General features: G+C 35.7%; 1 long non-coding RNA gene and 1 pseudogene across 1 annotated transcript; one reads left to right on the top strand and one right to left on the bottom strand.

Moving 5' to 3' along the window:
• Window positions 1-2,928, bottom strand: part of LOC100012851 (WD repeat domain phosphoinositide-interacting protein 2-like) — a 3,874-nt pseudogene extending 946 nt beyond the window's left edge.
• A 32,061-nt stretch (window positions 2,929-34,989) lies between these two features.
• Window positions 34,990-138,917, top strand: LOC103100113 (uncharacterized). Its single transcript, XR_467970.3, has 3 exons — window positions 34,990-35,183; window positions 85,341-85,488; window positions 138,143-138,917. It is a non-coding gene; the product is annotated as an uncharacterized LOC103100113 (long non-coding RNA).
• The last annotated feature ends 5,262 nt before the right edge of the window (window positions 138,918-144,179 follow it).

The raw sequence follows: 144,179 nt of genomic DNA, 5'->3' as shown, positions 1-144,179 counted from the left end.
CAGGATCCTTGGTGTTTGAATTCTTTGTTTCTGGCTGCTTGCATTACTTCTCTGACTGAGTAGCTCTGATTGTTGTCTGTGATATTCCTGGAAGTTTTCATTTTGGTGTTTCTTCCAATTAGTAACCAGTGGTTCCCACTTTGCACACTAGACAAAAAAAAAAGCCTAGACAGATCTGTTCTAGATCTCTTTTCTCAGTATTCAGATGGTCCAATGATTACGGGTTCTTCTCTTCAATCTATTTTTTTCCCAAGTCAGTTGTTTTTCAGTCTTTTGACTTTGGAATCATTGCCTTCTATTTAGTCCATTCTAATTTTCAAGGAATTTGTTGCTTGGGCAAGGATTTCTACCCCTTGCAACAAGCTGTTAATGTCTTTTCCATATCTTTTCACTTATAAAATTATATATAATTTTTTAAAAAACACATTTTATCTCTTCCAGGTGTTCTAGCTCATTTGTGTTCAAATTGTGCTTTCTGCCAAGACTAGAAGTTTTAGTAACTTTTTCTGTATTTGTGTTTTGGGCTTCCCTGCCACCAGCAAAGCTTTTTATCATTAGATTCTTTTTGTTTCTCATCTAGGTTAATTATGATTGGGGGAATTTCTGGTCAGGTTTGTATTGCATGTTGGCTTCAATTTTACTTCATGCCTTTTCACTGATGAATGAAATGAGGCAAGTACCAGAGATAGAAGAGTCCATGATTATGACTTTATGAGCTTCAAAAGGTGAAAAGAGCCATGAGAAAGAAGCCCATCAAGAATAGTATTATAGCAGAGTTTGCTGATAGCCACAGGGGCTAACTCCAGTGAGAAGCCAACTCAGAAGAGATACCTGCCTGACCCAGCCCAGAAAAGATCAATAAAACAAGTTTTTGAAACATACACAAATGTGGGGGGAAAGGTGGCTCATTGGATAGAGTAAGGCATGGAGATGGGAGGACCTGGGTTCAAATTTGTCTTAAGCCAATTCCTAGCTAAGTTGTTTGAGTGAACAAGTCACTTAACATCCAGTGCTCACCCTTACCACTCTTCTGCCTTGAAACCAATACTTATTATCAATCCTAAGACAGAAGACAAGTGTTAAAAAATTTACAAAACTGAACACAAGAAGCAAACACATATATGGAGGAGAACAACACGGTGAAATTATTAAACATTAGGAACAAAATAGATATTCACAGTATCAGGATAAAAATTTAATCTATGATTCTCAAAAAATATTAAAAAAAGAATCACATTGACACTTTCCTGTCTGATACTAGGTAAACAAAAGAAAGGACAACAACCTCCCCAGTACCTGGGAGAAGGACAATATGTTCAAAATGAATCCCAGTCAGATAAGGATGGTCTTTCAGGGGAGACTGGCCAACGTTCAGTCCATGATGAATGTGCAATATGTGTCTGCCTGCTGATAGTAATCAGTGCGGAGGTCTGGTAAACCTGCTCCAAAGTTTGATGGAGTTCTGTCAGCCCTTGTACATGTATCCAATGGCTGGTCTTATAACACACTCATGATGCTGTTTCTCTTGGTTGTGTCTTCGTTCCTGATCATGAGAGAATCTGAGATGAAAGACCAGATTTTGACCTTGCAAACTTCAATGTCAAAGAATTACCAGAAAGGTCCACAGAATCCATTGTAGAGTTTGCTAATAGCCACAGTGGGTGACAGAGGAGCCAGACTTCTGGAAGCTACCTCATTGGAATAGCCCAGCAATAGCTAGGCACAGTCACTGTGTCCTACTAACAAGGGAGCAATTCATTCATTCATTATGTACCACTCAGAAGTGAACTCTGGTAGTGTTTGCTCCAAGTGGTCATGTTGAAGGAAGTATGCCTCAGTCTAGGGAGAGTCAGGGAATTTATTCCTCCTCTATTTCTTTGAAAAGTTGTGTTGTTTCCTCAGGGCACGTTCCCCTCCTTCCTGAGGATCCAGGTTGTCCATATATAAGGAACCATCAGAAGCTCCTACTAATAATGGGGGAATCTTCTGAATTGTGGCAAGTGAACAGATATTTTTGTGACCACAGAATGGTAGTCGGACAGGAGCAAATGCTCTTCCCTGGTTAAACATTTCTGTTACTTGAGAGGGCAAACAGCTGGTAGAGGCCATAAGAACTTTCCCAAAGTAAGCAGTCCAGGTTCCTCCTGAGGTTTCTCTTTCACAGTCTCAAGTTTGAAGACGTGAACGTTTCAGTGTTACTGGAAGCAGAGAGGAACATTCCATCCACACTGAAGGCCAAAGAGCAGATGCTTACACACCCCTTCACTCCTCTCCGGAACTCAAAGATTTTCTGTCCTTCTGGAATGGAAAATACCCTAATAACAGCTCCCTTCTCAGAAGCTGTGGCAAGTTCGGTACTCTTGCATCACAAGCCGAAGCTGCTGGGGACTAGCGTGAGCTGGTATCTATGAGCAGCCCTCAAATTAATGGCGTCAGACTTGTACTTCTCCAACAGTTGCACTCCCAGGATAAGCCAGGTGACAATTGCCACTATTTATTGACAGTGCACACAAACCTGCAGGGTTCCAGGGAGTTTCCCTGATTGTATGCAGTGCCTTCATATCTCAAATATGGACATTCTTCTGGGCATACTATCAATCTTTGTCCATTCAATTCCACTGCCAATATGGTACCGGAATAGCTATAATTGCATAGTTCAGTCCCCTTCTTAAAGTGGCAGACTTTTCCCTTTCGTGGAGCTTTGAGGCTAACAGTGGCCACTGGGCTACTTGAAAACAATCTTTCTACACTATACACATCTTCTGTATCAGTACATTCATAAATCGGTTCCAGCTTATCCACAGAGGAAAGGGAGAAGAATTTATAACCGGATTTACTCCCAACAGCTAAGGATGTGTCGTCCTGGTTGAAGTTGTCGAAGAGCAGCTGGTTGGAGCCGGCTGCCCAGCTCTGACTGGCCAGGTTCATGGCTGGGGGGGGGGGGTGCGGGGGGGTGGGGCTGGGCTCGGGGGCTCTACCTCCCAGGACAGAAGAGATGAGGGAGTCAGGGTTAGCCCCAGGCCCCTCTCTCCACTGCGGCTGTCATCATCTCCTCCGTCGTGGGTCCTCCAGCTGCTGTGGTTGTGGTTGCTACTGCTCCTGCTGTCGCAGCCGCTGCCACAGCTGGCTGCTCCATCTTCCAGACCAAACTTTTTTTAATGGAAAAGGAGGGAGGGAAAAGAGTAAGAGAGATTATGAAAGAGAAAAGACACATACACATATCCAGAGAGAAGAGTAAGTGCTTATAATGTGATGAGAGAGAGAGAGAGAGAGAGACAGAAACAGAGAACCTTTATTAAGTGCTTATGACATACCAAGCACTGTACTAAATGATGAATATACAAATACCAGCAAATGTGATAATGCCTGCCCTCAATGAACCCTTGTTCTATTGGGAGAAGGCAACATAAAACCCTTATGAGAAAACTCCCATTATCAATCCAGGTCAGTACAATCCAAGTCAGGGAATTTTAATATAACAAACAAATTAATTTTTAAAAAGGGTCCATATAAATACTTCCTAGAAATTAAATGTGTCAAAAATGCAATTAATGGACTGCCAAAGAGATAATGGTGTCTTCCTTAATGGTAGTCTTAAAGCCAAGGCATGCCAAACACTTCTTGGGAATGCGATAGATGACATTCTGGTTCAAGTGTGAGTTAGATTAATTAGACTAGATAACCTCAGAAGTCATTTCTAACTATCAAGCATTGTAATAATGTTATTCAGCTGAAATTTTCATCTTCAAAAAGGAAATTAAATGTACATTTGTTTTTCCCTCTGCTGTGTCAATTTTGATAGACTAGCAATAGGGATTTAATCTGTGATTTTATTAATAGAGGGAAACTTCCTCTTCCAGTGCAGGCCAGCACCTTGTCTGAAATTTATAGTCTTAGAGAGTTGATGACATGGAGATGTAAAAGGATCTGTCCAGGTTCACAAAGTGGGTAAGTGTCAAAGACAAAGCAATGGATAGAATGCTGGACCTAAAGTCAGGAAGATTCATCTTCAGGAATTTAAATCTGGCTTCAGATTTGTGACCATAGCTGTTTGATCCTTGGTAAGTCACTTAACCCTATTTCTTCATCTGTAAAATGAGTTGGAGAAGGAAATGGTACATCACTCCAGCATTTTTGCCAAGAAATCTTCAAATGGGGTGACAAAGAGTCAAACAGGACTGAAATAACTGAACAACAAAACAGTCACGATGTGTCAGAGACAGAGTTTGTACTGAGATCTTTCTGATTTTGTAGAGGATTCTGTGTCCACTATTCTGTGCTGTGTCTCAGAAATAATTTTGGTATTGAAAAAAAGCCAAAAAGAACCCAAAAGCCAAAAGGAATGATATGGAGATATTGCCTAAATTTAAGCTTAACCTGTAGAACAATGTGTATCACCACTGAACTTAATAATCAGAGCAAGAGTTGTTAGGCCAGGTCAAATGACCGGCAGTTCTAATTCCTTGTCTCTTTGCAGCAAGCTGTCTTGCAATGATAGAAATTTAAGTGGTCCCTGTAGCTGTGTCTGTGCCAAAGCTTTAATAATCAAGTCAAAATATGAGGTTGAAATTCAGACATTTAGTGCCATGGCCAAACAGTTGGCATTTGGCAGGCATGGTTTAACAACTAGCCATTTGCTTGGGGAAGGATATCAAGTATGAGGAGTGGAGCTCCTCAAGCTGCCCTCAAAATGAGGGTGAGAATCAAAAGGCAGAGTGTTCCAGAAAAGAGGAACTATGATAAAAGGTACAACAGGTACTTAGATCTGGAAACTGGCTCTTGTGAACTAGAATTGTTAACATAGAGCATAAGCCAGATTGAAATTGAATTGATGCACAAACCAAAATGATCAGAAAAACAGAGGAAACCTATATACAGTCAGAAACAGCAGATCACCAATTGACAGTTTGCCATGATTAGCATGTGCCTCAGTGTCCTTTTAAAGGAGATCAGCAGGAGCCAGTTTCACCTTCTGGAACTTTTTTTTTAAAAGAGAAAAGCTGTTAGAGATCTGTGGATATATTTCAAATCAATACCTCTATTTTCATTAAACATTCTGCATTCCTAGTTGGGGCACTCACTGCATTTCTCAAAAAAATAGTATGGGAAATGACTGAGAGAACCTCCCCAAATGGGCTGTAGGAAGTTCACATTGCAAGAGTCATATGGTGCCCCAGTTGGTAATGTTTTGGCTCAGGAAGGAAGAGAAAGCTACATCACTTGCTAAAAATCGATATTCACTCTTCCATTTGGATTTCTTTGTGATTTTTACAATACCCTAATCCAAAAAAATTAGTTGTGGATGAGTACTTGTAGAGCTGCAACACAGTATGAGTTCTTCCTGACTCCTATTGGGTTATATACAGAGATATCCATAAAAGAACCCCAACTAGCCCAAGCAGTCCTCGTGAGAATGACAAAACACCTTCTCCCCTTAAAATAATAATAAGGAACAGTGGGATGCAAAGTCCCATTAGGGATATCTCACACAAGACTTTGCTTGACTGACTTGCAGGAACAAAAACACATTCTGGTGAAATTTGTCAGAACAATGCCACATGGTGCTGGATCAGAGGAAATTAATAGACAATCAAAGAGAACCAGAAGGCTCCTATTTTTCTTTCTTTTTTCTTTTTCTTTTTTTTTTGAGATTCAGACCTAGGCACTCATTTATTTTTGTAGCTTTCTCCTTAATAGTCCTGTAACTTCTGCCATGCAGTAATTTTCATTAGAGCTTTGATCAAATCAGTGACATAAACTCAAGCTTGCTGCAGAGGCTGACTTGCCCTATAGAGTCAGTAATTGGCCAGACGGTTTCGGGAGTTTTGCTTGAATTCATCACAGTATAAGTAAAAATTAATTACCCCAGCAGTATCTGAAACACCATAATATGAGGGAGTCAAAACTTGTCTTTCCAAATGGTACATCCTAACATCAACCTAGGTATGAGGGTTGCCATAAACATGATTTGTGGAGATCATTAATGAAATACTAGACCTAATTGACTTCTCTTGCCTTTATGGCAACATTAAAAAAAAAAAAAAAGTTCTGTATTGGTGATGATAATTCTCCTGAAGTTCTTTAGTTGAAATGCTGTGATCACTATCTATATTTCACACAAAGAAAGACTGATAAATTTTAAATGTTCTGAAACTGCAATTCAATCAGGTTTAAAAATAACTTATGACTGGAGAAGGATTATCTAGTCACACTACTACTGGGTCTTCATTTTCAGTTACTTGAAGAGTTCTCAAGAATTTGAGAACATTAAGTTCTGGAAATGTATAGGAAACTATGTTACACATTAGGCATTGATATATAATGCCCTTAGTATGTACAATAAATAGTATCTTTATTAATGAACTTAATATAACATATGTCAAGATCATTTCTCTCTGAGAATCCATGTTTATTTCACTAACTCGAAGAAATTTTAGAGAAAAATATTATCTTTGAAATAGCTCAACAGTTTGTTTGGAGGGATTTTTCTGTATTTCAGAGAGGCAAGATATTCTATTGGAGGCTTTGCTTTAGGTATTTATTGTAATTATTTTCTGAAAATGGTAAAATAAAAATATATTAAAAATGGCTTCTGATAGAAATTCTGCTGGACCTGCAATTTCTTTAGCATGGAGAAATCCCAGTGTGAAAACTCCCTACAGTATTACAGCTTAGCAACTCATTTATTGTCTCAGACTAATGATTCTCAAATGTTGTGGTCACAGGAACCCCTTTACACTGTTAAAAATGATTGAGAATCTACTCCCACTCCAGCATTTAAAAATGTGTGTTATGGTGGCAGCTAGGTAGTTCAGTGGATTGAGAGCCAGGCATAGAGATGGGAAATCCTAGTTTCAAATCTGGCCTCATATACTTCCTAACTGTGTGAACCTGGGCAAGTCACTTGACCCCCATTGCCCAGTCCTTATCACTCTTCTGCCATGGAACCAATACATAATATTGATTCTAAGGTAGAAGGTAAGGCTTTAAAAATGTGGGTTATGTCTATCAATATTTACTACATTAGAAATTATGTCAGTATTATTATGAAAATTGTTTTAATCTCATGGATCCTCTGAAAGGGTCTCTGGGACTCTCAGGAATCCTCAGACCATACTTTGGAAACCATTGCCTTAGACTACAAGTTGAAACTTGACTCATACTTCATCTCTATACCATACTTTCTCTTTATATAACGATTCAGTTTTCTCTCTAGGGTATAGCATTTAGGTAGACGACTTTATTATGTTTTTACTTCTTCCCCCCACCCCCATCCCTCTTAATCTCTCACATACGACCATCGAATCTTGCAGAGCTTCACCACCAGTCTACTGTAATAACCCCATCAGAGGCTTTCCTAACAGCTCATTCCCCTTAAAACATATTCCATACTGCTATCAATTTTGTTTTGCTAGAAGTCCTTCAATGACATTTTATTGTTTTTAGGGTAAAATTTCATCTCCAGAGACTGACAAGATCCTTTGATCTGTAGCACTTTGAATTTAAGAGTCTTGCCCTCGATCACATACCTGGTCATTACCTCAGGGGCAGAACTTGATTCTAGGTCTTTCTGATTCCAAGGCTGGGCAGGTCTGCATTATTAAAATTGCTAATTAACAAATAAATGTCTCATATTCTCTAATTTTCTTTTATTTTCATTGAAACATTTTTAACCCACATGAGATTGGAAATTGTTTTTGAAAGTGGAAAGAGACAAAAATGAGAAATAATAATAATGACTACCATTTATGTAGCTTAATATCATATATTAAAATTTTAAAGCTTTAAGGCTTGAAAGCTGCTTTACAAATAATATCCTATTTTGTCATAAAACTCTGAAATATAGATTTGATTTTTATTCTCATTTTGTAGATGAGGAAAACTGAGGAGAGAGGGGATTTGGCTTTCTCAGTTCTTAGCCTAGATTTGAACTCAGATCTTCTTGACTCCAAGTCCACGGCAATACTTAGTTGTGTCTAAAAAGCTCACAAGATCATGGGAGGAAAGAAGAATCAAATTACACTATGAATTATTTTTTGAGTCTTAAAAGACAATGAATTATAGAAGATGAATACTGGAACGTTTCTTGGAAGAATGAAGAAGCGATGAAATAGGAACCTCTACATGTACTGAGAAGCTGTATAGAATTTTTTTTATTAATGCATTTGGCTTTCTTTATATTTGCCTTGAGATGATAATGAGTTATTTAGTTGCAGATAAAAATGGAAAAACAGGCCTGGGGAAAGAAGAAAGACCAGGGTTTACAAGGATTTAGCAATATCTTCCTTTCACTGTGTTACCCCACTATGTTATAACCTATTAAACTTTTAGCATTATGGGAAAATTTCTCATATTCTAAGTTGTATGAAGATGCCACTTGTATTAGTGAGACTGCTATGGCAATGAAACCACAGCTCCATTCCTATCCCTAATCCATATAGATAGTAGCTAAAACCATAGGGCTGGTTCAGATTCTCAACACTTCCAATGGAGAGTATCAGATATTACATCAGAGAGGACCATGGATTGGAGGAGTTATTTTTTTTTAAGTTCCAAATTTTATAAAACCAAACCAAACAAGCCTTTCCTTATGCAAAGGGAAAAAAAAGATAGTACCCAAATAAAATCACAAATCTCCTATATATTTTACTTTTCTTCATATCTACATATATGTGCACTAGTATCCCAAGCCCTTCTCCACTGTCCACACATCACAAAAGATATCCTCAAGGTAGCCAACACATACATAAAAATTCTTTCATATTTCATGTGTCTCTTTGTTTTCTGGAAGAAACATTCACAGTTTATTTTTCTAGCATTAATTCTATGGCTGTGTAAAATGTTTTCCTGGTTTTACTAATTTCACTGTTCATTATTTTGTACAGTTCTTTCCAAGTTTAAAAAAAAAAAGATTGATCAGTTCATCATTTCTTATGGCACAGTTGTATTCCATCACAATCACATACCACAATTTGTTCAGCCATTCCCCAACTGATGGGAAGCCTCTCAGTTTCCAGTTCTTTGCCACCACAAAGAGAACTTCAATAAATAATTTGGAACACGTAAGTTCTTTTATTCTTTTCCAGCTCTCCTTGGGAAACAGACCCAGCAATAATATTGCTAGGGCTAAGGGCTAAGTTTTATAACTCTTTGGGTATAATTCCAAATTGCTCTTTAAAATGATTGGATCTATTGAATGCTCCACCAACAGTGCATCAGTGTCACCATTTTCCTACATCTCCTCCACCATTTGTTGCTTTTCCCTTTTGTTGTTTTAGCCAGTCTGATGGGTGTGCGGTGGTATCTCAGAGTTGTTTTGGTTTGCATTTTTCTAATCAGTAGTGATTTAGATCATTTTTTCAAATACCTATTTGTGGCTTTGGCTTCTTCATCCAAAAGTTGTATGTTCTTACCTTTTGCCATTTATCAACTGGGGGATGGTTCCTATTCTTGTAAATTTGACAAAGTTCTCTATATATTTTAGATATGAAACCTCTATCTGAGATGCTGTCTATAAAAATCCCCCTAATTTTCTGACTTCATTCTGATCTTGGAAGCATTTACTTTATTTGTACAAAATTTTCTCAATTTAATGTACTCAAAATTATCCATTTTACATTTAGCAATGTTCTCCATCTCTTATTGACTCATAAATTCCTCTCCTATGCATAAAACTGATAGATAGTATATTCACTATTTCTCTAATTTACTCATGGTTATCTCTTTTTATTTCTAGATCATATATCTATTTTTATCTTAACTTAGTTAATGGCATAAAATAGGAGTCTAAACCTAGTTTCTGCCAGATTAGTTTCCATTTATCCCAGAAATTTTTATCAATTGGTGATTTCTTATTTCCCAAAACTGGATCTATGATTTTGTCAAATAAAAGATTACTATAAAATTTTGCTATTCTTTGTTATATATCTGTTATTTCCCACTGATCTACCTTTCCATTACTACTTTATAACACAATTTAAAATCTGGTACTGCTGAACCTCCTTTTAGGTTTCCCCCCATTAATTCCTTTGATATTAGTGATCCTTTATTCCTTCAATTGAATTTTGTTATTATTATTTTACTTGATAAAATAATTTTCAGTAATTTAATTAGGATGGTATTGAATAGGTAAATTACCTTAAGGAGGATTATCATTTTAATTATATTAACTTTTTCCATCCATGAACAATGAATATATCTTCAATTATTTAGATCTGACTTTATTTGTGTTAAAAAGTATTTTATAATTTTATTCATATATTTCATGGGTTTGTTTTGGCAGAAATACTCCCAGTATTTTATTCTATCTGTGGTTATTTTAAATGGAATATCTTTTTCTCTCTCTTCTTGTAGGATGTTGTCAGTAATATATAAAAATGCTAATTTGTGTGCATTTATTTTATATTGTCCTAGTTTGCTAACATTATTGATAGTTTCAATGAACTTTTTAGTTGAATTTCTTGGATTTTCCACATATACCATCATGTCACTGGCAAACAGAAAGTTTTATTATCTCTCTGCCCATTCTGATTCCTTTAATTTCTTTTTCATCTTATTACTATTGCTAACATTTCTAATACTCTATTAAATAATATTAGTGATAATGGGCATCCTTGCTTCATTCCTGATTTTGTTGAGGAGGCTTCTGTCTTCTTCTAGTATAGGTAATGGATTGGAGGAGTTCTAAAAGACCTGTAGAAAGAGTGATTAAATAAAGGAAAGATAAGTAACATCAGAAGAGGAATTAAGAAAGATGATTTAATGAAGTAAACAACTTATTTTACTAAAGTGCTCATATTCTTTAACTCAGAGGAGGTCCTACTGGTAGGCCAGTGATGGCAAACCTTTTAGAGATGGAGTGCCAGGTCCTCTCTCTACCCCACTACACCAGACTGAGTGCTGTATCCCCCATCAACATGTTGGGTATGCCCCACTCCCCGCTTACCCCACACAGGGGAGGGAAAAGCACTCCCATTGGGCTGCTGGGCAGAGGGGTCAGAGAAGTAAAGAATATCTTCAGCAAGTATAGAGAGAGGGGAGGGGGTGGTCCCAGCATTCTGCTCCTCTCTAGCTCTTCCCCCTGTGAGCCACTCACCTTACCCCCTGTGAGTTCCTATTGGGCTGCTGGGCAGAGGGGTGGGTGATGTGAAAAAATGTCATCACGCATGGTAGAGAGGGGGAGGGGAACAGTTCTACCTGCATCCCTCTGCTTGGTGGGGGAAGGGAGGGTGACCAAGTACCACAGAGAGCAATCTGTGTGCCATCTTTGACACCCATGCCATCACTGTTGAAGGCATAAACCACAAGGAGATCAGAAACAAAAAATCCTCATATATGTATATATATATATATATATATATTTATATATTTATAGTGACACCTTTTTGTGGTAGCAAAGAATAAGAATATGCCACCAATAGGGGAATGACTAAATAAATTATGCCAGATGAATATTATAGATATTATTGTGCTGTAAGAAAAGAATAATGAGGACAATTTAAAGAAGCCTGGGAAGACTTCTAAACAAATGAAGAGCAAAGAAAGCAAAATATACAATGACTGTGAATGTAAACAGAATGTGAAAAATGAACAAAAAAGAAAACTGAACTCTGTAATTATACTGACCAAACTTCTTCCTAAGGTGATAAGAAAATATATTTCCCATCTTCTTTTTTATTTTTTTAAAATTTTGCCGCGGTTGAGAGGTTGGAGGAGATTTCACAATACTAATCAATTTTGGTTAATATATTGTTTAATTTTACTAAACTGATTTTTTTCTCTTTTATTATTCTGTTACAAGATATGACTCTTGGGTAGGGGAACAGGGAGAGAGATTTGAAAATGGAGATAATGTAAAATTTTTTAAACAATGACATAAAAATTAAAAATAAATACCCAACACAGGGAATTAGAATCTGAGAAGGCAAAGAAAGAAAAATGATAGATAATGAGGAAATCACTACCTTTTAGCAAGGAAAGAGGGCTTTAGTGAGTGAGTGAAGATTGATTCAACTGGGCTTTTTGTGAAGAGGACAGTAGTGTATAAGCAACAGTCCAGAGCATTAGTTTCTTTTTCCTATTTCTGAAATAAATGCCTTCCATTTGATGGGTTATGTTCCCCTCCTCCCCACCCTTAGATGTATGATTATTATATGTTTGTGGCAAACTTGTTAGCTCTTGCTATTACAGGTTTAAATATCAGAAACTGGCTTCTCCTCATGCTGGACATGAATTATTGAATGAATCTTCTCTCTGCTGGGTCTGAAGGAACTGCTGAGAGGAGACAGGAACAGCTCTTTTTGCCTCCTCTATTTGGGTGAGGATCAAAGATAATATTCTCAGATTTCATCCTTCCTGGCTCTCCTATTTATGGAATGTGAAAAACTACCTTTAGAATCTTTAATTAGCAAAAATCATTTTGGCATCATTCTGTCTTTATCTTTACTTTATGTCAAAGTTTCATTCCCTTGTGCTTTGACCTGACTTCTCAACATCATAGAAGCTAAGAAATTATTATTATTATTAGTCACCAGCATTAGCATTTCAATAGAGTTCCAGGTTAGTATTAGAGTTGGGTCTTTAGGGAAACATCTAAATAATCATAAGAGAAGCCCAACTTCTGATTCCCACCTTAATTGGTCTTCTTTCTATGATTCTTTGACAGGGCCATTGATTTTAGAACTCTTTGGGACTTTGGAGAGGATACAGTATTACTCTTCCTTTTATACTTATGGAAACTGAGGCTTAAAGAAGATAAGAGATTTGCTCAAGGTCAGACAGTTTGCAAACAGTAGTTTAAGGATTAAAACCCAGGTTACCTACTTGAAAATCTAGTACTTTCCTATATTATACCATACTATCTTTGTCTATGCCACACTTTCTTCTTCTATATCCCTTCGTTATTTGACTTTTTGCCCTCTTCATTACTTGTATCCAATCAGTTACCAAGTTCTATTGATAATAGCTTTCTAGTATAGGGCTTCATTATCATTTAACATGAACTAATTTAATGAAGTCCTAGGAGGTTTTCCTGGTTTTTTCTTCCTTCTTGTAATTCTTTTTTTCTTACTACCACCAGACTTCCTTATCTTAGGCATAAAATTTCATTATATCACTCCTTTGGTCAAAACTCTTCAGTGGAACTTTATTGCCTGCTTAGAAAAGTTTCAACTTCTTAGCTTGGCACTCAAGACCCTTCACAATCTAATACTAGCTTATCTTTTAAACTTGACTTCATGCTGCCTTTTCCACACCTTTGCTATAGTTGCATTGAACTATTATATCCTGAAACATGCCCTGCACTTTAAAAAAATTCTGAATTTTCACTCATTTTATTTCCTTTTTGTCCTCAAGCATCTATTTGTTGAAATCCTATTCATTCTTTGGAGCCCCCTTCAAATGTCACTTCCGAGAAATTTTCTATAGATGGAAATGACCTCCTTGAAAGGACCACTTTGATTCTATCATCATTCTATATTATCTTAAAATGGAATGAGAACTGTCTATGGGGTCTGGATAGTAGAATCTGGATATGTGGATGCCTCCATGTAGAGGCATAATTTTGAATTCTGCTTTTTATTTTTATTTTTTTTTGCTTCTTTGAAAGTCAGTTAGTCTCTTAGCTCTTTTATATAAAGTTGAGCAATTTGGATAAAATAATCTATTAGTTCCTATTCTAATTCCTATGATTTATCAAGGGAGATTGACCTTCAAGTTAGAAGCGACAGAACAAAAAACTTACTAAGAAGGAGGTGATACTCAAGATAAGTTAGGAAAGAATAAAGAAGACATTTAGTTATTTTTGATTAATTCAAATCACCTGGACCAGATGAAAGCTTCTCCAATACAAAGGGAACTAGCAGGTGTTGTTGCTGAGCCAGTGAGTAGTATTAGAAAGATAATGTAAAAAAAGAGAGGTACTACAAGATTAGATCTGGGAAAATTTACCTGGAATTACAAAAAATAGAAGATAAAAGTCTACAGACAATAAGCAATTGAGTTTAATTTGATTCACCAGCAAAATGGAGAATGAATCATTCTTGATATGCCTAGTGATCATATAGCAAGGTTTATTGGTTTCTCAGGAACCTCATTCTCTTTTTAAAAACAGAATTATTAAACTAGTAAAGAGAAAACTGTGGGAATCTTTTATTTGGATTATAGAAAATCTATTTACAAAGAATCATATATCTCATCCTATTTTATTTACTTTTTTAAACCTTTACCTTCCATCTTAGAACCAATACTGTGTATTATCATTGTCAGTTGGTTGATATCAAGATGACAAGTGATTTCCAGTTAAGTACTCCTGGTATCTGATCTGGGCCTATGTTGTTTAACATTTTTTAAATCAATGACTTGGATAAATACATTAAATGATATTAGTTACTGTCAAATTTGCAGATGAAACAAAGTTTGAGGTGAACCATACAATGATAGGATAGAGTACTGGGTTGAATCTGATGGGCCAATCCAAAAAAGATAAATATAAAGTCTGGTTATAGGGTTAAAAAATCACCTTTGCAAATATAAGATGGGGGAGAGATGATAAGAAATCAGATATACTGATAAAGGTCAAAGGGTTTGAATGGACTGCAAGCTCTAAATGATGGAGAGGGGCACAGCTTCTAAGAATAGGAAGATGATGGTCCCAGTATATTCTATCTTTATTGGGACCTATTTCAGAATACTGCATTGATAAGATACACATTATCCAGAAAAGAGAAATTATAATGGTGATGGTCTTTGAGTCCCTATTATATGAGGACTGGTTGAAGGAATGAGGCATGGATAGTCTTGAGAAAAGAAGACTTGAGTATAGTATGGTAACTCTCTTCAAATATTTGAAGGTTTTAATGTGGAGGAGAGAGGAGATTTGTTCACTATAAGGTAGAACCAAGAACAATGTGTGGAAAATTCAAAGAAGAAAATAGGCTTTATGACAGGAAAAAATTCATTAAATTTGTATGTATTCATAGTCAGTCTTAAAAGGTAGTGTAATTCTTTTCTTTGTAGATCTTTTGCAGTTGGAAAACCTGCTTGTTCAGTATATAATAGGGGGATCTTTTTTCATGGATTGCCTGGACTAGATGACTTCTGAGATCCATTCCAACTCAATTCATACAGTTCCATGCTATATTATCTTGTATTATGTGTGCACATCACATGTGTCTTTGAATTAGTAGGCTTCTTGAGGGCAGACACTATCTTACTTAATATTTTATTTCTTCCCTTTGTATATACCACAAATTTTTGCCTATAGTAAGTACTTCAAAATATTGTTTGAATGGTATTGATTTGCTGAAAGGCATATACTACTACTATAGGAGATTCATTTACCCATTTATAGGATAAATATCTCCATGAATATTAAATGTTGAATAAATTAAATCGGATATCTGATGGCTAGCTTCCAAAAGGTGATACAATTTGGTTAGAATTACTAATATTGCTAAAAGGTCTGGTTCTCTCTCCAGCTTCTTAAGTTTCTTGGCAGGGGACAAAATTTTTAATCTTCACTAGCCATCTCAGAAATTAGTGCCAGAGGTCACCAGGGATTTATATCTGTGTAAGTCAATTGCCATTACTTGAAATCATTGAGTTCATGTCTTACTGTCAGTGGGCTGGTATCATCTAGTATGTTTTTAATATAAATTTAAGTGAGGAATTTAATTAAAATTTGGGGGATCATTTTTACAATTCTCATTTCAATTTTTCTCTCCTAACCTTTATTATAAATTTGGATATCCCAGGGTCATATAATCATAAGATCAGATAATTTTAATACTGAAAGGCACCTCAGTGGTCAATTATTCCAACTCATACCTGAAACTAGAATGTTTTCTATTGATTGAGATGTGCTCATCCAATCTTTACTTGAGGATCCCTAGTAAAAGAAAATATATTACAACCCCAAATAACCCATTTCACTTTGGGATAAATTTACTTGTTAATTTTTTTTCTTTCAAGTAATCCCAAAATTTCATTTTTATAATATCTTCTTATTTTATTAGTTTTAAGGTAATAGGTAAAAGGGAATCATCAATTGCTTCAGTCAATGAAGTCAAAGCTCTTGTCTTGTGGTCTTTTTATCCTAAGTCTAATACCTTTTCTAAAAGACATTGCAATACCCAAAGTCATCTGCCACCATATTCTTCCTAAGTTTTCCATTCTGTAGGATAGATATCCCCAGTTCCTCCATCTAATCTTTACATGGCATGGACTTGAATCTCTTTACCATCCTGGTTTCCTTTATTTAGACTCATTCTAGTTTATCAACATCTTTACTAATCTGTGATGGTCAGACAACACAAATCACTGGATAGGGTATGACCATGTGAGATACTGCATTGGTAAATTCTTCCCTATTCCTGGATACTGGCTCATTATTTTCCAGTCTGCCCTTTGGGAAACAACTCTAAAATTGATCACTCCCTTTCCTATCAAGTTGAAGAAATGAAATAGGGGATTTCTTAAATTGTTGTGAAATCTCTAAAGACTTTTGCCATCTCTTGGTTTTGTCATGTCTAAAATGGTAATAACTGCAGTGATGCTAGGAGGAAAGAATCCTAGGGGAAAATAATATACTTTTTAAAGGGGAAACCCAAAGAAACTATTGATGAAAACTTGATATAGTAGTTAGACTACTGGACTAGAGATTAGGAGACTTGTTTCTAGTTCCAGGTTCTGTCACTAAGTGCTTGTGTAGTCCTGGGAACATCACTTCACCTCTGGCATCTATTTCCTTACCTGTAAAATGAGGGACTAGGTCTAGATCTTAACATTTTATGATTCTTTTTCCTGGGATAAGATAACTTCTTCAGCTTTGGGAAATGATGTTTAAGAGAGTAAAGCAAGAAGGGAGTGGAATGAAAACAATAAAATGATAGAATCAGCAGCAGAGGCAGAAAAATGATTCAGCCTTTTAGCCACTTGCAGAGAAAGTGTAATTGCCAAAGGTCAAATTTGTTTATTTTACCTCATTTTAGACTGTGTTGGGAACATTGCCTAATATGGTCAAATTTATTTTTAATTTATGCTAATTCAAGTTGTATTTTTCTGTAAGGATTCCTAATAGCTTTATATAAGCAATATTTAAGGCATTTAACCAAAATGGCTTGTTCATGCCAACTTGTATGTGTTCATATGAGAATTTCTTAGGTAGCTGCTGTTCTCTGATATTTCATTATTTGGAACGGAAACTTCTGTCTAATGCCTCATTTAAGATGCCGTGGAATCTTCCCTGCTTCAGTGATTTCCCTATTAAATTACAACTATTAGTACCACTTCCTCACCCTAAAGGAAACCAATAAAATCACCCAAACTAATGAAGTTGTTTTCAACAGCAAGCACCTCGTTATGGGGGTACTTCTAATTACTGTTAAAATGAACTGGAACGGAATGACTCCAGAATGGGATGTCCCAGAGCTATAAACCAAAACCGTAAACAGCTGTGCAACTCCTCATCTATTCATTTAACCTTCGCCAATGTGGCCCAACATCAATTCATTTTTATAAATGTGGATAGGCATCAAACGAAGAGAGTATTGTAGATTTGGAAATGACACAGAGAACATTAATAAGGTGGGAAAGAATTCCCATTGTTTTTTAAAAAAAGGATATTCTGGGCTTTATTTTATTGTATTTTTAGAAGAAGGTCGTCTTTTTTGGCCCTTGTGTTTGTTTTCTGGTCTAGTTACACATTTTTGTCTCTTGGCACTAATTGACCTGCTTAGGCCCTATCCTAGTCAGGATTACACTGAATAGAACTAGGGATACAGCTTAGGCAGCAAAAAATGCTGGCTGTGCTGTCTAAAATAGCTTATAAACCAGAGTGGTTTTATACATCGGATTTAATTAAGATGCTCTACCGTTTTCCTATTTGATGCCTAAAGCAATACAAAGCTATGCTTCTTTTCAAGTGTGAGAAAAAACCCAGTAGATACAACTTTAACAAGAAAGGTATTTTTGCTTTGTGGAACCTGATTTCAGACTTAACACTGGTCTCAAGTAGATTCCAACATATCCATCTGTTGGAAAATGTCAATTACAGTTGAAGATACCACAAAAACAATGTAGAACATCGAGGAAATAATTGCTTTGAAGTACTTGGGATGTAGAACCTGGAAAGATCTTGAAAACAAGGTAATATTGGGGTGATGCTCCTCTTTTCCCAAGCTGAGAGGAAAGTGTCTAAGAAATCATTCATAGAGAAGAACATTGAATTGGATATCAAGATATATGGGTTCTAGTCTAGGCTATGACTAGGACTAATCCACAGTAGAAAAAGGAGGTGCCTGGAGGTGGTGATCTGTTTTTGTGTTTTGTTTTTTTTTTAAACAGCAGAGACCAAGGGGGAATCCTGCACAGTAATACCTGGTATTTGTGTCATGTCCTGTTGCACACTTAAACTTCTGGTCTTCTATGCTTGGGGTGTGGATAGAAGATTGAGCAAGGAGGAACAAGTCTTAGAGGATGGTCTTTTCTTTTGAGAGATGAGTCAGAGAAAAAGGTAGAATATTGCATTCTTTGTACAAGTATCTGATACTTTTGCTTAACTATGATTTGACACTTGGATGAATGAAATAATTACTCTGAATGTAAGATGAGTGGCCAGCAGAGGAGGTAAGGGTTGAGATGGGGCAAGAACATGATAGATGACCATCTATGATTTGTGGGTATTCCTAAATAAAAAAAGCTTGTGTGTGAGATATCATAGTGTGGGATAGGGTGCTGGATGGATGACTGTTACTTAACCCCAAGTTCTATTGGAATCAAGTCTGTATATACCAAGGGTTTTTAACCTTTTTTGTATCATGAACCCTTTTGGTAGTAGATCTTTTGAGCCTATTAAAACCTATGGATCTCTTTTTTAAGAAAAATACTTTTAAATGCCTAAAATAAACTGCATAGACACACAAAAGGAAATGAATTATATTAAATACAGTTATGAAAATATTTATTAAAAAGTTCACAAAGTCCAAGTTAAGAACCCTGCAAGAAATGGACAATGTGGAACCTTGTACTTGAAACATTCTGTGAGGCCATTCATCAAGCAGCTGCTGTTCTTTTATATTTCATTATTTAGGTTGGAAACTTCCGTCTAATGCCTCATTTAAGATGCTATGGTATAGTGATAAAGGAATATGGTGAAAGTCTTTCCCCTACTATTATGGAAAGTGAGCACTGATGTAGGTATTTTATTACTAATCTAAGTAAAGGTTTCTATAAGGTAGCATATAATGTGATGTATTACATCTATATATCTGTATGTTATATTATATATAGAATATATCCATCTCCATCAACACCTAAATTGCCATTCTTCTTAGCTATATTCACTCAGTGTTTTTTTTTTCAATTCCCAATTGTAAAAGTCCACACTAATGACATGTCAATCATTTCCTTGATTTTCCAATGAAGTGTGAAGTTAACAGAATAATTTTACATGCCTCTGCTTGGGGGAGGAAGATTCATTGAGAACAAAAGAAGAAAGCAACTCAAATTTCCTTGGATTCTAAGACATCTAAGTCATAAAACATATACCTAAATCCAAAGTTGACATTATTAGTGGTAATCATTTTTCACATTTATTCTAGATAGTATATTAGGCTTATGTGAGATCAGTGATATGGTAGCATTGGGGAGTATGGTATAATGTAGGGGGGATTAAATTTTTAACTCTAAGATGAGAGTTCTATTCTTGAAGCTTCTGTTTACTAGTGGTGGGATATTTACATCATATTTAACTAACATTAAAATATAAGGAAAGCTGAGCTCCACAGAATTGATGCTGTTGAATTGTGGTGTTATAGGAGAACTGAGTCTCTTGGACAGTCAGGAGATCAAGGCAATCAATATCACACTATTCACTGGAAGGTCAAAATACTGAACTTGAAATTTAAATGCTTTGGCCACATAATGAGAAGGCAGGACTTAGTGGAAAAAGCTGATTCTGGGAAAGATGGTAGGCAAAAGAGAAAGGGGTCACCAAAGGAAAAAATGGATAGATATTGTTTTGGAAACAATGAACATGAGCTTAGACAATCTTTGAGAGACAGTGGAGTATAGAAGTACCTGGAGTGCTATGGTCCACAGCATCACAAAGAGTTGGACATGACTGAACAACAACCCTTTTCATTACAATTTTATGTCTGGAGCAAGACAAACTAAGCCTTTCCAAATGTGAGAGAAGATACAGTTTACTAAAAACATTTCAGTTCATTGAACTTAATTTCACATTTAATAATAATGTCAAGCTGATTCCAACATCTATATTTAAATAAAAAATGCTATTTATGTTGGAAATTAATTACACAAATAAGGTGAGTATTGGATGGCAACATGCTATTATGGAAATACTGCTGGATCTGAAGTCAGAGAACGTGAATTCAAATTTTCACTATTTAACTTGCTACGTGGGTTTTACTTGACAAATCTGAACCTCTCCTTGTTCATTTGTAAGGTAAAGAGGTTGGATTATATGACCTCTAAGGTCCTCCCTCCTATAATCATATCTGTGGTCTAAGGCAGGCAAACAACTTAGCCTTGACTTCCTCATCTATAAAACTGGATAATCATACTGACCTTTCTTCACTCATTTGGTTGTCAGAGAATTGGAAGAAAAATGTGGGTAGGGGCCTAGTGAAGTGGCACTACTTATTACTTAGGAACTTAATAGGTTTCATATGGTATTAGGGACAAACATGCAATTATTTGCTTACCTTGAATAGGATGCAGAACCTCTCTTTGGAGAAAAAATTACTGCTCACTTGTAAATGGTCATTGTATGCATACAAGACCTTGTCAGGCACAGTGAGAATTTCATCTAACTAATAGCTTTATTTGAAGATATATCTCTGTACTCTGTAAGAATTTTTTTAACTTGTTTGTTTTTCTAGTCAGCATGGCTAGAGATGAGTTACTAAGCTCTTATTCCCATGTACCCGATTTGTAGACAGTGCTGAAAAAAATTGCAATATGTCAAAATAGTGCAATTTCTCCAGAAACCCATTTCAAATATAATAAAACAGATAAGTCTACCCAATAAATGTGACAGTTATGTTGTTGGTATCTAGAAACATCACAGATACATCCAATATTCAGCACTAAAGAAGAGTAATAGAAGGTTTAGGGGACTAAAGAACCAGTTTTCCTTTGTTATTTTAGAACTTATTGAAGTTTACATAAAACCTATTCCTTGTCATGGCTATGGAGTTCTGGGTAGATTTGTGTAGAAACAATGCATTCGCATGATAAAGTGTGCTAATCAGCATGATGAATCAATCAGCAAGTCTAATTTTTGAAATAGAACAGCATTAAGTGAAATTAAAAAGAGCAGCATTTTCAATTGTCCTGCTAAGCTTATAATGTTGCATTTTCATTCCATGAAATCAGGTTTGAATGGTTGGAGTGGCTATAATGAGGTCTTACTGGTATTTTTATTTTATTTTATTATTGCCTTCAGGCAGACTATGAACTTTATGAATTTTTTGCTCACCAGAGCATATATTTCAGGAAAGGAAGTCTCCCCTTCTCATAGCAGTATGAGCATAGTTAGTATATTAAGTATAATAAGCATATTTTTCTAATTTAAATTCATATTTTTATTAGAGAAATCATCATAGATAGAAAGGTAGTTAATGATATATAAAGTCCTGGGAAAGGAGTTAGGACGATGTAAGTCCAAAACTTCCCTTAGACACATACTAATTTTGTCTCCATTGACAAGTCACTTAATATCTCAACCTTGGTTTTCTTTTATGTAAAATGGAATAATAATGGAACCCACCTCTTAGGATTATTGTGAGAAACAAATGAGATAATATATGTAAATTACTTTTCAAATCTTAAGACCTATGTAAATTATTATTATTTACAAGTAATTGTAATTATCTGACTTTTTATATGTAATAACTCAACAACCATAAACAAAGTTTCTTAACCTAATTATGTTCCAGGAAAATCTTTAAGTTGATTCAATATTGTTAAATTTTAATCAGAAATATTTACTAAGTGAAAAGCAACGAAAGAACGATAAAGTAATATTCCATCCCTAAATTCTCCCACAAATGTATTCAGAGTCTATGATATAGATAAGCACTTTTTAGGCAGAGAGTTTTTCCTATCAGGGAGTCCCCTATCAAAGAAATCACAAATATGGTAAAAAATGGCTAGCACTGTATATATATATACATATATATACACATAGATATATTTGTATGAATTAATATCTCATTCAGGCAGGAAGGTAACACTGAGGATTTAAAAGCTATAGTGGTATATTCCATGTTCTGACAATCTCCAACCGGGCTTTAACAAGAAAAAACTTTAAGTAAAGGCTTTGTGTGAGAGAATGTAAATGTATTACCCAAGGATTGGTCTTGCCAAGTTCAGATAGACTCTTTACCATGTCATTTCCCCCCCATTACATCACATGACTGTGTACTTAGGCTTGGGGGGTGGGTATTGTAAAATGCGTAAGTGAAAAGAATTCTCTCACCAATGAAAACATTGGCTTTCTCAAGCACTGAAGTATGTTAGAGGAGTTGGGTAACTGGGAAAGACTAAGGGATTGGTCACATTGAATTTTGATGTTGGATTCAAGGGAATTGATGGGGATTTTCAGTCCCATGGCTGAAAAAAAAATCTGCTGAATAAACCTTTTGTTTCACAAAGGAAATTTGTCTTTTGATGTCATCATAACAGCTCAAATGTTGGTTTTAATTGAAGATTATAGTTTTGTCTCCAAATGTGTTCAGAGTAGAAACTGTTTCAAATATTATATAGCTTATTTTGCTTCCTTAGTAACACTTATTTGCTAAAGAAATCAACAACAACACAATCAACAAAAAATCTTATTGGTCAGTACCTTAGAGTTATAGTTTCTCCAGTCAAAAATTTTGCACAAATATTACTTTAAAGCTCATGAGACATCTTGATACAACTTGAAATCTCACGAGACATCTTGATACAACTTGTTATTTGGTTATTTTTCAGTTATGTCTGACTCTTTGTAGTCCCATTTGGAATTTTCTTAGCAAAGGTACTAAAGTGGTTTACAATTTTCTTCTTCAGCTCATTTTACAGATGAGGAAACTGAGGCAAAAAGGGTTAAGTGACTTGTCCAGGGTCACAGAGCTAGTAAGTATCTGAGGCTAGATTTGAACTCACAAGGAAAAGTCTTCCTGACTCAAGGACCAGCATTTTATCCACTGTGCCACCTACTTGCCTTAACTACCCACTGTTAGAATTCTTGCTTTTCCTGCACATCATCCTTTTCATAATTAACAGCTCATATTTCTTGAGTGAAGAGTATTATGTTGGACTTTGGTACAGGTGAGACAGCACAATGCAGAGTAAAGAATGACTCCTTTGAAGTTAGAGGGTCTGGTTTCATCTGTATCTTCTGCTTATGTGACCTTGGGAAAGTTATTTTGCTTCTGTGGACCTTGGTTTTCTCTTTTGAGCAAAGATAGTATTAGATGAGATCTCCCTTGAGGTCCCTTCCAGTTCTACCTTTTTAAACGCTTGAACAATTATTATGGTTCCTTTTTACCTCCTTTACTCTAACTGTCTCTGTTTGGTTTGTACATATGACCCTGATTGGTTTCTATTAGTCTCACTTTTAACTACATAGTCAATGTGTATATGACATTTTTGATTCTGTCTTTTCTCTACCAATTTTAGAAATCATATTATTAAATAATTACTAATGGTATAATATTATTCCATTTCATTTGCATACCACAATTTACTCACCTTTTCCCTAAAGGGTATATTGCTTGCTTCCCATATTATCCCTTATTACAAACAGGGTTGCTTGGGAAAATTTTGTTCCTTAAGCATAGACATTTAATCAATTAATTAATTAATTAATTTTTAGTTTTTAAAATTTTTTAAGTCAATTTAGAACATTATTCCTTGGTTACAAGAATCATATTCTTTCCCTCCCTTCCCTCCCCACACCCTTTGTGTAGCCCACATGCAATTTTATTAGCATAGACATTTTAGAAAGGAGTGTGCCAGAGTTTTAAACTGATTTACCTGATGGCTCACATTGGAGGGATTTAAGAGACATATATATCTGAGGATCTGGCTTACTCCATCTTTGGGGAGACTGTGATTTTCACTCTTGTGGGGAGCAGAAGGAAGGTCATGACTTTGTGTTTATTGATTCTCTCCTTTCTCCAAGAAGGATGTTGAGCTAAAATTATATACATCTTTTACATATCAGATATTTATACTCTGGGTGTACAATGCTCTGTGTGTGTGTGTATATGTGTGTGTGTGTGTGTGTGTGTGTGTGTGGTGTGTGTGTGTGTGGTGTGTGTGTGTGTGTGTGTGTGTGTTCAGGATGAAATTGGCTTTCCCAAGTCTTCCAAGAGGGAAGTAACCCTATTCCAGCAAAGGAAGGTAAAAGTTAATTTGCCTCCCACCAGAAATTTATTACACAAAAGGTCAAATATTGGTCTTTGGTAAGTAGGGACCAAATAACTATTGAGGCAAGCAATAAAACAGTAATCCTAAAAATTATATGATCAGGTTGGATGCTATAACATGTCAGAAATCTCTCTGTTACTAAGAATAGTGAAATATCAGCTCAGTCAAGGAGAAAATGATCATACCCGCTCTTTGTCTCTGGAGGCATAAGCTTAGGGGACTGAGGGATGTGTTGGAGTAACTGCATTCCTCATATCCCTGTGACTCTGGAGATGTTGTCCATCATTAAAAGCCTACACCTTACCTTTTGACAAGTTTCTCTCTTCTTTTCTCCCATTTCCATTCTCTCTGCCAATCCAGAGTCACATAGTCTCTACTCTTCCCGAATATGAAGCACTCACAGTGTCATAGGTCTATCCTTTAGGGAATTACTCAAGTCCACCTGAGAATGGTTTTGAATACATGTAAGTCTTTTTTCTCTTGTCAATAACCCTACTTGCAGTAAAGCAGCAGCAGTGGAAATGTTGGTTTGTAAATTTTTGTAACTCTTAATAAGCAATTCCAAAATGGTTCACAAAAATAAATTTGACCAATCCAGAAGTCTTCCAACAGGGTAATACCGTGCCTGTTTTATTGTAGTTGCATTTTGTCCTCTTTTATTTGTTTATTTAATTTTTTAGGATTAAATCTGTGATTTTATTGGTATAGTGAACTCCGGGTGAGGAAATGACCTCAATCAGTGCAAATCACCACCTGCTCTGCAATTTATAGTCTTAGAGTATAGATTGGAGTATTCAGAGTTTAAGTAGCTTGGGTAGCCATTCTCTGTCAGAGGCAGGACTTAAAACTGAATGAAGTCTTTACTTTCAGGCTACCTCTCTCTAATAGCTTCTGTCCATTAAATAGTTCCTTCTCCAACTTTTATTATTTTTGCTAATTTGACAGGCATTAGGTAGAACCATAGACTTATTTTAATTTTCATTTCTCTAATGAAGAGAGATTTTGAAATTTTTTTCTGAATCTTTTAATAATTTCTATTTCTTCTTTTTAAATAATTTGGTCACAGCACAAATCTTTTGGAAAATGAATCTATATCCTTTGATCCTTGTAGGGGCCTGGGGCTCTACCAGGATGGGGCATGAACACTCTGTAATAACAGACTAAAGATTTCAATAAGGAGCTGGGGACAAAATATTAACCCTCTATGTAGACATGCCATTCAAGAATATTTGGAAATGCATTCCTTTCATTTCAGCTATCTATTCTTTTGCTCTCTCCTTGGCTTTGAGCTCTAAACATCCATCAACTAACCCACTTGGAACTGCTGTTTACAGACCTACCTGACTTTTAAATTCATTTGCTTTTTTCCTGTTACAACCTACTTTCCTACTATTTCCCAATGAGGATGATCATTTTTGAAGGCTGGGGAATTCCTTAATTACAGGCAAATGATAGGCCTAGTATTACTTAAAAAATTTAAGTCTCAAAAAATTGAGACTTCTGGGTCCCATGAGCAGTAAGATAGAGAACTAGACATTTCTCTAAACCCTATGATCTCCCAAATCACTGCAAAACAAATGATGTGCCAAAGATATAGTAACTTCAGCTGTCTTCGGGTTTTAGGATAACCCTAGAATCAAAAAGAATGTTAAGAAAACCAAAAACATATGAACTGATGGTCACTGACTGAGCCCTCCACAATCATCTATACTACTGGAAGACAGGCTGCTACTAGCCGACACAAGGACCCAACCCATGGTTCAGGGCTTACAATAAAACCTAACCTCCCATCCTGATTTCTGCTCTCTCTTTGACTGCAAATCCAGGCTGAATAAGTTTGCTCTGGCAGAAATAGACAGATATCATGGCAGGGAGCAGTCCTTTAGGAGCAAAAGTCAGCTAGGGACAGTAGTCACATAGCTTCAGTGCTGCAAAACTCTGAATCACTAGTGTAGAGGTAAATAAGTTCTGTTGTTGTTGGGATAGACCATACCATAGCATTAGTTTGGGAACTTTTGGAACTTTCTAGATGGAACAGGACAGGACACTGGGTGTATGTGGGATATGGCATTAGAAGGAACTATGTAGCACTCTGTTAAGCCTAAGGGAAAGAAGACAGAATTCGACTGGGGTCAGTAGTGACTGCTCATAAGTCATTCCTTTCAGAAATCTCTGCTGATGAACTATGGGTTTTCCTTTGTGTAAGGAGGCTGAAATACTTTGAGATTCAGGATCTAAGGAAATCACCATCTGAGGGACTAAAGTCAGAACATGAAGAGAGGAAAATTGGGGAAAAAACTGAAGCTTGAGAAAACTCAAAGACTCTGAACCTAAGCAGGTAAAGTGACAGGGAAAATATTAATAGCAGAAGGAAACATGACCTCCAGATCTAGTGAATAAATTTATAAAAGAACATGGTCCAACATATGATGAGACAGAAGACCCTGTGGAATGGGAGGAGAACATGGATCCATACCAAACCATTTCTGAGGGGTTCAAAAGTGGAACGAGTTGTGAAAGCAAAAATTATGGTCCACATTGCAAAACTTATGGGTTGAATAGGGGAAAAAATGGAATCTGTGGTGTCAAGGCTTACCAAAAAAAGAGAGAATGAGAGACTTACAATGTAAATATACAGAAATGAAAGGCTATATAGATGAGAAGCAAAAAAATAATAACATTAAAAGAAAATATGTTCAATACAAAAAGGAAAACATACTTATTTCAAAGACAGGATGTGTAATGACAATCTAAAACAACCTCCAAAACACTTAGAAAGAAGAAAACTCAAAGACCCTGAGCATAAGCAGGTAAGTAAAAACCCAATGGGACAAAAAACATTAACATCAGAATGTATGAGATAATAGAAGAGAACCATTCAGAACTTCTGAGCACTGGAAATGAGATACTAGCTGAAAGCATTCGCAGATCATCTTCAGAATAAAACCCAAGTCTGCAAATTCCAAGACACACAGTGACTAAATTTAACAGTACAACTCATATACAGGTTTTGAAAACATTAGGGTTCAGACCTTAAATAAAAAGGAAAGAAAATTCATATAATACAAGACTATTATGTACCCACCAGAAAATGTAAGGGAGAATGGAATATTGTATTTTGATGAGCTATAGAACTCAGGCTTCAACCAAGAATAAGAAATCCTACAAATCTGAGCTTAATCATTAAAGAAAAAAAAGAGGTGTTAAAAAAACATTTGAAACAACTTTAGATAAAAACCCAGAACCTTAGAGGTTTTTTTTTTTTTGCTTCTCCACCACTTCAAAAATTAGAAACACAAAAGGATTAAATAAAGGCAGCAGCAACCAAGCATAGCAATAATAATATCAACAGTGATTGATAACAGAGAGAGCAGTAAAACATCTCTTTCTAAATATGTACAAGGAAACAGGGATGAAGGTGGGAGTCCTATAAAGGAAACAGTGGAGAGATAGATTTGGGACATTATTAACATAATGTGGTGAAACTTTGCCCATAGGTATATCAATGTTATAAGAATGGGAAAAAAATGAGGGGAAGGAAGAAGACCTTGCTTTGGATTTAGGAAGGGTTTCCACTGAAGAATGCTTCTATGGGTTGAGGGAAAGGGAGGTAGGGGACCTTGTGCTGGGTGAGGCCTAGGGGATCTGGTTCTTGAAAAGTATGATCAGTAAGGAAGGAATTAGAAATCTAAAAAGCAACTAGAATCTGGCCCAGTGGGAGAGCATGGACCTAGGTAAGAGATTTTGAGGTAAATACATAAAAAAAGTAATCAGGAGAGGGTATGGGTCAGCAGTGAGCTGTATAATAGGGACATTTTGGGAGAGGTACCCTTCCCTGTGTGTAATTGAAAATGTGTTACCCTAAAAAGGAACTACATTTCCCGGGAGCCCATTGACTTCCTGTCATTATGTACTTCCTATAGAGAGGGAATAAATTTAGTGGGCATTCTGGCTCTGGCCTCCTTGGCTTCCTAACAAGGATGGTAAGCCTGGGGGTTTTGAACTGGCTGATTAGCCATGGGCATGTGATTTTTAATTTTGTTAACTTTTTCTTCCATTACTTCTAATAATCATTAATATATCTCTTAAAATGTAATATTTATTATTTGAGATTAATTTTAACTTTTATACCTGAGACAGTGTCTTTTCTGACCTCTACAATAATTAGCATTGTTCTGGGATTGAGGCACAATGGAAAAGGGGAATGCATCAAGAAATTTTACAAGGCAGTGGCAGAAATGGGATAGAATGAGATAAAAGAATGGATATTTTAGTAAATTTATGAAAAAAGCAAAGAAAAGAGAGGGATCAGGTAATTATGGGGTCATGAATCAGAGAAGGAAAGTCCAGAGAATATAGAAAAGATAGACAAATAAGAGAGGAAGAGGTAATCCTTTTTGGAAAGGTATGTGTGTGGGGGAACAGAAATTAAAAAAAAAAACAACTAATGAACAGAAGAGATGAAGAGGGAACCTATTTGACTGAGGAGAAAAGAGTGGGAGAACTGCATAATCAGATACAATCAGGAGAAAAAGTAACCAATAAGAAAAGATCCAAAAGGAGTTTGGTAATAAATTAGAGGAGGGAATTGTAGATAGAGAAAGACAGCCAGTGGGATTATGGCTACCTTAAAAGAGATTAAGGTAAAGTAACAATTAACAAAATTTACAGAAGATGTTTACAGAAGATTAAAAAATTATGACAAAACAGTAATTAATAATCATCAAATAATTTCTTCTAAAATTCCAATCATAGTGTCTTATAAAGCAAAACCAAATATTAAAAAAAGAGATAAATTATATTATGCTGAAAGAAATCACAATCAGCAATTGGATATTGGTAATAAACTTATAAACTCCAATTGCTTTAGCATCTAAATTCATAAAGGAAACATAATCTGAACTACAAGAAAACATAATGGCACATTAGTGACAATAGACTTTAATATCCCTTTAAGTTTTGGATAAGTATAAAAGAAAGATGCATAAAAGCAAAAGTATGGAACTGAACAAATTCCTAGAGAAAGCAGAATTAAAGACTCATAGCATCTTCTAAATGGTACAGCAAAAATATATATATAGATTTCTTAGCACCATAAGGAACTTTTAAAAAAAATTGGCCATGTACTTGTACTATGGCACAAAGTTATTCTAAACTTTTGGAATATTTTATATTCCAAATATAAAGAGCAGAAATAATTAATACACCCATTATAGCCCATAATGCAACACTAATAGAAACTGGTTAAGGAACCACAAACAAAAAATTCTGACAAATAAAGAGATTTAAAAATGAAATCTAAAATAATGAAAAAATAAAAGAACAAATTATAAGAACAATGAATAATTATGTAAAAGAAAATGATGATGAACCATGATATCAAACATTTCTGGGATTCAGATAATTCTGGAAATTTAAAAAAGCAATAAGAAGAGAAAAAAATAAAGATATGAAGGTAGGTAAAGAGTTGCTAAAACTATCACTATTTGCTGATAATCTGGTTATAATGGTTTTCTTGAAGAATCCTAGGGAAGTAGCAAAGATAGTAATTAAGACAATAGTTTCTGCAAAGTTGCAGGCTATAAAAGAAATCCTTAAATTAATTGCATTTCTATATAATAATAACAAAACATGAGAAGCAATAATAGAAGGAAAAATCCCACTCCAAATTATTACACAATGCATAAAATATCTGAAGATCAACCTTTAAAATAACAAAAAGACTTAAACAGATTTAATTACATTGTGTTCCCTAAAGAAATAAAGAACAATTTAAATAACTGAAGAACTATTTAGTGCTCATGGCTAAGCCATGGCAATATAACAAAAATTACAATACTACCAAAATTAATTTATACTTTTAATGTTATATCAAATTGCCAAATAGATACCATATCAAGCTTGAAAAAATACTAATGTTAGGAAAAATTAAAAATTTAGAATATTAAGGAAAATTTTTAAAAAGAAGTAGTCATAAAGGAGGAATAGCACTCCTAAACTTCAAACTATATTGTAAACTATGTTTTCAAAAATCATCTGGTATTGGTTTAAAAGTAGAGAAACATTATTGGAATAGACTAGAAAAGGTAGAATGAGAAAATAAATAGAACTCAAAAACCTGGTGTTTGATGAAGTAGAAAACAAAAATTGGCTAGAAAAAAACTCCTTATTTGATTAAAAACTGCTGGGAGAAGTGGAGAGGACATTTTTTTGTTCTTGAAATTGCAATTTATTTCTTTTATGAAATAAATTAGACTTAGAACAATACCTTATACCATATTTCACAATACATTCTAAATGGATATGTGACCTCAATATTAAAGATCATCCTATAAAAATTTTGAAGAGAAACAGATCATATACTTCTCACAGCTGTGGGCAGAAGATATGTCTTAATCAAATAAGAGAAAGAACCAAAAGATAAAATAGGTAACTTTGATTACTTGAAACTGAAATGCTTCTGTAAAGATGAAATTAATACACCTAGGAAAAGAAGGAAAAGTAGGATAGGAAAAATATCTTTGTATCAATTTTTTTTGTTAAGGGTTTGGTATCTACAGCTTATAAAGTTTCTCTCCCTACTTCCCTCCCTCCCTCTCTGTCTCTGCCTCTGTCTCTCTGTCTCTGTCTCTATCTTTGTCTCTCTGTCTCTGCCTCCATATCTCTGTGTCTCTCTGTGTATATCTCTCTGGGTCTCTGTGTCTGTCTGTATCTGTCTCTCTCTTTCCCTTTTCCTTTTTCTTTTCCTCTCCCTCTTCCTCCCTCAACCCTTCCTGGTGGTGGTGGGAGATGCACAGTTATTACATATTGCAAATATTTTCAGACTTTTCCCATGTATGGATTGGTTAAGCTGATTTCTACAACCCCTCTAAAAATACTATCTGTTGTGTGAGATAGGTCTCTGGGTAGGAAAGATTAAGGGATAATTGGGAAAGTTATGATGATATTAGAAACAGAAGGTATCAATAAACTTATTTTAAAAAAAGTAATGTCAAGCCAGGACTAGAGATGGGAGGTCCTGGTTTCAAATCTGGTCTCAAACACTTCCTATCTGTGTGACCCTGAGCAAATTACTTGATCCTCATTCCCAAACCATTATGGTTTTTCTGCTTTGCAACCAAAATCCAGCTTTCATTCTAAGATTTAAGGTAAGGTTTTTTTTTTTTTTTAAAGTAATGCTATAATCACAGTCTAGCAAAGTATTCTGTCTTTTTCTGTTCATAAATTCAGATAAAACTGTATTTTGAGAGTTTGCCTTAAGGTCTATGTAAAATATGAAAAAATCTAAAGAAAAATATAGATAAAAGAGATATAAATAGATAAAAGAGACAGAATCCTAGGAAGAGAGATAATTTCACGAAATTTCATTGTTCAAATGTTAATAGAATTTAAAGTAAAAGTATTAAAAAGATATATGACTTAAATATGTTATACTGTAACATAATATGGTACAATTACATAATACATTACTGTGATTTCTCACCTATCATGGGAGTTATGTTCCAGAGATCCCACAATAGGTGAAAATCCACAAAGTAGCAGTTATATTTATTTTATTATTTATATGTATATTTTAAGGCTTTATAAACCCTTGCCACTCTTCTATAAACCTGTTCCACACTATTAACCTATAGTCCTTGAGTCAATCAGTACCCAGGTTACAGAACACAGTGCTGTGGTTGGTTGCCTTTCATTCACCGTGATAAGTATAATGCCAAGATACTAAATTATATATATATATATATATATATGTATATATATAATATTAAAGAAATTATTTAACTTATTTATTTTGAATTGAAAAATGTATTTAATTAATTAATTTATAATATTTTTCCATGGTTACATGATTCATGTTCTTTCCCTCCCCCTGTGCCCCCACCACAGTCAACACGCAGCTTCACTGGGATTTACTTGTGTCATTGATCAAGATCTATTTCCATATTATTGATTATTGCCCTGGGGAGATCATTTAGAATCTACATCCCCAATCATATCCCCATCAATCTATGTGATCAAGCAGTTGAATATATTTTTTTAAAAATCCATGATATAGTGAAGCCGGGATAAGTGAACTGAGATATAGCAAGGGGTGTGCACATCTTTTCCTTAATTTAATATTGTGTGTATCATCTTATTCCATATTATAATTGTATAGGTTTTATTTTTCCATCATGTTATAGTATTTCACTTCCTATATAATATGAAATAATGTTGTTTTATTTTTTATTCCGCCATATTAGTGCCAATCTATCTACATACTAAATAATATTAAATTATGTTATGCTATATCATGTTGTGTTATGTTGTAGTGGATGTTTTGCCATGCTCTATTCTATCCAATCATGCTACGATATATAACATCTTACTATATCATGCCATTTTACCTAATACCTTATATATCATATCATAATACATTTTATTACCTCAACCATGCTTTGGAGTCCATTTGATTTTCTTGATTTAGACTGATCCCATGAATCCTAGCATTAATATCCAGGCACAGGAAAGGTGAAAGTTGATAAATCCTGAGGGAACTCTGTGAACGAGAGCAGAGTTTTGAGAAATGATCTTGTTGTTACAATGTTTTCTCATGGAAATATGGCTAAAGGCAAGCACATTATTTATTAATCATATTAAGTCCTCAATGAAGCATGGGATAGCTTCTATATTTATTGTCAGAACGTGGGTCTCAGCTATTTTACATAAAATTAGGATATCTATTCAATGATATATGGCCCTGGCCAAGAGCAAGTAACATTTTAAGAGAGAGAAAAAACCAAACAAAACTGATTATCCAAGATACAGCAGGTCTGCCAACAAAGTCAAGCCCCTTGCTGATATTTTTAGCCAAAGGATCTTAACTGGCATTGATTTCAAAATTAAAGTGGTGTCTCAGACAGATGGGCTGTAATGGAAGATGCAGGGAAAGACAGTTTGCAGGGAAGATCACTAGAGTATTACTTTGCTATTTAAAAATCAGGCAGGTACCTAGCAGCCAGATCTTTCTGCGCTCTGACTGGCTCTGCCAGCAAGGAGAAAGAACTCTCTTGATTAGGACTAGCAGGTCATGGAATTTTCTGCCTTTAAGGCCTTTGCTGAATTGGATCAGTAGGGCTGATCGCCTATAGGATGTGTTTTCTGAGGGCTGGAGAAGAATTCCTTGTCATTGTTTTGGTGTAATGGAACCACAAACACACACTCACACACACACACACACACACACACACACACACACACACGTGCTTGCACGCACTGGATTTAGTCATGAAACCTGAGTTCAAATCATTTTGCCACCTCTGTAAAGTTGGCAAATTAATGAATTTCTCTGGGTCTTGGACTTTGGTTCCTTCATCCTTAAAACAAGGATGTTGAACTGGATAATAATTGTTAAGGTCTCTTCTCATTCCCAAATCCTATGACCCTAAAAGGCCTCGAATGAAACCCCGAGATTCCTTTCTAGGGTCTTTGTCCCTTTATTCACAATTTTGCCACGGGGTAGCTATTCTGGGTGCACATTCTCCCATCAGACAGGTAGGATGTCCATCTGCTCTTTGCCCTCCCAGTGCCCAGGGGAGGCCATGAATCTCCCTGAGGCTGATTCTGCAAGCTCTCTGTGGGACAAACCCAAAGAGGATTCTGTTCTTTCTTTTTTGGGGACTGCTTTGTGCTGAAATAGCATGCTTGTCAAAAGTGCCAGGCATAAACTTGATGGGTCGTATATAAATAGCCCGACAGGTAGCAAGACAGATAGAGAGCACTTGGCTGGTTATAAAAGTAGGGCATACTTGGAGCCAAATGGCCTGCTGCAAAGTCAGAGGGAGGTCCTTTCAATTTATTGTATAAACTAAAAATAATCACTGTTTCTATCTGAAGGCTCCTTTTTTCCTGAAGTTCATCTTGTAGGTAAATCAAATGTGTAAATAGGATTATTTGTGCAGTGCTGAGCACAGTAATTGAAATAAATTTGAGGGTAAATTATGATTTAGGATCCAGCTGAATCACATGGAATCAACAACTCTTAGGGTGAGTTACTCTGGTGCAAAGAAATAATTTGATGGACTTATCTTTGATCAGCTGTCTCCTGGTAGAAAGGTTTCCTTTAAAGCTAGTATTAATGCTTCATTTCTGAACATTGCAAAACTTATTGGCAGGCTGCTTCTCTTTTATGGGAATAGATAGAATGAAAGAAGGTATACTCAATCTTCCATTTTCATGGGAGGAACAGCCTGAAAATTAAAAAAAAAACAGGAATGTTGATATATTAAACCCAAGGGAAATAGGGGGTTAGGTTCTGTAAGACCACTAAAAACTGTAATTTGTTTCTAGAGATTGCTGAAAATTCACTTTCATGCATATAATTTTTATAATAAAACAGTAATTTTCAAACTATGCCCTTTCCCTTACACAATAACCATGAAATAGACCATAAAATGCAGGAGAAAGGAGAGGCAACACCTGATTGGAAGAAGAGGGGCAGGGGTGGCAATAGAAGAAGAATCCTGGAGATAAAAAAGGGAAAGGGGCAACACCTGCCAGCTATAATTTTCTCTTGGATTCAGTGGTTGAATTGCTCCCAGATGAAAAGCATTTGCATCAGGGTAAGTCCCAAGCCTTGGTCAGAGCTCAGAATTCCCACCTAAGGTAGTGTGGTCGGGCAAGTCAGCCTGGCAGGGATGCTCAGGAGCCCAGCCTAGCGGTATGGGCAGGCAGCAGGGGAGACAGGACATTTGCTCTGCCAGGTAAATGCCTCTAAGGGGATGGGGTGTGGGTGGAGTTGGAGGAAGGACTGCCATCTCATTTACCTATGAACATTGTAGCTTTTCCATCTCTTCAATTCACTCATCTCAGCTCACTTTATTTTTATGCATAAATATTTTATGGTCTAGATATCATTCAATGTGCTGGCCTACATGTCCACATATATTATAAATGTATATGCATGCCCTGACATACACAAAAGTTTCCCCCACAATACACACACAAATGAAGTAAATTACAAGTTTTTTCAGAAATCAACCAAAATCAGTAGCTTTTTGTAAATGGATTTAAAATACATATATATATACATATGTATATATATATGTGTATATATATATGTATATATATATATATATATATATATATATAGTATATATATATATATGACCTGGCTAGAGATTTCCTCTGTCTGAGGGACTTGGGAGAAGTCCAGGATTATATGTAATTAGGTAAAAACTCTTTTCTTTAATGCAAATCTTGTGTGATGGTAAGAATTTTTACAATGAAATAAAAATCATTGGTATTATCTTAATCCAGTGTTCATGGTATACCTTCCCTCAAAAATGTTTAAATAAATAACTCATTGGAAAGACAAAGGATGGAGAGAGAGAGAGAAAGAGACAGACAGAAAAGTAGAGATACCTAGACAAGGGTCAGAATGTTTCATGTCAGAAAGATTTTCACCATCAGGCTTAATATTGAACCCCTTGAAAGCCCACACAGTGGATTGCAATAGAATATTGCAGTTCTTCTCTAAAAAAATATTGTTTACTGTGTAGAAAAAAAAATCTATCCACTAATAACTTGAAATCTTGAATGTGGGCCAGGAAGCACCTAATTGTCATGTGAACTATTTTATTGAACCCCCAACCCCCTACCTGAATCAATGTATCCTGATATCACTGTTTTCAAATGACCTTCATGATTTCTGTGTATTTAGACTAGAGAGAATGGTGAGGATCATGAAGGAAATAACAGTAGAACTCAGAGAGAATTGGATTGAGCTCAAAGGTTGTAAATATATTCTACTTTGTCTATAAAATTGAAAGGTTCTCCTGTTGTTATACCTTATGCAATTCTAAATATGGGTGAGAGGGCAGAGACTAGCAACTTAAGTGGCTGTAAAATGTGCCAGGGAGAGCCTATGTAGGTAGAACATTTGCTTGTGTTCAACAATGCTTCTTATTTCACATTTTAACACAAGGCACTTATCCTGGTTTGATGCCTCCTGGATGAATGGGTGGTCTTAGAGCATAGAGATCCACTAATGAATCTGTGACTGCCAAGCCCAGTGCACAGATGCATTTGGGGGAGATAGGATGGGTGATTATTTCACTTCTAGAAATGGAATCCCACTGTCTCCCTCATTAAGAAAAGGTACAAGGGAGATATTCCAGAAGACTCTTAAAGACTATCCTGAGGTCAACACATTGTATGGTTGATGAGAGTGTTGCCTAGGAGAGGCCAAACGCAGAATAAACAGGAGAGATTGCAGCTCCTAGGAACACATTGGCCCATTGGCAAGCACAAACATTTAAAGCTTTCTGTGTGTGTGTGTGAGAGAGAGAGAGAGAGAGAGAGAGAGAGAGAGAGAGTTGGGGGGGAATTTAAGAGTTCAGATTAATAAGTAAACATGATCTCAGAGTTCACATTCTTACAATCTCTCTTGATCCCATTATTTCAGGTTACTTTAGCACTTTCTGGAGTGGATTCAAGAATACTTTATTTATTTATTTATTCATTCATTCATTTATTTATCCAGTCATTTAATTAATTAATTATTTGTTTATTGATTAATTAATTTGTTTGTTTATTCATTCATTTGTTTGTTTGTCTATCTATCTATTTATTTATTCTTAAACCCTTACCTTCCTTCTTGGAGTCAATACTGTGTATTGGCTTCAAGGCAGAAGAGTGGTAAGGGCTAGGCAATGGGGGTCAAGTGACTTGCCCAGGGTCACACAGCTGGGAAGTGTCTGAGGCCATATTTGAACCCAGGACCTCCCATCTCTAGGCCTGGCTCTCAAACCACTGAGCCACCCAGCTTCCCCCTCAAGAATACTTTAAAGAATAAATTCATCTTTTTTTGCACATACAAACTTGCTCATTGCACTTCATTTCCCTCCCTCCTCCCCCATTGCTCAAAGCTGCAAATGTGCCTGGTTAGAAAGTAAAAAAATATGTTACTTATAAAATTATGTAAGTGCTTGAAGTTGCAAATGTTGAAGATTAGCTGTACATCATATTTAAAGAGTTCCTATTGAGACATAACTATTGGGTAGTCCATGTACCCTGCTGGTATCTTCATGATGTCAAGAAAAAGCAAAGGAAGGCTAGCGATATATTGTGTGTTAGAATAAACTTGTGTGAGGCCATGCCTATGAATCACACAATTTGGGCAGGCATGGATGAGTTATGGGCTCCAGGATAAGACATTTGAGCATTTGAAAATCATATATTATTTTATTTTGTTCAACATTTCCCCTTCTGAGTCCATTTTCAAAATAGTATCTCTTTATCTACACTATTCTTTCAGATCCTGCCTTAGTTGTTAGCTAAAAGGAGAATACAATAATAGAATATAAGATCCCTGAGGGTAAGGAATTTGTTTTTATTTTCTATCCTCAATTCCTAGTATAGCATGAAGTAGGTGTATAAGTAATTATTGAATTAAATAGAATAGTTTATTTTTTCCCTCTTTGAAACACGTCTTCCACTTTCAACACAAAAATTTCTAAAACTATCCTGTGAATTTTGTCCTGTCCTTTTAAAGATATAAATGACATCTGAGGGTTTCTTGTAAATGGAAAATCAGTTTATGATATTTATGGAATAGATACCTTGAGTCAAGTACTTTATTAGGAGGGGTGCAGAAGTCAGAGAAGGTAAGACGTATATAGAACACATCTATGGTATGATTCCTTATTCTCAAAGAACTTGCCATCTAGTTTGGTTTATGATATTAATATTAAAAAGGCTTAGTTATGGATACTTGCCAAAGAATCTACCAAGGAGAAAAAAGCAAGTATACATAAATTCTTAGTGATTAAAAACTATTTAGGGTAGGGAAGAGTTAATCAAGGGAAAAACTTATGAGGGAAGTGAATGTTAAACTGGATTTTGCAAGAGAGGATGGATAGGTATATAAATAAGCATACAGAAGAGGCAGGGGTAGGACAATTGGGTAATGAGAATGATTCCTTCAAAGGCAGGAATTTTGATTATGTTAAATTTAAGTTTTTGCACAAACAAGTCAATGAAACAGAGTTAGAAGTCAAAAATGAAACTGGGAAAACAATTTTTGGAGCAAGCTTCTCTGACAAAGGTTTCTTTTCTCAAGTATATATAGAGAAGTGTCAAATTTATTAAAAGCATTAAATAAAAAAATAGAATTATTTAAATTTATCGAAATAAAAATAACCTTTCCCTCAATTGATAATTAGTCAAGGGAAATAAACAGGCAGTTTTCAGAAGAAGAAATCTATCAATAGCAATATGAAAAATGTTCCATATCACGAATAATTGGATAAATACAAATTAAAACAATTCAGGTTCTACCTTACACCCTTCAGATTGGTAAATGTGACAGAAAAGGAAAATGAAAAATTCTGGAATAGATGTGGGAAAATAGATATACTAATGCTTTTTTGGTGGAGCTGTAAACTAGTCCAACCATTCTGTGGAACAATTTGGAACTATAGCCAAAGGGCTAAAAAACTTTCTTCATCTTTTGACTGAGCAATACTTCTATCAGGGCTATAACCCAGAGAAAAAGGAAATGGCCACATAAAAATATTTATAGTAGCTCTTTTATGGCAAGGAATTGGAATTTGAGGAGTTGCAGATTAAATGAGGAATGGCTGAAGAAGTTTTACTTTTTAAATGTGAAATAACACTATTTTGCTATGAGAAATACCGAAAGGATGATTGGGGATATAGACTCTAAATGATCACCCTAGTGCAAATATCAATAATATGGAAATAGGTCTTGATCAATGACACATGTAAAATCCAGTAGAATTGCTCATCAACTGGGGGGGGGCAGGGGCATGAGGGAAAGAACATGAGTCATGTAATTTAGAAAAAAAAAAACATTCTAAATTAATTAATTAAATGAAAATTTTCAAAAGTTAAAAAAAAATAGAAATACCAAAGGGGACAGTGTCAGAAAAACAACCACCACCACCTGGGAAGACTTATATGAAATGATATAAAGTAAAGTGAGCAGAACCAGGAGAATAATTTACACAGTAAAAGCAATAATATTGGGAATCAACTGTGAAATATTTAGTAACTGATCAACACATGAATAAAAACAATGTTAAAGAATTCATGATAAAAAATGCTATCCATCTCCATATAGAGAACCGATCTTCCCTGTCAATAGATTGAAGCCTTTTTTTCTTTCTTTTTTTTTTGCAATATGACTAACATGGAAATATGTTTACATTACTTCATATTTATGATGGCTATATTTTTTTGCCTTCTCAATGAGTGAGGGGTGAAGGGAGGGAGATAATTTGGAATAGAAAATAAAAATTTTAAAGATTAAAAAAAAAACCAAGTAGGGGCTTACTTCAGGTCAAACAGCACCTTATCATATTTCCTCTTTTTTAAGTTGAAGCTGATGATATATATAAATCAATATGTGCTCTTGTTAGTGCAAACTCTGTTGAGAAACACAGCATGCATTTTTGTGGGAAACATCACAAGGATAACTTTGTTGAACTGGAATTTTCTACTAAGTCATCAAATCAAGCTCAGTGTGTGTAGTTGACTTGTTCGTGATTATGGTAAAGACTGAATGAATAAACCAAAAGCCTCATTCTCAGACAATCCTGTTAGCTTCCATGAGAAGAAAATCTTTGACTTCCTAAGACCACTGTGATCAAGAATAAACAGTTAGTTATTTTTTTGTTATCGTTTATATACAACACATGAATGATCTTTCATCTCCAAGATTTTTGAAGGCTGACTTCCAAGCTTGGAATATTGTATTTCTTCTATAGCTAAGGATCTTCAGTTTCCTTCCTAGCTTAGCTTAAGCATTATTACCTTCCTTCCAAATCCTTTTCACCAGCTAGAACCCATCCTTCTTTAACCTTGAATTATCTTGTATATATATATATATATATATGCACATATATGTGTATATTTTATGTATGCATGCATATTATACACACTTGTGGCCATCCTTTATAGAATGAAAGCTCCTTGAGGACCAGAACTGATGCTGTGTCTATCTTTGTATCCCTAGTACCTAACAGAGTGCCTGGTTCATAAGAAGTTGTTAATAAATATTTGTTGATTGATTAAATGATAATGAACTTAAATGAGCATGAATTTCAAGCTTACTCCAATTTTTCTCCTGGAAAATTAATATGTGTGTGTATATACACACATATGTATATATGTTAGCACATTCTTCAGACTCACATCAGGTGGCATATGCCATCTTGCTAAAGTAAGGATTAATAAGGCAGTTATTCTACTACATTAGTGGAGAGGATTATATAAAACAATATCCATTTTTATGAATAATTTTGTGTCAATTGCTTCTAAATTAGCCTCAATGTTTCTTCCCCCGTGAATTCTTAATTAGTATCTTTGCTCCCATCTAATTTAAATTTAACATTTTTGTTTTCTTTTGCACCAATGCTATTTTTGTCAGAATCTGAAAAGCACTCTTTAGAAGGATGTTTTCAAAGAGTCCAGATGGTACCAATAATTATTTATTATCTTTAGCTTCCACTATTATATGTCACCCAATCTGTGGCATTATAAATCTTGTTCAGCTCTCGGAGGAGCTGCAGTAACTCAATGAAAAAGTGCTGGGGTAATAACTCGTTCAGAGAATTCAACACTTGTAGGAGTACCACTTTTTCACATCTTTAATTAAGATTCTAATGACTGTGCTGGTCATTTATTAGGGTTTTATTACTCGTAGCTTATGACTATTATCCTCTTTATCTATCTCCAACACCTGTAATAATTTCCATACATAGTTCCCTGCAGCCTATTAGAGTGTACATTAAGATTTTTCTTGCTCACCAATGTGAAACTAGGATCCGAAGTTCTCTCTTGAGATTTCTGTATTAAAGTATTAACCAATGACTCTCTTGCTGGTAGGGAATCATCTCTGAGGACTGGGGAGCTGTTTCCCTGATTTCTGAGTGGCAGCTCTGACTGGAAAAATGAATGGAAGATGAAAAGGATGATCTCTCAAGGAGCACTATGGGAAGACAAGATTAAAAAGAACTACCTCCTAGTTCCTGTGATTCAATAATTAGCATCCCAAATATATCATGATATAGTTATGAAAATATATTTTTAAAAGTTCATGGTTTTCAGGTCAAGAATCCCTTCTAGAGAGAAAAAAGAAAGGAGAATGTAAGACAGAACCTTGAGGGATCTCCATGGTCAATGTACATCACATTGATGAAAATTCAACAAAGGAAACCTAAGGGAGGGACATCTACTTAGTAGGGGAACCCCCAGAAAGTACTGTCATGAGAACCTTAGTAATGTTTGATGCAGTCAGAAGACTCAGAGAGGTTAAGAAGGATGAGGATTGAGAAGAGGCAATTTGGAGTTGTTTTGTCATTTTTAGTCATGTCCAATTTCTTGTGATTCTTTTTGGTAGTTTCTTGGCAAAAATATTTGAATGTGTTGCCATTTCTGCCTCCAGCTCATTTTACAGATGAGGAAACTGAGGCAAACAGAGTTAAGTGATCTGCCCAGGTCACACAGCCCAACTCTGGGCTCAGCATCATTTCAACTGTGCCATATAGCTGCCCTGAAAAGTCCATTAAACTAGGTAATTAAGAGGTCATTGGCATCTTTGCAAACAGAAGCTTCAGTTGAATCACATTTGAAACTAGATTTCAGAGAGTTTAAAGGATAATGAGAATAGAAAAATTATTTCTAGTGTAGGAGGATTTTTAAAAAATTTAGCCAGGGGAAGAAGCTAGGTGGCTCAGTAGACTGAGAGCCAGGCCTTGATACAGGAGGTCCTGGGTTCAAATCTAGATTCAGACACTTCCTGGCTATGTGACTCTGGGCAAGTCACTTAATCCCCATTGCCTAGCCTTTACTACTCTTCTGCCTTAGAACCAACACACTATATTGATTCAAAGACAGAAGGTAAAGGTTTAATTTTTTTTATTAGCCAAAAAGGGTAGAAAAGATATAGGAAGACCTGATATCATGGATGTGCTGGTAAGTTTTTCACAACTGGCTCTTCATACTCTTAAAAAAAAGAGAATGCATGACATATTTTAAAATTTGATTGACATTATTACATTTTCACCATCAGTTTCTTACATTCAAATAACCAAGAAAACAAGAAATAAATCCCTGACTTGTACATACCATATGCTGATCTCCATGGTATTAATGCTAATACTGAAAATTTGACAACTGGCTCTCATGAGCCAGTTATAGCCACTTCAGCACAACCCTGGCTGATATGCATGTTTGGAGCAAGTAAAGTTTTGTTCTAAGGAAGAAAGGGGGCATCAGTGTTTTGTAGGCGAGTTATCAAGGAGCCTGTAGATAAATCCAAGGTATATTTTGAGAGGTTTGCTTTGGCAAGGAAAGGAGTTTTCCCTTCATGTGAAATCGGGGCAAAGTAGAAGATAGTGGGAACAGAAGTATGAGTCATGTGAGATGAGAACAGGGGTGAAGAGAAAGTTCCTGGCAAATAACCTTTTCTTAAAAAAATTTTTTTAACCCTTAGCTTGTCTTATTGATTCTAAGTCAGAAGTGTGGTAAGGGCTAGGCAATGAGGGTTAAGTGACTTGCCCAGGGTCACACAGCTAGGAAGTGTCTGAGGCCAGATTTGAACCTAGGACCTCACATCTCTAGGCCTGCCTCTCAAACCACTGAGCTACCCAGGTGCCCCCTGCAAATTTGGCCTTTTCATAAAAGTATGAGGTGAGGCTCTTAACAGAGAGGTGGCAGGGCAGAGGTTCCAAGGGAGCCTTGAGAAGGGACCAAATAGCCAATGGAGTGAGTTTTGATTACTGAATTGCCGAGGCAGATATAGAATGTTTATCTTGCTACAGGGAATACTAAATTGAGATTATCTAACATAGTAGATTTAGTCAGTTCATATTGCTTATTTTACAATTTTTATAAAAGCATCTTTATGGCAATGGTCTATACATGAAGCACACACAGATAAGGTTCATTAGTTACCTAAAATTTCATGTAATTCATGCCATCCTCTCTACATTTATATTTATGGAGTACTTTAAGTATTAATTAATAATACCCACATGATGAACTAGAAATTGTGCCAAAAGATTCAGCTGGGAAGAAGCAGAGCTTGAATTAGAGCTCAGTTCTCCCCATTCCATGTGCCCTATTCTTTATGTTAGCTATACCTGAGGCTGTAAGTACCATGTAAAATAGGAATACGTGTTCACACAAGATATTCACCAATGTGACAGAAAGAAGTTGCACATAAAATATATATCCAAACAAGGAAGTTGCTGTATTGATAATGAACTCCTTAAAATCCTTTATTCAGAGATGATATTACCAATTGTGTAATTCCAGAGTACTTTGGAGCCTTCATTATGAAATCGACAAATATTTGGAAAGGTTTGTTCTAGCCATCAAAACTACAAAAGTGGATGAATGCCAGACTGTGATACACTTTTAGTCAATAAACATTTATGAAGCTCTTGCTATGTGCCAGACACTGTGCTAAGTTCCAGGGATACAAAAAGTAGTGAAAGATGACTGGTTTCTGCCCTCAAAGAGTTTACAATTTAGTGGTGGAGCCAAACAACCATATACCAAGCAGGATGAATAAGAAATAATCAACAGAGGGAAGACACTAGAATTAAGAGGGATAAGAGAAAGCAGGCAGAGCTGCAAGACTAGAGATCAGCTGAGAATTTGGGGCAGGATAGATGGATCTGAGAGTCACCAGCAAAGAGATGGCATTAAAATCCTTGGGAGCTGATGAAATGAGTAAGTGAAGTAGTGTGGAGGGATAACAGAACAGGACCAAGGACAGAACTGTGAGGGACACCTACAGTTAGAAGGTATGATCATGAGAAGGATGTAGCAAAGGAGCCACAAGGAGCAAGGTGCTTAGCTGAGAGATGGGAAAAGGGGAGTCATGGGAGATTTGAAGAATGAAGATTTAGAAGAGTTGCTGTGGAAAGTAGGATAGTGAATTGATAAAGAAGTTAGAGTAGAATTACCTAGTAGTGATGACAACCCAGTTGAGATTACATAAAATAAATGTGTAGTGGACCCATTCAGAACAGTAGCATGATTTTCTCCATTCAATCAGCAGCATGTGTTTGGGAGTAAAGGGGACAACTATTGGGAGTGATCCAAGGCTGGGGCTTGGTTGGCCATAATTAACAATATGATAAAAGGGCTAGGGATTCAAGAGAAGAAAGTATTGTACCTGCTGCTGACCATTGAGTTAAATTGTCAACATTCATACCCCGGAAAGATGTTACACCTCTTAACTTGATAGTTATGCTATCAACATCTATATATTGGAGAGGTGCCACAGCAGGACAATGAGCTGATTTTGGAACTTAATAGCTAGAGATTAGTTTGGATTGTATTGGGGAAACTGCCTCACTTTCCATAATTCATAATTGCTACTGATAAAGTCTATTTCTATGATGGCAATGTTCTTCCAGTGATGATGCATATCCATACATCTTAGACTACTAAACTCTCAGAAAAATAAAAAAAAATAGTATAAACTGTGAAAGGATAATGCAAGGTATATGGTAGATGGAAGTAAGTTGTTGATGTTTTCATGCCTGATGATCCCATTTGGGATTTTCTTGGCAGAGATTCCAGAGTGATTTGACATTTCCTTCTTCAACTAATTTTACAGATAAAGAAACTAAGGCAAACATGGTTAAATGACTTGTCTAGGATATATAATTAAGATTTCTGAGGCCTAATTCAAACTCAGTAAAATGAATCCTCCTAACTCCAGGCCCAGCACTATATCTGCTATACCACTTAACTACCTGGAAGTAGATTATAGAATATTATCATCAGTGGCATAAATAATATATGAAATAATTCTAGATAAAAGATATCCATTGCAAGAAAAGAAGCAGTATATTGCAATAGAAAGTCCCAGATAAAAAAGTATGGAGGGATTTTCATTAATGGTGAGCTCGACCATGTTAATTGGAACATAGAACTATCTACATTAGTCTTTACCAGAATTATTTTTCTATATGAAATGGAAGATGGCTTTTGGGGGGCTATATTTTGGGGTTCTGATTTCTCAATAGTTGCTTACAAAAATAATGGAAAGTTCAGTGGTATATATTTTTTAAAGCAGACCTAATATTTAATTGGTGTAGAGAATTCTTGGCAAAGAACTTCCTCTACCAGTGCAAATCAGTGTCTCCTCCACAACTCATCCATAATCTTTGAAAGTTGCCTGGGGCACTGAAAAGTTAACTGGTTCTCCAGGTATGTGACAGAGGTGGGAATAGAATTCTGATCTTCTTAATTGCAGAATCTGCTTTCTGTCCATTATACCATGCTTCCTCTCAAATATGTATTGTAGAGCAATGCTATACTAAAATAAAAATTTCAGGAGTTTTAGCTTCTTTTTTCATTTTATTAATTTGGGTCTTAACATTTTCCTTCTAATGACAAATGTAATCCCTTTTCTAATATGGCTTAAGTTTTAAAATAAAACAATAATCAATAATTAATAAACACTTATTAAGAACATTACTAAGTGCCAGGCACTGTACTTGGTGTCAAATATATAATAGGATGAAAACAAAGTAGTTCTAATGATTCCATTGCTAGCATTCCATGTGCACAGAGAGAAACATAAGTGTTGAATGGGATGCCTTAAAATAAGATTATCATTGTGTTGAGTACAAAGGTTGGCATTTTCCTTCTACATATCCATCTATTCCCTCTGCCCAGTTTCAATTCCATACAAACCCAAAGAATTCCCTGCTGTCTGAGGAACTGAGAAACCTCAACTGCCCTGCTCAAGTTGAAGAGGTAAAATATAAAACAGTCCTTCACTTCTTTAAAAAAAATGGCCCTGCCATTTTGTAAGATGTGAAGCATCTTTGATTAGTTTAGAGTTTAAGTAATGCTCATTCTATATTTAAATTATCCATTATTTTTTCTAGCATTTAATTGAGTTATTCACATACACAAAATTTGAGTACATATAAGTTTTATTCCCCTTTTTAGTGATTTCCCTTGGCTACTTCTCCCCTTGCATTTTGATAACTTTATTTCAACATATTTGATTTATTTTGTAATCTTACATATTTTATTTATGCACTTAGAAACATTATTCTGAGAAGAAGTCCCTAGGCTTTACCAGACTAGCACTTCTTTTACATTTTTTGCAGTCCCTTGAAGAACATGAGTACCTTAATGCAAAAGCTTCCAAAATGTTGAAGGCAATTACATCTAAGATATAGGGATACATTTTTTGCATTCCCCGTGGGGAGTTGAACTTTTAAAAATTAAATATTCAGGTATTTTCATGCATGTTCTGTTAATTGCTGTAATATTCATAATTTCTATATGATTTCATCCTTCAATGAGAACTAATGAGAATGGATGTAACTCTGAATGGACATCTTTCTATTCGTTATCATTAAGCATCTGTATCATAACTACATAATATTTAATATTCCCATCAGCTAGACAATGTTTTTTGTCTAGCAGGTTTTTTTTCCTTAGGGTTGTGTGGAAGCTCATCTCATGCCAGGAGAAATTGGAGATACGGTATTTTCAAAGTAATGCTTATGTTTGAAAGAAACAAGCTGGTCCATTTCCTCAAATTATTATAATCCTACAATATTTTGTCATTAAATCCCCTAACTTTGATTCTTTTTTCTTTTATTTCACATTTTCTGATCAGTTAAAGAAAAGATATCCATTTGTTGTGTCTTCTACTCTATCTTTCCTAATTATTCTCTCTCTCTCTCTCTCTCTCTCCCTTTCTATCTTATTCCTACAAATTCAAGATCCAGCTCAATTCTCATCTCTATAAAGCCGTCTCTGACAACTCCAAACTAAAGGTATTTTTCTCTCCTCTGAACACATTACAAGATCATGGATTTAGAACTGGAAAGGACCTTAGAAATCATTGCATCAAACTCCATCATTTTAGAAATCAGTAAACTAAGGCATACAAAGTTTGAATGATTTACCAAGTTTCACACACATAGGAAGTGTCTGATTCAGATCTTGATTTTCCTGACTTCAGTTCTCTACATTCCTTTTAGCAATAGCATACTGTCCTATTTCCCATTTCTTCTCCATATACTATATAAATCCCTCCTTATTATTTAAATCCTCAAGCATTTGTCTTATTTCTTTAGTAACCAAGGAATGCAGCTTTGTATATATCCAGGAGCTGCTATATTTCCGATATACTTTAGAGAATGGGAATAAACACAACAATAGGCACCAGATGGCTGGATCCTGTCCATTATAGTTGTAGGATAGTGAATTGAAGGGAATAATAGGGTAATGCTAACTTATATAGAGGATATATATAAAGACAAAAGGAGTATGTACTTTTCTCAATAAGCAGGATGGAACCACTGAAGATCTGTAATAAATGTATAGTCTGTGGAACTATTTCTAGTTGCAGTGAATGATATACTCTGTCTTGTGACTAGAGAGATACTAGGGGGAACCTGAGGGTACCTAGTTATAATGGAGATAGAAGAAATACTTCTGAGAGATAGAGATGATCCTAGAGGGAGATATTCTGGGGTTGCCTATTGATCACTGCTAATGGCTAATAGATCAATATTCTTCCTAACCTTCTCCTCCCTCAATACCACCCTTCACCTCCCAGTTTTCCATCCACCTCCCTTTCCCCTCACCTGGTCTTAGTTAGCCACCTTCTAAGTAACTCAGGGGAACTATGAGATTTCAGAAAAATATTCTTTACTCTTCTTTTCTCAAGTAAGGGGGTTTATTGGGAACAACAGGATGGAGAACTGAGGTAAGATGAGGTGAGAGGGATGAGGGTTTCCCTAATCTGCAAGGAAGGGTTATGAGGGTTTTGGGAAATGTCAGTCTTGTCACAACTGTGACAGAAAAGTCTGTCAGGGAGATGGAGGACAACTTTAATCTTCTTTCTTCTTCCAGTCACACAAAGCCACCAACAAAAGTTAATTTCTTCTCAGCCTAATTCCAGAAGACCCCCCAAGGGTCCTTCAACCTGGGGCAGAAGCTAACAGGGATCAATTTCTCAGCTTCTTCCCCTTCAGCCAGAATCCAAGGAAAACTCTTTCTAAAACCAAGAGAAATAGTTCAAAGCTAGAAATCCCAGCTTCTTCTCCACCACTCTCCCAGAGCTACCAAGGTCTCTCAGTTCCTCTCCTGGCCAGGCTCCAACTGCCTTTCTTGGGAACATTCTATTTGGAATCCTCACCTTGATTAGAAGATCAGGTCCCTCACTTTCTGTTTTGTATGAATAAAATGTTCTCTTCCTTCATGCCTCTTCCACAGATCTCTAAATAGAGAAGTATATATTTCCATAGTATAATGGGTCCATCAATATGGATACTTACTCCATTGATACAATTCATAGTGCATGCATGACTACTTGTATCTTGTAAAATAATAACTCTTCAAATAGTTAAAGTCTGTCATGTAGAAGAGAATTTAGGGTTCAGAATTATAGGAACCATATATGTAGAGCTGGAAGGGATCTCAGAAATCACCAAATCCAAATCACTTTATTTTATAGATGATGAAACTGCCTTTTTCTGCATGGCATCATGTGATAGAACATGGAGCAATGAGCATAAATATCAAGTGAAGAAAGTAATTTTGACATCCAGGGGGAAAATAAACTCAAATTAGGCACTATTCATAAAATAACTGACTGTTTGGTGAGAGAAGTAATTGGAGGTATTCAAGCAGAGGCCATACAATTATTTTTTAGATTTATTGTGGGGAAGCAATCATTTTCAGATATGGGCTGGTCTATATCTTTCCTGAGGTCTCTCCTAACTCTAAAATGTTGTGATTCTTTAACTCTTGTCAATGTCATTCCATAGCTTTTTTTTTTAATTTAGACTATTTTTCCATTGGTTGCATGATTCATGATTTTTTCCTATCCCTCTTCCCTCCCACATCCTGGAGCTAACAAGCAATTCCATTGGGTTATAGACGTATCATTGTTCAAAACCTATTTCCATGTTATTCATATTTGCAATAGAGTGATTTTTTAACATCAAAACCTTTATCATATCCCCACTGAAGTACATGATCAATCATATGCTTTTCTTCTTTGTTTTTGCTCCTACAGTTCTTTCTTTGGATGTGTATAGTGTTCTTTCTCATAAGTTTCTAGGGATTGTTCTGGATCATTGCGTTGCTGCTACTAGAAAAGCCTATTACATTAGATTGTGCCACAATGAACAATGTACAATGTTCTCCTGGTTCTGCTTTTTTCACACTGCATCAATTTCTGGAGATCTTTCCCGTTTACATAGAAATTCTCCAATTCATCATTACTTTTAGCACAATAGTATTCCCTCATCATCAGATGCCACAATTTGTTTAGCCATCAAAGGACACTCCCTCATTTTCCAATTTTGTCCACCACAAAAAATGAAGCCATAAATATTTTTGTACAAGTATTTTTCCCTATTATCTCTTTGGGGTACAAATCCATCAGTGGTATGGCTGGATCAAAGGGTAGACATTCTTTTAAAGTCCTTTAAACATAATTCCAAATTGCCCTCCAGAATGGTTAGACCAATTCACAACTCTACCAGCAGTGTTTTAGTTTCAGTTTTGCCACTCTTCCTCGAACATTTATCACTTTCCTTTGCTGTCATATTAGTGATTCTGTTAGATATAAGGTAGTACCTCAGAATTGTTTTAATTTGCATTTCTCTAATCAGGAGGGATTTAGAACACTTTTTCATATGCTTATTGATAGTTCTGATTTCTTCATGTGAAATCTGCCCATTCATATCCTTTGAACGTTTGCCGATTGCTTGTTTTTTTTGTAAATTAGACTTTGTTGTTTATATATTTGGGAAATTAAACCTTTGTCAGAGAGTTTTGTTATAAAAATGTTTTCCCAGTTTGTTGCTTTCCTTCTAATTTCAGTTGCACTGGTTTTGTTTGTACAAAACCTTTTTAATTTGATTTAACCAATGTCATTCATTTTATATTTTGTAATGTTCTCTATCTCTTGCTTGGTCTTAAATTCCTTTCGGACAGATCTGATAAATATTCTATTCTATGACCACCTAATTTATTTATGATTTCACTTTTTATATTTAAATCTTTTACCTATTTGGAACTTAACTTGGTAGAGGGTATAAAATATTTATCCAAAGCTAATTTTTCCTATACTGCTTTCCAATTTTTCCAGCAGTTTTTGACAAATAGTGAGTTCTTGCCCAAAAGCTGGGATCTTTGGGTGTATCAAACACTAGCTTGTTGAGGTCATTTACCCCAAATCTATTCCATTGATCCATCCTTCTGTCACTTAGTCAGTAAAAAATTGTTTGGATGATCATTGCTTTATAGTAAAATTTAAGATCTGGTTCTGCTAGGCCCCCATATTTACATTTTTTTGTTATTTCTCTTGATACTCTTTAACTCTTGTTCTTCCAAATGAACTTTGTTATAATTGTTTTCTAATTTTATAAAAAAGTTTTTGGTAGTTTGATAAATATGCCACTGAATAAGTACATTAATTTGAGTAAGATTGTTATTTTTATTATGTTAACTTGTCCTACCCATGAACAATTGATTTTCCCAATTATTTAGATCTAGTTTTAATTGTATGAAAAGTGTTTTGTAATTGTATTCATATAATTCCTGTGTTTGTCTTGGTAGATAGACTTACAGAAATTTACAGAAAGGCTGATGCTCTGTGGTTTATCTTGTACCCTGTAACTTTGCCAAAGTTAATTTTTCCACTAGCCTTTTAGTTGATTTTCTAGAATTTTTTAAGTATACCATCATATCATCTGCAAAGAGTGATAATTTAGTTTCTTCATTGCCTACTTTAATCCCTTCAATTTCTTTTTCTTCTCTAATTGCTACTGGTAGTACTTGTAGATCAATATTAAATAATAGAGCTGATAATGGGCATCCTTGATTCTCTCCTGATCTTGTAGGGAAGGCTTCTAACTTGTCTCTGTTGCAGATATATTTGCTGATGGTTTAAATATATACTATTTGTTATTTTGTGGAATGGCTCTTCTTTTCCAATACTTTCTAGTGTTTTTAATAGGAATGGGTGTTGTATTTTGTCAAAGGATTTTTTCTGCATCTATTGAGATAATCATGTTGGTTTGATTATTGATATGGCCAATTATGTGAATGGTTTTCCTAATATTAAACCATCCTTGCATTCCTGGTATAAATACCACTCAGTCATAGTGAATAATCCTTGAGGTCTTTTTGCTATTGTTTTATTTAAGATTTTTTTGCATTTATATTGATTAAGGAGATTGATCTGTAGTTTTCTGCATGTTTTTGGAATCAATACATATTTGTGTCATAAAAGGAATTTGGTAAGACTCCTTTGATTATTTGGTCTAATAATTTATATAGTATTGGGATTTGTTGTTCTTTAAATTTTTGATAGAATTCATTTCTATCATCTGACTTTCAAGATTTTTTCCTTAGGAAGTTCCTTGATGGCTTGTTCAATTTTTTTCTAAGATGGGATTGTTTAAATATTCTATTTTCTCTTTTGTTAATCTAAGCAATTTGTGTTTTTGTAAATATTCACACATTTCACCTAATTTGTTATATTTACTGCCATATAATTGGGTAAAAGAGTTCTCAATAATTACCTTTTTCATCTTTTATACTGTCAATTTTATTCTCTTCTTTTTCTTTAAAATTAGATTAGCCAGTACTTTATTTGATTTGGTATTACAAAGTACCAACTCCTGGTCTTATTTATTAGTTCAATAGTTCTTTTACTTTCAATTTTATTAATTTCTCCTTTTATTTTAGGATTCCAGTTTAAATTTTATCTGGGGAGTTTTAATTTGTTCTCTTTCTAGCCTTTTAAGTTGCATGACAAATTCCTTCATATCATCCCTCACAATTTTGTTGCTATAAGCACTCAGAGATATAAATTTCCCCCTGAGTACTGCTTTGGTCATACCCCATATGTTTTGATATATTGTCTCCTCATAGTCATTCTCTTTAATGAAGTCCATGATTGTTTCTATGATTTCTTTTTTGACCCACCAGTTTTAAAGAATTATATTATGCTTCCATTTAATTTTAAATTTGCCTTTCCATGGACCCTGGTTAAGTATAATTGAATTATGATCTGAAAAAGTTGCATTTATTATTTCTGCATTTTTGCATTTGTTTGCATCATTTCTATGACCTAGTACTGTGAGTTTTAGATTTACTCCACCCTGCATAGTTTTTAGAATTCTAACAACCAGGAATATATACACCCCCCTTAATGATTAACTGTAGGGGAGGATGGCCTATGATCGGCATAAGCTAGCAAGTGACAAATCAGAAAAAAAATGACTGACCCCCTGGGCTGTCCTAAGCCAAGTTTAATCCATCATTGGTACATGTGAGACACAGAAAGTGATGTAAAGAATGGCCTTTATATTTTGTATCACTTCCCGTGAGGGGGGGCTTTTGAGGCTTTTGACATCCTTTGCGGCTTTGGCAGACTTTGGTGGTGGGGTTGACTGGGAGGAGATCTGAAGCATGGGTCTAGGTGAGACAGCTTCTCTGAATGGCCACATGGTGAGTGATAAGGCTGACTCCCCTTTCCCTTGACCCTTATGAAGGTTCTAGCCTCCAAGGAGGCCCCTCATCTTGGAGGAGGCTTCCTAGCTGGAAGCCGAGCTATATTTAATCTTCTGGAAAGGCTTCTTGGCTGAGAGGCCTCTGAAGTCCCCCTGGCTCAGGCCAGGCTGGAACAAATATTCTATCCCTTTTCCTCTTTTTCATTCTTCTTAATTTCTTCCTTCTATTGTAAATAAACTACCATAAAATCCCATTCTGATTTGATTATTTCATTGGAATTTAGAATGTAAATCTCTGGTGACCACTAAGTGATATATTCAGTCTCAACCCAAAATTTTAACCCTTAATAGTACATGGTCAATCTTTGTGAATGTACCATGTACTGCTGAGAAGAAGTTATATTTCTTTTTATCCCTGTTCAGTTTTCTCCAAAAAATCTATTAACTATTTTTTTCTAGCATTTCATTTAATTCCCTTATTTCTTTCTTATTTTATTTTTTAGTTTGATTTATCTAGTTCTGAAAGGGGAAGCTTGAAATTTCTGTTTCTCCTTAACAGAATTTTTCTTTTTGTCACCTGCCCCCCAAATCCCCCTCCTTCCAATTGCTTCTCTATTCCCTTTTCTCATTCCCCTTCTACTTCTCGGTGGGATAGGATAAAATTCTATACCCCACCAAGTTGGGTAAGATAAAATTCTATACCCCACTGAGTATACTTTTTTACCCTCTTTGATCCACTTCCAATGAGAAATAAAATTTAAGCACTGCCCATCACCACCCTTATCCTCCTCTCTTTATAATGATTTTCATGCCTCTTTATGTTATATAATTTTTCCAATTCTCTCTCTCCCTTTCCTTATCTATCATTGCAACCCTCTCTTTTAGCCACTGATTGACTTTTTAACATATCATTTGTATGCATATATAATATCATATATACATCATTCCATATCATCACATTTATATATATATCATATAACAATATACATCATATCATTATAATCAGCTTACTTCTCCACCCTCTTTCTGAGTAAATTCCTTCTATTTTCTCTACTACTAAGAGTAATTTTTGAGAATTACAGAAACCCCCTTTCCTTATAGATAAATAAGCATTTTGGCCTTTATGAGTCCCTTAAATTTTCTCTTTCCTATTTATCTTTTTGGGCTTCTCATGTGTCTCATTTTTGGACTTCAAATTTTTTGTTTAGGTCTGGTTTATTCCTCAGGAATTCTTGGAACTCTTCTATATTATTGGATGTTCATTTTCCCCCCTGAAAAAATATATTCAGTTTTTCTAGATAGGTGACTCTGGGTTGTATACCAAACTCTTTTGCCTTCCTAATTATCATATTCCATGTCTTTTGATCCTTTAATGTAGAAACTGATCCTGATTATAGCTCCATGGTATTTGAATGATTTCTTTCTAGTTGCTTAAAGTATTTATTTCCTTGACTTGGTTGCTCTCAAACTTAGCTATTATGTTCCTGTAAGTTGTCATTTGAGGATTTCTTTCTGGAGGTAATTTGTGAATTCTTTCAATTTCATTTTTATTTTCTTGTTTGAGGACCTCTGGCATATGTCTTTAATAATTTCTTGTAATAAGATATCCAAGGTTTTTTTTTTTTTTCTTGATCATGGACCACTTTCAGGCAGTCCAATAATTCTCAAATTATCTCTCCTAGATCTATTTTCTAGGTCAGTTGTTTTTTTATCAATCATATATTTCACGTTTTCCTGTTTTTTAAATTCCTTTGATTATTATTTATTGCTTCTTGATTTCTCGTGATATCCTTAGTTTTTAGATAGTCAATTCTGATTTTTAAGACCTGATTTTCTTCTGTCAGTTTTTGGTTCTCCTTTTTCAATTGAACCATTTCTTCTTGCATCACTTTCATTTCTCTTTCCCACTTTTTTCTCCCTCTTAAATTGTTTTTGAAGTATTTTTTGAGTTCTTCCTGAATCTGTGTCCAATCTATATTTTTATTTTGCACTTTGCGTGTATTTCCTTTGCTTTCACTGTTCCCCTTTGTGTCTGTACTTTGTTCTTTGCCTCCATAAAAATTCTTTAGAATTACATTTTTCCTATCTAACTATAAGTTGGTTTGGTGGGATGATGTGGTGGTCTGAGAGCTGAGAACTCTGAAAACCACATTCCCCCTGATGATTCAATTGACACTTGAGATGCTGCTAGTTTAAAGACTTGCCTCAGGTTTAGGTTTAAGCTTTTGATCTCACTCTGAAATTGATCAGGACAAGGGCTGTGTACTTGATCCAAGCAGGCATACATTTGATTGTCATATCTTGTAGCTTTTCCCTGAGCTTTATGCAACAAGATCAGTATTTAGTACTTAGTACTATCAAACACCCCAAAGTTTGAACTATGTCTTTATCTCAAGCCCAGAGTAGAATTCCCTGGGCCGGGACTCTGGACTTCTCTACAGGTTTGAAATTTCAAGGAGTATGCATTGGCTTGTACCACTATTTACCCAGGTAGGATCTTATGGTCTGGATGTTGGCTTGGACATAGGTTCTGGAACCTTCATGGCATTTGTGTGGTGGGGGTGTGTGGCTAGCTCTTGGATTTTTCATCTCATCTTGGTACAACTTCTTGCTGGCTCTGCTCTCCTCTCACCCCAGGGCTCCCAGTTGTTCTTTACCTACCTTTTGGGTTTTTCTTTTCTCAAAAGTTGTTTCACTTTGTCTCCTTGTTGGTTCTTTCATTCCTGTATTTGTTCTGTGGTAATATTTTAATGTTGGTTGGAGAGGATTATCATGGTGGCCTGGAGCTGCTAAGGATTATTCCATCCCCAGAAGTCCAGTCCCCATAGCTCTTAAAAAAGAAACTACTTCTATGCACATTAAATATATGTTGAAGGAAGACATTCTAGTAGTATTATGAAGGATGAATGTGAGGGGAAAGAGACAAAAGCTAATGTTTATATAGCATTTATTAGGTGTGAGATTCTATGCTAAATGTTTTACAATTCTCATTTGATCCTAACAACAGCCTTGGAAATGATTATTATTTCCATTTTGCAGATGATGAAACTGAGGTAAACAGTGATTAAGTGACTTTCCTTGGGTCACAAAGCTAGACTGGAAATAAAAGTTCACATAAGTAGCAGCTCAATGAATTTGGATGAGTATCTCTGTTTGCATGATGGCAGTGGAAATAGAGACAGATGATTAGAAGAACTGAAGAATGAGAATGTTAAAGGACTTATTAACTGAATAGTTATGAGATGTGATGGAGAGGGGACAGTCAGATATCATCACAAAATTTTAAACATAGTGGCAGGATAAATGTTGGTGCTGTTGCCAGATTAGGAAAATCAGAAGGATGGACAAGATAATACAATTTAATAAACATTTTAAAATTAAGGCTCAAGTATGTACCAGGTGCTGGTCCTAAGTACTAAGGATATAAATAAGAAAAAAATACAGTTCCTATCCTCAAGGAAATAAAAAATTGAATAAGATTACAGAAAAGGAACCTGAAAAGGGGAGGAGACACTTTGAGGTTTCTGGTGCTGCTTCATCTTTTGTGGTTGAAATCTGGTAGAGATACAGATGGAAAGAGGTGTCATCTGGAAATCCAATTTTTGCCTTTTCTGAAGGAAAGCTTTGGGAGCATTTTAGTATTTCACTCTCCAGCTCTCCAATCACTAGGGAAAGGAAGCTGAAGGAAGTAATATCTAGAGCTTGAATTAGCAGCCTGATAAGATTAGAAGTGATCAGCTTATCCTGAGAGGATCATCTTGTTCACTAGAGTGGAAATCAAGCAGAGCTGCATATGGAGGCCAAAATGGGCACATTTAGTGGGAAGGATAAAAAGCTGGGCTTTGGATCTGAGAAGCTCTGGGACAAAGAGCTGATATACTATATGCAGTTAGGGATCTGGATTAGGAGTTCAGGATAGAGGTCAGAATTGGAGGTTTTGATCTGGAAGACTTTTACAAAGGGGAAGTAATTGAAACTGTGAAAGCTGATGAGATTTCTGAGAGAAAGCATTTAGAAAATTTACAAAGAAAAATCATTTAAACTGAAACCCCTCAGAAACATTCAAATGTCAGACTTGGGAAGAGGATGAGTAACTATGGAAGAAGAAAATATAGACTATGCAATCAGAGAATAGGGGACAAAACCAGATAAGAATGGTATTACTGAGGCCAAGAAAAGGGAATGTATACATAGCAGATTAAACTACTGTGTCAAATATTGTTAAGTAGTGAGGTAGGGATAAAGGAGGGAATGATAGGGAAAGGAAGGGAAGGAAGGTAGCTGGGGATGCCCCCTTGTGTGATAGGGAGATTGATCAGGATTCTTTGTAGGTAGGCTAGGGAGTAGATTAAATTAGGCTAGACTCCAGGGAAAGTTAGGTAGGTTTATTTAGGGTTATGAAGGGAAAGTTTAGGAAAGCTAGGGAAAGTTGGATCCTCCTATATCTAGTCAGGGATCAACAATCTCCACCTAGATTCAGGGAAAGAGGCACCAAAACCCTGGCTTCTCTCCCCTTTTATTCTCCCTCTGACACTTCCCACAAAGGAAGTGGGAGGTGTCAGAGGAAGTTGCAGTAGAGAGTCCTGGGCGATGGAGTCTCCCAAGGCTTAGGTCCACTTAAAAAACCGCAGCAGTCAAATGGAATTTTCATAAAATGCATTAAATTTGGCAAGTTAGAGACCTTTGGTAACATAGCATAAGATTCTGGTTTTTAATCCTACAATCTGCTTCTATTTTATCCCATTCATCCCATTCACATTCACAGTTATGATGACCAACTGTGCCTTTCCTTCCATCCTAGTTTTGCATTTTGATACTGCTCTTTCTCCTTTCATTCTGTCGCTGTTTACAAGGTTTGTGCTTTTAATCATCACCTCCTATTTCCCCCTAACTTCACCCACCTTGTCTTATTACCCTCCTATTTCTATATAGGGTAAGGTTGGGTTCTATATCCATATGAATGTGTTTATTATTTCCTTTCTGAGCAAGTTAGAATGAGAGTAAGGTTTAAGCCTTGCCTGTCACCACCCTCATCCTTCCTTCTACTATAATTGTTTTTCCTGCATCATTAGGTGAGATAATCTACCCCATTCTACCTCTCCCTTCCCTTTTCTCTCAGTATAATTCTCTTTTTTACCCCTTGGTAATTTTTTGAATATCATATCATCAGCTTACTCTATACCCTTTGTCTATGAATACTTTTTCTAATTGTTCTAATACTGATAAAAATATTAACAAATAGAAATATCATCTTCTATGCAGGGATACAAGCAGTTTGACCTTATTGAATTTCTCAAATTTTCTCTTTTTTAATCACCTTTTTACGCTTCCTTTGAGTCTTGTATTTGGACAACAAAATTACTGTTTTATTCATGTCTTCTCATTAGGAATATTTTGAAATCTTCTATTTTATTAAATGACCATTTCCCTTCCAAGTGAATATACTCTGTTTTGCTTGGTAGGTCATTTCCCCATTTTAAACCTAGTTTTTTTTTTTTTTTGCAATTCAGAATATCATATTCCAGACCTTTTGGTCCTTTAATGTAGAGGTTTATAAGTTCAGTATAATCCTAACTATAGCTCCATGGTATTTAAATTGTTTCTTTCTGACTGTTCACAGTATTTACTTCTTGATTTGGGGGGGGGATCTTAAATTTAGCTATAGTATTCCTAGTAGTTGTCTTTTGGGGATTTATTTTGGAGGTGACCTATGGATTCTTCTAATTCCTTGTGCTAGGGCTTGGGGTTTCACTGCAGGCTTGGAACTTTAAGGGTTGTGTATGGGATTGTACTACTGTTGGCTCAGGCAGTGTCTCAGTGTCTCAATGCTGGCTTGGGCCCAGATTTAGAACTTGGAACAGTAGGTGTGGGTTGGTTGGTCTTGCTCTGGGCTTGCACAGGTACCCCTTGGTGGGCTCAGCTCCTCTATCACACTAATGATCCATATCTGCTCTGCCTATGTTTCATTTTCTGTAGGAAAATTGCTTCATCCCAGGATTCGTTTTGAAGCATTATTTTAAGGTTGGTTGGAGAGGATTATCAGAATGTCTTGAACTTTCCCAATCTTTTCCTTCATATTCTTTTCTCTCTGAGTTTTCATGTTGCTTCTCTCCTTGTACCTATCTGAACATCCCTTCTCAATTCTCTTTTGTTTAATATTTATCCATAAAACAATCAGTAACTGTGCATGTCCTCAAAGGTTTTTGTCTTGGGTACTCTACTTTTCTATTAAACTCTCTCACTTAAACTTGTAGTTATTTTGAATTTAATAACCACACACAGATGATTCCCTAATTATACATTATCCCTCTTAAAGTAAATGCCCTACAGACATCTCAAAAGTAATATGTCCAAAGAAGAACTCATTATCTTTTCCAAAAATCTCACCCTAATTCTCAACTTATCTATCCTTATTATGGATATTACCATCATCCAAGTCACCCAATTTTACAACCTCAGCATTTCCTACACCCTTCACCCAATCTACCAATCCAGTCAGTTGTCATAACCTGTTATCATCTTCTCCCTCCTTTGTACATCACATCTTTTGACCTACACAGCTACTAACCTAGGCAAAGCCCCCATAACCTCTCATCTGATCTATTAAATGAGTCTTTTAATTTGTCTCAACAGTCTCAGGACTCCCCTCCCTGCCAACTTTCCTCATTCCATCTTTCTTGCCTTTATCAAAGTGATTTTCCTCTAGTGTGGTTTTGACCATGTCATCTCTGCTACTCCGTAAAATGTGTTAGCGTTGTATAACTTCTAAGATTAAATATAATTTTCTCTATTCGGTATTCTAAGCTTTTCATAACCTGAACACTTCCTACCTTTCCAGTCTTCTTGTACATCACTCTCTATTCATATATTCTATAGGGTAACCATACTGGCCCACTTGTCTTTCCTTATACAGAATGTTTATTGTTCTTTTGATGTGTCTCTGCACTGGTTATCCTCTAGGCCTAGAATAATCTCCCTACTCCTTATTGCTGCTTTGTGTTTCCCTTGCTTCCTTTAAGACTTAGCTCAAATGCTATGTTTTGCAAAAGGGGAATTTTTTCTTCTTTCCCAACTTTTAGTGCTTTCTCCTCTAAGGTTATTTTTTCATAGATTCTATAGTTATGATAAGATCAACATTCCCCTAAGGCAGTTTCTTTTGTCCCACCCACAGTTACAGCAGTGGGGAGAGATTTCTCCTAAAAGAAGGCAAAGCTGAACTGAGTTCCTGATTGGCCTATATGATTTGCCCTAGTTTACTGACACAGTTCTTTCCAGCCTCCCTCCAAACTGCCAGCCAACAGTGGTCAAACCTCTCCTGAGACTTGATCATCCCAGGATTCCCCAGCACAGCTCCCTAGTCATCTAAGGGAATAAAAATGTAGAATTTAGAGCTGTTGGATTTGATGAATTTCTGACATCCACATGAGCAACCTAATTCTCCTCTGCTGACTAGATGTATTTCCATGTAGAGAGGAGGGAGGGCCCTCACCTGGGAAAGCTAAGTATCACTGTATCCTTGTTTGATATACTTGCTGTGTCAGGGCAAAGTCAACCTCCTTCTGTTAAATGTTCAGTGACTTATGTGTCTTTTTCATACTGAAATTAAATCTTAGCTAAGAGAATGCTGGTTTTAGAACTATGCCCTCTATAGTACCTTGCACATATCTATTTATAGACATTACCCATTTAGAAGGAAGGTCCTTGAGAGCAGAGTCTGTGTGTTTATGAGTGTGTTTGCATATGTGTGTGTGTTATATCTCCAACATCCTTAACAGTGCCAAGTGTAAGAATTTAAATTTAGGTTTTATGCTAAATATGAGAATTCTAAAGTAATATTATGGTCACAAATGTAAAAATATTATAGCTTAAGTCAAAATTACTTTTAGCAGCTTTATTTACAAAGAGGTGGAAAGACTGAAAGTGGAAAATGTAGATAAAGGAACAGCAAATACTGCCTAGCTACCAATAACCTGGGTCTAATCCTAATGTCTCCATACCACAAATGTGAATCTGAAAGAGGTTCTCACCAGAATCCAAAGTCCTAATGAGGAAGCCGAAATCAAAGAGCCAGGAGACGCTGAAGGATCCCCTGAGAACCTTCAGTGTACACAAAGCTAAGACTGCCAAGAATATCATTAGAACTCACTCTGAAGTGAGTGTCCTGCCAAAGTGCCAATTAGCAGAGACGGTCTCCTCACTGAAGAACCAAGGAAGGAATCATTCCACTCAGCACTGCAGGATCCAAGGAAAATGTCTCCTCTTTCAGTCTGGCTCACCAACACACAGAGAGAGACTGAATCCTTGAGTTGACCTCTTTAAAACAGCTTTCTCCATGTCACTTCTTGTAGTTCCTCCACTTTATGGGAACCAATGGCAGTCTTTCAATTTGCCTAGCACTGCCCATGGGGTGGGCAATGTCCTCTGGAGCTGTCACCCACTCTAGCAAATGACTCGGGAACTCTCATACTTAACTGACTGGTAAAGTACTAAGTAGGGGTACTTAAGTTTTTGATTTATTAACTTAAAAGTTGCTGATTGATAGACAAAGAGTTTGATTCACTTGTTACACAAGCAAATAGCAGGCATTTATTTCAGGTTTGTTGATTAATTGAATGATTTGAGGAGGAATAAAGAGCAACAAAAATGGAGATACCTATTGTAGACTCCCTTAATATATAAAGTTTAGTAGCAAAATAAAGGAAAGAGAAATGAGATGGCTTTGTTATTTTGAAAATAGAGAAGGGTGAAAAGAAAAGGTTTATTAGGATCTGGGTGATCTGGGCATTTGTGTAGGCCAACGTGAAGGAGTCAGGGAAAGAACAAAGGCATAAAGGGGGATTGAGACAATTATTCAAGCCAAATCCTAAAGGAGGGAGTGGTGAATGGAATTCTGAGTCTAGATAGAGAGATCAGTTTTATTAGGAAGGCTTCCTTTTGTGTGACCAAAAGGTTGGAGAAAAGAATGAGTGATGTGGTTATGATGATGCTACAGGATAAAGAATAGAAAGTGGAGCTCATGGTCAATGGCCTCAATCTTTTCAAAGAAATTGGAGGGTAACATGACTTCAATAGAGGAGGGACATGAGATATAGCTTGAGATATAAAGGAAAACCCTGTCCCTAGTTTACCTCTTCATATTGCCAACTTTCTGGTTATGGCTATGCTATTGATAAGTCCTTACCCTAGACTATGAAATAGATAAGGGACCATGCCTTAAGCTTTATATTTCCCATAGTACTAGATAGTATATGTCTTATGCCAAAAAAGCCTCAGCAAGTGTGTTTATTCTTTATGATCCTAATTCCCTTATTAGTGTTCCTGATCTCTCCACAAAATTACTATTTTGTATTGACTTATATGTGTACATTTTTATCAGATCAGACTGCAAACTCCTTGAAGATAGGGGTCATTTTGTTCTTTTCTGTGTAACAGCCAGAGCGTTAGCATTGTGCAGGGGATAGTGGGTTGATCTCAAAATTGGCAAGACTCATTTCAAGGGCTGCTTTTGATAGAAAGTAGCTATAATGTCTCATTGTTCTAGGCAACTTTTTGAAGCTATAGTTGCAAAAAAGTTCATGTCTTGCATTAGCATTTGGAATTTTTCCTTCTATGAGCTTCCTATTCCATAATGATAATAAAAAATTCAGAACTAAAACATAAAAATTCCAGTTCTTAGCAGTGTGCCTGAAACATTATAGGTGCTTAATAAGAGTTTGCTGAATTGAATAGCCAAGATTTTAATGATGGGCACCCGTCTTACCTATACCTGAGTTGTTACAACCTTATTTTATCCAGTTACCTGCATTGAGAGCAAGAATAAGGTTTATATTTTTTACAAAGAAACGCCAGCTATGCCAGATATTGTTTGAAACAGACGAGTGCCCTTTCAGTTTTTCCAGTTGTGTTATCTAGGTATGTGTCCTGCCAAATCCCTGAAGGTTATCTTCTGCACCTGAAAACCTATGCTGTGCTGCTTTTTCACTTACTGACTTTTAGGAACTCCCTGGAGGAAACCACCTGGGAAATAGGGATGCTGTAACAAAGAACTACTGAGACTTGGCTATTGTGAGAAGAACAGTTAAATCATTCCAGACAGTTGAGCACTTAAACATCTGACTTTGACATATATGATTCCCCTGTGTTCATTCCTTGACATTCTTCCTTTTTTCCTTGTTGTTTTCATTTTCCAATAAAAAAATAGTTAGAATGATCAATGAAGGAGTTAGAAGGCTAATGAAAGGACTGGGATTATGGCTGAGGTTACATGTGCTCTTGTTGCTAGAAATTGTTAATAAACTACTTTCAATTAGCAGTCTCTCATGAAAGTTTTTGATGTAAGAGCCTCTTTGTAGTCTTAAAAGCCAACTGAAAAAATGTAGCTATGAAGGACTTGAAATGTCTCAACTTTATTTTATTTTAGTGTCTTGCTTCATTGCTCCTTGGTTCTAGGGACTCCTCTGCTTTCAGTCCCATGGTTCTTTGCAATGTCAAATTTCTCCTCTATCAATACTCTGTTACTACTGCTAATTAAGTGTTTTCTTCTGGACCTGGCAGGCATCTTCTTTTAGAGGGCTGATACAACATTCTTTAGACCATGTTTTATCCAGTCAAAAAAGCATTTATTAATCACTTACTGTGTGTTCAGTTTTATCTCAGTCTTATCTGCCCTGCACCTACTCCTAGGTCCTCAGGTCCTTGTTCCCTATCTGCACTCTTTGTGTGTAGTGTGGATGGCCTCTTTCGTATGGAAGCAGCTTTCCTCCTATGAATACAGCCTCAGAAGCACTATAGGTCTACATCCTCACAGCTCCTTCCCTTACTTCTGTGAATGAGCAGGGAGGGGCAAGTTCTTTTTATTGCAAACCAATTAATGTTAGGGGAGTCTGCAGAGATTTTGCAGTCCCATAAGTGCATAATAGGGGGCAACTGATGGAGCAGTATAGAGGGTGGTGGACCTGGAATCCAAAGACCTGAGTTCAAATTTGATTTCAGACACATATAAGCTACATGACTATAGGTAAATTTACTTAACCCCTCTTTGCCTCAGTTCAATTGTTAAAAAGGAGATTTGACTGAAGGACTAAACAAGAACTAGAGATGGACGGGAGGAAGAGGATTAGAAATGTCTATTCTGTATCCTTTGGAGCCTCATAATGAAAAGGCCTTGCCTCACATGATCCCTCTTTACATATAGGGCTCCCTTCTGTTACACTTTGGCATTCAAAACCCTTCCTATCTTAATTCCTTACTTACTCTATTAAAAACAACAACAACAACAACCTCTTATTTTCTGCCTTAGAATCAATACTGCACGTTGGTTCCAGTATGGAAGTATGGTAAGGGTTAGGCATTTGGGATTAAATGACTTGGCCAGGGTCACACAGCTAGGAAGTGTCTGAGGCTAGATTTGAACTCAGGACCTGAATACCAGGCCTGTCTCTTCATTCACTGAGCCACCTACTTACCCTCTTTCCCTACCTTCTTGCATTTTCCTACTTGCCAGGCAATCTTCTATCCAGGGACAGCTCCTGGATCTTTCTCAACAAAACATTTCATCTCTCAGGTCCAGGCATTTTAGCTGACTCTCCCTTATTCCTAAAATTCTCTTCCCTCTCCTCATCTGTGCCTACTGATTTCTCTGAATTCCCTTAAGTTCTAGCTAAAATCCTTCCTTTTACAGGAAACCTTTACCAACCTCTCTTAATTCCAGTACCCTCCTCTTAATCACCCCCTATTTATCCTGGGTATTCCTTGTTTGTATGTATTTGTTTGCTTGTTGTTTTCCCCATTAAACTGTGAGACCATTGAGCACAAGAACTTTTGACTTACAGTGTTTGCAGTATTTGATATGTAATAGGGAGTTATAAAATTTATTTTTTCCAGATTCCATGTCAATAAAATTTCTTAATATTAGCTTTCTGATATTTTGCAATTCATATTCTCTTTCTCTCTCCTATCCCTCTCTCTTTCCCAAGACAAGTAGTATGAAAAAGGTTGTACATATATTTTCATATAATACATAGATCCATGTTCATCATGTCATGAAAGAAGGCACATATTGCTTACACTAGACAAAAATCCATGCAGAAAATAAAGAATAGTATGTTTCAATTTGCATTTGGACTCCGTCTGTTCCTTCTCTGGCAGTGGATAGGATATCTTTTTTTTTTGCTTGTTTTGAGTCTTAACATTGTCCTGGATCCTTGCCTTGTTGATAAAACTGTCATTCACAGTTGCTCATCATACATTATTGTTATTACTGTGTACAACATTCTCCTGGATTGGCTCACTTCACTTTGCATCACTTTATTTACATCTTTCCAGATTTTTATTTGTGTGATCATCTTGTTTGTCATTTCTTTAGGTACAATAATATTATATTACAAGCACAAACCACAACTTGTTCAGTCATTCTACAACTGATAGACATCCCTTCATTTTCCAGTTCTTTGCCACCACAGAAAGAGCTGTTCTAAATGTTTTTGTATGAATGGGTCTTTTTTCACCCTATCTTTAATTTCTTTGGGCTACAAACCTAGTAGTGGTATTGCTGGGTCAAAAGGTATGCACAGTTTGATGGCCTTTTGGGTATAATGGATGGCTTAATAAATGCTTGTTGTTTGACTGTCTTAATCTAGACACCACGGACCTGAGGGGTCTGTGAATGGACTTCAGGAGGTTTGTGAATGTGGATAAAAGGGAAAAAATTGCATCTTCATTTTTACTGACCTTTGGATTTCTTTGTAAATCTTGTGTCCTTTAGATATGCCTAAAACATTAATTCTCAGTCCAGAGGCTTCCCAAGACTGACATATAAAAACCATTGAGAATCACTACTCTATGCCATAGAGCATCTATAGGAGCTGTTGATAAAAACAATTACATGGTGTCCAATCTTCTGATGATGAATCTCTCTAAACTTAACAAGGGAAGTCCTGGGCAATAACTATACAGCCCATTGCTGAAGTCAAAGCTCAGGGCTGTGCTAGAACCAGCTCAGATTGGTTCCAGGAAGGCTGGTCACTAAATTTTAAGGGTGAACATTTAAACAATAGAAATCAACAAATGCTACAAATCACAACTAAATTTATTGTTTTGTTGATTAGCTAGATTTAAGAAAGTGATGGAGAAGTTGTTAATAAGGTAGCTTAAACTTCAAAGTGTTTTGTGGGTAATTTTTATCCCCCAAGATCTAGCTGTTAAACATTTAGCACACAACCTCACAAAGCCTCTCCAGATTGATAGGAGTTTCCAGAGTCTTGGCAGACTGCTATAGATTTCAGTGATCCAGGGTACCCCTAAAGCATTGTTGAAGCAACAGATATATGGCTTCTGATTTGTATGAAAAAGGAGAAAAAACAGGAATACTGAGAATCTCCTTGGTTACTACAATTTATACCTCAACTACATAATGAAATGATATATGTATTAAAGATATCATAGAGTTAAAAGACAATTTGAATGACCAACTTTCTTTGTTAGTTGTGCCACAGGAGAATTGGCTGCTATATATGTACAGTAGAACATAAACTCCTCGAAGGAAAGACATTTTTTTGTCTTTGTATATCCAGTGCCTATAAGAGTGGCTTATATATAGTAGATGCTTAATCAATCCTTGCTGAATGAACTCCCTGTATCATTATGATAGGATGCATTTCCAATTTTTTTTTCTGGATAGCACATAAGTATTATATGAAATATAAAATATAAATGCTAAAATATACATACATATTTGTAATAAATGAAAATAAAATGATTAAATGTAATATTAATAAAAATTGTGGCTGCCATCTATAAAATTAACTTTTAAGTCAAGAGTCCATTTGTAGCTCTTAACAATTAAGTTCTTAATAAAAAAGGAGATATAGGAAAAAAAAGGGAAATGTAGGAAAGGGACAGAAAACATCACCTATCTAAAATAATACCCTGAGACAAATCAGGAAGTCCACCAAGTTTCCAAACCGACAAAAACCCCTCGAGTGCCCAGCAGGCACCAGAGCTCCTTCTCAACACAGTGTCAACCCAGAGAGGGAGAGAGAGAGAGAGAGAGAGAGAGAGAGAGAGAGAGAGAGAGAGAGAGAGAGAGAGAGCTCCACTCATGCACCATGCCTTTTTACTTCCGTCCCCCTCTGTCAAGCAAAGTGTGCACGTAAAATGGGATGCAGGGGCTAGGACAAACTTAAGGAGTGGTTTCTATCTGCACATGTTATAAATATTTAAATAAAAGACTTAGAGATATAAAATAAGTATTCAGACTGTACTTGAGTCCTCCTCTACTGCCTTTTTTTTTTAATATGAAGGCTGGATTCTTGAAGGGAATGGCAGGGATGCTCCATTTCTGGCAAGGACTACTAATCTTGGAAGTCTTGAAATATAAGCCTGACCATGGATTATATGTCTATTTTCTGTAGATTACAGTCGATAAGTATAGAGAAGTTCATCATGAGAAGATCACTGTTTGGAGATGGCATGCAACTTACAATGATGTTCTACTAATTGATCAATAAGCATTATTAAGTACCTTCTATGTGTCAAGGAGTCATGATCTACATTAGGGAAGGGAGTCTTCATATCTAAGAAATCATGGATCTTCAAAAATGTTGAAGCAGGTTAGTATCCAAGATGTAGGGCTTCCCTTGAGACTTCAAACTATGGTGGAAACCAAGGAAACTTTACTATATCCTGCAATTGCCCATATGCATGAGAGAATCTTTGAAATGCCTGTTTGGATTGATCAAAAGCTCTCTACCAGCCCTTGCCTATAAGATATTAGAACTTCTGTAGTTTGGGTTATTGGATTTCAACTTTCTGGAATGTTGACAGCCTGTGACCTGCTGGTTTGCATCTTCCTAATTGTATTAATTAGATGTCCCATTGTTTAGCCATTTTGGCATCAATTTGCAAAGGCATAAATTGTTTTCTGTTGCATTTCTATGGTGTTTGTGTAAGCCATGAGAATGAGTAAGTAGAACCAGTTTGTGCTTTTCTGTCTGAAAAGTTAGTGAAGGCATTAATATTTTGATGTATTTTTCCCCCTTTGGGATGAGGAGCCCTCAGAGATGATCAGGCATTTGGATAAATTAATATAAGCACATCCTTGATCTCTCTTTAATGATTTTTAGGGGAATTTGGCATTCCCTTTGAGATTACTATCATCCTGGTATTGCTAGGGGACACCTCCTGATTCCTCTTCAGGTGGCAGTAGGCCAGCTCTAATCAGCAGATTGCATTGGACCACCTGCTGGTGGTGCTACTTTTAGCCTCAGCTCACTTTATTTTAACAGGCTTTTAAAAATCAATTTCTATTGGCATAGAAGCCAAGGCTGTAAGTCAACTTCTATATCCATCAGGCTTTGCAACATCCTGCCCCTCCTTTAAGGGATCAGAAATGCTTTTGGGTCCACCTGAGAGTCATAGAGTATTAGGAAAATATAAAAAGATCTAGGCACTTGTGGAAACAACAGGAAGATTCTCCAAGAGGATGCCTTTTACCATCATATTCTGAATTACCAGTTTAATTCTTTGTATGCCTAAGAAGGAGAACTATGGGTACTCTTCTAGGAGAGGCATGAACTAAAAAAGATATTAATTAAAGGGATGGCATATAATATAACAACATGAACTCCATTCTGGCCATCCCTTTTAACCTCCTCCCACGGATCCTACACTCTGCCTCTGGGGCCTTCAGCATGGATAGGCAATTTTTTGCCTTATTTTGCTAGAATCAGGCTTCCAGACCACTTCCTGACCATTTTCTACCCATGATACTGATGCATGAATGTTCCTCCCTCTCTACCTTGTCTCTTATATTTATTTCCCTAGCAGAATGTAAGCTACTAGAGAATAGGAATTATTTTGGTTGCTTGCATTTATATCCCTAATGCCTAGTAATTAGTATTTATTCAACAAGTTATCTAACATCTATCAATCAACTTATTGATTCATCTAGACCGGCGGTTCTCAACCTCTCAATTTGTAGCAATGAGAATACATAATGCATATCAGGTATTTACATTCCAAATCATAACTGTAGCAAAATTACAGTTTCAAAGTAGCCACCAAAATAATTTTTTGGTTTGGGGTCACTGCAACATGAGGAACTGTATTGCGGGGTCACGGCATTAGAAAGGTTGAGAACCACTGATTTAGACAAAGCAAAACCAGGGCAAAGATTCTTTCTTTAGAGTAGTCAACCATACTTTACTTAAATGCCCCTTGGGTATTAGAAATCCACTACCTTCTGATAACAATTCATTCCATTTTGGGATACCCTTAATTCCTGGAAAGTTTTTATGACATCATAGCCAAGTTTGTCTTTTCAACTTTTTAAAATTCATTTTTTTCAATTAACAAGCCTTTGTTTTCTTTTTCTGTTAACCCTGACCACCAATTTGAAAGAAAAAAAGAAAGAAAAAGTAAAACAAAATCCTTATGATATATATCCATTGGAATGTACTCCCCTCCCTAAAAAGAATCACACACGAATTTAACTCATTCTGCATAATTAGTCCATCAACTCTCCTTCAGGATGTGGTTAGGCTTATTTATCATTTTCGATCTTGAATTGTGGTTGATATATTGATCAGATTTCTTAAGTCATCCTAAGTTATTTGTTTTTACAATTTTATAGTATATACATATTAACCTGGTTGTGTTCACTTCAGTCTTCATCAGTTCTTACAAGTTTTCCTAGGTTTTTCTGAAACTTCTCTTTGTTATTTCTTACTTTCACTCCTGTTTTTAGTTTTTTTCTTCCCCACGTCAAGCAGACTGAGTCAAATCCTTATTTTAGGTAAGAATTCTTCAAAACTTAGAGTTAGTGATCATATTCTCTTCAAGCCATCTCTTCTCTAGGCTAAACATTCCCAGTTCTTTTGGTCCTCATGGCATGAACTTGAGACCATTTAGCATTTCACTTGATTCCTCCAAAATGCTCTCCATGTTTATCAATGTCATTTCCATAAAGTAGACTGAAAATGATACTCTAAATGTGATCTGACAAGAGAAGAGCATGATACAACAATCATCCCTTTAATCTTGAATTCTATTCCTTTCTGAATGTAGCCTAGGTGGATATGTTAGTTTGTTTTTTGATTAGTTGCCACATCACACCATTAACTCAGACTTTTTATAGTCCACTAAAATTCCCAGATTTTTTTTACAGATGACTTTCTGTCTAGTCTCAGCTTCCTCATATTTTACTTATGAAGCTGACTTTTTAAGCAAGCCAAGTACAAGATTTCATATTATTTTTATTGAATTTCATCTTCCTAAAATTTGACAAACATCAAATCCCATAACTAGTGAGTTAGACATTACTTCTGGCTTTGTGCCATTTTTAAATTTGATTGGCATGCTGTCTATTCATTTATCCAAATCCCTGGTAAACATAGGGTCAAATATCAGTCCCTGAAGGTTGGAGTTTTGGTAGGGAAGGGGTGGTACTCTGAGATTTCCTTCTAAGATGGTATTGAAACGTGAATGATGATTCATTGAGTCCAGCCATTTAACCAATGACAAGTAAATCTTTTTCCACTATTGTTTTGGTATACCTGTTCATGTTTTCTGCAACAATAGCATGACATTGCCAAAAACTTTGCTAAAATTTAGGTATATCTATATTATTTCCACTCACTCTAGCACAAAGAGGAGTGAGTTAGTTCATCTGCTCTGACCTATTCTTTCTGAAACCATGTTAGTCCTTTGTGATTACTACTACTTCTTTTTCTAGCTTTTTCCATTAAATAGCCTTTAATGATATATTCAAGAATTTTGCCAGCAATTAATCAGCTTTGATGATCTATAGTTTTCAGATTCCATTCTCTTATTTTTTAAATTGTAGAACATTTTTCCTTCTCTAATTATTTAGTACTTTTCTTCTTCACAATTTTTCAAAGATCACCAAGAGTGGTTTATTAACAATATTTATCAGGGCACATAGAGGATCTGATATAATCTTTGGAACTCAAGTTCATCTAGATGCTCTCTAATTATAGGTTTCTACTTATCATGGATAGTAACTTCTTGTGGGTTGCTTTTAGTTTCTATTTTCTAGTACAAAAATCATTTTCCTTGACAAAAAAGAAATAAAATTATATTTCAGTAGCTTTGACTTCTTTCTGTTTTGTGCTTTCTTCCTTCAGACATTTGAGAACCTGTTGCTCTCTGGCTTTCAATCAGGTGTTCTAATTTCAAATTTATGTTCTAAATCAGACTTTAGGGGAGTATCCAGCTAAGCTTATGGATTGCTATGGAAGTGAATTTTAACTTCTGCTTATTTGAGAGGGATAGTACATCTGTTTCTGTCAGAACTAGGCCTAATAAAACTTCCATTTATTTCTCTGAAAATAAAAAGGGGTTTGGGGAGGACAGCTAGTGGGTCAGTGGAAAGAGCACAAGGCCTAGAATTGGAAGATCATAGATTTAAATCTGACCTTCGATGCTTCCTAGCTGTATGATGCTGGGCAAGTCACTTAAGCTCACCTACCTATCTCTTACCAATCTTTTGCCTTGGAACTGATGATTCTGAGACAGAAGATGAAGGTTTAAGAAAATTCAATCTCATCTTCTCAAAGTTTCAGCCTCTGCCCTTCTTCAGTCCACTTTTCCACAATATGACTTTTAAAAAGCTTTTTAAAAAGTCATATTGCTTTCCTTGCTAGCCTCTAATCATTCTGATTCTTATAGGACCATGCCACACTTGTGAATTAGTCCTTTATTACTTGCCCTTATTTTTCATTTTTTATCATTTAAAAAATTCTAAATTGATTATTTGTGTACTCAAATGACGCTCTTCATAAAACTTCTTTATCTCAGAAAAACCTGGAAAGATTTATATGAACTAAGGCAGAATGAAGTAAACAGAGCTAGGACAACATTGTATACAGTAACAGCAATACTGTATGATGAATGCCCATGAATGACTTTGCTCTTATCAGCAATACCAGAATCCAAGGACCCATGATGTAAAATGCTATCCATCCCCAGAAGAACTGATGAAGTCAGAATGCAAATTGAAGCATGCCTTTTTTACTTTATTTTCTTTATGGCTTTTAAAAATATGTCTTCTTCTATAACATGATGAATATGGATATATATGCTTTGTATGAAAGCAGTTCTATAAACTGTCTCAGGGAGGGAGATTTTGGAAAACGAATGCCAAAAATTGTTTTTACATGTAATTGGGGAAAAAAATAAAACACTGTTAAAAGGTTTAAAAATCCATTTATCTTAAAAAATTAAAACTTCTCTTCAAACTTCTTTTTCTTTTCTTTTCTTTTCTTTTTAAATGTTTGCCTTCTATCTTAGAATCAATACCAAGTTTTGCTTCCAAGTCAGAAGAGTGGTAAAGACTGGGTAGTATGGATTAAATAACTTGCCTATGGTCACACAGCTAAGAAGTGTGTGAGGACAGATTTAAACTCAGCTCCTCCCATCTCCTGGTCTGGCTTTCTATCATTCAATTGCTCTCAGAATAGCTTTAAAAATATTTTTAGAATTTCAATTTATTTTAAAATATTTTATTGATGTTCTTCTCTTATTACATAGCTATCATGTCTTTCTACTTGGTGACAATCAGAATATAATCCTGTTTGCTAATTCCTCTACCATTTCAAAGATAAAATTCTAATTGAGGCAATTCAAGAAATTATTAACTTTTCTTTTGGCAGAAGGCTCCGAGAAACTCTAGAAAACTGAAATTGTCCATCTCTTCAATAGCATGTGTCTATACCAGGTCATTTACTCAGCAAACATTCATTTAAATACCTACTACTGTATGCCAAATACATAGTAGTAAGTGCATGTGTAAGGTTTAGTTTCTAGGTAGATAAATATGAAAAAGAGACAGTCCTTGATCTTAAGCATCATAAATCTAATGGAGCAAGATGACAAACAAAAGGAGGCATAGAGGGATGGAGAAAGGTGCCAGACACAGGAGCTTGAAGTCCATTCCAAAGGATCACAGGTGGTTGAAAATAAAGAGATCAGGCAGCTCCCTTTAAATAGAATCTTTGTTTTGTTTTTTTTTTTGGGGGGGCGGGGTAGAGTACTGAGGGATACAGATGAGGTGTAAGATATAGACTTGGAAAATGATGGATTTTCTTATGATGACATTTGCTGGGGGGCATGATGGAATCCTTGGTGCCAGACCTATGATCTATTTTACAACAAGCATTTATTTCCTCTTTCTGTCCAAACAGTCTGTAATCTATTCCAATGATTTAATATTTTTTTCTGTTTCTTCCTCTCCATCCATCATTACTCTGATGTTTTCCACAAGGCTTGTACCCTTTTTTCTTAGATTTCCTCATGACTATAGCTTCCTAATATTCAATGCTCTTTCTTCCCCTGATCCTTTCCTTATCATATTCACTTAAACCAAAGATTTACATTTCCAGAAGCATATTATAGTCATGGGTCTCATTCTAAGCCTGAGGGATATCTATAAGGTCAGATTTATAACCTTGCATTATCATCTCAAGTTTGTCTTATTTGAAACCAATTATTCATTATGGATAAACATCTGAGACCATGGGTTTTATTGCTGGCTCCTTTCTTGTATTTTGTCTCTTGTGAATTTCTGGGCATTTTTACTGCTATTCTTCTTATAGCATTGTAGGTATTCTCAGTGGTATTTATCTCAGTGGATATAAATAGGCAGTTTTCTCCCTCCCTTTTCCTTTTTCAATTTAAAGACCTTTTAGTTAGACTTGTATGACTCCAGACAAATGCATTATTCTCAGTTGTTTTTAGGAGCACAGACCATAATGTTACATTTGTACAATTTTAGATTATTTGTACTACAGAAAATTGACATATCATGGGAGGTGACTTTTCTGAAATTTTTTAAACAAATGCACAGGATTTAGAAGTTCTTTGCCAAAAAAAGTGCTATATGCTGTTTATACATATGTATACATACATATATACATATTTGTGTTTATATTTATAGGCAAATAAAAAGTACATATATGCACATATGCCTAAACTGATGTTGCAAATCCTTAATTATATTCTTATCTTGTTAGTACAGCATATTGCATAAAGGAAGTAGTATATCTAATTTTAAATTTAGATTAAAAATAAAAACCAAATTTACCACTTCATCAGCCTTGTAGGTAGCTTTTCATTGAAAATGTTCAAACATAATTGTCATAATAGCCCTTATTTTGTATCAAAGGTTAGAGATAATATTCCCTCAGCTTTATATATGTAAAATATACAATTTATGAATTATAATTTTAGGGCTATTAATGCTCTCCCAAGTGAATCAAACACACTATTAAGTGTATTTGCTGAATAAATTTCCATGATATATATATTTTAAACCCTTACCTTCTGTCTTGGAGTCAATACTATGTATTGATTCCGAGGCAGAAGAGTGGTAAGGGCTAGGCAATGGGGGTCAAGTGACTTGCCCAGGGTCACACAGCTAGGAAGTATCTCAGATCAGATTTGAACCTAGGACCTCCTGTCTCTAGGCCTGGCTCTCAATCCACTGAGCTACCCAGCTGCCCCCTTCCATGATATTTTAAATATCTTAGAAGACAAGAAATATGCTACTTGATTGGAGGATAGTTATTTTGATTTTTTTTCAAAAGTAAGAGGGTAGAGACTACATAATGAAGATTAATGAGCTTGATTTTGATATAAGAAGAAAACTGAAAAATGAAACATAAGAGAGGGAACACCTAAGAATAAAGAATCATGGTTTCATCAAGAACAGGTCTTGCCACATTTACCTTATTCCAGTCTACTAAACTGGAAGATCAGGAATGATGTAGAAATATTTTAGCTTAGGTCTTAGCAAAGGATTTATAAAGGATATCATAGTATTCTTAAAGGCAGAGGTATGAACCAGGACTAAGTATACAATTAATCAGAGACTGAGTCTGGATTTGAATTTAAGTCTTCCTGACTAACTTCCTGACTTCTTCGATTATCTGCTGCATAATCTAGCTTCCACATCCAAGCTGTTGTCAAGTATTTTTTTTTAAACTCTTACTTTCTGTCTTAGAACCAATAGGCAGAAGAGTGGTAAGGGCTAGGCAATGGGGGTTAAGTGACTTTCCCAGGGTCACACAGCTAGCAAGTGTCTGAGGCCAGATTTGAACCTAGGACCTCCCATCCCTGGGCCTGGTTCTTAATCCACTGATTCACCCAGCTGCCCCAGCTGCCCAAGCCAAGTCTTTTTTATTCAACTTTTATAACTTAAATTTTCTCCCCCTTCTGTCCCCTGACATTGCCATCATTCTGGTTCATGCCCTCATCACCTCACACCTGGATTACAAAGATAACCTGCTGGTTGGTCTATCTGCTTTGAGTGTCTTCTTGCCCTCATCCACCCCTACTTAGATGTCACATCAATCTTCCAAAAGTGTAGATCTCATTATGTCAAGCGCTATCTCCAGGAGTGATAAATTCTCTTTCATTTGAGGCTTTAAGAAGATGCTTGGAAACTTCTGGTCTAGAATGACATATTAGGGATTAGTTTTTAGGTATGGCTTCTTGTTGATTCTTCCAACTCTAATCATGTGTATTCTGAGTCACTAAGTAACACATACCAGTGCAAAAGAAGAAAGTTTAAATTATTTCCCTCATTTGATTTTCTTGGAGCTAGAAAGGAAACAAAAGGTCCTGCTATAGATCACACTCAAAGGAACATTAAAACTCAATGAATGGGAAAAGCTCAATAAAGCAACATTTCCTTATAGTTCTTTGTGTGTGTGTGTGTGTGTGTGTGTGTGTGTGTGTGAGAGAGAGAGAGAGAGAGAGAGAGAGAGAGAGAGATTGAGAGAGAGAGAGAGAGAGACTTTTTACTTTGCTGACTTTTTGGCTCTTCCTCATCTTCTTATTCCACTTTTTAGATATTTGCTGCTTCTCTGTTTGATCCATGTTTGGCAGGGATCTACATTTACTTCTTTCCCAATGGAAATGATGAGTGAATGTGTTTGTATGACATGTTGAGCAAATGGTTGCCCATAAAAAGGCTTTATGAGAACACTGAAAAGCACTCTACTATATCATTAAAGGAAAGGCAGATGTATTTCTCATTCTGGGCATAAAAGGATCAAGGAACAGCATGTTGTCAGAAATGTGGGTTTCCTTCTTTTGGTAATAATAATAGCTGGCATTTATGTAGTGCTTTAAGGTTTGGTAAGAGCTTTACAAATATTATCTCCATTAATTCTCACAATAACCCCTGGGTAGTAGGTGCTGTTACTACATCCACTTTACTGATGAAAAAACTAAGGTGGACAAAGGTTAAGCCCAACATTACTCAGTAAATGTCCTAGACTAGATTTCAACTCAAATCTACCTGTCTCCAACTAAAGCATCTCTATGCCCTGCCGGCCCCAAATAATCATGGTTGTAAGATTGATTACAGAAATACAAAAGCTTTAAGATAGGAGAATCCTTAGAGATCATCTCATTCAAACATCATATTTAGAATCTCAGGGCAAGAGAGACTGACTTAATGAAGGTTTAGAGCATTGAACTAATAAATGAAATAATAAATATTTGTGAGAATGAATGGCATCAGGCATCTCATTTCTTCTTGGGTACTTTAAAAGGTCCATAGATCCATTGCCTCAGAGAAGCCCATATGCTTCTTCACTGATCCTGGAGAAACCCTGATCCAATTTAGTAAAGAGTTTCATCCGTAGCTGTGACCAAGTTCCATTGCCTGGTGATTAACTTTCTGTTGATGAATCTCTTCACACTTAGCTGGTTTGTCCTCAGATCATACTCTGTTGCCTCTCTCATAACTGAAGCCTTTTCTGATGGGTAAGACCTGTCAGAACTTGTAAACATGACCACAGGAAACCAGGGTCATAACCACACCTCCTTGAAGCATGGAATTGCATAGTGGAGGAGGTCATTTTTCATCTCCAAATGACATCGGTTAGATATCATCAGGCAGTATGATGATATAATGAATAAAGGTTTGGCCTTGGAGTTAGAAAAACTTGCATTTATAGCCTGACTCTGAGACATACTTAGTTATATATACAGGAGCTATTGATGAATTTTGGTGCCTTGGAGAAAGTACCTTGTTGCCCATTCTAATTGACTAAAGGCGATCTATATGAAGAGTTTAAAAGAGTTGTGGGTAAAGAGGAAGAACCCTTTGAAAATTATATGAGTGGTGCAGTTCATAATTTTTCTTGTGCATCCATTGTGAAGGCCTAATTGATATAGACAAAGCTATAGATAGATAGGGATAATGTACACATATATGCTACCCAAATACATATATATACATATATCACAGAAGTCTTAGTGCAATTTTAAGCTTTAATAACTTCAGAAGTATAAATGCTATCAATTTAGCTAAAATATGATTTAAAGCTTATTTAAATTTATTTATTTTTATTTATTTATTTATTGAATTTTGAATCAAGTTTTAAATTTTAATCTAAACAAGATGGGGCATCTAATCATTATGCATTGCATTTGTGCTTTCATGGACATTGCATGGACAGACTCTGTATGACATTCTCAGAAGAGTTGCTAGATCTTGTAGCTTGGACATCTCTGTCATCTAATCTCTCCCCATTAGACTTTTTCTTATATGGTCATATTAAAACTGTCATTATGCATCAAAACCTCTTTCTCTGGATGATCTTAAAGAAAGGATAACAAGTGAAATCCTTTTAGTCACTGAGTAGCAGCCATGGAAGTTTTTATACAGTTCAAAAATCAACCAGAGCAGTATATAGCATGACAGTGGTAGCCTTGAATTATAATTAAAAAGTGTATGAATATTTAAAAATGTAAATAATTTCTTCAAATTTTGATTTTTGTAATTTGGTAAGTAGGTTTTATAAGTTGGTATTTTACAAGTAACTTGCAAATTATTTTTACATTTATTCTATATTTCCCTATATATGTGCATTTGTGTGTAGCTATATAGATGCTATGTTTCTAAATGATTAAAACTGAGAACTGCAAGAAAACTTTTGGAACATCCTATAAAACATATATGTGTATATATATGTATACGTACACATAATACTACACAAACACATTATTTATTATATGTGTACAGGTATGCATGCAATTTACTATTTGTGTGTTAATAAAAGGCACATGTAATATGAATAATCAGAGAAATTAATTTTCCCCTTTATTCCATAATACAGAGATAGATTGATTCCTTTCATCAGGCTTATGTAGCATACTAGAAGTGTGAATACCAGGGGGATGTTGATTTTTGCTAATGAATTCTCTTCTTTCTTTCAATTTTTGTAGCCACTATTCTAGTTCAGATCCTAAACACCTCATCCCTAGACAACTGCCTTCCTTTTATAATTTCCTAATCAAAGCAAGAAAGGGAAAAAACAGCATCTTCCCCAAGTATTTTATTTAGATTATTCCACATAGAGGAGTCTATTTTGGCACTGAATTTTCCCTCACATCAAATTCAGGCTCCTCAGCTTCTGCCTATAGCTTCTAGACCTTCATGCATTCACATATCCTTTCTGAGAATGCACACTCCTACTTCTTTGCCTAACTGTGATACTGTCTACCTGGGATAGTACACTTGAACTGAGCCAGGAAGACTTGAATTCAAATTTCATCTCAGCCACTTGTTCCCTCTGTGATCCTGGAAAAGTCCTTTAACTTCTTCATGCCTCAGTTATCTCATATGTAAAATGTGGGGATTGGATTCTGACACCAAAGGTGTTCAATTGTTCCAAATCAGTGATCCGATATTAAAAAAAAAATGACCTCCATCACAGAGCCTGTTCTAACTATTTAATTTGATAGGTTTATTCATTCTAGCTTTCTCGGACCACTTAATATATAGCTCCACACTGCTTTATTTACTTTGCTCTTATTTATATGCTGTCATTGTATATCATATTATGTTTAATTTATGTCATTAGATTGCAAAACCCCATAGGACACACATTATATAGTTTACCTCCACTAACTACACATTGTATAAAACAATGAATGTTTTAATTGACTTGTTCTTTTAATTTTAAAGAGGATTCCCCCCCCCCTTAGTACCAACAATTTTTACATTCTTTGAGAGTGGCACTTAATTAACTAAGGTGTGGCAACAAAGTATTTGATCCAGTATACAAAAATGTAGAGAATGTTGAAATCTCGAATCTCTTTAGCAGTATAGAAATAACTGAGCTTAGCATTTCCAAGAATTATTATTGTTGCTATTGTTTGTACCTATGATTTCACTGGTACAGTGAACTTTAGGGGATGAAAATACATCTGTCAATATGGGTTAGAAATTATTTTATATCTGATCAAGTCTGAAAGTGATATAGAGCCACTGAAATGCCAAGGGTCATAAACATAGTTTGGGTCAGAAGTAGGAAATAAACCTAAGTCTTTCTGATTTGAAGTTAGCATTCTCTCTCTCTCTCTCTCTCTCTCTCTCTCTCTCTCTCTCTCTCTCTCTCTCTCTCTGTCTTTCTCTCTCTCTCACTCTCTCTCTCTCTTTCTCTCTTCTCTCTCTCTCTCTCTCTCTCTCTCTCTGTCTTTCTCTCTCTCACTCTCTCTCTCACTCTCTCTCTCTCTTTTTTTCTCTTCTCTCTCTCTCTCTCTCTCTCTCTCTGTCTCTCTCTCAACAATAATAACTAGTTAATGGGAAGTTAGGTATCTCTGGGGATTGAGAGTCAGACCTAGAGAAAGGGGAGGTGCTGCTGGGTTCAAATTTGGCCTGTAAATCTCGAAATTTCTCAGACTTGTGAATGTTAAAAATTTCCACATTGAGGAATCCTCCATTGGAACAAATTCCCTACTGGGAAACATTCCCCATTTTGATGTGAGAACTTGCCAGAATAAGAAATGGGAGGATCTCTACTCCACCCATACTTAAGACTGCTTTAGGGGAGAAAACTCCTTGCTAAACAATGAAAGTACTTGGACCCATGCTTATAATAAGGCAAGGAGTTCTTTGAGCCATGCCTGTTTTTTAGAATTGATACAATGAGATGCTAGGTACCTAAAAGGGTTGGGCAAGTTTTCTCTTAATGAGATTAGTTGACTCAGTTGTGTTTTCACTGTTTCAGACTTACTGAGGAGATTAGTCGACTTAGCAGGAATTCAGATGGGCAGTCCTTTGGAAAATGTCTACAGTGATTGGTAGATGTAAGGACTTAGGGGAGGTGGCATAGGAGGAAAACCCCTATATAAGAAAAAGCAGAATCTCTTGAGAAAAAATAATCCTTTTGGAGGAACTCTGATGAGGATCACTTGGGAAGAATCTCTTGAGAGAGGCTCTGGAGAAGGGAAGCTCTTGGAGGACAATCTCTAAGGAGGTCTCGCTGGAGCTCCGCTGAGGGGACTCTGTCCCTCTGGAGGCTCTGGAGAGAGGCCCTTTGGAACAGTCTCTGGCTGGAAGGCTCTCTGGTGAAGTCAGCTGAGATGGAGCTGGCCTGGTGTCACTAGAATCCTTGCTTAGACAGACCTTGTGGTGAGTGTTAAAAGACTGACTGACTGATCTCTCTCTCTTAAGACTCAGGTCTAGGCCATGTTGGCTTAAGGCCCTTCATACTTATTTCCTTTTTCTCTCTTTCTCTCTTTTCTTTAATTCCACATTTGTATTAATTAAAATCTTGTATTAATTAAAATTAAAATTTTATAATAAAATTATAAAACCCAGTTGACTTGGTTATTTGAATAATTGGGAATATTACCCTGGCGACCACCTTATATGTGATTTAAAAACCAGGACACTGTAGTGAAACATATTTTCTGTGGTCAAATTTACTCACCCTCTCTTATATCTATAATGATTTATATCTTCCACCATTTTAACTCACTACAGTTTACAACATCACTCTTTTAACTATTACAGTTTAAGGTCTTCAACCATTTTAAATCTAACAGGCCTCACATATTTCCCAGCCATTTGAGCCTGGGCAAGTCACTTAAACCCAATTGCCTATTGTGTAATTGGAAATCTTAATCGAAAAACTGCATTTCCCACTGAGCTCACTGACTTCCTGTCATTACATACTTCCTGTAGACAGAGGGTAAAATTCAGTGAAGTCCCTGGTCTTGGGCTCTTGGCTTCCTTGGTCATGACTGTAGTGGTAAGATGGGTTTTTGAACAGGCAGATTAGCCATGGGCATGTGTTTTTTTTTATTTTGATAGCTTTTTATTCTTTTATTTCTAATGATCATTAATAAATCTCTTAAAATATAATATTTTTATTATTTGAGATTATTTTTAATTGTTATACTAGCCTTTACTACTCTTCTGACTTGGAAGCAATACACAGTGTTGATTCTGAGATAGAAGGTAAGGATTTTTTTATTTTATTTTTTATGTTTGTTCTCTTTTTCGGGGGGGGGGATTTTATTGAATTATTGAATTTAGAATTTTTTCCCATGGTTACAAGATACATGTTCTTTCCCTCCCTTCTCCCCCATCCCTTTCCTGCCCCTTCTTATAGCTGAGGCACAATTCCACTGGGCTTTACATGTGTCATTGATCAAGACCTATTTCTATATTATTTATATTTGCACTAGGGTGATCATTCAGAGTCCACATTCCCAATCATATCCACATCAACTCATGTGACCAAGCAGTTGTTTTTCTTCTGTGTTTCTACTACCACAGTTCTTCCTTTGAATGTGGATAGTGTTCCTTCTCATAACTCCCTCAGCATTGTCCTGGATCATTGAATTGCTGCTAGTAGAGAAGTCCATTACATTTGATTGTACCACAGTGTATCTGTCTCTGTGTATAATGTTCTCCTGGTTCTGCTCTTTTCACTCTGCATCAATATCTGGAGGTTGTTTCAATTCACATGGAATTCCTCCAGTTCATTATTCCTTTCAGCACAATAGTATTCCATCATCATCATATATCACAAATTGTTCAGCCATTTCCTAATTGAAGGATGTCCCTTCAATTTCCAATTTTGCCACCACAAAAAGCATAGCCATGAATATTCTTGTACAAGTCTTTTCCCTTATTCTCTCTTTGGGTAGAAGGTAAGTATTTAAAAAGAAAAAAAAAAGACAATTGAGTAATAAGATTCTTTTCCTATCATAAGTAGTACCCTAGTTCTGCTGGGTCATATATCTTTTCACCATTAGACCTATGGAATTGTCACTTGCCCACTGGGGTGCTTACTAGGATCTCTACTTCATTTCTCCAACTGAATTATCTTAAAAATGGTTTTAAGGCCCCTTTCTCTATATTTGCCCTTGATACCAATATTGCTAGTTATCTTTTCCCTAAAGAATTCAACAGGGCTCTAGTAAACATGGTTAGGCTGTTAAAGACTCATATAGTCAGATCTAGAAAGATACCTCAGAGGTAATTTATTTTCATTTTTCTTTTCTAGGTGAAGAGACTGAGGCTAAGAGCAGTAAAGTAGCTTGCAAAGATTACACAAAATTTATTTACACTAATTGTAATCTTTCATTTTCTTGTATTGAGATTCTACCTGTCAAAGGAAAAAGATCAGGCACCTTAGCCCAGTTGTTCAGTCAGTAATAAACATTTATTATTATAATAACATATATTAATAAACACCTACTATGTGCCAGGCACTGCACTAAACACTGGAGAGACAGAAAGGTAAAAGACAGACCTTTCATTTAAGCTGCCCACAGCCCAATAATGCTCACTGCCTTGGGAAGGCAGCTAACTTGTGGCATAGAACAAAATTGGAAGAGGGTATTGTTTAAATGTAGACAGTTCATTCTGTATGAGTCAAGTCTTAGAGTAGCATTGAGCATGTGTTCCTGCTATGACACACTGATATGTATTCAGAAAGAACATGGTATAGTATAGAGTAAGTTGAGGTAAATTGAGGCAGTTGATTGTATAATGGATTGAGCCCTGTGCCTGGAGTCAGAAAGACCCAAGTTCATATACTATCTCAGACACTCAGTAGCTTTGTGACTCTGAGAAAGTCATCTAAGCTAGGTCTGCCTCAGTTTCCTGTTCTCTAAAACAGTCTCTTTGTCTCTAGGCTCTCTTCTCGAGTCCAACATCTACCTAGCTACTAAAATAATGTTCCTAAAGCAAAGATATAACCATGTTAATTCTCTGGAAAAGAAGTTTCAGTGATTCCCTGTTGCCAAGGATAAACTCCAGGCTCCTCTAGCTTGTATATAAAAACAACTTGCTAATTGCTTTCTAGCCTATTGAGGGAGAATAGTACAATGGATAACGTATTGTATTTGGAGAGAGAACCTTACCACCTATGCTTATGGTCTGTGTAACTTCGGGCAAGTCATGTAACCTCTTTGGGCTGTTTTGTTTTCTTATCTATGGCTTGAAGGGGTTGAATAAGGGATCTTCTGGGCTCTCCCAGCTCTAAGTCTATGTTTCTATGGACCTCCCAGATTGATTTCACCATAATCCCTCCGCATATACGTTATATTCTAGGAAAATTAGCTGGCTTATTTTCTCCATGTGGGACATCTAATCTCTTGCTTCCATGCCTTGGTTCAGGCTGTGCCTTCTATCATCACCTACCTCTTAGAATCTCTAGTTACTTCATGCCTGAGCTCTGGTGCAGCCTCCTACAGGAGGCATCACCTAGTTCCTTCTGTGCTTAGTATTTTTTTCCCATGAAATGACTTGATTTACTTTAGGTATTTTGTATTGTATTATGTGAAGATATGCTTTTTCTCCTGAGTAGATTGTAAGCATCTTGAGGGCAGACAAAATATTGTTTTTACCTTCATATTTCAGAGTCCAACACAGAGTAGATTCTTAATATGTGCTTGTTGAACTGAATTCAGTTGAATTTCCAAGTCAATGTCCAACACTTACTAGCTGGTGACCTGAGCAAGTTAGATATCTTCTCTGAGCCTCAGGATCCTCATCATGGTTCCAAATACAACATCCATTTCCCAACCCCCTGTTTGCTTAATGTAGTATATGTGGAAGGGGGAAGGTTAGGGGGGTTCCATAGTGCTTCTGGAGCCATATCATAGAGGTCATAAAGTCCTCATCAAGACAATCCTGAAGATCCTCAGAATTCTTTTTTGTAGCTCTTAGAACACTGATGAAAAACCTGGACTGATGATTTTAATGTTTGCCTTTCTCATGAGGAAATTAAAGTCTGGACATATGAACTGAGTCAGCATGATATAACTGAGCAAGCATTGAATTTGAAGCTAAGAGACCTGGGTTCAAATCACAGCTTTCATATATTTACTGAGGATTTACTGAACTGAGGCAAATCATGTAATATATCCCAGACTCAGTTAACTTGATCATGATATAAGGGCATCACATTTCTACTTATTTCTAAGGGTCTTAGGTACTTTGAAAATTAGGTGACATGTCCAAGGTCACACAGTAACAAATAGATTTTATTCCATGTGTTCTGACTTCTGTGGTCCCAATATGTAAACATGTTAAAAGAGACACAAGGAGGGGGGTGGGTAACTCTGGCATCCAAACTTTGGAATGCACTTGTCAAATGGGGCAACACAGATAGCATGTAGGCAGCTAGGTGGTACAGTAGATAGAGTTCTGGCCCTGTGGCCTCAGAGACCAACTTGGTGTGTGATGTGGGGCAAATCATAACTTCCTGTCCACCTCAGTTTCCTCATCTGTAAAATAGAATAATAATGACACTTAACTCCCTCATTGTTGTGAAGATTCATTGAGTTAATATATGTAAAGTGCTTTGCAAACCTTATAAATATTAGCTACTGTTTTAAAGCATAATAATTCAGAACTAAAATAAGGAAACAATCTTTCTCTTGTTTTTCCCTTACTGGAGAGAAAAATAAGTAAACACATTATCTTGATCTTCCTTCACATATCATGAATCATGCAGTGCTTGAACCTGCCACTTCAAGCCTTGATTAATAATATTCTTAATTGCTTTCCTTTTTCTCCTCACAGCTGGCAGATGGAGTACTGTAGTTCTGGCTGAACCACATCAGTGGTGTTGATGCTGCAAACAAATGGTGTTACAGTCGGCAGATTTGTCCTCTTTGATCCATCTTTCCTGAATGCAGTGAAGTCTGGGGAAATTTCCTCTTGACTTCTTCTCATGCCTTGGCTGTTCCCTTATTTGCCTTCTTAATTAGTGCAGGGATGTAATGGTCTCATATTGAAGGGTGGTCTTGAATACTGTAGTCCCATTTCTGTTTGTGTCACCAAGCTGGGGAGTCAGAAAATGTCAGCTTTGGCTATGGAGAATTGGGCTAAATAGTATTGCTTTTGGAGGGGCATTCATTCCTTAGTATTACTGTTAGCAACACCCTTTGCTATTTTCTGATCTTATGACTATGCAGCGAGATGCGATAAGAGCCATATGTACCTGATGGGAAGTACTATATGAACACTGAGGTGATAAGTATTTTTTCTTGTTCCTTTCCTTATCTTACTCTCCTTGTATCTGTCTTTAGGCAAGCGATCAGCACATGCCTTCAGCAGTGACTGCTTACCTGCTCTCCAGTTCACTGGACCTTGAATAGCTGGACATTTGGGGAATTTGATCTTTCTCACAAGGTGATCGTAGATGTCTATAGAGAAAGAGATGCAGTGCTAACAAAGGTGGGTAATGCCTTCTGGGGAACAATGTTGCCAATGAGAATTTGGTTGCACTCATTCCATTAACCTGAACTGACACAGAACAGATGGGGAGAGGAAGAAGGAACTCAGAGTATTATCCTGTAGACATAGTTGCTTGCATAGTGGAGAGGCTGCCCTTAAAAAAAGTCCCATAATAGAATTTTCTTTAAGATTTGCATGGGTTGAAAAGTAAGGGAAAGGCATTTGGAGTAGGATATTTTGAAATGATGGTGCAAAGAACTGTAATCTGAGAGTGTGTCCACATTCTGTTAAGAGGAAATGGGGTAACCTTTGGAAGTTTGGTTAATTTTGCAGGCTATCATGGTATTATCAAATGTGCTTTTATTGAGATATCTAGTTAATAGTTTATGGTGGCATGCTATCACGGAAAGAGGAAAGAACAGAATCCCAAAGCATAGATTGAGTCCTAGCCTGCTACATGACCTTGGGCAAATCACCTTGAAGCAGCCTGGCTCAGAAAAGTCACAAAGGCCTGAGTTCATATCATGCCTCTGATACTTATTAGCTATATTACTCCAGGTCCCTAAATCTGCTTGTACCTCAATTTCCCAATTATTAAAATGTAAAAAAAAAATGTTTGTAGTACCTCTATTATACATAGTTGCTCTGTGGCTCAAATAAGAACATGAAAGTAAAGCAATTTGTAAACCTTAAAAGTGTTCCATTATGCCAGCTGCTATTACTTAGTTCCTCTAAGTCTCAGTTTCTTAATATGCACAATGAGAATATAAATGAAAGCCTGCCCTACATACACTACAAGGATGAGATTCAAATAAGATAACTTGTTGATTCCATCTCCATAATATTTTTCACATTCTCTCTCTTCTATCCTTCCACATCATCCCCACAGGGTTGGTAGCAGCCCCCTCATTGCACTTCCTCTTTTTCAGTCTTGATCTTTTGCAGTCCATCCTTCACATATTGGCCAAATTATCCAAATTACTCCTCTTATCCAAAACCTCCAGCCACTCATTAGTGCCACAATGGGGTAAGATCTTAAATGTTCTAGTTCCCTCCTATTTTATTTTACCTGACCTTGAACACTGTTCTAGTCAAATGGGCCTATTAGGTCCACTCCACCCATTCACCCACATTAAATGTTTGAGCATCCTTCTTCATACCTTTGCTTTTGTTTCTGGTCTAGAAAGAACGCTTTCCTCATCCTCACCTCATGGAATCCCTAGCTTCCTTCTAGCCTCCTTTAATTAAGGTACTATTTTCTTTTCAAAGACTTTTTTTCAGTCAACTCCCCCAAATTATCTTGTATTTACCTACCTGTGTACATATTGAATTTTCTTTCTTATTCCTCCACTAGATTGTAAGCTCTGCTCTGTAAGGACAAACACAAATTTGCTTTTACTTTTGTATCTTATACAGAATAGAACGTAGTGCATTCATTATATATACTATAGTTGGCATTTGATAAATGTTTGTTGAGTTAAATTGAACTGTGAAATATTCTATAAATGTAAGCTATTATTACAAAATGATAGTGAAAGTGCATTTAGTCCACTTCCTGGGGGACTTCCCTGCTGTCTGAATCTGGTTTATGAGAGCAACAGAATAGCGTTCGTCACTATGTCAGTAAAAAAATAAATGAGGATCCTTGATCTTTGTCCTTCCATTTTCCAAGAGCATTTTGCCATTGTGTCTCCTCTTCACCTTGTATTACATTGCTCTTTCTCCATGTCATGGTCATTCTTCTCTTTCTCATATAGATTGCCTTTTTTTTTTTGGGTAAAAGGAGACAGAATATTGTTTTCAGCTTTGGATCCCTGCAACCAAGCAAAGAATTTGGCACATAGTAGATGCTTAGTATTATTGAATTGAGTGGAATTGGCCATTAAGCCTTGATTGTAACAGGATCTCAATTCTCATTTTGTTCACTATTTATTCCTTTCTTCCCCTTTCTCATTATATTCAGGAGACTCCAAACTATATTTAGGAATTTTTGTACTAGAGACAGCTTTGGCTCAGGGCAAATGGCATAAATGTGATTCAATCAAACAATCTTTCTGCAACACTTGGAATACCACTGGGGAGAAGAGTAAAAAAAGGGGCATAAAGGCACTCAACAGGCAAGAGGTCACCTTCTGTGGGAGTGGAGAGAGGAGGAAACTTTCTGCTATTTTCCCTGTCTCCCCCCCAATTCTTATTAAATTAGTGCTAAATTCTGTAGTTTCTATGTTATTGAATGATTTCAAGTACTTTCAGTAGCCTCTAAATTTGGCATGAAGTTTAAGTCCTCGTAATTGCACTGTTGTTCAGTTGTTCAATCATGTCCACTCTTCATCACTCCTTGGACTGTACTGTCCAACAGGTTGTCAAGGCAAAGATACTAGAGTGGTTTGCCACTTTCTTCTCCAATAGATTAAGACAAACAAAGGCTAAGTGACTTGCTCAGGGATACACAGCTAGCTAGTAAGTGTCTGAGCTCATATCTTGAACTTGGATATTTTTGCCTCCAAGCCTTATTCTATATCCACAGGACCAATTATACTGTGGTCAGGTGTAAAAGGCACATACGTTTTAACATATGTTTAAACATTATTAAATGAAGTTAATGAGACATGATACATACACACAAGAAACAGATAAGTACAAAGCAAAGCAGTTCACGATTAAATGCAAAAACAAGAGATTAACAGTGCAGAGTCTAGAGAGGAAGAAGATTAGTAGTAGGCTGAAGCTATTTCAGAAGGCTTTGTGAGCAGGGTTTTAGGTAGTCCATGAAAAATGGACAGGATTTGGGTCAAGGGTAATTTCAATAGGGAGAAATGTAGAAGTGAAGGCTTAGTACTAAGAATTAGCTTGGCATATTCAGATGAGAACTACAAAATTGATATGACCTTAAATGAAAGGTTTAGCTTGGAGAATGATAGAAGGCAAGGTTGGCTAGATAAAAGTAGGGAAATTATGTAGAGTCTTAAATGCCAAGCAATATAAGGTCATAGAGCCTAGATTAAAGTCACTTAAATGTTATCTAGTCCAGCCTATTCATTTTATACTTTTTTAGGAACTGAGTCTAAGAGAGAGAACTAATGATTGCATCTATTTTGCAGATAAAGACTTAGACTCTAAAAGATTTATGAATTATTCACAGTCATTAATGCAGGAAAGATTTGAATTCCAGTTGGTAAGCTGAGATTCAAACAAAGCTCACATACTCTTCCCCCTGCCTCTACTATGCTACCTTCTTAGATAGAGTGCTTGTCCTAGAGTCAGAAGACCTGAGTTCAGATCTAACCTTTGCTTTGTGATCTTGGTCAAGTCACTTAACCTAGTTTCCTCAGTTTCCTCAATTGTAAAAGGAGGGTAATAGCACATATAATTTATATTTAATAATATATGATATTATAATGATATAAATATAATTGATAAATATATAATATATGCCTATATATTATATATAGGAATCAAGAGCATATAACTAGAATTATCCACTATTGATTCCTGAAAGGATCTTTCTGCAAGGTTTAATAGCCCCTCATTTGTATTTGAATTTGATACTCCTGTAATAAATGTTTTTGAGCAGGGGAGTAACATGACAAGTTTTGACTGTTTGAGGTAGGCAGGGTTATTACTCCAGGGAACCAAATTTAGAGGATGTCTCTAGCACCTGTATTCTTTTAGTAACATAAAGCAACAAAGCTTAGCACCTGGGTGTCAAGAATTAGTTAAGCTAGAAAATTACCAGATGACCAGTTTCTTCTCTCTGTCTTTCACCATCCCAACCCCTACTCTGGTCAGTCCAACAATAGCCTAGCTTTAAAAGCATAGTGTATTCCATTTGCCACAGGTCTTGTTTGTGCTGTCTGAGACTCAGGTATTGCTGCTATGACTCTAATAATGAAGTTTATTTTATACATATGAAATTTGAGATGATAATGGATTATCAAAATAGAAATGTCCCATGTGCCGTTAGCAATATGGGACCACTAGAGATGATGCAAGACAGTATAATTTTGCAGACAGATGGAATCAGATACTCTTAATTCTAGTCACAGTTAAAAAGTATGTCAGTCTAGCTAACAAGCATGTTTTTTTGGGTGAAGTTGATTAGCTTTTCTGCACTTGACTTTTCTTATCTATAACATGAGAGCATTGGATGAGTTTACCTATAAGATCACTTCTATTTCTAAAAAATTGAGATTCTATAATTATTTGTTTGTTGAACTGTCTGCTTGATTTTTATTACTGTCATTATAGCTTGTTGGAAAAAGATAACATTTTCATAAGTGTGAGGGAATTATACACTCTTGAATTTCTTAGCAGGGGCTCAATGTAAGTCAACATTTTCACAGCATGGCTCTCAACAAGGTATGAGTTCATACTTAAGTTCTCATGATTATCTTTTACAAAAAGGACAGATCAGATCCTAATTTATGATTTGGTCAATATAGCACTAGACCCTCAGTTAAATTAATGGTGAGCAAGGGTCATTTTAGCAAAGTTGATTAAAGGCCACGAGGACATTCAAAGAACTCTTGGTGTTAGTTCTAAGCTGCTGGCTGCTTTGAGAATTGGATAGTGATGCTACAGAGATTGATGTAAGATAAGCTGCTTCACTGTGGGTCTGGTTTGGGGGATAGCTATATCCTCAGGGCTCAGACTAATCATTTAGGAAGAGAAACTGCATGTGTCTCAATGTGTTCCCAGACTTATTGGGTAGAGGACTACCCTTAGAAAGGCAGGTGTGCCTGCCTTCTTTTTGTTCCTTTTAATGTCCAAGACAAAAATCTTCCTTATCTTAGGGGGATGGGGATGTTCTTCAAGAAGGAAAATAAATCATTACGGCATTCCTACCTCCAGTGATACACTGCATGACCATAAAATGCCACTGGAGCATATCCACATTATTAAGAGACGTTGGCATGGTGGTTCCTTTTTTATAATCATTAGTTCAAGTTTGATTTTCAAAACATTTGATTATGATGAACACTGATTGGTGTCTGCAAGATGAAAAAACAATTAGCAAATGAAAACTTAATTCAGTTCAATTGAAGAGGCATTTATTAAGTAATACACACATGGGAAAAAAACAAACTAGGTTGATAGGTGCTAGGGACACAAAGTCAAAATGAAAATTTGGTTCATATTTCACTCAAGAAGAACAATTTTATAGTCTAAACATGATTTTTAATGTTTTTAATTCATATTGCAGTTAAAAGTAGTAACTAACCCTTAGATGCTCTTGTAAAATTCAAAATGTATAGAAATCCATTCATATTATCAATATTAGTAGCTAAAAATTACTGTAAAGAAGGCAACATGTTGTACTTAAACTAATGATTATTCTTGATAGCAGTTGTATGAAGAATCTTCAAGCCAACCAACTCATTATTCTTCACAGATATGCATTATGATCAGTATTTGGTTTCTATCAATAACATATTTTAGCACATATTTATTATTTAATATTGTGAAGTCAAGAAACAATTCTTATTAAACTGGTATTTTTTTCTGAGTAAATAGGCTATGATTTCAGTATTAAAGTGCACTCCCCACCCCAGATACAATGGACACCTAATATAGAACTAATAGGGTTAAAAAATGATTCATGCTTCATTGATTTTAGCTGTGTTTCTAATAGTGGCCATGCCTACTTGTTAACTCGGAGTAATTAATACTTATGTATTTTGAAATTTTAGATTTTTTCTAGTTTTTTTTTCAGATTTCACTTGAAGCATCACTAATATCACTTCCCTGAACTCAAATAATTTAAGCAAAAAAAGAATACCAATTTTATAAGAATAGTTCCTAAATTTTATAATGTTAAATAAGGAATATAAATTTCTTTTGTAGATAACATACTGACTATTGTACACAAGAGTTAAAGAACACAAACCCTTCTACCAAGACTAGCTAGGACACAGGGTAATATGGAACCAAACCCAAGGCAAACCAGACCAGGAAGATTGTTTCTATATCATATACCCCAAATATTTTTAAAGTGGAAAAAAGTGAACTTAATGACTCGATAGTGGCTTAGTTATAGTGTTGGACTAATCTTGATTTTCTGTTTTGCCCTAAGTGCTGATAATCAAATTGTCTTGGTGACTTAGGAGGCCCAAGAAGGTCATTGATTTCCAATCACTTGCAAGAGCCGGTTGACCACAGCAGATATATCATTGAGAGAATTCTTATTCAGATATTGGTTGGACAAGAGGGTCAGAGGTCACTTCTAATTCTGGTATTCTTTTCTAGGAGATATTAGGTAGAAATGATATGTGGTGTGGTGAAGAGATTGTTTAAGGAATTGGGGATTTTTAACCTGAAAATGGGAAAAATCAGGGTAAGGCATTAGAAATCTTTAAGAGTTTTAACAGCTAATATGTGGAAAAGAGATTAGACTGAACTCAGAGAGTAGAAATACTGAATGAATAGTGATAGGAAGTTACAAAGTGGGTATTTTATCACAATTTATCCTTGAGGTAAGGACAAACTTACTAAATGAAATCACTATTTCTGATATTGTCTCTAAGAGGAATGTGTCACTTCAGGAGGGAATAGATTCTACCTCATTGGAGATCTTCAAGCATAGGTTGGTTGACAGTTGATCTTAGAAAAGGAATTTTTGTTCAAGTATGGCTTGAACTAGCTGACTTTTAGAGTTCTTTCCAGTACTTAGATTCCGTGATGCTATGATCAGTTTTATTTCCCTGTTTGATTGGTTTGATCTTAATTTCTGATTGATAGGAACTGATCAGTCTGCATAGTAATACACATCCTGACATTCCTTAAGTGCCATCGGATTTGGAAAAGCTTTTTGTAAAAAGAAATAGATGTGTATGTAAATCTAACCTGATTTGATCCTTAATTAGCTTTAGATTCCATGGTTTTCATGAAACTCAGTTATTAAAAATTTTTTTTAAAATTTTTTTCCATTTGAATTAATTTATTTAGTCAATTTAGAACATTCAGTTATTTTTTAAAGTGGAACTACTGAATCAAATATTTCCAGTGTATAGAAAATTTTAACCACTAAAACCTTCATTTATACTTGAAAATATTTTTGCTAATGATGTATATGTACATATACCCATGCACATATAAATTGGTTCAATAGTTATTTTTGATCAAAGTGGTTCAATCATGTAAGCATTTATTAAGTATATTTTATTGAATGAAAACAGCTTAATGGTTAGTTCTGTGTAGGCACAAGTTTAGAACAAGAAACTTTATTAAAACTAGTTTCCATCAAAAACCCTAATTTTTCTGCTATGGTGTGTGCCTGATATTTTCAACTCTAGGGAATATGATAGCATATCATTAGCACAGCCTATAGTCACTTCATCTTTTTTTTTTTGTGTCCCTGAGTATCTGCCATGACCCCTCACACTGTCTCCAAGATGTTACTTTTTTCCTCTCAGCTTGATGAGACCAATTACTTTCCCTTCCCTAATAGGATGTCAATAATGTCATTGCTATCATTGCTACAGCCAGAGGCAGATTTTATAGCACTTGCTGTTATCTCTTCAGAAATCTGAATGTTTTTTACTTCAAGGTCTCTTTTCCTTTTTGATGACTTTCTGTACACTAATTGTCCTTTGTGATCTCTTCTGAAGTGACGGTGTCTCTGACATCCTGGTTGCAGACTTTTTCTCATTTCTCACTTATTTTTTTTAAATTTGGAATTGTCATTATACGTTGGTGTTGCAACATTTATTCTATTCCTAGATCTGAGTTTCAATATTCAACCTATTCCTGTGGTAGATAAAAAATATTAAGCAGATGGTTTTATGGTTATTGCTTGTGCCTTCTCTTGTAGCTGGAACAGAAGTAACATAACCAAATTCTCCTAATAAGTGTATTCTGCATAGTTGATCCAGCCCCAAAGTATTTATTAAGTGAATTCTATGTGCTAAAATACTAGTTATACAGAAATTTATTTAAAATTATAGTTCCTGCTCTCAAGAAAATTGCCGTCTACAGGATTGTAGAATCATAGGTCAGGAGCTAGAAGAGTCTTTGGAAATCATCTTAGTCCAACCTCATACTTTTACAGATGAGGAAACTGAGGCCTGGAGTTCTGTGACTTGTCCAAGATATGACATAATTAAAAGTATCAGAGAGTATGATCTTTCTCTTCATATCAACTGGTAATGCTAAAAATATGTATGATTCCTTCTTCCTCTCCTTTCTAGTACATGTTTTAAGGAATGAGACTCTAGAAGTCTTGGGGATCATTGCTTATTAATGGTTATTGCTGTTTTCTATAGTCTCTGACATAAAGACTCCTTGTTTTCATTCATCTGAAAATATATTTCTTCATATGGAGCTTGGAACTTATTTGCTTATATGGGGAGTTGTCTATCAGATAATGAAATTCTTAAATTATTTGGGTGAGCATAACAAGTTAGAAGTAAAACAATTTCCAAAGTATATTCAGCCTTTTTGTGTCATAAGTGAGTCTCTGCCATGAGTTTCATCATTTTCATTAGGGTCAAAGACTTAAGAGACCAAAGGGAAAATCCAAAAATTAAAAGATATTTAGGAAAATTTGAGGAGAGAGAGAGAGAAAACAGTTTCATTTATGCTATATAGTTAGGGAAGATTACATGGAAGAGGTTGCACTTGACCTAAGCTCCAAAAGAAGACGAGGTTACTGTGCTCATTTTCTTCTGTATATTGTGCTTCTAATCTGTTCTATTGATTTTCCACTCTATATCACATCCACTACCAAATTGTTCTTATGATTACAGCTTTGTAGAATCATTCTTATAGTATGGCTACATGATAGGGGGCCAGGCCTTGCCTCAGGAAGACATATCTTATTGAATTCCAATGTGGCCTCAAGCACTTACTAGTTGTTTGACCCTGGGCAAGTCACTTAGCCCTGTTCGCCTCAGTTTTCTCATCTTTAAAATGATATGGAAAAGGGAAGGGCAAGCCACTCAAGTATCTTTGGCAAGATAACGCCAAATGAGATCAGTAAGAGTTGGACTTGACTGCAGATTGACAGAATGACATTCAGATGTGATATTGGTGGGTCCCCTGCCTTCCCATTTTTTAATTGATTCCCTTGACATTTTTAACCTTTTATTTTTCAAGAGGAATTTTACTATTAATTTTTTCTAGTTCTATGTCTTCATTTATAGTTTTATTGTTATATCACGAAATAAGTAAATTAATTTAAGTAGTATTGCCATTATTATATTCACTCAGTCTGCTCATGTACAGTTAATATTTCTATAGTTATTTAGATCTGTCTTTATGCAGTGTCTTGTATTTTATTCACGTAGTTTCTGTATGTGACTTTGTAAGTAGACTCCCAAATATTTTCTGTTGCTGGATAAATCCAAAGATCTCAGCTATCAGAAGAAGAACTCCCTATCTGACAAATACTCCTGTGAAAACTAGAAAGCAGTCTGGCAGAAACTAGGCACAGGCAAACATTTCATGCCATATACCAAGATAAGCTCAGAATTCAAACATGATTTATATGTAAAGGGTGATACAAGGAAATTAGTGGTGCATGGAAGAAATTATGTCAGATTTATGAATAGATGAAGAGTTCGTGACCAAACAAGAGGACCCTGAGGGGGTAAAATCGATAATTTTGATTACATAAAATTAGAGAAAAATGTTTTTGCAAGAACATAATCAATGAAGGTAAAATTAAAACAAAAGCAGGAAACTAGACAAACATTTTTGCAGCAAGTTTCTCTGATATAGGTCTCATTTCTAAATATTTTAAGAGATGAGCCAAATTTATAAGAATTAGAATCATTCACTAATTGATAAATGGTCAAAGCATGTGAATAAGTAGTGTACAGAAGAAAGAATAAAAGCTATCCATAGTCACATAAAAAATCTTCTAAATCCAAATATTTAAAGAAATGCAAATTGATACGACTCTGAGATGCCATCTCTAACTCATTAGATTGGCTAATATTATAGAAAAAGAAAAGGACAAATGCTATAGGAGATGTGACAAAATTAGTACACATTAGTGTACTTTTGGTAGAGCTGTGAAATAGTCCAAACATTCTGGAAAGCATTGAAACGATACTCAAGAAGGTATTAAATTGTGCATACCTTTTGATGCAAGAATACTGCTACTAAGTCTATACCCTAAAGAGGTCAAATAAAGAGGACCAGGATGTATAAAAATATTGATATTAGCTTTTTTTGTGGTGGGAAAGAATTGGAAACTGAGCAGATGCCCATCAATCAGGGAATGACTGAACAAGTTATAGTATATGTATGTGATGAAATCCTATTTTGCTACAACAAATGATGAAGGGGATGTAAAAAAAAAACAGGTTAGTAATAGAGGGACTAAGGTGAACAGATGTTGTTTTCCACTTCTGGAATTGCCTAAATACTCAGCTGTGGTCTCTGGGTATTTTGGCTCCCTGCTAGTGAAAGGAAAGCAGTGTTCCTCTTTCCCTCACTGAGCCAGTAGTGCATAAGAGCCCTGAAGATATGATTTTATATATACATATACATATGTATATATTATAAATGAAAAATCTATTTTATTATAAGTTAAAGTTAGGAAGTGAGGATTAGGAAAGGCTTTTCCCTAACTCTAATTCTCTAAACGTCCACAAAAACCCTCTAAGTTCATCACAAAGATGAACACTTTGTATCTTCTGAATCCCTTTTCTGCTCCCTATGCTGACTAATATTACCCAAAATCTGTGCTAAAAGTGCCTGGCTATAATCCTCAGTTATTTTCCCAAAGTTGTCTTCAAGGGTTTTGATAAGTGTAGCTCAGGATGAATGAGTTCACTCAGCACCATTTTTGACCCTGGGTTAGACCCAAAGGTCCAAACTGCCTTAAGATACATTTTCCAGGCAAGTTGGCACACACTCACAGACAGTAGGATTAACCATATCTTCTTCAAAATTACTCTCCACTTGACCAGGAAACTCAGGGAATGGTTGAAGGATTTCCTTTTGTCCACCAAAGGCTTGAGGTAAGAAAAAGCTCTCAGAAGCAGTTCTTCCTCCCATAGCTTAGACAGGACCAGGACCAAGTGACAGTTATCCTTCAAAACCCTTCTTTCTCTGCCCCCGGGCTACTAGAATCCTCTTTCTAGAGTTCTTGGCATGTGCCCATGTCAGTTTCTTAAAGCCAAATATCTATATTATTCTTATCAACCTACATCTCTATAATTTCCTTATTACAGATGATTTCAGAAAAACCTAAGATAACCTATGTGAGCAGATATAAAGTGAAATGAGAAGAACCAGAACAATCTTACAGTATCAGAAACTCTGTAATGATAATCTGTAACACTCTTAGAAACTCTAATTAACACAATAATCTACCACAATTCCAAAGGACTCAGGATGAAAAAATGTTATCCACTTCCAGACAGAGACGATGGATGGGATATATATTAAAGCATATTTTTTTTCTTTTTCTTGCCATTTTTTGAAACAGAAGTTTATTTTGCATGACTTCATAGTTGTAACAAATTTTACATTTCTTGCTTATAATGTAATATGTAGCTGAGGGGTTGAAGGAAAGAGAGAATTTGGAACTGAAAAAAATGAAATAATAAATTGATTGGGCATAGCTAGGTTGCTCAGTGGATAGAGAGCCAGACCTGAAAGTAGGAGGTCTTTGGTTAAAATCTGGCCTCAGATACTTCTTAGTTGTATTATGCTGGGCAAGTGACTTAACCAAACTTCTGCCTTAGAACTGATTCTTGGTATTGATTGTAAGAGAGAAGTTAAGGATTATTAAAATCATTTTGTCAAAGGCAGAGATTAAGGGAGAGGCACGTTCCAGAAATAATGCAGGGGTTTTCCAAATGCATAGGGACCAAAGTTGATAGTTTATTTTCGAGTATAGATTGATTTAGTTTTGATTTAATACAGGTATAGTACAGATTGACTAGAAACTAGCTTGAGGAATAATAGGAAAGAAGACTAGAAAAAAGTAGGTTGCAGTTGCCTACCATGAGGCTATATCCTGCTGATATGTCTGCCTCCAGGCATTATAGAGTCACCAACTACTTTTGAGCAGAGGAGTGACAGAGTTAAATACATTCACTGTGATGATTACTTTAAAGTTTACAGAAGATAGATATGGAGAAATGAGACTGAGGAAAATTAGGAGGATAATAGGTAGAATCTATAGAATTTGGGAACTGAAGGTAAAAATAAAACAATAAAATAGTTTTCTGAAATTGAGTCCCCAAGTCTTTCATAAGCAGAGTTAATTTGACAGCAGTATCCTTTTGAACTTGTATCTCATCCAGGATTCTTGGATGAGGACTTGAATGTCCTTACCATCTCCCTTTTAAATCTTGAATGTTATGGCTTTCCTGAATTATAATTTTATGCTTAAAAGAAACCAAACTTATGATGTGTTTTATTCTCCTCTTTGATTGGAGCAGATATGGTCATTTGAACCATTATGATCATAAGTGGTATGAATGACTTAGTAAAAGGGCTATGAACAATATCGCCCTTTTTGAAACAGGTGAAATGAGTGATCCGATCCATTAGGAGGAAGCTGAAGAATAATAGAGCAATCCATTTTCAACACTAAGATAATGATTCTGGGCATACATGACTATTAATGAGAGATACTGGCACACTAGGTGCTATTCAAAGTTAGCAGGAAACAATGTTGATAACCTTTTCTCCTCCCAACCTTGGGACTTTTTAGTTACTGAGTGATCAATAATTTACCTAGCAGTAGGTTCCCAAGTTCAAGACCTAAGTTCAAACTAGCTGAGTGACCCGACCCAAGCCATTTAACCTCTGCCTGCCTTGCTTACCTCATCTTTAAAATTCGGATAATAATAGTACTTAACTTCCAGATTTGTTTTGATGATGACATGAGACAATGTGTGTAAGGTGCTTTGGAAACCTTAAAGTACTTTCTAAATGATAACTATCATCTTCATTATTGAGATTCTATAATAATAATAATAATTAACATTTGAACATATTTATAATCTTCCTAGAGTCCTTTCTCCTTATATCCAGTAGTCAATGTTTATCTTCAAAATATTAATATACTTCCTTATTCACATACCTTCCTCTTCATCTCCCTCTCAAATAACTACAATGTTCAATTAGTTTCATCTGATTATATTCATCTTATTCAGCTCTAATCATGTCTTAATATGTATTATACTTATGTGTAGGTTTTATCACTCCTATGAGATTTTAAATCTCATAAAAGCAAGTACTATGCTTTGTCTGATGTATAACTTGTGTTTACTATACTAACACCATGATTATTTTTAACCCTTACTTTACATGTTAGAATCAATATTGTGTATTGATTCCAAGGCAGAAGGTGTGGTAAGATCTAGGCAATGGGGAGTAAGGGACTTGCCCAGGGTCATACAACTGGGAAGTGTCTGAAGATATATTTGAATCTAGGACCTCCCAACGGTGATTTTAAGAAAGAGGATACTTTAAAATATTTGTTGAATGAATGATAAGCAAATTTTAAGGTGTTTTTTTTCAGTTTCTTATTCTCTCCTTTCCTCTTCTACTCTTTCCTAAGTCTGGGTAACATCTAGGAGGATAATAGGTAGAATCTATAGAATTTGGGAACTGAAGGTATCCTCATCTAAACACTTGTCCTCTGTGGGTCCCAAGTTACACTAAAAAATCCCCAAATGTTTGGGAAATGAGAGAATTTTTGAAAATAAAATGTCTCTGAGGTTTACTTTTCAGTGGGGAATATTGAGATTTATGGGCCATTAATTCCCAAAGGATAGTGTGATTCCATCATTAGTGATAGACGTGAGTGCCTCAATCAATTAGTCGTGATGATGAAGGTTCTCTCCTTTTTTTTTAATTTTTAAAAAAGAAATCAGTCAGTAATACTCCACTGATGTTCTACTCATGCTTCATAGCACGGAAATGAACCCTTGCTTCTCTAAGGCATTGTTAAGAGAATACAAGCTCTGGCAGGTCCTACAAAGACAGAAACAATGCAGGTATGGGATCCAGTGAGTGATAAATAGGCTCTGTATTTGACATCTAATAAGCAATTGAGGTAAAGTAGAACTGGTTTTTCTCCAGAAGACTGGCCACTAGGTTATGAACATTTTTGAAGATAGAAAAACAGAAAGCTATGGATTCATGGCAATAAGGGAGTGCTTAGAACACCAGTATAGGACAGGGTTCCAGGGGCAAAGCCAAGATGGTGGAGTAAAGCAGAGAAGATCAGAGTTGCCACAAGAATCCTCTCCAACCAATATTTTAAAAAAACACCACAAAACAAATACAGGAGAGAAAGAACCAACAAGGAGACAGAGTGAAACAACTTTCAAGAAAAAAAAAACAACCCCCAAAGTAAGCAGAGAACATCTGGGGCACTGGGGTGAGGGGAAGCACAGTCACCAGGAGGTTATAACAAGGAGTGAAGAGCAAGCCACATAGCACTACCCCACATTTACTGTTCCAGGTTTGGAACCCAAGCCCAAGGCAACATCCAGACCCCGAAAGCCTGCCAGAACACCAATATGACTCTTGAAATTCTTAACTTTCTAAAAGATGTAATTCAATATGATTGTGAAGACTATGTAACCTCAGTTTCCTCATTTGTAAGAAAAAGGGATTAGACCAAATGGTTTCTGAACTTCCTTTAGGTCGAGCACCTATGATCTTAAGGGCACTCTCCTCAAATTATGCTATATTAATTATGTTTAATAATTGTGTTTGCCTCCCCCTACTCCCCACAGCAGAATGGAAGACAGGCAGTATATTTTATTTTTGGCTTTTTATACTTCTTGAACATAGCCAGTGATTAAAAAATTTTTGTTAAATTGGATATCCACATGGATGAACTCACAAATCATTTGAAGTATTTGAAGTCTTGAAATAAGAGTCTGAACAAAGAGACTGACTGGTTTCTCATTTATTCTTACATGTTATGGCTGGCACTTAATGTTTATGCACACTAATTAATTATCTATCATCCTTTATTTTCTGTAATCATTTGCTTTTGCTAAGTGGTGGATAACTAAATGCCTGTCAGCAGGCAAAGAGTGCCTGAAACCATTATTTGGCATGTGGCAGGTGAATGGCAGATTCTAGGCTCATCACTTCTATGTTCCACTGGTGACCGCCAGCAGAATCAGACTATTGCCGCTTGCAGGAATTACCAAATTACTGTTCCCCAGTGTTTGAACTTGCCGTGAACTACTTGTTCTAATAGGCTTCATGTTCATTATAAGATAATGTATCCGATAAGCGTAAATCAGTAATTAGATGTTAGAGCTCTTGAAGTGTGATTTATTAGGGAAAGATAAATTCTTGTAAAACAAATATATTGCCATTAGAATGTTGACAGAAGATTAGTGGAGTCACTAATAGTATTTTATATATCTCTTTTCAAGAGTAACTTTCTAATGAACCAGGAAACTTTAAATAACCAAGTGTTTGGCTGGATTCTAATTTGACATTCCATTATCCTGTAAATTACATTTTAAAAAATCTGGTGAGTAAAAGGTACCAACTTGGCTACTAAAGAGGTGGAAAATTGATGATGGATATTACAAAGGCCTTAGGATCTTAACATCTCAGCAGCTTTTGCGATGATCGATCCCAGCTATTTATTCTATTTGTCAGCAGCCGAATGCATTCTAGGTAAAGCTGATGTATTAACTAGTACGCGGCCTTTTATCGAGATTTATATATTAGATGCAATCAAATGACACTTTGCCATTCTACTTTATATGCTTTGCAAAATAGGCTGTGTCAAAATCAAAGGAAATGGTACCAACTAACATTTATATTTCAGTACTAGCTGCAGTTAGTTATTCTGAAATTTACAGGAATTTGACACAATTCCCCATTTGGAATTAAAGCCTCAAGATTTAAAAGCCTTCTGAAATTATTAATTTTTATCAAGTAAAAGTTCTTGCATATAATTGTGGAGTCATTAGAAATGATACCAAATGTATTCCTCTTCAAAGGAACATACATCAATTTTATGAACATTAAATTATTGCCTAAGTATTACAGCAAGATGGGGTGGATGGCTTATGAATGTTTATATTTTCCTCTCTCTAGTTTGAATGGAAGTATTCAGAAACTTCCATTCAGTATTCAGTATTCAGGCAAAGAATTACCAATCCTTGGGGCTACAAATATCTCTATATTTTATGAAATCCTTAACTTGAATCAGTATCAACTCTAAGACAGAGGAATGGCAAGAGCTAGGCAACTGGGACTGAGTAATTTGCCCAGAGTCACATATCTAGGAAGTATCTGAAGACAGATTTGAACCCAAGACCTCCAGATTCTAGGTTTGGTGCTCTACCCACTGTACCTAACCACTCTTCCATTTATTTTTGAAAGTATTTTTATATTTAAAAAAGCCTACTTGATTTTGAATATTTGTCCGAAGAAGATAAGATAGCTTCCAATTTAACTACTCTTGCCCATTCTTCTTTAATATCCTCCCATTAAAGAAAATGGGAGTAGGAGTGTAGAATATGTGGCTATGTTGGACAATCCTTGGTGGTCTTCAAAATATCAAATATATTAAGGACTTGTGATTTCATTCATGTGCAGGTCCTTCACTTGAGCATACTTTCAATAGTTAGAGATCACAACTAATCCTTAATTTATAGTCTTAGAAAGTTGGGCTAAATGTGGTGATTTGCTTAGGTAGTCCATGCTATGGGCAGGTAGATTGCTGAAGTTCAGAAATTCTTAAATATGATATCACTAAAGCTGATATAAAATCTGGCACCAAGACCCTGGGCAAGTCACTTAGTCCTTTTTGCCTTAGTTCCTTCTTTGAAAAATGAGCTGGAGAAGAAAATGGCAAATCACTCTAGTATCTTTATCAAGAAAAGCCCAAATGCATTCATGAAAAGTCAGATAGGACTTAATAATGAATGAAAAGCAAGATATGAATCAATATGGTGAGCATCTAGGAATGTTCCTTATGAAGGCCCTACAAACAAAGGATGTTAAAGCTTCCCTCATGATCAGTATTGGAATCAGCCATTGATTGGTTGCCATACTTATAGTCAGGGTAAGATAGGGAAATATAGTCTCCAGACAATCAACAAACCAACAAATAAATAAGTGAATAAATAAACAGATAAATATGTAAATAACTGCTTGAATAGATATAGATGGAAAGACAAACTCCCTTAGACTCAGCCAGATTAAGTGCTGGTTTCACACAACCAGAGGCCTTTCAGAATTTGAATTTAAACCCATTTCTTGACCCCAATTCCAGAACTCTAACCATTATGCTACCTTACATCCTACCAACTTTCTGATTAATTTGAAGGACTCTAACTTTCACTGACAACAGTATCCATTGTAAAATTAATTAGGACATGGATATCCAGATTTTTTTTTCTTTAGTAAAGTCTGTATTTTCTTAATAGATGAGACCATGGTATACAGGAAAAAAATACTAGTCAAAAATTCTATGTTTTGATAGGAATTCTTTTATAAATTAACTATGTAATTGGATAGTAGAGCTTGGACTTATAATCTATACCTTAAAATAAAGGAATGATGGTTTCTCAATCGATTTTAATACCAAGGAAGAGTTAGAAAAAATTACAAAATGTAAAATAAATAATTTTGATTAAATTAAATTAAAAAGGTTTTTTACAAACAAAACCAATGCAGCTAAAATTAGAAGGGAAGCAACAAATTGGGGGAAAATCTTCCTAACAAAAAACTATGACAAAGGTCCAATTACTCAAATTTACAAAGAGCTAAATCAATTGTACAAAAAATCAAGACATTCTCCAATTGATAAATGGGCAAGGAACATGAATAGGTAATTTTCAGATAAAGAAATCAAAACTATTAATAAACACATGAAAAAATGTTCTAAATCTCTTATAATCAGAGAAATGCAAATCAAAACAACTCTGAGGTACCACCTCACATCTAGCAGATTGGCTAACACGACAGCAAAGGAATAAATGTTGGAGGGGATGTGGCAAAATGGGGACATTAATTCATTGCTGGTGGAGTTGTGAATTCATCCAACCATTCTGGAAGGCAATTTGGAACTATGCCCAAAGGGCACTAAAAGTCTATCTGCCCTTTGATCCAGCCATAGGGTTTATACACCAAAGAGATAATAAGGAAAAAGACTTGTACAAGAATATGCATAACTGCGCTCTTTGTGGTGGCAAAGAATTGGAAAATGAGGGGATGCCCTTCAATTGGGGAATGGCTGAACAAATTGTGGTATCTATCTGTTGGTGGTGGAATACTATTGTAAACCAGGAGAACATTGTACACAGAGACTGATACACTGTGGTACAATCGAATGTAATGGACTTCTCTACGAGTAGCAATGCAACGATCCAGGACAATTCTGAAGGACTTATAAGAAAGAACACTATCCACATTCAGAGGAAGATCTGTGGGGGTAGAAACATAAAAGAAAAACAACTGCTTGTTCACATGGGTTGATGGGGATAGAGATTCAAAACAATCACCCTAGTGCAAATATAAATAATATGGAAATAGGTCTTGACCAATGACATATATAAAACCCAGTGGAATTGTGTGTTGGCTATGAGAGGGGTCAGAGTGAGGGGAGAAAAAGAAAGTGATTTTTGTAATCCTGGAATAAAACTCTAAATTAATAAATTAAGTAAAAAAATTTAAAATGCATTGTTCCTAATAAGACTGGCAAAGAAAAAAAACCTAAAGATAATAAAACCATTTTCTAGAGTCTTATGAATCTGTGCTTATCTGAAAAGAGATGGAGTGGAGGAAGAAACTCCTCACAACCATCTGACAAGCTTGAAGTTGAAAAGGTGAACACAGTCTATTGCTTATTAGTTAATTGAATTTTGAGGGTTAATTCTAAAAGGGGTAAATTTACACCCTCCAACTATTATTGTTTTACCATCTCTCTTATTTAACAATCTCTCTAAATATATATATATATGTACATATATATTATGCCATTTGTTGCATTTATGTTTATTATTGATATGAATTCATTGTCTTAGGTATTTTTCAGAAAAAATGTAATTTCCCTGTTGATTGTTTTTAATCAAGTCCATTTTTTACTAATGTTTTGTATGAGAATAATGATTTCTACTCTTGTCATCATTTACATTGCCCAAAGTACTATCAATTTTACTCTATTTCTATTTTGTCTCGTTATGAATCATTTTATTTGTCTTTCTAAAAAAAATAGTTACTGGATTGTGTTTTCGAAACTACTTTCCTATCGTTTCCCATTTTATGGGTGAGTCCATCCCATTAACGTTCACATTTATGATCATCAGAAGTTTACTTCTCTCACTCCTTGTCTCTGTTACTTTCCTGTCTTTGCCTCCCACCTACTCCTTTTTTGTTACCATTTAATTTTAGTTTTTGACATATAACACAGTATATAATATGTAATATACAATACCATAATACATGTGAATTGTTTTAAAAATATAATGAATAATAATAAATATGCTCATCCAAGAGAAATAAACTCTCACATTACCTATAATCAGAAATCTATATCTTATTCTTTCTTCTCCTCCCCAAGAAGACAGGTATTATCTGTATTATGTATATTATATTTTAATTATTATATAATACATTATTTCCCTCTTTTTTATGATGTGAAGCAAGAAACATATTGCTTACTAGAGAAAAATTCATGAAGCAAATAAAGTAAAGAAGAATATATTTCAATTCACACTCAAATTCTGTCTGTTACTTCTTTGGCAATGGATATATTTTTTTATTGTCCTAGAGTTGTCTTGGATCCTTATAAAAAGATAATGGTGAGTGCGGGCAGTACTAGTATGTACACCTAATGAAATATTATGCTCTACTCCTCTTCTCTTTCCCTCACCCAAAGCTAATCACAGGCTCTTTTCTTTCCTTAAATCTCTCTTTGTAAGTGATATTGTCGTTAGAATTTGATTCATCTCTAATCTTTTCATCAGGAATGCCTGGAAGTCATTTCATTAAAGGTCTATTCCCTCCCTGTGGATTTTTATTTAATCTTGCTGGGTAAATTATTTTTGTTTGTAATCCTTTATATTTAATTTTTTGAGGGGGATATAGTCTAAATTCTCTACATCTTGATGATTGTGGCTGCTAAATCTTTTGTGATCAATAGATTTTTTATTAAAATTTTTTCAATTACATGTAGAAACAATTTCTGACAATTGTTTTATTACATTTTGTGATTCATATTCTATCCTTCCCACCCTCCCTCCCTTAGGCAGTAAATTGTCTGAAACACATTAATTATATCAGTTTTTTTCATGCAATATATATTTCCTATCCTCTATGTCATGATTGAAGACATACATCACATAATAAAAAACTTATAAAGGAAATAAAGTGAAGCATGACTTGCTTTGATTTGCAATCAGATTCCAACAGTTCCTTATTTGGTTATAGATAACATTTTTTTTTTAAATTACAAGTCCCTTGGGGTTTTCTTGGAACCTTCTTTTGTTGATAATAGTTTGGTCCTTCATAGTTGGTCATCACATAATATTTCTATTACTGTATACATTGTTCTGGTTCTGCTCATTTTACTTTGAATCAGTTCATATAAGTCTTTTCAAGTTTTTTTTTTAACTCGTCCTGTTCATCATTCCTCAAGGCAGAATAGTCTTCCATTTCAACTATACACTATAGTTTATGAATAGATTATTTTTTTTTTTCATTTTGCCGTTTGTTCTAGGTGATCTAGTCAATTTGATTTTGTGATTTCTTGAAATGTTATGTCTAAACTTTTTGTTTGGTTATGATATTCAGGTAGTCTTAAATTTGGCTTTTTCTTGCCCTTTTTAGGGGGGGTAATTATTTTATTCTGGGATACTTTTTAACCTTTTTACTTTGTTTTAATATTTCTTTTCTCAAAGAACTAATAATGTTTCATTGATAATTTGAATTTTCAAATATGCTATTGCTTGAGGAAAGTACTTCTTGGAATAAACTATTAATTTTTTACAAGTCTTTCTGTCATGCATCTCACTTAATTTTTGTAGTTTGCAAAGAATTTTGTAATTATTTCCTTTATACTTTTGTTTTTAAAATTATTTCTTAACTTTCATAAAAAAAAAAAAAAAACCTCTTGATTCTTTCATTCCAGGAATACTAGTTCAATTTGCACTCAACCTATGCTTTTTTGGAGTATGCTTAGGAGATATTTCGAAGTTATTCTCTTATGGGTTTTTTTGTCTTTGGCATCTGTTACTAAAATAACTTTTTGTGGAGGCATTGTTATAATTTTGCTTACTCTTTCTTCCAGTTTTACTTCCCTAATTAGTATTTTATGATAGGGCTAGACAGCTCGTTTGGGCAAACTTTTGGAGGATCTCAAGGGCAGATCATGTTGGGGATCTGTAGCCTTCCAGGGGACCCCAAAATGTCTGATCCAGAGTGAAATCTGATTGCTGATCAGATCCTGGCCTGAATTTTACAATTTCCTGACTCATATTTTTGTCTGGGCAACACAATATTGAGCTTGTTTCTAACTAGAGACTAAGAAGCCTGGAATATTGCTCAAATTAGAGTAAGCTACTGAGAAGGCTCTCTAGTTTCAGAGAGATAGAACTGCAGAATCCCCCTAGGTTCAGCACTCACATAGTGCTTATTCAGTGAAAGTTTCATATTGGTCTGGAAGCTGGGTTAGAGGCTGTTGGCCCAGATTAATGTTACATAAAAGCTGCTTGTTTCTGTTCCAGTTCCTTGCTTAGCACTCAGGCACAAACACTATGATTTCTCCTTATCCTGGCTGATCACCTCTAGGTGCAGGTTTCTTCCTTAGGTCACAATGGATCTATAATCAAGCTTTGGAGTACAAGTGACTATGCTGCTAGTTGTTCCTCCTTTTGCTATCTACACAGCATAAACCCTCTATAAATTCTATCTGGGACCTCTTTTTTCTCAGGTACATACCATAATCCCCAGTTCAGTCTCTGTACAAGAGAATTCTGTATGGTGTCTTCCTGACTACATGCCATTCCCACTGTACAGTCTTCTGTTTGTCTCCCTATGCCAACCGGGGCTGACAAAATGATTCACTGGATTTCTTCCCTTAGATCAGGGGTCCCCAAACTACAGCCCACAGGCCACATGTGGCCCCCCGAGGCCATGTATCCAGCATCCACCACACTTCCAGAAGGGGCACCTCTTTCATTGGTGGTCAGTGAGAGGAGCACTGTCTGTGGCAGCGCCACAAAGCATGGTGGTGCTCATGTATAGTACTACTTCCTGTGACATAATCCTTTGCATGGTGCCTTAGAAGGAGAATTGTGCAAAGGATTATGTGTCTGCACAATGGAAGATGTCAGCATGGTAAATGACGATCTGGGGGAGGGGATTCCACACTGTGTATACTGCTGCCTGGTTAGGGTTAGGGTTAGGGTTAGGTTTTTATAGTCAGGCCCTTCATTGGTCTGAGGGATAGTGAACTGGCCCCCTGAGTAAAAAGTTTGGGGACCTTTGCTTTAGATTTCCAAATCAAGACTCAGTTTGGTATATTTTGTAGGTCTTTGTTGGATTGTAGAAATGAGTATAGGCTGGTCTATACTGCTTTCTCCTACTCTACCATCTTGGTTAGATAATTGCTATTGATTTTTGATGAAGATCTTTACAATTATGCATATTGCACTTTATCTTGTTATTTTCTGAAGATACTTCTAGAAATTTCCCATTTTCTACTCTGTATAGATGCTTTGTTGTCTTCATTATTTCAGTGAATTAGCTCTCTCTTCTCTTTTGATGTAACCCCAAATTTGAGAAGCATGCCATCTATGTCTTCAAGTCATTAATAAAAAGTGTGAAATAGTACCAAAAAAAAAGGATGGAGCTCCATAAAGGGATTAAATATTATTATTAGAAATAGTAAGGCAGAAATAATAGTTTCATTCCATGAAATATAAAAAAGATCCTTTGATCAAAATGAAGCCAGTCTCTTTACCACATTTTCTTTGAGTTCATTAATCTTCTCTCTCTCTCCTCCTCCCTCTCTCCCTCTCCCTCCCATTCTCCCCCCCTCTTCAGCTTTAACCCCTCCCCACCCCCATTTTGCTGTTATAATGGTCTATAATCAGCATTTTTTGGCTCCTGCTAACGTGCTGTTTGAGTTTCTTCAGGCTGATTATGACGCTGAATAATCACTCCACACTGGTATCACCTCTTTCTTAGATGGTCCCTTTATGATGACCTCTATAAAGACAAAAGAAGCTGGCAATTAGAAATCCTGCCTATTTAGCATCTCAGCAGTGGACAGTTGGTTTCAGGTTTTTGGCATCCCTAGCAGTTTCCTTTCATTATGATACATACAATAGGACCTAGAGAGAGCAAGCTCATTATCAAGGGTAAATGTAAGATCACTTTCCAAGGAAAATTTAAAATACAGAATGGATTTTTATATATCTTAGAATGTTAAGTGCAATGGCATTATGCCTGGGTATAAGCATGCTCCAATTATTGCCTATAGTCTCACCCTGTTTTCTCTTCCTAGATCATTTCTGAGCTTATAGGATTTAGGAGTATTACAGACTCCTCTCCAGGGATGAGGAATGAAGATGAGGAATTGTCATAGCCCATTTCACTCAGTATATAGAGATAAAAATACTTTTTGAGCCAAGTTATTTTCAAGGGAAAATAATTTTTATTCATTGATAATTCATCAAATATGTTATCAGAATATATGCTTCTTTATAAGGATGTAAACTTTATTGAAGTCAAGCATGGTTTTTTATTTTTCTTTGTAACTCTAACACTTAGCATAGTATCTGGAAGATACCAGTATTTAATAAATGCTTATTGATTGATCAAAGTCTAAAGAGCTTTACAATCATTTTTGAAGTCCATGTCATCTACCTACTTGACTTTTTCTCTATCTTACTTGCTGTCTTCTATTGACCTCCAGAGTATTGAACTTTTCTCAATATCTTCATCACATAGATTAGTCATCTATTAATTTTGTCTCCTGCCATCGTCTTCCTCAACATGGAAATCTTGAAACACCTTCTTTATAGTCTATAAGATCAAAGATTGAGAGATAGAAGGGATCTTAAAGGCCATCTGTACCAATTCCCTCATTTTACAAATCAGGAAACTTCACCCACTTCCCTAATCCTACTAAATACACTCTCATATTCTTTATGACTTATGATTAATTGCCTCAACATCATTTTCATCCTTTCCCCTTCCTGAGTTGATTCACTTTTTAAGCTGGTTGCCATAAGCAACCATTTCAAAGATGCTCTAACATCTGAGAATCCTTTGACTTTCTACCATGCTTGCCTCCTCAGCTCCCAATGCTGGTTAAAATTTCACCATTTGCTTTCTCCTCTTCAATGTTGTGTTATTGATTATTGCTATAGACTGTCATAAAACTGCTCATTGAGTCCCTTAGAAATTCAGGTTATCATTACCAGGACCCTTGGAGATTATTTGGAAAACTTTTATTCCTATTTTTGTTGATAACTTAATACATTCTTCATTGTGTTTGCAAAAGTGTTTTTCTCCTCTCCCCAATTTAATTTCACCTTCTTTGTTCTCAGAAAATGACCTTCTAAGAATATTTACATTATCTAACATGAATTAAAAATTTCTTCTATATCCCATTTTTTTTTTGCTTCTGAGGAAGCAATTTCATAACTCAATTATAAAGGCAATTCCTCAGTCTTTACTTTTCCATTCCCTTCTGGCTTTTTCTGAACCTTACTCTATCAATTAACACCTTCTTTCTTGCATATTCACTATCCTCCAATTTACTGGCTCTTCTTTTGTCTATTAATATGGTCAGATCTTCCTTATATAATGACAGGCACATGTCTTGGACAATGCTCTTGCCTTCAAGCTACTGTCCTCTCTATTTCTCTTTACTTGTAGATATTTTGAAGAGAAAGCTTTATTTGTTCCCTTTGTTTCCTATCTACCCTCAACCCTCACTTTTCCAATCTGGCTTTCCATCCTTTCAACATTGTCCTCTCTACTTAAACTTTTCTTAAAGATTGCCAACTATTCCTAATATAACTCTGAGTATTATTCCTAGTGATTCCTAATCTAACCTATATGGCCCAGATAATAACCCTAAAAACTTGGAAGAGGTGGTACCTATTATGACCTCTTCAATCCTCCCATTGTCTCTGAGGACAGTTCATCCCTCCTTCACTGACCTGAAAAGATTTTTTGTCAAAGGAAGATAAAAGTTCACATTCTCAGAACTAATCTCTTCTTAGGTAGTTGTGCTTCTTTAAAATCGGGACACATCAGCTACTCTTCAGAGTAAATAACAATGAGAAACACTAGTTTGATCATTTTGCTCCACTGCTTAGGAAACTTCAGGGGCTCACTATGGGTTCTAGGCAGATACTCTGCTATTAGGAATTAAAGCCTTTTGTATTCTGGCTCCAATCCATATTTTCAGAAAAATGAACATTATTTCCATCATATATTTCTGGCTAAAGTGGTCCATTTGCTAATAATTAGTCCATTTCTTTATAAGGCCAGGTCCTCAAACTTTGCTTTTCATTTCATTCCTCTGGATTTTCCTGGACCTTATTCCAACATTTATTCCCTTTCCCTCACATATTCAATCTCCCCCATTTCATTTGTTTCCTTTTAGGTATATAAAGAAGGTTATGTCTATCTCATATTACAAAAGAATGATTTAACATTGATATGTACTTTGAAGTCTTACAAGTGAAATATATATATATATATATATATATATATATATATGCCTTTCATTAATTCGTTCACTTAAACTTTCCTCAGCTTATGGGGAGAGTAGTCTTTTAAAAAAAAATTAAAACCCTTATCTTCTGTCTTAGAATCAAAACTATTAATTGGTTCCAAGGCAGAAGAGCAGTAAGGGCTAAGCAGTTGGTGATAAGTGATTTACACAGGTAGGAAGTATTTGAGACTGGATTTGAACCCATTTCCTCCCATCTCTTGTCTTGGTGCCCTATCTCCTGAGCTACCCCAAGAGAGTAATCTTAACTTAGCTCAGTTCTTACAAATCATTGGTCCTACCAAGTTCTCATCTTGATTCAGTATGACCAGGAATGGATCATTGGTTCAGGCTGGGGTCTGGAAGATCACTCCTGAAATCTATTCTTTGTTCCTCAGGACATCAGTGATGTGTGGCTACTAACCTGGACTAATAGTGCTGAGGAACCATCCCTGCCTTCAAAACTCTTAAGATCATAGGTGCCATTTCACTCAACTAGATCAGACTTGAGCTATTATAGAGACCAAGGACAGAGGCATTTGTTGAGACTAAATGGTGTCAGAGGGAAAAAAGATCTTTAAAGCCTTTTCCCTCACGATATGATCTCTCATTAAAGCTATGAGTAGGGGATTCATTGGGATCTTCTGGAGTGCTGAAGTGAAGAGAATGGCCAAAAGGGCCTGGGCTGTTGAATACCTTCAAAGCCAGTTATGCTACTTCAGTCAGCTTCAGAATCTCATGACTGATCCAGTCTTTCCAAGGCACTTCCATTCCATGTCATCATGCTTCTCCAGAAGTAAACTTCCCTGTATGTCCCTGTGAAGAAACACCACTGGAGGCACAAAACCAAATGCCATTGTCTTGATTTGAGGAAGGCAATGTCACTTCCATAAGGCCACACTCTGATTGATGAGGATGCTGACCAATGGAAGGACTAGCACCTAACCAATAACAGCTCCTGAGTGAACAGCTTTCTATTTGAATAGGCTCTGATAAAAGAAAGCAGAGAAAGCACTCCAGAGAGCACTCTGTGTTAATCCCAGATGATGGAAAGAAAGCTACATGAATCGCCCTACCCCACCCATCCACCCAGCCACGAAAAACCTCTGCACAGTCCCCAAAGAGTAGTTTTCTAAATCAGAATTTGGCCTGATGTTCTTCGCATTCCCTGTGCCAGATACTGAAAGTACAAAGTCAAAACTCAAATGATTCTTGCCTTCCAGGACCTTATTCTATGCTCTCCCTGAGCTTCCACAAAACATGAGCCTGTTTTAGGCATCTCTTAGTTCACAGCCAGGACATCTGCCTAGACCTGTGGAGGCTAAAAAAAGGGTTTGCTTTCTGGAATCTCTCAAGCTCAGGATACACCCGATCGAGTGCTAAAATTTGAGGAAAAAGCAGGCAACAAATAGCTCCCAATTAGAACTCCCGGGCTGTTCATTGCCATTTATGCTGAAACTATGCTGAAAGTTAAGTGGAAGGAGGACATGAGGCAGGTTTCAATTACACACAAGAGAGGCAGAGATCAGAAGATAAGCCGCCTGGAGAGGTTCTTCCAAGGTTATCTGCAGGAATGCCCTGTATAGGTAGTATCATGTTCTTTATTTATGGAAACAGTGCGCATTTTGTAAAAGAAAAAATAATGGTCTGGGAGATTTTTTTTTTTTAAAGACTGAGCCATCTCGAGATTTGACTGGAGACGGAACAGCTTTTGCTCGCATTCATTTTGCACTGGGACTGCCACATCTGCAGCTGAGACTTCCCAGAGTCTCAGATGAAAGGATAGGCAGATGGAATTTCTAACCTTTGCAAAGGGTATATCACACCAAAACAGCTGGGAATTAAATCAATTAAATCAGTAAAGCCGTTTACTCAGAGGTTTTTGTCTTGGATCAGGACAGGTCTTTCTGCCCTAAGCATGAAAAAGTAGTCTTACTTTTTTGTCCTTTTTTAAGGGAAAAGTTTAAATCTCACACACACATACATGTATCTACCTTTCCCAAATAAAAACACAGAAGTAATTTTTTACATTTCTAATGGATTCTTTCTTGCAATTGTGCCATGCATTAGTTAATCTTTCGATTCTCAGAAGCAAAAAAAGTCCCCTTTGAAGGCTGCTTTATCTTGAAATTTGATGGTTTCCCCTTAGCAACTCAACTATTTTTCAAAATTAAGACTCCCTGGAATTGAGCCACGGGATTGGAGACCCCACTGGCCCCAAACTCCCAGCTGCTTTGAGAGATTAAAGATTGACTGATCTTTTATCAAGAGTCCTTCAGGTCATGTTGCTCACTTTGTACTCAGCCTCTATTTAGGAAAAGGGCCAGAACAAATTGCTTGTTTGTGATAAAGTTTGTAACATTATTTATTGCTAAGAAGTCTTTTCAGTATACAATTTTAGGCCATTTTAGGCTATCAAGGTGGCTATCTATCCTCAGCCTCTCAGAGAGATAAAAACCTTAATAGTAGTAATCATAATATTTCTATAGCATCTTAAGATTTAACAAACATTTTCTTCCTGTTATTCAATCATAAACATTTATTAAGTGCTGACTATATGCAGGCCTTTATAATAGGCACTAGTTTATAGGAACAATTCCTACTTGCAAGGAGAATAAGCACTCTAATGGAGGAAGGTAGTAAACATATATTATCCCTATTTGAGAGAGAGGTTGCCCATTGTCATTACTTTATATACATTACTGCTTCTGTCCCCTTCCCAGAATTACTCCATTCCTTCTCTCTTCTCTATTTCTGTTTAAGTACCGCTCACAAGTACTTGGGTAAGTCACTAATTGTACTGAGCAATAGTGTACTTGTACACTACAAATTTATGACTTCTAATGTCATCTGGGTTCTATTGTTACATGCCAAATATATTTTGTTTTTCTTTCTTGATTGACTATCCTATTCCATTCAACACCTATTCCAAACTTTCTCTTCTTATTTTTCATGTTTATTTTTCCTTTTAGCAGAGGATCTCAATGAAAAAATTGTCATCATCCATTTGTTGGCTTAGTCTCTTACAAATTTACCCAGAACTCATCAGATTGCTTTAACTTTAAGAATCCATTTAAGAACCCATTCACTTTCCAACCTTTTAAAAAGTGTGTTTTGTTTCTACCATCTGACCAAACTTTTTGCCAAGATTATCAATGATTTAATTGAAAAATCTAAGACATTTCTTGGTTCTCACACTTTTTTATTTTTCTGCAGCATAGGACAAATATTAATCACCACATTCTTTTGCATATTCTTTCCTCACTGCTTTTCATTCTTTTTTTTGTTGTTGTTGTTAGTATTATAAGTTTTCTGTTGTGGTCTCCTTCCCAGTTCCCACCCCCCCCAAGTGTTTTTTTTTTAATTACAAAGCTCCACTTACATGTAAAAACACATTTCCAAAAAAAGTTTTACAAAGTTCTATGATTCAATTTGTCTCCCTTCCTCCCAGAACTGGCAAGCAATTCAAACTGGGTCATACATGTATTATCATTCAAAACATATCTTCATTCAAAACATATCTTCATATTGTTCATTTTTGTAATTGAATATAATCAAATAAAAAAACCTCCAAAATAAAAACACAAATAAATTAAAGTGAAAAATCATATGCTTTGATCTACATTCTGATTCCAACAGTTCTCTCTCTGGCAGTGGATAGCATTCTTTGTCATAAGTCCTCAGAATTGTCCTGATCATTGTATTGCTGATAGGAGCCAAGTCTGTCACAGCTGATCATTCCACAATATTGTTGTTGTTGTGTACAATGTTCTCCTGGTTCTGCTTATTTCAATGTGCATCAGTTCATCTAGGTTTTTCCAGCTTTTTCTGAAATCATCCTATTAATCATTTGTTATAGCACAATAGTATTCTATCACCATTATATACCACAATTTGTTCAGCCATTCTTCAGTTGTTGGATATCCCTTCAATTTCCTATTCTTTGCTACCAAAAAAAAGCAGCTATAAATATTTTTGTATAAGTAGGTCCTTTATCCCTTTAAAAAATATTTGGGATGTAGCCCTAATAGTGCTTTTATTGTATCAAAGAGTATGTGTTGTCTTATAGTTCTTTGGGCATAGTTCCAAATTGCCCTCCAGAATGTTTGGACCAGTTCACAACTCCACGAGCAATGCATTAATGTCTCAATTTTACCACATCATCTCCATCTCTTTTCTATTTGTCTTTTTTGTAGGTATCTATGCCCTGTCCCTATGTGTGGGTGTATTCTAGGGCTATGTTCTGGGCCTCCTACTCTTCTGCTTTCTTCTTGTTTGTAGGGTTTAGATTTTAACCAATCAGGAAGATGAGATCATTTCTCCAAAAATAATAGTTTATTAATGGAGGTGTGCAATTCCAGCAATTCTAGTTAATAAAGAATGGATCCTTCTCACTAGCCTCCTTCCTAAAAAAAGAGACTGAGTACATTCTGCCTTTTGCTTATAAAGTTTCATTGTGTCCTCTTTCTGATTGGCTTGACAGCTTGACTTTTGGATTTCCCCTGACACTCCCTGTTGCTGGATATTTCAAAAGAGAAGGTAGACTTGGAGATCTTGACTCTTCCCTTATCACTTCATCACAAGGTGGGGGGGGCAAGTCTTTGTCCATATAAAGAAGAGACCAGAACACATTTTCTTCCCTGACATGATACTTTTAAAAAATAGGTCAAAGTTGGGGACATCTGGGTAGCTCAGTGGACTGAGAGCCAGGCCTAGAGATGGGAGGTCCTGCGTTCAAATCTAACCTCAGACACTTCCAAATTGTATGACCCTGGGCAAGTCACTTAGCCCCCATTGCCTAGCCCTTACCACTCTTCTGCCTTGGAACCAATTCCCAGTATTGATTCTAAGATGGAAGGTAAGGGTTTTAAAAAAATAGGTCAAAGTTGTTCCCCAGGGCTTTAATTTTTTAATCTTTTTAAGATATTAACAAAAGACAAATGGTCCCAACTGAGTTTTATTAGCCTGGAGGGGGAGAGGGGGAGACTGAGAGTATTTACAACCTGGAAGTAGGCTATTTCTGAATACTAAAATGAAAACCATTCAGTATTAATTTTCCTTAAATTCATCATTAAGTCTTCAGTCTTTTTTACCTGTCATAGCCAAACACTTTTTACTTCTTTTGATTCTGCTGCTTTAACACCTTTTGCATCCATTATTTCTATTTACACTACAACTATCTTATCTCATATCCTTAGTATTTCTCACTCATACTACTCAATAATAGCTTTTTAATTGATGGTCCTGTATCCAGCTTTTTTCTTTCTTCCTAATAGATCCATCATATCATTTAGAAACTGATATTCCTAAAGTATTGCTCTGACCAAAGCATTCTTCTGTTCAAACAGATTCAATGTTTTCCAATTAAATTTGGGGAAAAATGTAAACTTTTCTGTTTGGCATTTAAAACCCACCGTAATCAGACTCTAGTCTCTTTGCCTAGGTTGAGTATATGTTACATTTCTCATGTATTCCAACCAAATTGTCTTACTTGTTCTACATTTAAAACATTCCATCTCCTACTTCCAAGACTTTGTATAGTGTGTCTTACAAGCCTAGCATGCTCCCCCCCTCCTCACCCCTGCTTCTTGAAACTTTTGACTTCCTTTAAGACTTAGCCTGAGGGGATCTTCCTCAATAAGACTATTTCAACTTTTTCACTTTTTATTGCCTTTCCCTCTTTAAATCACTGTATATTAGTTTTATAGAAATCTCATATTTGCTTATTTGTGAACATTCTCAAATTCAAAATTAAGACAAAATGTGCCCCCAAGAAGTTTATACTCTATTAGAGGATAGTGTATTCTTAATTTTGAAATTGTATCTCAACCTTGACATAATATCCTATTAAATAGATGACACTTAATTGATTATTAGGTGATTAAATGCCTTTTTGAGATAAAAACAGAAAGAGTAATGCTTATCATACGTCACTTGTAGAATAATGAGAATCTGTAAGTGATTTTTATAAGGTTACAGAGCTAGCACTAATTCTGTTTTTTAAAAGCTACTTTTTCAGATAGAGAAGATACTAGTCAACCTAATTAAAAAAGGAGAGAATAAAAGCAAATTAACAGTATCATAGATGAAAAGGGGGACCTTACCTCCAATGAAGAAGAAATTAAGGCAATCATTAAAAACTTCTTTGCCCAATTCTATGGCAATAAATATGCCAATCTAAGGCGCTATGGATGAATATTTACAAAAATATAAATTGCCTAGACTAACAGAAAAAGAAATAGAATTCTTAAATAATCCCATATCAGAAAAAGAAATCCAACAGGGCATCAAAGAACTCCCTAAGAAAAAATCCCCAGGGCCTGATGGATTCACTAGTGAATTCTGTCAAACATTCAAAGAACAGCTAACCCCAATACTATACAAACTATTTGACATAATAAGCAAAGAGGGAATGCTACCAAACTCCTTTTATGACACAAATATTTTACTGATTCCAAAGCCAGGTAGATCAAAAATGGAGAAAGAAAATTACAGACCAATCTCCAGGGTTCTTCCATCATAAGAGATTTACCTTAAATTGTTGCATAGTTTGGCTGAAGTCTGTATATTCTAGACACTTTTATGGTGAAATAGGAAAGAAGGGAAAAAAAGAAGCCTACATATTATAGAAAATTCTAGAAAACTGGAAAAGTTTTATTTTTCCTATGAAAAAATTCTCAAACTAGCTATGTTTATGCAAAAGATCATGCAACCAGATTTAGAAAGGAATTCTTTATTCCTTTTTTAATTTAATGAGACACATGGAGGTCCTCTTACCATAGAGATGTGTAGGGATTAACCAGACCTCACAGACAGGAAAGAGAAATCATAGAGACAAGAAGGAGAAACAATAGAGACAGGAAGGAGGAACCAAATAGATAGGAAGTGAGGTAGGAGGATCTTATAAAAGGGACTGAGGGTTAGTTGGTTGATCTGTCAGTTGCTGACAGGGTTGGCAATTGCAGGAAATTGGTTTCTAGGAGTGTGTTGGTGATTAGTTGGTGATTAGTTGGTGGTTGGCCTCTAGTTGCTAAAATATAAAGGTGGGCCTGAGCTTACTGAAAGGGCTTTTGGCTTTAGCCATTAGACGTCTTTTTGCCTTTGGGGTTTTGGGCTTTTGGTTTGGGCTATTAGGGTTTTTTCTCTTCCTTGAACTTTTTGGAAGGTGGCCAGCTGGTCTTTGTTGACAGACCTAATTGTGGTTGGATTAAACACTCACTAATTGGTTTGGTTTTGATTGGGTTGGGCTGGATTGGGTTAGAACTTTGTGGGGTGGTTGTTAGTTATAGGTAAATATAGGCAGTTTTAGATAGTAATTATAAACAGTTATAGATAGTTATAAGCTAGCTAGTTAGGTATTGGGAAATTTATTTCTCTACCTCTGCCCTATATTTTTCTCCTTTACTATATTCATTTTGCTAAATTATTTTAATATCTCTATATTAATTAAACTAAATTGTTAATTTTAGAATTTAGGAATTGCTAGAAGTTTTCTTTTCTCTGGCTTGAAGGGATAATATTAATTTACAATTTTAATATAGTCTCATTAAAATTTAATTTATTAAAAGTTGTTCTCTTATTTTGTCAAAACCCCTATTTTAACCCTTACACACCAGTTATTTTTATGCAAAAGAACATGAAACCAGTTTCACTTCCTTTTACAAATGGGTGACCATGAGCGTGGAATGCTATGTCCATACACTATCAGACTTTGTTGATGTATTGGTTTTACTGAACTACTTTTATTCATTCTTTTATTATATATATATATATATATATATATATATATATATATATATGTTTACAATGGATGGCTCACTGGGTACATGAGAGAGAAGGAGGAATATTTTAGGAATAAAGGTGGTATTAAAAAAAGATACCAATAAATCATTATAAAATATAAGAAAAAATGTCAAGGGTCATAAAAGTCCACATTCCTGCCTTCTCCTTAGTCTCACTTTAGAGTTTTTGGTCAAATCTAAATGCTGATGCCATTTCAAGTTAACACAGTTCCAAATATACTCTCTCAGCCACGGAATCCCGTGAGTCGATATGTGTTGAATACCTACTATGTTCCATGCACTGTGAAGAGATGGGATCTACCTTTAACAATGAGATTTAGAGAATACGCTATGACTTTTACAAACTAGAAAGTCCTGAGTAGGAATTTAACACAATCCTATACTTATTATGCCTCTTGATCTTCACTGCCAAAGACAGGTAGTGATTCAATAAATACAGCATTGGGCCTGAAGTCAGAAATAAGTGACTTCAAATCTGACCTCAGAAATATTTTAGCTAAATGACTCCAGGTCACTTAATTTCTGTTTGTTTCAGTTTCCTTAAGTGAAAAAATGAGATAATAATAGAATATACATCACATTGTTGTTGTTAGCATCAAATGAGGTGTTTGCAAAAACTGCTTAGCACAGTATGTGATACATATAAATGTTTTTATTTGTGTTTGTATATATATGCATATGTATAATGCTTTAAAATTTTTTTATTCCTTTTCTCCCTCCAGAAAGATGTACCAGCATGGAGTCTGTCAAGGAAAGAAAGGTTTTTTGAAATTTCAGTGAGCCAGTAGGTTATGAGAACAATGTCTAATAATAGAAAGAAAACTAGAACCACACTTTAATAGAAACATAAAGAATTAATGCTGCCAGTACCACTTTTGGGTCTGTATCTGAAAGAGAACAGAAATAATAGGGGGAAAGTACTTGTAAAAGGTATTTTATCACCTCATTTTTAGGGGCAAAGAACTAGAAACTGAGGGAATGTTAATCAATTGGGGAATGTCTGAAAAAGTTGTGGTATATTGTAATGGAATACTATTGTATCATAAGAAATGACAAAAGGGGTGAATTCAGAAAGAGGCCTGGAAAGATTTATGTAAACTGATGCAAAGTGAAGGGAGCAGAACCAGAACACTATATTCAGTAATGGAAATATTGTAAGATGATCAACTGGGAAAAACTAAATTATTTTAAGTAATGCAAGATTCCAAGATAATCCCAAGGGGTTCCTAAAAAAATGCTTTCCACATCCAAAGAAGAAACTGTTGGAGCCTGATTATAGATTAAAGCATGCCATTTCCCACTTCATTTTCCTCATGAATTTTACAATGTATGGGTGATATATGTCTTCTTTCATGGCATGAAGAATATGGAAATATATACTATATGGCACCACTGTCATGACTTTTATCAGACTATCTACCATCTTGGGAATGTTGGAGGAAAGGAACACAGGGAGAGAATCTGAATCTTGAAATGTCAGATAACAGTTATCAAAAAAATTTTGCCAAGTATTGAAAAATTAGCTTTTAAAAAAAATTTTAAACAATATTTTATTTGGTCATTTTCAAACGTTATTCATTAGGAACAAAGATCACCTTTTTTTCCTCCCCCACCTCTCCCATTGGCGATGCACAATTCCTCTGGGTATCATATGCATCCTCAACCTGAGCCCGTTTCCATGCTATCAGTTTCCATAGTAGGGTGTTCATTCAGAGTCTCTCCTCAATCATATCCCCTCTACCCCTGTAGTCAAGCTGTTGTCCTTCCTTGGTGTTTTTACTCCCACCTTTTGTCCTCTGCTTGTGGTTAGTGGTTTTTTTTTCTCCTTGATCCCTGCAGGTTGTTCAGGGACATTGCATTGAGACTAATGGAGAAGTCTATTACCTTTGATTGTGCCACAGTGTATCAGTCTCTGTGTACAATGTTTTCCTGGTTCTGCTCCTCTCACTCTGCATCACTTCCTGGAGGTTGTTCCAGTCTCCATGGAATTCCTCCAATTTATTATTCCTTTTAGCACAATAGTATTCCATCACCAAAATATGCCATAATATGTTCAGCCATTCCCCAATTCAAGGGCATCCCCTCATTTTCCAGTGTTTTGCCACTACAAAGAGCACAGCTGTGAATATTCTTGTACAAGTCTTTTTACTTATTGTCTCTTTGGGGTACAAACCCAGCAGTGCTATGGCTGGATCAAATGGCTGACATTTCTTTATAGCCCTTTGGGCATAGTTCCAAATTGCCCTCCAGAATGGTTGGATCAATTCACAACTCCACCAGCAATGCATTAATGTCCCAACTTTGCCACATCCCCACCAATATTCATTACTTTCCTTCACTGTCATGTTAGCCAATCTGCTAGGTGTGAGGTGATACCTCAGAGTTGTTTTGATTTGCATTTCTCTGATTATAAGAGATTTAGAGCACTTTTTCATGTGCTTATTAATAGTTTTAATTTCTTTGGCTGAAAACTGCCTATTCATGTCCCTTGCCCATTTATCAATTGGAGAATGGCTTGATTTTTTTGTACAATTGCTTTAGCTCTTTATAAATATGAGTAATTAGACCTTTGTCAGAGGTTTTTGTTATGAAGATTGTTTCCCAATTTGTTGCTTCCCTTCTAATTTTGATTACATTGTACATGTTTGTACAAAACTTTTTTAATTTGATGTAATGAAAATTATTTATTTTACATTTTGTGACGCTTTCTATGTCTTGCTTGGTTTTAAAGTCTTTCTCTTCCCAAAGGTCTGACATGTATACTATTCTGTGTTCACCTAATTTACTTATAGTTTCCTTCTTTATGTTCAGGTCATTCATCAATTCTGAGTTTATCTTGGTGTAGGGTGTGAGGTGTTGATCCAGACCTAATCTCTCCTACCCTGTCTTCCAGTTTTCCCAGAAGTTTTTGCCAAATAGTGGATTTTTGCCCCCAAAACTGGGGTCTTTGGTTTTGTCATAGACGGTCTTGCTGAAGTCACTTAACCCAAGTCTATTCCACTGATCCTCCTTTCTGTCTCTTAGCCAGTACCAAATTGTTTTGATGACCACTATTTTATAGTATAGTTTGAGATCTGGGACTGCAAGGCCACCTTCCTTTGTATTATTTTTCATTATTTCCCTGTATATCCTTGATCCTTTGTCCTTCCAAATGAACTTTGTTATGATTTTTTTCTAATTCAGAAAAAAAATTGGAAGTTCAATGGGTATGGCACTAAATAGATAGATAAGTTTGGGTAGGTTGTTCATTTTTATTATATTGGCTCATCCTACCCATGAGCAGTTAATGTTTTTCCAATTGCTCAAGTCTAGTTTTAATTGTGTGGAGAGTGTTTTGTAGTTGTGTTCATATAGTTCCTGTGTTTGTTTAGGGAGATAGATTCCCAAGTATTTTATTTTGTCTAAGGTGATTTTGAATGGGATTTCTCTTTCTAATTCTTGCTGCTGAGATGTGTTGGAAATGTATAGGAATGCTGATGACTTATGTGCCGTTTATTTTGTATCCTGCAACTTTGCTAAAGTTGTTGATTATTTCATTTAGCTTTTTTGTTGATTCTCTAGGATTCTTTAAGTAGACCATCATATCATCTGCAAAAAGTGATAACTTGGTCTCCTCCTTGCCTATTTTAATGCCTTCAGTTTCTTTTTCTTCTCTGATTGCTACTGCTAGTGTTTCTAGTACAATGTTAAATAATTAAAGGTGATAATGGGCACCCTTGCTTCACTCCTGATCTTATTGGGAATGCATCTAGTTTATCCCCATTGCAGATGTTGTTAGCTGATGGTTTTAGCTATATACTATTTATTATTTTTAGGAAAGACCCTTCTATTCCTATACTTTCTAGTGTATTTAATAGGAATGGGTGTTATATTTTATCGAAGGCTTTTTCTGCATCTATTGAAATAATCATGTGGTTTTTGTTGGTTTGCTTGTTGATATGGTCAATTATGTGGATGGTTTTCCTAATATTGAACCAGCCCTGCATTCCTGGTATGAATCCTACTTGATCATGGTGAATGACTCTTCTGATCACTTGCTGGAGTCTTTTTGCTAGTATCCTGTTTAAGATTTTTGCATCGATGTTCATTAGAGAGATTGGATAGAAAATTCTAGAAAACCCTGGAGTTTCAAAAAACCTCTTTTCTCCATCTGGCAGTGTTTTTCCATGAATTTTGAATTGCCTGCTCTGGTAGCCTCCTCCCCAATGCAAGGACATATATTATATACCATGCACAATTCTGATAAAACAGTAACAGAAAGAATTTATAATTGGTAAAAGAAATTCAACCATTGGTAAGGAGAACACAGAAAAATTCTATTATTTTTTTGTTATTGCTAATTGCATGTGCACATATAAATCAGGTGGAAAATAAAATCTTTTTTAATTGTGCATATCATTGCCACTACTCATGATAGTGGCTTATTGGGAAATCTTAAATGGGCAAAACATTAGCTGTGTTTCTGGATATGCCACTTTTATACCTGGCCCAGTCCACAATCTGTGAGTGCTTAGGTTAGAGATGAAGGGAGCTGAGATTCTTTCTTTTGAAAATTTAATGGAAAAAAAAAGCCTTTGCTTAAATGTTCCCTAAGCTTGCATCATAGTCTTCCAATGATTACTGCTCTACTCAATTTCATCCTTTGACAGTGTGTGTGTGAGGGAATTCTCTCAGCAGAGACTATGGAGTCTGAAATAATTATTGGGATATCTAGAATTTTTAATATAAATTTGAAAATAACTGACAACTTCATAATAGATGAGATCAAGTGGAGAGAATTTTCACAATTAGTGAAAATCATAGTAGATTGAATTACGTTGTTTTACAATTTCTTTTTCTTTATATATGAATACATATATATATATTTCATTTTTATATCACTTTCATTTCTCAGTTGAGCTTATTTATGCTTCCCAGTGTTGTACCTTATGACAAAGAATTAAAAAAGACAATGTAAGAAATTTTTCATGCCTATATCCCCCACTTTTCTAAAGAAAGGAAAGAATAACATTTCTTTAATCCAAGCTTATTAAGTGTAATTACAGTTATGAGTTTCAATTTTGTTTTTTATGGTCCTTCCATTTAAGTTGTTGGAGTAATTGTTTTGTGTATTTTTTCATTATTCTGTTTGCCTGACTTTGTCCATATAGGTATTCCCACTCTTCTCTGAATCATATTCGTCCTTTTAAAGGGAGAATAATATTAGTTTGCATCCATGTACAATAATTTGTTTAGCCATTTTTAATTGATGGACTTTTATTTTGGTTTCCAGTCCTTTGATGCTACAAAAAGTAGCAGATGCATTTTAATTTGATAGCAAAGAAATGATAAATAAGATTTCAAAAAGCAAAAAATTAAAATTCCCCTATTTTTGCCCTATCCTTTTTCCTTATCCCTTTCCCAAAGCCAGAATTAATGGAATGAGAGTGCTTTTTAATTTTAACTTTCCCTTGTGTCTTTTCTTATCTCACCCTCTGCCCAAAAAAAAAAAGTAACCAAAAAAAATAAAGCAACAAGAATAACAAAACCATCTTTTAATTGTAGCACCCAAGTGACTAATGGATAGAGAACTTGATTTAGAGTCAAGAAGAACTCAGTTTCAATCTTCCTTCAAACACTTTTTGGGCAAGTGACACCCTCAAAGTCCAATTCCCTCATCTGTAATCTGTAAAATGGGAATAGCAACAGCACATCCCTCATAGAGTTGTTATACGAATCAAATGAGAACACATGTAAAGTACTTTGCAAACCAAAAAGTGCTATACAAGTTATAGCCTATTGTTACCAAATGACTCCTTTCACCTGACATAAAATTGATCCTAGTTCCTCTTTCCCTTCTCCACTTTTGAACAAGTAAGATTAAGATCTGTGTTTTCTCATCCTCCTGGAAAGTAGGACTGCTTGCTTGTTAAATGTTTTTGCTTTATCTTGTAAAGCAGAAGGTCAGTTACATTTTTGTTGATTAATTCTGGAGATAAGCTTGAATCTTCTATCTCCTCTATCATTAAAACAAACACTTCATTGATTGTTCCCAGATGGAATCCATTTTGTTTTCTAAACATGGCATCTTATCAGTCTTATCCAGAAACTAAAAGGCTGGATCACCCTTTCTTAGACACAAAGCTGCAGAGGTCCATTAACCTTAACCTGGGCATCCTGTAGCATGAATCCTCTCAGAATTTTAGACTTTAAGCCCAAGATCGTGATGCCAAATTTTAGGTAAAAGCCCCCCCACAAAATATTTAACACAGTCTTGCCTACCATGCCTGGCAGGTCAAGGCAGAGTTCGTGAGCTTTAGGGAGAGAAATATCAGAGTGGTCAATGGAAGTTATAGTCTTTTGAATAAGAATGATTCTGATCTTACTAAAGAATAAAACTGAGGCATCTAGGTGACACAGTGGAGAGAGTGCCAGGTCTGGAATCAAGCACCTGGCCTCAAACACTTCCTATCTGTGTAGTCCCAGGCAAGTCACTTAACCCCTTTTTCCTAGAAAAAACTGAGAAAGTAAGGGTGTGAAGAAAATAAAACTTATTCTCTCTTACCTATTAGGAGAGAAAATATAATGATCTCAAAGACACAAAATATGTATTATTGCCAATTGCAGTTTTTAAAAAATCTACAACTATACCGTCAAGTTGACATCTGATAAAGATGAATTCCTTTGTTTAGTTTTTAAAACCTTTTACAACCTCGCCTTGACTTACCATTGCCCTCTTATGGCACTCCATATATATATATAGTCTTTGTGCCTTTTTCATTTGCTGTTTCCAGTGGTTTCAGTGTCTTTCTCCTCACATCCACCTCCTAGGATCTTTTTTTTCCCTCTTCATGTTGCAGCTGGGACACTGATTTCACCTTATATATGGATTCCTGTTGACTTTTCCATTAGTATGTAAACTGTTTGTCAGTAGGAATTATTTTATTTATTGTTTTTTTTTATCATTAACAACTCATACAGTACCTGATATTTGGTCGATATTTAAGAAAGGCTTGTTGATTGATAGGAATTTTTTCTGTCATGTTACTTGACATTTATTTAGCCTTATGTCCTCCAAATATTAGTCTAATAGCTGATATCTTACTATCATCTATCATCTCTCTATCGATCTATCGATGTATCTATCACTAAGTGATAGGTTACTATCATATATTCTGAGCTGCCTTTTTTCTGGGCTTGAGTAAAATATTTTAACTTTTTCTTTAAAGAAGATGATCTTTCTTGATCCATTATTATATCATGTAATCCTCATCTTTTTTTCTATCTACTTACACCACCAAATCTTTTAACTTTTTGTGTTCCATCAGGAAAATGTCAGTTGTCTTGAACATTCAGTTTTTCTTCTCTAGCTCCCCTCCTCCTCCCTTCTCTGTTTTCATCTCTTTCATCTTTTCATGTTTCCCCACTTTGTAGTTCTTCTAGATTTAGGTTTGCAGTGGTCAAATCCAACCTTCCTGCTATTCTTAGCATAAGCTATTCTTAGTTTACTGGCCATACAAAAGCAGACAGCAGGTCAGATTTGTATCTTGGCCATTGGTTTGATGACCTCTGCTTTAGACCTACAATGGCATTGCCATGGGCAGGTTTTCCCACAGAGTTTATTGTATAAGTTCAGTCAGTTAACAGCCAACAGGCATTTTTAAAGTGCTTCCTATGTTTCAGACACTCTACCAAGTAAATTAAAAAGAGTCAAACAATTCTTCCTACTGGAACCTATATAATCCTCTTCAGTTATAGTACTATATGTACTATATGGTCCTATGTTGGACTTCTCTACAAAAAGTATGATCCCCAGAAACATTGGTGGAAAGTTTCGACCAAGGTACTGAGGAGGGGCTTGTGTATTTTCTACTTGCTATAAACTTGACTTACACATTCCATGTGATTAACATTAGCAATGAAGGGAAATGTTGCTTCTTCCTATTATGTCCATGCTTCATTTCTCATTGGACTAATCCAGGAGAATATTGAATAAATTAGTTGGGATAAGCAATAATTTTGGTACTGCTTCATTATGTGTCCTTCATGATACCATTATATGCTTTTACTACTGACACAAGGTTGGTTCACAATATGAAATCTTGACCAAAGAAAGGGAACTGAGCCATTTCCCCCACATTCAGTTGGTTCTCTGTCCTTTAAGTTCTGAATTTTGTAACACACATGTTTTTTCTTGCTTTTTTTGTGCGTGTGTTTTTGGTTCAATTGTTTTAAAGAATGGAAATTGTGCCAAGGGAATGTACAAAGGTTTTAATTTTAAAAAGTACACTTTAATAACTGTTAGAGATATCCTGCTGGATAGTGGGTCTGAGAGTTTTAGCATTTCAAGGACCATTTGATGAAACAGAATCAGTTGCACCAAAGTTTAATATAAAGGGCAGTTAACCAAAAAAATCCCCCAAACAGGAAACTATTACTATGAAAGTCTAATTAATCCATTGAAAACAAGTAAAGACCTTCAGAAGGACCTGGAAGTTGGAGGGATTTAGTGATTCCAACACAGTATAGCATCAGTTTCTTGAAACTGGAGGAAGAAGAGTTTTTTAAAATTTGCTAACAGTAGCTATGAAAAAACAATACTGATTATGAACAAGACAGTTCAAAGCCTGGATTACTGGAGCCTTGGAAAAGATAACACTGTCTGAGATAAACATACTAGGAACTTGTTTGATTAAAATCCCAACAAAACTGTGTGGTGCTATAATCAAAGCTATTCTTTCACATATGAACTATTCACCAAAGGTATACTTCATATTCAGTATGATAAAAAATGTGACTTCATGACAAAAAAATGAAATAATATAGGTCAAAATATTTCCACTGAATGTCATATTGTAATAAACAAGTAAAAGTACAAAGGGGATTTAATGGATATTAATTTTTAAAGAAGTAAAAAGTTGTAAGTTTTGTTGTATAAGTATCATGAGTAATTTTTTAAAAATTAAGCAATCTTCCATGCAGCTGTCAAATTGACTATCCTAAAGCTCATGTCTGACCATTCTTTCCTCCCCCAAAACCCCATCTCCCCTTTTGTTCCCATTTCAGTAAACCCCAATAGTCCCCTTTTGCCTCCATGATTAAAAATAAAATCCTCTGACTTTTAGAGTTCTTCATAACTTTTCTCCTTTTTACCTTCCTAATTTTCCTACAGTTTGCTTTGCTAAATGTATCCTATGGTCTTCTTGCTGTTTCTCTTATAAGAGATTCAATCTCCAAGTATTTCAAAGACTGTCCCTCATATCTAGAATTCTTTGATCTTATTTTAATCTCCAGGCTTCCCTGGCTTCTTTACTTACTTCAAGTCCTACCTTCCTTTTTTATGAGATGGTCTTACTTTTTTCATATATATACATATATATATATAACCACACACATGTGTATACACTCATATATATTGTTTACATGTTGTCTCCTTCATTGGACTTGTGAGCTCCTTGAGATCAAGTTTTCTTTTTTTGCCTCTTAATTCAAAACACTTGGCACAGGACTTAACTGGCAAAATGTTAGTGCTTAATAAATGCCCATTCATTTGACTTGAATAGATGTAATTACTTCCTCTCTCTCAGTTAACTTGAACATCATTATGATTATACATTTGCTGTACTGAGGTTTGGTCAACAAAATCCTTCAGTTGATCAAGAATCTCTGTCTTCTTATCCTGCCCTTCCTTAGCTCGAGGTGAGCCTTTGGGTTTTTCTGTGAGGGTCACAGAGTTAGGAAATTCCTTTTCAAGACTAATTGATTATGTTTCTGTATGAAGTCCCTTTCTCCTATAAAATTGAGGAAGTGGCTGAGATGACTGCTAGGGTTTCTTCATTCTCCAAGTCTGTGATCTTCTTTGCCCAATCTCTTTCTCTTCAGCTTTCCAGACTTTGGAATCCAATCACCATATTAATCCTTTACAAAGGCCAAACTCAAGGGTATAGCTTAGATATGTGAACTAAACATGAATCATGAATTTTCAATCATTCATCATCATCACTGTGGTATTTGCAGGGCAATGAGTATTCAAGCAAGGTAAAGCTCAGAGAGACATCATTAATACTACCGTCAGAACCTCATCAGTGGGGAGGCTGAAGGAATTTATACCTTGCCAAAGAATCAGATACATTTAGGGAATTTCAAAGCTTAATCAGGAGATAGTAGAGGGAAGAGAAACATAGATAACCTCTCTTCTTATGTGTTCATTTTTATATTTTTTTAAAATTATAATGATAATGATACAATATTTAACAATAGTAAAAATGGTAATCTTACCATATATCTCTCTATAGCTGTTGTCCTAAAGTATTTGGCATTATTTTACTATTACAACAGAAATTGTTGAATGTAGTCATGGAATTGTAAAGCTAGAGGGACTTCAGAGGACAGCTCACATTTTTAGTAAAAATTTCTTTACTTTGAAATATTTGACATTTATATGCCTCTTTAAAATTTTTAAATATCTACAAATATTTGCTTCTTAGGTCATTTTATCCCCATGACAATCCTTTAATGTAGGTGCAATTTTTATTCCAATTTTAGATGGGGAAATTGAGGCACAAAGTAGTTGTGACTTGTCCAGGGTCACTTACCTACAAAGTGTCTGGAACTGGATTTGATAATAAAAACAAATAAAGTAATTAAACTATCAGTTGGTAGAATGGAGATCAGGAAAGTCCTCCTATAGAAGATGATGTTTATGCTGTATATTAAAGGAAGAGAGGTATTTTGTGATGGAGATGAAGAGAAACCTTGTGCCAGGCATGGGGATACCCAGTGGAAAGGCAGGTAGATGAAAAGTGGGGTAGATAAATTGGATGGGATGTCAATATGGATAGAATAGTAATATCTAATGAGGTAGAAAGCTAGATTCGAGCCAGTTTGTGAAGGATTTAAAAAAAAAAAACTTAAAAAGAAGAGAAACATTTTATCCTAAAGGCAATAAGAAGCCAGTGGAGTTGATTCAAAAGAGGAAGGTCATAGTCAGATAAGGAATATAACATTGGCAGTTATGTGTAAAATGGACTGAAGTGGAATCAGTTAATAGGAATCAGTAATCTTTTTGAGAGCTGAGGATAGTAGCTGTGTGAGTGGAAGAAACATTCTGAGGCAAGAAATGTTGTTGTGGAAGTGGAAATGGAAAATTTGACAACTTATTGGATATGTGGAAGATAAGGAGTGGAGAATAATATTGTTACATAGGCAATGATGGGTGACATAAGGAATGACAAAGGAAGGAATAAAAGAGTTCAATTGAAGTTGGGTAACATGAATCAATAGTGTGGCAGTCAATGAGAGAATGTCTTCCTTTAGCTCTATTCACCAGAATTTGAGTAGGAATATCAGAGGGAAAAGAATATGAGAGTAATTCTGGACTGAAGTTTAGAAAGGGATTAGCAGCAATAAAGCCAGGGAATGAGGGATTTCATAGTAGAAAACTATATAGAGCTGAATTGGTTAATTATAGAGTAAATCTTGAGAAAGAGGGAAAGTGAGGTCAGGAGTAATGACCTGAGAAATTATTGCAGAATGGAGAGTATGGAGGTCAGATTGAGAGTCAAGAACAGGTTTCTCATATATGAAGCATAGAAATGGAAGAAGTGATATGATATAATGGTCATATGGAGAATATAAGAATTTATTTTTAAGGAAATTCATAATGGTAGAGATTCTGTATGTGTTGCTGAGGTGAAATGTAGTAGGTCATGGGATTTCAGGAGACTGAGGGATGGAAAGTTTCAACGTCTTTCATGAAATGTGTTTCCAGAAGCAGCTTATGCTTATCAAGGGAGAATTTCAGTAATTGAGTTATCACCTTCCTTATTTTAGAAAGAATGCCTTTGTTTTTTGGAAGCTATAAAGTTTAGAAAAACCACAGCCTCATAAAACTTACATTCTAGCAGGTATTCCAAAGTATATTTGGACCCAATCACAAGACTTCATAATTCATCCTCTGAGGTCTCTCCCAGCTCTAAATTTATATTTTCGATCCCAATTAAATTTTATTTAGGTAGTTTCATTCTATTTGTATAGATATTTTTAGATCCAATCATATCATGTGAAGTATTAACAATCTCAGTTTTGTGCCATTAGACTTTATGAGTTATTCTACAAGCTTCTTCAGGGATGGTGGTAGAAAAGAGGACCACATAGTTCTCAGACTGTCTATATATATCTATATATATCATCTATATTATGTATATTTTATATAATGGTTGTTCATTTTGTTCAATAACTAGTAATTTCAGCCTTCTCCATGTTGATAGTCTCAACATTATTAAAATCGGGCATAAATTAATTATAACTGAAAAGATTCTCTTCAGAGGAACTTGTAAAAAGTGCCTAAAGAAAACAAATAACATAGTTTCACATGATATTTGTTCGTCTTTCAGTAAATGCTTTGTGTAATACCATGGCAAGGACATTAGGTTGTATAAGAATCTCTTTACTGGTAGAGAATAATTAATTAATGCTCTGTCAGTGAGAGAGACCAAGCTGTTGAGATGTTGCTAGAGGACAAATCCTTGAGTTTCTGGCTTCAACCTTTAAAAAAGAAACATTCAATTACTGATTCTCTTCAGGGAGACATCTCTTAAGGGAGAGAGATGCTCTGGGAATAAGTTGGCCTGTAGAGGACCCAGTGACTCAATCATGGTTCTATTTCTCACTTAACATCATAGAAAATTGGGGATGTGTCCCTTTGGTTGAGATATAGGACTATCTCTCTTGGGTTGAGATACCTTGCTCCTACTTGTAGAACTTGGTGAATTTTCTGATACCTTCTCATCTATAAACCTTTCATAATCTAATGTTTCTGTGTTATAAGCTTAGTTGTGGGTTTTGGCTATTCATTCTATATCTTTGTGCAACTGATATTTGGTGAAAAAGGAGTCAAGTCTTTCTATTGTTTTTGGAGCACTCCTTTCCCATTAAATGAGAGCAAGCAGAAATGCTTATTTCTCCCCAGACTAACAATTTTTAGGGGCACAGATACATATAATTCTAGTTCTGTATCCCCTCTGAAGAAAGCAAACTGGCTAGCTTTCTGCTACTGGCTTCCTATAACCTTCTGGCAGGAATGAAAATCTTCCTTGCAGAAGGGTAATTGGAAGAGACTCTAGTGATATATAGTCACACCTGCCTGTGAGAGACATCTAGACAGATCCACGTCGCCATACATAAACTACATAGCAACAGACAGATACACTTTTTACATGGAAGCATAGTTTATAGGTCCACATTTCCTACAGAAGATCAAGAAGAGAAATCCTATGCAAAACTTAATAAGATCATCCAAATTAAGGCAAACTATGTCTCAATAATTAATTAAGCACTTACTGTGTGCCAGTCACTAGTCAATGTAGTGGGGTCATAAATTTTTAAAAAAGTGATTATTACTTCCAAGGAGATTACATTCAATGTGAAGGTTGAAATTAGACAGGATGACAAAAAGATACATTGGAAGATATAGTATGAAAAAAAAAGAAACAGATTTCTAAAATATATAGAAACTCTCCAGCTCTACAGAATTAATATTTTCTTTCAAGTTTCATTGATGCTTTTTTTGTATTTTACATTTTTGTCCCTGACCAATAATTTCTCCTCTAATAAATAAAAATCAGTTAAGGAGAACACAAACCAAGTCATTAATTTGTATCTGATAGAATATACAATAACATGTAGCCAGAATAGCTTTTTTTAAAACCCTTACCTTCTGTCCCAGAATCAATACTATGTATTGGTTTTAAGGCAAAAGAGCAGTAAGGGCTGGGCAATAGGGGTAAGTGACTTGCCCAGGGTTGCACACCTAGGAAGTACTGAGGCTTGATTTAAACCCAGGACCTCTCAACTCTGGGTCTGGCTCTCAATCTACTGAGCCAACTAGCTTCCCCCCAGAATAACTTCTTTTTGAAAATTAATTAAGTTAATTAATTTAGAATATTTTTCCCATGATTACATGGTTTATGTTCTTTCCCTCCCCTCCTCCCACACCCCTCCCATAGCCAAAGAGCAATTCAACTCGGTTTTACATGTATCATTGATCAAGACCTATTTCCATATTATTAATATTTGGAATAGAGCGATCACTTAAGGTCTACATCCCCAATAATATCCCCATCAAACCATGTGATCAAGGAAATGTTTTTCTTCTGTGTTCTCAGTCCCACAGTTCTTTCCCAGAATAACTTCATAAGGAAGAGAGTCAAAATGCACTGCAGTCCGAAGCACTGAATATCAGGAAAAAAATAAAAAATATAGGAAATAAATAGCCACACATATAGCAGCATTTAAGAATGAGCTCTCTGTATACGATCAGATCATCAAATAGTTGGAAGAAAGGTAAAATTCAATATGAAATTAGAAGAAAATAAAATTTTAGAACTATCTATTATGTTCACAGAATTTTAATAACTATGTCCTGACTAAGTTCAAAAATGGAAAGTGGACAAAACGAGCATATCACCATTTTTTAGCCAATGCAAAAATCATCAAAATGAGGAATCCTAGCTAACTCAAAAACTGCTTCAGCGGGCTAACACTTGATCTTATTGCCAAGAAAGGAGGTATGTCATCCAAGAGCCCACTGAGTTTCAAAGAAGCCTGTTTGTAAAACAAGACCAAAGATAATGAGCATTATGCTAGGTCTGGGCTCTGCACATTTGAGAGAATGTCTGTGCTGAGCTTTTTTGTTCTCTTAAGTCCTTCTGCTGCTTTCTTGAGGTGTCAAGTGTTGTGTGATTTCAGGGACCTCTCAGTCTGGGGCCTTATTCAGGGCTCTCACAGTGGTGGGATCTGGGGCAAAGTCTGATCACTGCCTTCCTGGTGTGAGCTCTGCAAGGTTCTGACCTAGGTTAGGGTCTGGCTAATAGTCCTATTCACTTCTCTTTGTTTGGAAGTTCCAATAGACTGCTGGATGACTCGGTCATTATCACTGAGCTGAAAAGTGATGTGGGTTCAGAACAAGAAAATTGAAGGCTCCCCTTTTGTCTGAGATTCTTGCTCTGGTTATTCCCCTGAAGACTTCAAACTGTGCTAAGGTCTGGAATTGAGACTGTTCTGCTCCTATGATCACAACCATATAAGTATTGTTGTGTTTCTTGCTCTGTAGCCAGCCTAAAGACTTAGTAAACCCTGTAAAGCCATCCTAGGTACAGGCCCATTTTTTAAGACAATTCTAGATCTGTGACACAGGACTGGGTAGTGAAGGACAGAGTTACCAGTTAGCACCTGTTCTCACATCTGGAACAAAGTCAGGGTCTCCCCTGGATGTCTTGTCACTCTTGTGCACAACCTTGGCCCTCATTGAGTTCCTATGTCCTGGAGCGATTTGTATAGTGCCCCCTTGGCCAGATCTAGATCCCTGTGCCTGTAAGTAGCTCTGTCTGTATCTGTATGCCAAACTGTGCAGGAAAAAATGCCTCTTGATATTTTTCTTGGATTTCCCAATGAGGACATGATCTAGCACATTATTCCAGATCATTGTGGAGGAGGTGTATTAAAAGAGCTGGGTTAATCTGTCTTCTGCTACTCTGCCATTTTGGCTATCAATAAGCATTATTGACTTACAAAACAGGAAAATGAATTTCTGGGGGGGGGGAAGTGCATGGTCTTGCTAACCCAGAAAGACCCCAGAATATTTATAGATTAAAACAGAAGGGAAATAACAAATTAATGTATAAAGGAATGGAATAGTAGAATATCTCTGACAACCTATAAGCATTGAAGGTGATATCAAAATTATCACATTTTTGACTTGACAATTTCATTGCCTCGTTTGAGAAATGAGAATAGCATTTAGAATCATGAGATCATATATTCAAGAATGGAAGAGAACTTAGAATGATATAGCCTAACCTTCTTATATTTACAGAGGAGAATACTGAATCACAGAAAAGTGAAGTCACTTCCCATTCATCTCCCAGCCAGCAAGTATCCGAGATACAATTTGAACCTACATTTTTTGAACTTAAGTTCAGTACTCTACCCACTATACCGGACTGCTAACAAGATGACTGATCAAATCCATTCCAGTTCCAAATCCCATGACCTGATGATTAATTACCGCATCCTATTTTTCCTTTAAATGTGCCTCCTTTTCATTCTCATACCCCTTTCTCTAGAGCAGGGTTGTTGGACCATAGTTATTGAAATGGGGTCCTTTTGTTCTCTCTGTTCTAAATTTCTCTTTTCTTGGACCTGAACAGTACAGAATATTAGTGAACATGACAATGGTTCCCCAGTCTCTATAGGATAAAGTACAGACTGCATAGTTGTGCATTTAAAGATCTACTTTCAGTCAACCTTTGTCTGATTTGTCAACATTGTCAATTCTCCCTTAAATGAGTTTCACTCCAGGCCCATAGATCACTCACTCATCCCTGAGCTAGCTTTGATATGATTAATGCCCCAACACTCATATCTCTACCCATTGTTGCAACTCATTGTTTATGACTTGTAGCTGCATTACAGAAAATGAAAGTAAATACTGCAATGGCAAATGTTGCCATAATTTATTGTAAGACCATTTAAGCAAGAAGCAAATAACAAGGGAAATGACTAATACTTGAATAATTTGCTGCATATACAAATAGCATCATAATTGGCTCTCAGACTGGGGAAAAGATCATAAAAATCTTTTATAACATTCCTAATTGTGCCCCAAATTGAAAACTAAGAGTTTATGGCTGAAAAAGGGAGCATAATTCAAGAGTCCTGTCTTTTGTGCATAATGTACTAGCGGAGGGAGTTGAACTCTGCACATATCAGCTTTTTGTGTATGTGTGTGAAGATTTTATAAATATATTTACTGGCTTTCAATTTAATCTTGATCTCAGGCAAAGGAAAAAAAAAACCACTGACTTGTAAAAAGAAACTTTGACCATGTTCTTTAAAACATTTTTAACTTTGAGGGATCTAAGTGTGAATTCTCTGAAAGTTTGGGAGCAGGTCAGCCAAAGTCCACATTAGTTCATCACAGCTCAAAATTGGACCTGTTCTGGGTAAATCTGGCTTCTCGAGAAAGTTTTACTTTCTATTATTAAACAGCACCAAAGTGAGGAGGAAAAGGTAGTCTGAACTGAAGGTCTAGTTTAGATCAAAATGTTTTATTTTTTAAACTGAGAAGTATATAGAACTATAGAGTCATCCTCTTTCCTTCCCTTCTCCCCTTCTTATTTCTCCTTCTATTCTTGACCCAGATGCTAGGGAAACTGTGGGGAGAGTCAGCTATTTATGAACTCTTTTGTGGGTTTATGGATTTGTTGGATTTAGGGGTAGGAATACACAAAATTGGCCCTGTTCCCTCAAATCTCTCCCCTCTTCCATCTGTCCTGCACAAAGCTGCTGTGTGATACTAAAGGACAGATCTATCCATATGAGGCCCAACTCAGTAAAGTCTAGTGTTTCCCTTTTAGTTCCAAGATCAGTCAGTCAACAAACATTTATCAAGCACCTACCACATGTTAGGCACTGTGCCAAGCAGTTGGGATACAAAAAGAGGCATAATCTCTCCCATCAGGATGTTCAAAATAGAATGGACAATAACAACATTTATAGAGCTGCTGCTTTGTGCCAGGCACTGTGATAATGATTTTACAAATATCTCATTTGATATAATCACTCTTTCATGCCCTCTGTAGTATAGCTGAACTGGCCTTGTTACCTTTGCTCATGTACAATATTTTGCTCATATACAATATTCCATCCTCCATCTACATGCTTTTATACTGACTGCCCTTCTGCTTGAGACCTTTCCTGATCCCTTAGCTGTTAGTCTTTTACTTTAAAATTCTCTTATGTAATATATTACATATATTTTGTTTGTACTTATACATGTAAATATCATCTCCCATGGTAGATAGCAAACTCTTTGAGGGCAAGAATTACTTTTTAAAAATTCATAGTTCGAGTGGTTGGCATTTCTTGCCTGGAGAGGGCAGCAGTGGATCAGCAATGACAAAGTCTACAAGGACTTCTTGGGCAAAGAACAAGGAATAATGTGGAGAAGCAAACCCAGGCTTTGCCAGAATCTACAGATGGTATGAATTGGGTGGACTGTTCCAGGTTGCAAGAGGGAACTAAGTCTTTATCGATCTCAAGTTCTTTCATTTTTATTGAGACTCAACTCAACTAAGCTCAAAAAAAATTTTTTTTTAATTCTGGAAGATTGTAATGTATGTAAAAATGTGGGAGGAGGGTTGATTTTTTTTTTTTTTTAGTAATAAGTACTTTTCCCCTGTTGGTAACCCTCACTTCCAAAGGACACTAAATTGATGAGGCAATATTCTGTAGTCATACCAGAGGATGGATGTTTCTCACATTTTCTTCAAATGGTCAGGTTAGTGTATCATATTTATGGCAGAAACAGCTTCAAGAAAGCAAACACAGGTGCCCCAAATCAGAGAAGTTTGATAAACTACCACAACTACCAATGTAGGCTGGTCTGGCTAGACTCCTTCTTTAAGAGAGAAGAGGTGGGCCAGGTAGACAGAAGCAATTAGAGTGAATAACGAAGCAATGTTTTTAGCCCCCTTAATACGAAGGAATTCTGCCAAATCCTGTTTTATCGTCATTTGTTATACTTGTGATTGATATATTGGAAAGTGGATAGGGTCAGCTAATATTATATTGATGAAGTTGCAAAAGGTGTCATCTTCTTTAGTCAGATTTCCTACAAAACAGACCTAGCCCCAATTATTTCAGGTTACTCAGAATTGGTCTGTAATTTTGGACCGTCTGGGCTGTGTTAACATATTTGGCTTTACTTCTCAAAAATGGAATGAGTTTTAAAATGAAATGGAAGCATATGTTTCCAACTACCCTTTTTTGTATATTTACAACCAGTGACTTATATAAAATTATGTATCCTGTAGTTAGATTAGAGGAGAGTAAGGAAGTATTTCTACTCCTTGAGATCCTAGACTAGCAATCTGAGAATTCTGTAAAAGAAGGAAATGAAGTTATACTGGTATGTTCAGTGATTTGATGTGCTGTCTCTGTGTGATTACTACTTCCTTTTCAGATGTTCATGGCCACATATATATAATCTCATTGATTACAATTTCTAGTTGTCCTTATTTCATTCAATGTATTTGTTCCCCTGATACCTATCAGATTGCATAGCACAAAATTGATCTTTAATAAATGTTGATTGATTAAAATTTTTATATTTTCCCTTCTCCAGTCCTTTCCTTGATCTCTCAAAGATCAACTGAGTAATTCCATCCACCCATCAGCTGAAAAGGGAATTCATCTTTGGGCAGAAAACTCAACTAGAAGACCTTGGAGTCCTTTCTGGCTTTAAGATCTCATGATTTGGATTTATATGCTATTTTTTCACCAATAGTTTTTTTTTTCTTTCTAATTTTCAAGAAGAAAGGATCATTTACAAATAAAATGGGAATAGAGAAGAATGTAGAAGTAAACCCTATGGAAGCAAACCAAAAGAGAAGTTTGAAGGATTTGAACCACATAGAAGAACAAACAGGAAATAAAGAAGATAATTGCATTGTCCAAGGAGAATAATGTAGGAGACCTTGAAATTAAGGACAAGAGTTTTATGTTTTTCTCTATGCAAATAAAAACAGGACATGTATTTAAATAAGGAAATAAATGAATTCAACATTCACCAAAGGAGAAAATTAGAGGCATTCATGTCATTAGTAAATCTTGATATTAAGAAATGCAAAATTTCATTTTAGGAGTTGTTCACAAGTAATAAGACTATAAATCAACCAGGGATCTGGTAAACTGATTTGGGATATTATTAATTATTTAGTCCAACATTTAGAAAGAGCCATTATGATTTTACATCTTTGAACTAAATGATAACAAATTCAATTGGAAATAAGATATGTTCAGGCTGCTTCATTTTAGTACTTTCTTTAGTGAATGATGGAGTCTCACCTTAGTTGTCAATTCCAGATGTTTTTGTTGGCACTCTAAACTAAAAAAGATATGGCTATCTAAAATATTGTCTTTTTCCATTACATTTTGGAAAAGTTTAGCTAAGATAGAGGAAGTTATCCTCATTTTCCCTTCCTTCCTTCCCTATTCTTTCCCTTCTTTCTTTTCTTACCCTTCTATTACATCTTGTTTTTCTCTTCCCTTGATTTCCCTTTTCTTCATGTTTTTCCCTCCCTATTTCACCTGGGCTGGAAGTAAAGGGACTTCATACAGGGCTCTATCCTGCTCTGATTGGCATAGAAGCTTTGATCTACCCTTTGTCTGCCCTATGTTCATTCACCATCCTTTAGACAACCTGACAACCTTTCATTCAAAGGGACTTGCCATCTATATGAAAATCACCAAAATATCTCTCTAAATATATCAAAAGTAGTGTGGAGACTAGATAGACTTAATACATTTCAGGTTAGATCTCCTGTGCTCAAGAGATTTATGATTCTCATCCTTCCTCAAAGAAGGGATTACAAGCATGCACCATCACACCCAAGTAAGACTCTTATTTTTAAGGAGCTAATGTCTTTTCAAATTTCTGGATAAATGTAATTAAAACTTATTGCCATCACAGGAGACATTTGAGATTATTCTCAGAATGTTCTAATAATGAAAATTGTATTAGACATGGAAACATTGTTTAAAAGCATCAATAAATTTAAGTAATAATAATAATAGCTAATGCTTATATAGCAACTATGCTGCACAAGTTATTGTGCTAAATGGCTTAGAATTATTATCTAATTTTATCCTTCTAACAACCCTGGGAAGTAGGTACTATGATTACCTATTATACACATGGGGAAACTGAAGGAAATAGATTAAGTGACTTGTCCAGGATTACACAGCTGGATTAGAATGTAAGTCTTTCTGACTCCAGATTCAGTACTCAATCCACTTTGTCAACTAGTGAGTCATATAAGGAGTGTGTGTGTGTGTGTGTACATGTGTGTCTGTGATTTTTCAAGTCCGTGGCATATTTTATTGAGTGGCAGCATTAACTCAATGGAATGAACTCAAGACTTGGACTTAGGGGACCTGGGTATGAATAATGGCTGTGACACTCGTTAGCTGAGTGGCATTGAACAATTCACGTTACTTCCCAGAATCTTAGTTTCCACTTCTTAACTTTAGGTTAAAAATACCTGAATTCTAGCCTTTAGTCTTCTATTAACTAGGTTTGTGACCTTGAGAACATGACCAATCTTTCTGGTTCTCTCACCTAGAAGAGGAGGATATTAGACTAAACTGATCTTTCTACGCTTCCTTCAAACTTGAACATTCTATGATTCTATATTCTCACTATCTAAATTTCTGGTAATCATCTCTTAAAGAAACACTGAATATAAACATCATCTTAGGCTTCATTAAAAGAAGCAGAGTGTATAGAATGAGGAAGATGATTCTCACGATTAAAATTCTCTGGAGACTGTATATTAATTTATAATTATTAGTAAAAGTTAGAAAGAGAGAAAGATCACATGATCACCTGGACACACCAAATTAAAAGCCATTTTCAAACACTGTGTGGGATAGTCTGTCCCAAGTGGCAAGCCAGTGTCCCCAGCTCCTACATGCCAAGAGTTAAACCCTCAGAGAAAGGAATGAGTGACAAGTATCCAGCAAGAGAGAATGTCCTTCCTGAGTCCCCATTTTTATATTACTTGTTTTTGTCACTCCTCCTGGGACTCTCTGGTTGGACAGACAGCCTCAGTCAGGGTCTGAGTCCTGAGTTTATGACATGCCACCTGTTGTGTGGGGTCTTCAGCCATCCCCTTCTGGATGCCAGGGCACCAGCAGGACATAGAGTGCCTAGTCAAAGGGTGGGGCTGATACCGACTAAAAATAGATTTTCAACAGAATAAGGGGGTACAATTGATATTAAATTCACATGATAGCTTCACTTTGTTCTAGTCAGACCATATTTATTATATTGTTTCTTGTCTTGGGATATTAAGGCATTCAAGAGAGACAAGAATAATGGAGAATCCCCAAACCATGACATTTAAGATTAAAGAAGAATCTCTAAGATGCTTGTCTTCAGGCTGCCTTCTGACACACCCTTCCCCTCTTCTGACTTCCACAACTGCATTTGCCCCAGGCACAAGAATTCTTCCTCATGGCTCTGACTAAAATTGTTTTGGTTCTGAGTGGCTGGTGACTAGGTGAGACCTGATGCAGAAAGTGAGACTTTTAACATTTCATTTCTTATATAAAAAGAACAAAAAACTAGATTCCTTTCAGGAACTCAGGAGCACAAAGGAACACCTCATCTGTCTCATTGCTTCTGTTTGATTGAAAAATTCTCCACATTGAAATACAGGAAAGCTTTTTCCAATTCACTTTTGTAATGAAGTTAAGTTGAGTCAAGAGAGCTGGCTAAAGAGTATCCCCCTCACTTCCTGCTTACAATCATGGAAATACAGAAACATATCACATTGTTTTCAGTAGACTTGTGAGTCAGGGATCTAACATCTGTTCCCCTTCACTCCCCAAAGCCAGAGATTATAAATAAAAGCAAATCAGATAATACTAATGGCTAAGTACTATTATGATTTGTTATATAAAATGCTGAAAGTCTATCCTGACCACATTTTCAGATGCTAGTTACTGGTATCTACATCTTTTTTTTAAATCTTTTAATTAGTTTATTTTGAAGACTTTACATCACTGGTGCTGGGAGACAGAGTTAACATCTTTTATTTATAGATAGTCTAATAAAAGGGTTCTATAATTAGAGTCAGAGTGAGGATTAAACATAGGTAAGATACAAGCCACCAAGGGCATAGTGTGCAGCATAGCAGAATAAGAGACACATTTTAATATAACCTTTTTGTCTCATTTTTAAAAATCTTCTCAAATAGCATCTCTTCCATGAAGTTTTCCCAAATCTCCTTACTCTCCCTGTTGACTCCTACATACATTTCCTTCTTGATCCTTACAGTATCCCTATGATGTAGTATAATTATCCTCATCTTTTTTTTGTGGTTGTGTTTTCAGCACACAACTCAGTATTTAACCTAGATAAGGCACTCTTATAAATAGCTTGTTTAATTCATTTGAATTAAAAACAATCCTAGAGAGCTTACATGACCCATTCATACTTATGTAGCTAGAAGTTTGTCAACCACAGGATTCAAATGAAGTTATAATCTCCCTCCACATCCATTTTTTTCTCTTGTACATCATGTTGTCTTGAATAAATATGTTTTAGAGGCAAGAAAATAAACAATTTGGGGGAGTTACTGATGTCTTATTTGCTGCCTTTTTTGGTTGGCATTAATAAAAAGATGTTTACATTAGGAGGAGGAAGCCAGCCTAAGGGCCAGAGGCATTGAGAAATGAAAGGAAAAAAAGCCATTGAGAATGTGATAAAAGAGTCCAGAGAATCAGGTACAGACTCTGAACTATGAGAAAAGCGATCTTGTGGTTGGTTGCCTTGGGGACTTCCTCAAATGAAGGTTCTGAGAAGGAACTTGCCATTGCTTTTCTGTATATATATATATATATTTAGTTGGAATTTTTTGATTACATTAAATTCCTCATGTATCTCCTTCACTCTCTTCCTTCCCTGCACTATTGAAGGTATCATTTATATATATAATCTGTTCATCATTTTTTATGGCACAGTAGTATTCTACCACAATCATATACTACAACTTTGTTTAGCCATTCCGATTTGATGGTCATCCCTTCAATTTCCAATGCTTTGACATCATAAAGAGAGATGCTTTGCATGTTTAAAGACATATGTTCTTTTTACTTTTCCCTTATAATTTTTAGAAATAAACCTAATATTGGTATTGTAAAAGAGTATACCTGATTTTTTAGCTCTTTGGACATAACTCCAGATTGCTCTCCAAAATGGTTGGTTCAGTTGACAGTTCCCTCAATAGTGTATATTTCTTTTATTTGGTCTAGTTATCATGCTTCATGATTTTTCTTTTCCTGCTTTTACCAATGTCTTATAACATATTGGTTACTGAGGTGGTAGGCATCTGGATATGTCATTTTGTTACCATTCATTGATGATTAGAAGAATAGATTGCTGTATGGATAAATACTGGCTAATACATTCTCACAACTATTTCTTCTTCTTCTTAAGAATCATAATAACAATAGCTCATGTTCACATCACTCCATATCATCACCTCTAGACTGTGAGGTAGATAGCATAAGAACCATCTCCATTTTATGGATGAAGAAAATAAAGCTTGCAGGGTCCAGTGGCTTGTCCAAGGTTGTCCAATTAATAACAGAGCAGGGACTTGAATCTGGATTTTTTTGACCTCTAAGTCGACATCCTTTGTAGTATGCACGAATATGTAATGGAAATATGATTTCTTTCACCTGAGAAATTCACATTGTTGGGAATATCCCTCCACTAATGGAGACTGCAGCCATTTGTGTCTTAGTACATAAACCTAAGGGAATTGCTTGTGGCACAGAAAGGTTAAATGATTTGCCCAGACTCCTATAGCTATGTGTCAGAGTTGTGGCTGAACCCAACGACTTTCTGATTCCAAACCTAGCACAATATTCATTTTTAACATAGTCTCTTACCAGTAAGATATAGTTATTTTCTTCTTAACTGCATAACAATGGAAATGTTGGGAAATAAGAGAGATCCTTATAAAAGTTGGAGAATCAATATTTATATAGTTGTACCAGGCATGAATATAAGTCCTATTCTGGTATTCCCCGTACTCTAGCTCCTGATGCTTTTTTGGACTCGAGGATCTCTCAATAAGTTAAGGCATCTCTCTCAGCTCCATTTTTTTTTATTATAATTCCTCTTTCCCACACAGGGGCAGTGAAGGGTTTATAATATCATTCAAATTTAATCTGCTCTGCTCTGGAAGAGTTAGCAATACAACACCCACATGCTGTTCTTCACATCACTGAGAGCAATGCAGTTTCCAAGCAGAAAATGTAGAGTTGGGTCATTCCAGTGGAGGCAAAGGCATATTCAAGGTGGTAAGTATGTCATGAATAGTAAATAGAAAAGCTCCAGCTGCCTAGCCTATGCTTGTGTGGATGCCAATCCTACAGGAAGAAGGAAGCAAAGCTTAAATCACTCTAACATTGCTTAAAGCTGACCAAGAACAGCAGGAAATCTCCACTATGGTGGAAAAGCATCATGCTGCTTGGGAGGCAAGGAGAGGGGGCTCCAAATGGCAAAGCACCCTGCAGGCATCAGCTGCCCTCCGTCAAAGAGAAATCTGGTGGGTATGGGACAAGGGAGAGCTAGAGGATTGGCTTTC

This window comes from Monodelphis domestica, chromosome 4, assembly GCF_027887165.1.
Source record: "Monodelphis domestica isolate mMonDom1 chromosome 4, mMonDom1.pri, whole genome shotgun sequence".
Taxonomy (NCBI): domain Eukaryota; kingdom Metazoa; phylum Chordata; class Mammalia; order Didelphimorphia; family Didelphidae; genus Monodelphis; species Monodelphis domestica.
Note: the sequence above shows the minus strand (reverse complement) of the source record. Positions and strands in the feature narration are given on the sequence as shown.